We start from the raw sequence: 143,539 nt of genomic DNA on the forward strand, positions 1-143,539 counted from the left end.
GGAGTTAGGGTCTACAGAGTAGTTCTTGGTTGGTTGGGATTTTCACTTCTCCCTTTCTTTGTCAATAATTTCAAGCTGGTAAGTGTGTGTTTTGCTTTTGTATTCACTTGCATGTCGTTTTACATTATTAAACCCTAATTTTGTTCTTTTTGTTTGCATGTGACTCATCTGGTATTGAAAAGTCATTTGGTGTTTTAGGGTTTCAATTTTAATATTTTGTGGTACAAACTTCCTTTGTTTTTTTATGGAAAATAAGTGAATCAGATTTTTTCTATTGGCTTTCATTTGTTCTTTTCTGTGTTGTTTATTGGAGGGTGGGGCTTGGGACACTTTATTTTTTACTGTTAATACTTTAATGTATGGTCCCCCATATCCATGGCTGCATCTATTAGTTTATTGAGGTTGACTGACTTCTTCAATGTGCGGCTGATTCTATTTCAGTCTGCCTTTATCTTCCTATATCTCTGTTGTAAGCACGTGATTTTTGCCCTATATGAGAATCACTCCCCAAAAATTCCAAAAATAAAATAATTTTTTGTTTGTTTGCAATTATTGTGAATTTTGTGTTATTTTTCTTGTATTGTTTGCATTTGTCTGTGCATGTTTATTTGCTAAATTAATAAAAAATACAAAAATATGTTGCATTTGCATTTAGGATTTAAGTTTGCAATTATGAGTAATTAAGTTTGTTTTACACTGACGAGGAGGAGAAAAGAGAGAACAGTCAAAGGTATAAGGTAGCTAGAAAGGAGGCGAAGATGGCAGTGACGGAGGCTAAGACGACAACTTTTGCTCATCTGTATGAGGAACTAAGGAACAAAGGTGGGGAGAAGAAGTTATTCCGACTCGCTAAGGCGAAAGAGAGGACAACTCGGGATCTGGACCAAGTGAGGTGCATAAAAGATGAGGACGGCAAAGTTTTGATGGGAGATGACCAGATTAAGAGGAGGTGACAGACTTACTTTCATAAACTTCTAAGTGAAGAAGGGGATCAGGATATTATACTTGGGGAATTGAGGAATGCCGGCAGTCACCATGAATTAAGTAATTGTAGGGACATTGTGATCGACGAAGTCATGGAGGCAATGCGTAAGATGAGAAGGGGCAGAGCTACCAGGCCAGACGAAATTCCGGTTGAACTGTGGAAGTGTGTGAGTAGAGCAGGCTTGGAATGGCTTACTGCATTGTTTAGTGTTATATTCAAGACTAATAGGATGCCTGAAGAGTGGAGGTGGAGTACAATGGTCCCGTTGTATAAGAACAAAGGTGATGTCCAGAGCTGTAACAACTATAGGGGCATCAAATTACTAAGTCATACCATGAAAGTTTGGGAGAGAGTGGTAGAAATGAGAGTGCGAAGGACGGTGTCTATTTCAGACAACCAGTTCGGGTTCATGCCGGGGCGATCTACCACAGAAGCTATCCACCTTATTAGGAGGATGGTGGAACAGTACAGGGATAGGAAGAAGGATCTCCACATGGTGTTTATTGATCTGGAGAAAGCGTACGATAGGGTTCCTAGGGAGGTCTTATGGAGCTGCTTAGAGGATAAAGGGGTCCCGGTTGACTATATTAGGGTGATTAAAGACATGTATGCTGGAGCTAAGACTCGGGTTAGGACAGTAGGAGGCGACTCTGAACACTTTCCAGTTATTACGGGGTTGCACCAAGGGTCTGCGCTCAGCCCATTCCTATTTGCCCTGGTGATGGATGCACTGACTCATCATATTCAAGGGGAGGTGCCATGGTGCATGCTATTTGCTGATGACATTATTCTAATTGACGAGACACGAGGCGGCGTCAACGAGAGGCTAGAGATTTGGAGACATGCTCTTGAGTCTAAAGGTTTCAAGTTGAGCAGGACGAAGACGGAATACCTCGAGTGCAAATTTGGAGTTGAGCCGACGGAAGCGGGAGTTGAAGTGAGGCTTGACTCTCAAGTCATTCCCAAGAGGGGTAGTTTCAAGTACCTTGGATCGGTTATTCAGGGGATCGGGGAGATTGACGAGGATGTCACACACCGTATAGGGGTGGGGTGGATGAAGTGGAGGTTAGCGTCGGGAGTCTTGTGTGACAAGAAAGTGCCACCGTTACTAAAAGGTAAGTTTTATAGAGCAGTGGTTAGGCCTGCCATGTTATATGGAACTGAATGTTGGCCGGTAAAGAACTCACACATCCAGAAGATGAAAGTAGCAGAGATGAGGATGTTGAGGTGGATGTGCGGGCATACAAGGATGGATAAGATTAGGAATGAAGATATTCGAGAGAAGGTGGGCGTGGCCCCCATGGAGGACAAGATGCGGGAAGTAAGACTCAGATGGTTCGGGCACATTCAGAGGAGGAGCACTGATGCACCGGTGAGGAGGTGTGAGCGACTGGCTGTAGTGGGCACGCGGAGAGGTAGAGGGCGACCTAAGAAGTATTGGGGAGAGGTGATCAGACAGGACATGGCGCGACTTAGGATTACTGAGGACATGGCCCTTGACAGGGAATTATGGAGGTCGAGCATTAAGGTTGTAGGTTAGGGGAAAGTTGTGAATATTTCTACAGCACAATAGAGTGAGACTAGCCAGTTAGGAGTTAGACTAAGAATGTCATTGGTCGTCTATTGATGCAGGGCTTTACCTGCTAGTTTTACTATACCAGCCATCTATTTCGTATTTCGTATTCTGTATTTCATATCTCTTATATTGCTGTTATTTTATTATGCATTTTTATGGTACTAATATATCGGCTCCTGTTGCTTTTTTGAGCCGAGGGTCTCCTGGAAACAGCCTCTCTACCCTTCGGGGTAGGGGTAAGGTCTGCGTACATATTACCCTCCCCAGACCCCACTTGTGGGATTATACTGGGTTGTTGTTGTTGTTGTTGTAAGTTTGTTTTACAAAAATGAAAATTACAAAAATAGGCATCTTTTGCATTTTTAGCCTTTAATGTCCAAATTGTGTGATTGTATTTTAATTGTCATTTTTCATTTTATATGATAATTGTTGCTAGGAATTAATTAGTATTTTTAATAAGTTAATTTAGTTTGTAACTTAATTTAAAAAAATTTAGTTTTAGAAAGTAAAAGAAAAGAAGCAATAAAAGAGGAAGAAAATCGGATTGGGCCACCTTCTAATTTAAATCAACCATGGCCCAAACCAAATAAACTTCTACCGGGTCGACCCGACCCAGTCTGCCCCATAATCCAAATTAATCCCAACCCACCCTATTTTCATTTTTTTCATTTTTCCAACCCTAAAAAGCCCTAAACTGTCCCCCTCCCTCTTCTTCTCTTTCTCCAAACCAAGCTCCCTCCCATGGCTACCCTTTCCCCTTCACGTCCCAACAGCCCTCTCACCCCCATGGCAGCTGCTGCCCAAGCTCCTTCGTCGTCGAGCCCCCCGCCCCCCTCGTCGACCTCCAGCCATGCAACCACCACCAGTTTCGTCCAAACGACCACCTCCCTTCACACAGCCCAGCCTCACCGTCGACCCATCTCCAGCAGCCATTGTTGTTGCTTCATCTTCTCTTCGCCCTCTCCAGTTGCGAAGCTCCATGTCCAGCAGCCACTGCTGCTGCTTCACCTCAACACACACACACACAGCCTCACGTCCAAACAACCATAAAACCGAACGCAGCTACTTCTTCTTCAGCCCATCGCACGAGCAAATAACCAGTTCGCCTCCCGTCTCCATGACAGTTTTGATTTATGTCTCATCATGGAGTTCGTGTGTGCTTTCATTGGTTCGAGCCTGACTAAGAGCTGCCATCCGCTCAAGGGCTCGTTTGGTTTTGTTTGAGTCCATCGTTGTTCGTCGTTCACTGAGGTCCAGTCGAGTTCGTCGTTGATCCGATCCGGTTAGTTGGTTTAAGTTTCAGTTTTGTCCGTATCTTGTTTGATATTTTCGGATTTGAAATCAGTATATGTTTGATTCATTTCTTGATTATTTCTTCAGTTTGTTTTTATTCATTTGTTCTTGTTTAGTTTAATATAAAAGTGTGTTGGTTATAATGTTGTTAGATTTAATTTGAAGTTCAATTGATTTTTTGAGTTTAATGATTTGAATCTATTTGTTTGTTATTGTTGTTGAATCTGAAAGTAGTTTTGTTGTTAAAAGAAAAAATAAAATAAAAATATTGTTCAGTCAAAATAATTCCAGTTGTTTCTTTGTTGTTCATCATTTAGTTTGAATTTGTTGTTTGAATTTGTTTAGGAATTGGTTATAGCTGTTGTATTTTGGTTAGAATTGATTAGGCGAATTGGTTATAGCTGATGGGGTAGAATGGTAAATTGTAGTATTTTTAGGGGTAAAATGGTAATTTCAGTAAGTTCGGAGGGGTATTTTTGGAATTGAAAATTTGAACAATTATTTAATCTGAGTGCTCCGTCCACTAGGCATTAATAATATTACAATAGTACATGGTGATGGACAAGACATAATGGAGTGGGAATAATGCATTTGTTTAATATAGTGGGGGACAAAACATAATGGAGTGAGAATAATGTATTTGTTTAATATAGTGGGGGACAAAACATGTAGGCATGGGGAACAAGGGAATTAAATAAGAAAAACATTAAGTAGTGGGGGCAAGGCATGCAATTATGGGAATATTTCGGGTTAGTGGTTCAAGACAAGAGTCTTGGTTATAAATAGTCATTTTTTACACAGTGTAAAAAAAAGGAGGAGAAAGTTGAGAGAGTTGACTTGAATTTTGAGAAATCAGAATTTGAGAGCAAAAAGAGAAAAACAAGCTGAACTTTTACTTGAATAATTTCAGGCTGCTTTTCCTTGAGTGTTATTCAAAAAATCAGTAAACTAGTGCGTCTTGTATCCGTCTCTCTTCTGCTTTAACTGCGATTGCATTCTGGTATTGTTGGTTTTCAATCTATTACTGGGTTATTCTACTGGTCGTTACTGGTTTTGTTGTTGCTGAACCTGTTGTTGCTGTGTATTTACGCTATTGCTGCTTCTACTGATCTTCCTCTTCTTTTACTTCCAATACCAGGTACATGGCCGTAACCTTATCGATATTGTAAGCTGAAATGTGAAAGCATGAATACATATGAAGAATGGAACTTTGAAGTTTTAATTTAGCTTTTTTATTCCTTTGTCTCTTTTACTGATTGTGTTTAGGTTATCTCATGTATTATTATTCTGTAAATTTCGGTTGCTTTGCATAACTAGGCATCTTGTAGTGATGTATTAAATAATACTCTGTTTTAGTTTGGTTATTAGGTAGTATATGTTTAAGCATGCTCATTACTGTCAAACTGTTTAACAATTGGAGTAAGAGGAAAATAACATAAGTTGGTCTTTAGTGAATCGGCTTGGTAAAACTGGTTAGTTCACTAGCTTGAAGGTTTTAATATTGTCAACAGTAGGTTAATCGTGAACATGTAGCTAAATTTAGTTAAAGCATGAATTTAAATTAATTTCGTGAATTAGGCATTATGGCATGATTTGAGTTCAAACAAGACGAGTTAACGTTTGAATTTAATAAACTTTCGAATATGCATTAGTAATTAAGATTGATTCTAGTTTCAAATAGTCGTAAATAATTAATTCCAACGGTTCAAGTCATCTAACAATGCGAGTTTAATCTAGTTATAGGATAATTAGTTTCTTTTGAACATATTATTTGTCGATTCCGTAGTTTATTTATAATTTCAATTTTAGTAATATTCCTTTCCGTTAACATTTGTCTTAATCTAGCATTTAATATGTTACGCCCCTTTTTTAAGCATGTAACTAATTAGGATTTTTTCTCTTTTATTTTAGAAACGAATTTAATAGAAATGTAGTCACTTTAAGATATCTTTAAAATAAATGAGGCGAGCCTCGCCAAACAAAGACGCACAAACTGCGGGGCCCTCAATAGATGTTAATAATTACTTAGATTTCGGGAGTGGCCATTTAGCGAACTTCACGGCTTTCCCCAAAGATAATAACGCGTTATGATTAAATTACATGCCTAAATTCGGGTGCGCATTTATGTGACCCAAATCCAAATCTCAATAGAGTCGGAACGTATTAACAACCACGGGTGCATTGATTGTGACGTGGTTCGAGATGCATTTTCACAACGTTGCTATAAAAATAAATGATAATAATAAAAGCGGTTTAAACTTAATAAAAGCACATAAGTCACAACATGTATTTAAATCAGATATTTAGCCATTATAACAATTTAAGCGACCGTGCTAGAACCACGGGATTCGGGGGTGCCTAACACCTTCCCTCGGGTCAACAGAATTCCTTACTTAGAATTTCTGGTTCGCAGACTTCATTTGGAAAGTCGAATATTTTCCTCGAATTGGGATTCAAGATAAACCGGTGACTTGGGACACCAAAAGCCAAACCTTTCCCAAGTGGCGACTCTGAATTAAATAAATAATCTCATTTCGAATATTGTCACTTAAATTGGAAAAACTCCCTCACGCATTTATCCTTCGGGGTAGGCGCGCAAAAAGGAGGTGTGACATTTGTACCTTCTATTACTCCATTTTAATCAGCCTTCCATTAGTCTTTGTTTGTTTATGTTGAATGGTTTTAGTGTGCATGTTATAACGTTTCTATATTTTTTACATTATGTGATTTTAGTTTGTCTTAAATAGGTATATTCTTTATTCTGCAGTTTACTAATAGTGGTCCTGCTGGATTTTGGTCTTTCATCACTGTGGAGAGTGGGTCAAGAAACCACTCGTGGCATACTCAAGAAAAATTTTGCACACCAAAAAAGGTTTTGACTCTGACTTGCTTTCCTATAATGATTTAGTGGATGAATATGTTTTTAACCTGGGGTATATAGGAGTACAAAAACTGATAGTTAATGGTCTTTCTAGTACATACTATGAAATAGAAGGTGATTATGGAATTAGAACTTTATTGGACTTCATGAACAACCAGTTTAATGTTATTAGCATATTTGTTGTAGAGGAATGTGAGCCAAGTATTAATTTACCTAATATAATCCATCACAATGAGCATGATGAACCGGATGAACTTGAAGCTGCCACTGATTGTGATGAAAGTGATAATTGTGATGACAATGAATATGTTGTTTCTTCAGATGATGATTCTAATAGACTAGAGAAACATTTTACACAAAAGAAGAGGGACATTAATGATAAATTGACTGGCTATAAAGAGTTGGATAGGTCCATAATATTTAAAGATATTGCTGAAGCTAGGAAAGTGATAAATATGTATGCACTTGCAAATGGTTATGGGTTAGAGCAACTTAAAAGTGACCCAACTAGGCTTAGGTACATTTGTGAAGTTGGCTGCCCTTTTGTATGTCACATATCTAGGAATTCTTCAGGGTGGTGGGGTTGAATTCAGGACCTTAAATTCTGAGTACACTTGTGAACCTACATATGAGAATCATAGAGTTAATGCCAAGACCATTGCTGCATACTTCAAGAGAGGGTTTCAAGATGATCCAAAAATTAAGGTTAGAGAGATGAGGGCAAGCTTGAAGGCTACATATAATGTAAATTTTAGTGAGGCAAAGTGTAAGAGAGAAAGAAATTGATTTTGGAGAGTCTGGAAGGGAGTTTTACTGATGAATATAAAAAGTTGGTGGCATATGTTAATGAATTGAAGTTTAGTAATCTTGGAAGTGATGTGGTAGCTAACTTATCATAGGATGCTCTTGCTCTGAAGGCAAGAGAAGGTTCCGAAGGATGTACATATGTTTTCATGCAATGAAGATGGGGTTTATGAGTGGGGTGAGGCCCTTTATAGGGTTGGATGGAACTTCTTTGAAAGGAAAAGTTAAGGGTCAGCTTTTGGTGGCAGTTGGTCAAGACTCTGCAAATCATTTTTATCCATTAGCTTGGGCTATTGTGGTAAAAGAAACAAAAGTCACATGGAACTAGTTTTTAAGTCATCTAAAAATGTCACTGAACCTTAAGATGGGTGAAGGAATCACTTTTATCTCAGATATGCAAAAGGTATGTACACTTTACTTCATTATTTTATTATTTTACCAATCTGTATATATAGATAATAATTTTTCTTCTTTCTTTTATATGTAAGGGCTGATTGATTCAATCTCAAGAGTTTCTCCTGAGGCATACCATAGATTTTGTATAAGATACATAGAAGCAAACTGGTGCAAGAGATGGGGGTCTGGGGAATACAAGAAATATCTTTGGTGGGCAGCTTAGAGTACCTATGAAGAGGACTTCCAAGATCAAGTAAAAGAGTATGAGTCAAGTGGATCATGATGGTAAAGTTGTTGTTGAAGTTCTGTTAAAGTATCCACCTACCAACTGGAGTAGGACATTCTTTGATACTACCTGCAAGAACCAGTCAGTGGATAATAACCTGACTGAGTCCTTCAATGCATGGATATTGCAAGCCAGACACAAGCCAATTATAAAGATGTTAGAGGAGATCAGAATCAAGGTTATGAATATGTTGACTGATAATGAAGCTGAAGTGATGGGGTGGGGAAGTGAATACAATTCCAAGACTCTAAATTTGTATAACCAATTCATGAGGATTGCATAAAAGTGTCATGTGAATGGCAATGCTGGCCAAGGTTATGAAGTGACAGAAGGTAGTGATAGGCACATTGTCAATCTGGGGTAAAAAATAATGCACTTGCATGATATGGGACCTTTGTGGAATCCCATGTCCTCATGCAATATGTGCCCTACTATAAAAGAAGGTTGACCATTTAAGTGAGATTCACTGGTACCTTTCCAAAGAGGCATGTCTCCAAACTTATTCTCATAAGTTACAACCTGTGAGAAGAGAAAAGTTCTGGAAGATAGAACCCACAAAAAATATAGAACCACCTAAATTTGTAATGCAGGCTGGTAGGCCAAAAGTATAAAGAACAAGAGAGACAAATGAGTCCCTTAATAGGCAAGGGCAATGGTGTCAATCCAGAAAAAGGAGAGTAATGACATGTAATTACTGTGGAGAACCTGGACATAATGCTTGGGGATGTGCCAAGGTAATCTATCTCTTGAACAACAAATGTATGCTTCTATTTTATTCTGTCTTGTTCTAACATATAATATTGTATGCTGATAATAACACTCTAAAGGAAAATAGCCAATGGGTGGCAAAACAAGGGGAAAACAGGAAAAAAAACAAAGAACTTTGGTTGATGAACCTGATGATGAATAACCTATATCCCCAGCTACTGCAGATATCCCAACTGAAGATGACTTCCATTTATCAGCACCCCAACCAAGTCAAAATAGTCAATCCAGCAACTTTGTGTTTATGCCAACCCCTGTAGTTCAAAGGCAGCTTCCAACTAGCAATGAATGTCCAGATTTTGAGATCTCTAGCTTTGAACCTGAGCCTGACATAGTTATAAGACCAAAGAGTATCTCAGAAGCAAGGACAAGACTCCAGTTGTGGTAGCAAAGTGTACCAACTGCAACCAGGCAAATTGGATTTATTGGTGATTCAAGCGGTGCAAGTCAGACATCAAAGCTTACTTTCTCAGCAAAAGGTCTAACATGACTGGGAAATTCTGCCATCACTGGAAATCAGTTGAACAAACAAAGGTTAACCAAGTTGCAATCAAGAAAGAGTAGTGGTAAGGAGCAAAAGTGATGGAATTTGCTTCTAGTGAACTTTTATGTTGTAAATTTTTGGAAGTGTTGTAATTACTTTCATGACAGTAAACTTTATATTATGGTTGTGGTTCTTTAGTTGTAATAGTTGGATGCCATGTTATAACTAGGTGTTTACATATTTTTGGGGTTATAATATGGTATCCAGTTATTTTATTAAACGCACTTTATGAATATTGATAGTTGGTGAATGTTCAGTTAATTCTTGTCCATTTTGTTCCCTTTTCAATTTTTGTTTTCTAGTTATCTAGTTATCTATTTTATGACTAGAATGTAAATTTTTCAGCTTTACACTTGTTGTTGTCTTTTATGTCAAATGAATTGGATTGAAAGCAATTAAATGACTTAGTTATTCAACATGATATTTGGAACAATCAAATATGCATAACATATACTAGTAAGGGAAAGCAACAAATACTACTACACCAACATCATCATTCGCTAAGGGAAAAAACTGACCAAGAAATACTACTACAATATCGTCATCAAATCTGCAGAACATGGCTGGAAAGCAACAAATTCCACTATAGCATCAAATACTACTACAACATGGCTTAATTGACCTAAAAGTCATCTACACATATATAACTCAAAATCAGCAACCTTAATATTCTAAAAAAGTCACTTAATCATCGCGGCGGCAAAAAAACCAAGAAACAGTTCCCAAGAAATCATAAGTAGCATCCTTGTCTTTGCAAGTTATCTTCCAACTTGTTGACTTTATTCACTTCATATTGGTGTATAGCCTTCATGGAAATTACTTCTTCCTTCAATTTGTCCCTTTGCATCTTAATCTCATCCATCGACGATGTTACATCTTTGATACTAGTCCAATCACTTTGCGGGAAGATCTCATCTTCCCATTCCCAAAACCCAGTTTTATTGTCCTAAGACGCCAAAAAATGAATAACCGTCAAGGCGAGCCGGTGAGTATGGTTCTTTAGGTCATTTTTGATGAGCCGGAAAATTTTTAAGCGATCCAGGTCTTGTGCCTGGACCCATGTTGGAGGCCTGGGCTTATATATGAGAATCAGACAGGATTCTAGTTTTATAGCCCTAAAACGCCACTAAATAAGTAACGATCATGGTGAGACGGTGACTATTGTTCCTTAGGTAATTTTTGATGGGCCGATTAATTTTTGGTGATCCGGGTTCAGGCGCATGGGCTTATATTGGAGGCATGGTCTATAGCATACGAAAATCTGGTAATCGAGCAAAATTCTATTTTTATGGCCCAAAAATGCTAAAATACAAGTAATTGTAGTGACGAGGCTTTGACTATTTTCTTTAGGTCATTTTTTATGGGTCAACAAAATTTTAGGTGACGCGGGTCTTGGTGCCCGGGCCTATGAAGGAGGCATGGGCTATAACACACAAAAATCTAGGAATCGGACAAAATTAATATTTTATGGCCCTAAAACACGAAAAATGAGTAACGATCATAGCAAAATGGTGACTATTATTCCTTAGGTCGTTTTTGATGGGCCGTCAGAATTTTAGACGATTTAGGTTCGGTCGCCCGGGTCCATGCAGGAGGCGTGTAGCACACAAAAATCTGAAAATCGGGCAGAATTCTAGTTTTATTGCCCTAAAACACCAAAAAATGAGTAACGATCGTGGCGAGGTGGTGACTATTGTTCCTTGTGTCATTTTTATGGGCCAAAAACATTTAAGGCGATCCCGATCTGAGTCCTAGCGCCCAAACCCGTGTAGGAGGCGTGGCACATGAAAATCTGTGAATCGGGTAGAATTTCAGTTTTATGCCCCTAAAATGTTAAATAATAAATAACATCATGGCGAGGTGGTGGCAATTGTTCCTTTGGTCATTTTTTATGGGCCGACAAAATATTAGGCGATCCGATTTGGTCGCCCAGGCCCATGTAGGAGGCTTGGGCGATAACACATGAAAATCTGATAATCGGGCAAAATTTCAGTTTTATGGCCCTAAAATAAGAGTAATGGTCATGGAGAGGCGGTGACTATTATTCCTTAGGTCATTTTTGATGAGCCGACAAACTTTTAGACAATTCATGTCCGGTCTCCCGGGCCCATGTAGGAGGTCGCCCGGGCCTATGTAAGAGGCGTAGGCTATAACACGCGAAAATCTCGAAATTGAACGGAATTCCAGTTATATGGCTTTAAAGTGCCAAAAAATGAGTAACGGTCATAGAGAGGCAGTAACTATTGTTCCTTAGATCGTTTTTAATGGGCCGACAATATTTTAAGCGATCCGGGTATCGTCCCCCAGGCCCATGCAGGAGGCATAGGCTATAGTATACAAAAATTATAGAATCGTACGGAATTCTAATTTTATGGCCCTAAAAGGTCAAAAACGGGTAACAGTCATGGCGAGGCAGTGACTATTGTTTCTTAGGTCGTTTTTGAGAATTAGCGGAATTACAGTTTTATGGCCCTAAAACGCCGAAAATAAGTAACGATCATCGTGAGGCGGTGACTATTGTTTCGTAGGTTATTTTTGATGGACCGTCAAAATTTTAAGAGATTCGGGCCCGGTCTCCCACGCCCATGCAAGAGGCGTAGGCTACAGCATACGAAAATATAGGCATCAGGCAGAATTTCAGTTTTATGGCACTAAAATAACAAAAATGAGTAACGGTCATGGCGAGGTGGTGATTATTATTTTGTATGTCATTCATGATGGGCCATACAAATGTCAATCGATCCAAGTCCGGTCGCCCAAGCCTATGTAGGAGGCGTGGGCTATAGCACACGAAAATCTAGGAATTGGGCGGATCTCTAGTTTTATGCCCCTAAAAAGTCAAAAATGAGTAACGGTCATGGTAAGGCGGTGACTATTATTTCTTAGGTCATTTTGATAGATCGACAAAATTTAGGCGATCCGTGTCCGTTCACCCGTTCCCATGTACGAGGCGTGGGCTATTACATACGAAAATCTGAGAATTGACCGAAATTTCAATTTTATGACCCTAAAATGCTAAAAAGGAGTAAAGGTCATGGCGATGCTGTAAATATTATTTTGTAGGTTATTTTTGATAGGCCGTCAAAATTTTGAGGGATCCGAGTCCAGTCGAACAGACTCATGCAGGAGGCGAGGGCTATAACATACGAAAATCTAGGAATCGGGTGGAGTTTTAGTTTTACGGCCCTATAATGCTAAAAATGAATAACAGTCATAAAGAGGCGGTGACTATTGTTCTTTACATCATTTTTGATGGGCAAATATATTTTTAGGCGATCTGGGTTCGGTCACTCGGTCCCATGTAGGAGGTGTGGGCTATAACACACGAAAATTTGGGAATCGTGCAAAATTTAATTTTATAGCCCTAAAATGCCAAAAAACGAATAATGGTCATAGCAAGGCGGTGACTATTGTTCTATACGTCATTTTTTATGGGCTGACAAAATTTTAGGCGATCTAGGTCCGTTCGCCCGAGCCCATGCACGAAGCATGGGCTATTGCACCCGAAAATTTGGGAACTAGGTGGAATTTCAATTTTATGGCCCTAAAATGCCAAAAATGAGTAACAGTCATGGCGAGGCGATGACTATTATTCAATAGATCATTTTTATGGGCCTTCAAAATTTTAAGCGAATCTGGTCCTGTCGCGCAGGGCCATGCAAGAGGGGTGGGCTATAGCACACGAAAAAAATGAGTAACAGTCATGGCTAGGCGGTGATTATTATTCTTTAGGTTATTTTTGATGGGCCGGCAAAAATTTAAGTGATTCGGGTCCGGTCACCCGAGGCCATGCAGGAGGCGTGGGTTATAGCACGTGATAATTTGGAAATCGGGCAAAATTCCAGTTTTATGGCCCTAAAATGCCAAAAAAGAGTAACGATCATGGCAAGGTGGTGACTATTGTTCTGTAGGTCATTTTTTATAGGCAGACAAAAATTTAGGCGATCAAGGTTTGTTCGCCCAAGCCCATGCACGAGGCGTGGGCTACTGCACACAATTTTTGGGGAATCGGGCAATATTCTAGTTTTATGGCCCTAAAATATCAAAAAACAAGTAATAGTCATGGAGAGGCGGTGACTATTGTTCTGTAGGTCATTTTCGTGAGCCGTCAAAATTTGAAGTGATTCGGGTTTGGTCGCCCATGCCCATGCATGAGGCGTGGGTTATAGCACATGAAAATTTGGGAATCGAGCAAAATTCCAGTTTTATGGCCCTAAAATGCCAAAAATTGAGTAACCGTAATGGAAAAGCAGTGACTATTGTTTCTTAGGTGGATTTTGATGGGCCGGCAAAATTTTAGGGGATCCGAGTCCGGTTGCTTGGGCCCATGCATGCGACATGTGTTATAGCACATAAAAATCTAGAAATCGAGCTGAATTTTAGTTTGGTAGTCCGAAAATGCCAAAAAGGAGTAATAGAAATGGAGAGCGGTGACTATTGTTCCTTAGGTCATTTTTTATGGGTCGGTAAAATTTTAAGTGATTTAGGTCCGGTCGTTCGGGCCCATGCAGGAGGCATGGGCTATAGCACACGAAAATTTAGGAATCGAACGAAATTTCAGTTTCATGGCCCTAAAATGCCAAAAAAACAAGTAACGCTCATGACAAGGCAGTGGCTATTGTTCCTTAGTCATTATTGATAGGACGGTAAAATTTTAGGCAATCCAGGTCCAGTCTCCCGGGATCATGAAGGAGGCGTGGGCTATAACACACGAAAATTGGGGAATTGGGCGTAATTCCAATTTTATGGTCCTAAAATGCCAAAATATGAGTAACGGTTATGGCGGGGCAGTTACTATTGTTCCTTAGGTCATTTTTTATGGGACGACAAAATTTTAGGCGACCCGGGTCCGTTCGCCTATGTCCATGCACGAGGCGTGGGCTATTACATACGAAAATCTAGGAATTAAGCATCATGGCGATACGATGAATATTGTTTTGTAGGTCATTTTGGATGGCCGTCAAAATTCTAAGCGATCTGAGTCCGGTCAGCCAGGCCCATGCAGGGTGTGTGGGCTATAGCACACGAAATTCTGGGAATCGGGTGGAATTTTAGTATTACGGTCCTATAATGCTAAATTCGAATAACAGTCATAGAGAGGTAGTGACTATTGATCTTTAGATCATTTTTGATGGGCCGACAAAAGTTTAGGCGATTCGGGTCTATTTGTCCATGCCCATGCAGGAGGCGTGTGCTATAGCACATAAAAATTTACAAATCGGGCAGAATTTCAGTTTGATGGCTCTAAAATACCAAAAAATGAGTAATGGTCATGGCAAGGCGGTGATTATTGTTCCTTAGGTCATTTTTGATGGGTCGGTAAAATTTTAGGCAATCCAAGTCCGGTCGCTCGGGCCTATGCAGTAGTCGTGGGCTATAGAACATGAAATCTAGGAATCAGCGAAATTCTAGTTTTATAACCCTAAAATATCAAAAAATGAGTAACGGTCATGGCGATGCGGTTATTATATTGGCCAGTAAACTTTTAGACGGTGACTATTTTTTCTTAGGTCATTTTTGATGAGTCGGTAAACGTTTAGGCGATCCAGGTCCGGTCCCTCGGGTTCATGCAAGAGGCATGGGATATAGCACACGAAATCTAGGAATCAAGCGGAATTCTAGTTTTATGACCCTAAAATACCAAAAAATGAGTAACGGTCATGACGAGGCGGCTATTTTATTGGCCAGTAAAATTTAGGTGGTCCGTGTCCGATTTCTCAGGCCCATGAAGGAAGAGAGGGATATGGCACACAAAAATTATGGAATTGGGCAGAATTCCAACTTTATGGCCCTAAAATGTCAAAATACGAGTAACGGTCATGGCGAAGCGGTGACTATTGTTCATTATGTCATTTTTATGACCCTAAAATGCCAAAAACGAGTAATGATCATCGCGAGGCGGTGACTATTGTTCCTTAGGTCATTTTTTATGGGTCAACAACATTTTAGGCGATTCGTGTGTGGTCGCCTGAGCAATGTAGGAGGCGTGGGCTATAGCACACGAAAATCTAGGAATTTGGAGGAATTTCAATTTTATGGCCGTAAAATTCTAAAAAATGAGTAATGGTCATGGCGGAGCGGTAACTATTGTTCCTTCAATCGTTTTTTATGGATCGGTAAAAGTTTAGGCAATCCGGGTCCGATTGCCCTGGCCCATAAAGGAGGTGTGGGCTATAGCACACGAAAATATGGTAATGGGGCGAAATTCTAGTTTTATGGCCCTAAAATGCCAAAAAATGAGTAACGGTCATGGTGAGGCGGATCTATTGTTCCTTAGGTCATTTTTTATGGGCTGGTAAAATTTTAGAAGATCTAGGTCTGAGCGCCCAGGCCCATGCAGGAGGCGAGGGCTATAACATATGAAAAATTGGGAATCGGACAGAATTATAGTTTTATGATCCTAAAATGCCAAAGTACGAGTAACGGCATGGAGAGGCGGTGAATATTATTCCTAGGACTTTTTGGTTGGGCCAGAAAAATCTTAGGCCTACATAGGTCCAGGCGCCCGAACCTATGTAGGAGGCCTGGCCAAAGCCACACATGAATCTAGTAATCGAGCGAAATTTCAGCTTTATGGCCCTAAAATGCCAAAATACGAGTAACGGTCAAGGCGATGCAGTGACTATTATTCCTTAGGTCATTTTTGATACGCCAGCAAAATTTGAGACGATCCGGGTCCGATCACCCGGTCACATGCACGAGGCGTGGGCTATAACAAAGAAAAATCTAAATATCATGCGGAATTCCAGTTTGATGGCCCTTAAGCGCCAAAGAACGAGCAACGATCATGGCGAGGTGGTAAATATTATTCTTTAGGTCATTTTTGATGGACCGATAAAATTTTAGGCGATCCGGTTCTTGGCTTCCGGGCCCATGCAGGAAGCATGGGCTATAACACACGAATATTTGGGAATTGGATGGAAATCCAGTTTTATGGCCCTAAAATGCCAAAAAATAAGTAACAAGCATGGCGAGGCAGTACTATTGTTCCTTAAGTCATTTTTGATGGGCCAGCAAAATTTTAGGTGATCGGAGTCCGGTCGCGTAGGCCCATACGGAAGGCGTATGTTATAGAACACGAAAATCAAGGAATTAGGCGGAATTCCAGCTTTATGGTCTTAAAACGGCAAAATACGAGTAACGGTCATAGTGAAACGATGACTATTATTACTTAGGTCATTATTTATAACCTAACAAAATTTTAGGTGATCCAGGTCCGGTTGCCCGGACCCATGCATGAGTCGTGGGCCATAGCACACGAAAATTTAGAAATCAGGTGGAATTTCAGTTTTATGGCCCAAAACGTAGAAAATGAGCAACAGTCATGGAGAAGAGGTGACTATTGTTCCTAAGATCATTTTTTATGGTTGGAAAATTTTAAGTGATTCGAGTCCGGTCGCTCGGGCCTATGCAAGTAGTGTGGGCTATAGCACACGAAAATCTGGAATAAGGCGGAATTCCAGTTTTATGACCCTAAAACGTCAAAAACGAGTAAAGGTCTTGGCGAGGCGGTGACTATTGGTCCTTAGGTTGTTTTGGATGGGCCGGAAAAACTTTAGGTGATTTGGGTCCGCACGTCCGAGCCCATGTCAGAGGCATGGGCTATATAGCACACAAAAATCTGGGAGTCGGGTAGAATTCCTGTTTTATGGCCCTAAAATGGCAAAAATGGGTAGCGATCATGGCGAGGCAGTGACTATTGTTTCTTAGATCATTTTTGATGGGCCAACTAAATTTTAAGTGATCCTGGTTGGGGCGTTCAGGCCCATGTAGGAGGAATGGGCTATAGTACACAAAAATCTGGGAATCAGGCGGAATTCCAATTTTATAGCCATAGAACACCAAAAATGAGTAATTGTCATGGCAAGACGGTGACTATTGTTCCTTAGGTCATTTTTGATGTGCCAGCAAAATTTTAGGCGATCCGGGTCTGGTCGCCCGGTCCCATGCAGGAGGCGTGGTCTATAGCACACGAAAATTTGGATATCATGCGGAATTCCAATTTTATGGCCCTAAAACGCCAAAAAATGAGTAACGTTTATGGAGAGGCAGTAACTATTGTTCCTTAGGTCATTCTTGATGGGCCAATAAATATTTAGTCACTTCGGGTCTAGGCTCCCAGGCCCATGCAAGAGGCGTGGGCCATAGCACACGAAAATCAGGGAATCTGACGAAATTCCAGTTTTATGTCCTTAAAATGCCAAACAACAAGTGACGATCATAGAGAGGCGGTGACTATGGTTCCTTAAGTAATTTTTGATGGGCTAGAAAAGTTTTAGGCGTTCCGAGCCTAGTCGCCTAGGCACATAGAAGGCGTGTAGCACCCGAAAATCAAGGAATCAAGCGGAATTCTAGCTTTATAGTCCTAAAACGGCAAAATACGAGTAACGGTCATGGTGAGACGATGAATATTGTTACTTAGGTCATTTTTGATAATTCGGATAAATTTAAGGTGATCCAGGTCCAATTGCCCGGGCTATGCAGGAGGCATGGGCTATAGCACACGAAAATTCTGGGAATCGGGTAGAATTCCAGTTTTATGGCCCAAAACGCAAAAATAAATGAGTAAAACTCATGGCGAGGCAGTGACTATTGTTCCTAAGATCGTTTTTTATGGGCCAACAAAATTTTAAGCAATTCGAGTCTGGTCGCCTGGGCCTATGCAAGTGGCGTGGATTATAGCATACGAAAATCTGAGAATCGGGAGGAATTTCCGATTTTATGACCCTAAAACACCATAAAATGAGTAAAGGTCATGGAGAGACATTGACTATTGTTCCTTAGGTTATTTTGGATGGGCCGACAAAATTTTAGGTGATCCGGATCCGGGCGCCCGGGCCCATGCCAAAGGCATGGACTATGTAGCACACGAAAATCTAGAAGTCGGGCGAAATTCTAATTTTATGGCTATAAAATACCAAAAAACGAATAATTGTCATGGAGAAATGGTGACTATTGTTCCTTAGGTCATATTTGATGGGTCGACAAAATTTTAGGCGATCCGAGTCCTATCGCTCGGGCCAATGCAACAGACGTGGGCTATAGTATACGAAAATCTGGGATCCGGCGGAATTCCAGTTTTATTACCCTAAAACATCAAAAAATGAGTAAAGATTGTGGTGCGGTGGTGACTATTGTTCCTTAGGTTATTTTTGAAGGGCCGGCAAAATTTTAGGTGATTCGGATCCGGGCGCCCACCCAGGCCCATGCCAAAGGCATGGGCTATATAGCACACGAAAATCTAGGAGTCGGGCAGAATTCCGGTTTTATGGCCCTAAAATGCAAAAAACAGGTACGGCCATAGTGAAGCGGTGAATATTGTTCCTTAGATTGTTTTTGATGGGCTAACTAAATTTTAGGTGATCCGAGTCGAGGCGTTTGGGCCCATACAGGAGGCATGGGATATAGGACACGAAAATCTGAGAATCAGGCGGAATTCCAGTTTTATGGCCATAAAACTCCAAAAAAACAAGTAATTGTCGTGACAAGACGATGACTATTATTCGTTAGGTCATTTTTGATGGGTCGGCAAAATTAGAGGCGTGAGCTATAGTACACGAAAATCTGGGAATGCGGCGGGATTCCGGTTTTATGGCCCTAAAACCTCAAAAAATGAGTAATGATCATGGTGAGGCGGTCACTATTATTCCTTAGGTTGTTTCTTATGTGCCGACAAAATTTTAGGCGATCCGTGTCCAGTTGTCCGGGCCCATACAAGAGGCGTGGGCTATAGCACATGTAAATCTAGTAATTGAGCAAAATTCCGATTTTTTGACCCTAAAATGCCAAAAATCGAGTAATGATCATGGAGAGATGGTTACTATTGTTCCTTAGGTCGTTTTTGATGGGTCGGCAAAATTTTAGGCGATCAGGGTCCGGTGGCTCGGGCCCAGGCAGGAGGTGTGGGCTATGCACACGAAAATCTAGGAATTTGGCGGAATTCTAGTTTTATGGCTCTAATACTTTAAACAATGAGTAACGGTCATGGCGAGGAGGTGAATATTGTTCTGTAGGTTGTTTTTGACACGCGAGCAAAAATTTTGGCGATCCTGGTCTGGTCTTTCGGGCCCATGCAAGAGGTGTGGGATATAGCACACGAAAATTTAAAAATTGGGCGAAATTCCAATTTTATGGCCCTAAAACGCGTAATGATCATGACGAGACGGTGGCTATTGTTTCTTAGGTTGTTTTTTATTGGGCGGCAAAATTTTAGGCGATCTGGGTCCGGGCGCCCGGGTCCATGCAAGAGGTCTGGGTTCTAGCACACGAAAATCTGGTAATCAAACGGAATTCTAGTTTTATGACCCTAAGACACCAAAAAACGAGTTATGTTCATGAAGAGGCCGTGACTTTTATTCTTTAGGTTGTATTTGATGGGCCAGCAAAATTTTAGATGATCCCGTTCCGGGCGCCCATGCCCATGTATGAGACGTGGGCTATAATAGTATACGAAAATATGGGAGTCGGGCGAAATTTCAGTTTTATGGTCTTAAAATACCAAAAAACAAGTAACCGGTCGTGGAGAGGCGGTGATTATTGTTACTTAGGTCATTTTTGAAGGGCCGGCAAAATTTTATGCGATCTAGGTCCAGGCGTCCAGGCCCATGCAGGCGTCATTGGCGTTTCAGGGTCATGCAATACAAATTTATGATTATATTCATTTTCCATGTGTATTAGTAATTTTGTAAAAAAAAATTGACACTCTGATTGTCCTTATACATTATAGGTCTAGAGGAAATCCCTATCTTTCTTGATTCCAAAAATAAAAATTAAGGGAAAATAATATTTAAACCAATTTTTAATTAGTGTTTTGATAGTATCCAATCAATTTAAAAACAAAGATGTATTGAACACTAGAAACTCAACATGTATTCTGCGTGGGGGTAGTAGCTTTCAATGGAGTTAGGTTTGAAGATATTTCCTTTCTTGGCAATGATATGACGGAGCTGAATAATCACTATCTGAAATTGGGAATTTTGGTTATTAAATTTTTTCTTATTTGAACTAATTAATAAGTTCTAAAATTGAAGACTTTAAATTCAAATAAAATTTGTCTTACATAAGTTATTTCTTTATTTGAACTATACAACGTAATTATATTTCTTCTCATATTACTTTTGCTAATATTTAAAGTTTTGAAAAATTGCACGATGAGTTTGCTTGACCATTTAACCATGAATTTTATATGCCATATTTAACAAATATTAGTTTGAATTCACTAGCAGCCACGTGTTTGCAGATATTGGAGTTCAAGTTTCCTTATTAAAAATAAAAAGTCAAGTTTGGAGGAAATAATATATTCTCTTTTCTTTGCGTAATGTAGAGCTTTAAATAATTTGAACTTACATATAATTTAGTACAGAAAATCTCCAAAAAGATCTTACATAAGTGCACAAACACACCATGTAAATAAATGAACCATATCGTACAAAGAATAATTAAATTATATTTTTATTTCATAAATATTTTTAAAATATTTGTTAGAATTGTAATTATTATACTATGAACGTTGGTATTATTAAAGTGTCCACAAAATATATGCCTAAGCATATAAATAATATGATATATAGGACCACGATTTTCATAGCAAATTTGTAAATATTGAACTTATGAAAAATGCATATATTTGGACGCAAATTTCATCTAGTTAGTCAATCTATAAATATTTAATTGATTTATGTTATTTTTAGAAAATTGATTCTCATTAATACGGAATACACACGCGATGTGTGTACACTAAAACTTGTTATAATAAAATATTTCTTAGAATTGATATATCTGTCAGTGGATCGTGCATCTCCTGTCTCTTTATATGGGTCCTTTTTTTATAGTAGTTTGTTGATTGATAGTAATACCCATTCGTTCTTAGATCTAATTCGATCAATCATAGAGTTCCCGCGATATTTTCGTATGAAGCTTTGTTATACAATTGAATTAATGGTTAATCAAGCAATCACCGTGATAAAAAATGATTCAATGCACTTTTTCATCAAATAATAGTAAAAATACTTTAAAATTATTGTATCTCCTAAATATTGTGTTTGAAAATTTTCTCCGTGTCACTGACATCGTTCGAGTATTTATGACCATGGAAACCCACATGCGCTTCTTTTTGTGTGTATGCGCATGTGTGTCTTCAAGCTACCGATAAAGGTAGTGAACATATCGAGCCTTACGCTATCACTCTATCATCTTAATACTCGTCCGGCGAAATCATTGTCCTGATATGAGTTGTTGGCCTAAGCCAACAAAAGATACTTTTAATATGATTGATATTATCTGTTTTAGACCGAAGATCGCATGATTTTATCCAGAAAAACTCACACCAATAAATTAAAAATATCGCTACATGACCTTACATGTATTTATCAATGTCACAACAACCGTGGTCAATAATGTCCCCTCTAAATGATTATTCACTACTCACAAGCTAGCTACGTGCATCAATTTTTCTCCATTTATATCTCATGCAAGCTATATTAATTTACACCCAATATTATATCCATTTCACCGAACAGATATATAATACATTTATGTATATCCATCTAACACCATACTGTAATATAATAAATAAATATCTTATCCAATCCAAATTTCAGTAGATTTGATTTTGATAGGATACTCTAAACCAAAAATATCATTTTTTTATTTTTATTTTCTTATAATACATACGTCATCGACGGATACCCCGTTACGATATCGAATTCATATGAGCTCAGTATTTTGGGTGTGAAGCATAATAATAAGTTCAATGCTAAAAACCTTAAACGTTGAACTTATGATAGAGTCTAAATCTTAGATCCGCCTCTGTTTCGGAGGAGCATTTGTTTTAAAAAATACTCTAATTTTTATACAGGCAATCAAGGGAAAAAGATGATTTCTCGAGTTTTATTGGGGTTGGAGGAAAATGCTATACTAGTGTGTGTTTTTAATTATCATGGGAGTTAGATTTAAAAGTAATTAAAACTCAGGTGCCAATAAATATATAGGAATTAAGAAATGTTGCCCTAGACTTGAAATATTTTTATTTGATTCGCTTAATGGTGGTATTTTTCAAAGTTGGATCCAGAATTTAAATTTTATGAGTTTAATCTTTAAGATTTTTAGTATTGAATCCATTGTTGTAAACAAATTTTTATGTATAAATTTATGCTCTGCGCCAAAAATACCAGCTTCAGATGAACCCGATGCAAAAGCACTGCATTCTTAAAGGGTTAAGCCCATAAATTTAAATTCTGGATTTGATGTTGAACAATACCACCATTCAGCGATTCTTAGTATCAGGGGCGGACCTAGCGTATTACCGACGGGTTCAAGTGAATCCATAACTTTTGACGCGGAATAAAAATTTACATGTAAAAATTTATTAAAATTGCAAAAATTATATATATGAAACGCATAACTTTAAAAACATAATGGGTTCAAAACTAAAAACTTTAAAAGTTGAATCTATAGGGTTTAAATCCTGGATCCGTCTCTGCTTAGTATTGAATCCACTGTTGTAATCTTAGTGCAATTTTATGCATATATTTATGTTCCGCACCGAAAATACCAGCTTCAGATGGACCCGATGCGGAAACACTGGATTCGCCCATGATTGTCTTAATGGCTATTTCAACAAGAAATTCAATGTAAAATATGTATATAATTGCTATAAATAGTAGGCATTTGCATGAATTAGAACTCGCAACTTGGACAGAAGCAACAAAACAATATAATGGCTATGAGAAAAACTCTCATTAGCTTCTTCTTCTTTCTTTTTATTAATTTGTTTGCTTTAACGAGCTCTGCTGCAATTCCAGCAAAACGATTTTATGGTCCATTTAATAAAACAGCATTTCCTTCTGACTTTGTTTTTGGTGCTTCATCTGCTGCTTACCAGGTATATATATTAGCTTTAATTCACTCTAGGCACACACATGGAACATGGTCTATATCTAAGTTGCTCGAACTCTTGAAAATGGCCATACGATACGTGCCGGATCCTTCAAAAGTAGTGTATTTTTGGAGTATTCGGTTGCGGCAATAGTTTTGGAGAGTCCGAGCAATATAGGTCTATATATAACACATACTCTCTCTGTCCCAACTTATGTGAATGACTTCTCCGGTCGGGGAACACATTAGATATTTACCTAAACCAATAGGTCCTTGAGCGGATCCCATGTTAGCCCCAAGACGTTCGTCTCTAACTAGAAAATCTAACTAGAAAAGTAAATGCTTGAGCTTGAGTTTCATATATCTTTTAAATATTCAAATTGTTAATTATTGTAACTTATAGTACTCTTTATATAGTTTCTAAATATGTAAATTTTATTTCAAAAAAATTGAAATTTTTATGTCCCAATCCATACTGAAAACTAGTCAGTATCAAACTCCGAAAAGGTTCATATAAATTAAAATGGATGAAGTATTTGCTGCAATTTTAATTAAGTTTTACATAAAAATTTATGTTCAGCACTGAAAGTTACTATATTCAGATGAACCCGATATCACAACCCGGCATCTGCCTCTAGACACACACACAATACCTAAAATGCATGGTCTAAACATAACACATATGACTTTTCAAGAAGTAAAAGATTTGACTTTATTTTTTTGTTTAATGAAATTTCAGATAGAAGGAGAAGCTCTTAAAGGAGGCAGAGGACCAAGTATATGGGATACTTTTACTCGCCAACACCCAGGTCTCCAATCTCCTGCATTAAGATAAATTATTTAAATTAAACGGGGCGATAAAGTCATTTAAAATTTTAATTAAAATGGTAAGGTGAATGGCTATTTAAATTAATACTTCAAAATTAAATCACAAACATATAAACGTCCTGATTCCAAACAAAAAGAAAAACATTGCTCCACATGGGCGTTCAAATCCAAGCTCAAACATAATACGACGGAGAGTTGCGTGGTTGTTTAATATCAATCTCTCAGCCTCAATTTATGTTATGGTGTTTTTCTGGACAAAGAATTTAAGAAATAAAGAAAGACTTTTGAAACTTGTGATCTGAAACAAGTCATAAACGTTTTTGTAATTATAAATCATCTTATTAAAGTTAAAATTTAAAAAAAATAAGTTGTCTTCACTGTTTCGAGGATGGGGAAAAAACTAGTTAGGGCAGCTACATTTTAGAATCCATCAAAAGTTACAGTGGAATGATAAGTATTTCTTTATCCTTAAACAAAGGTTTCAGATTTAAGCTTTGGTTATGCAACCACCTTTGTACTGAGCATTTTAGCGGGCGTATAGATATATGTGAAATTTCAAAAAAAAAAAAAAAAGGTAAAAAAAAAGTCAAGTGAAAATAATATTAAAAAATTAGAGTTGTGTTTGGAAATGAGTACAATTTGGAGCTGTTTTTCAATTTTTGTGAGTGATTTGAAGTGCAAATTTTGAAAAACGACCTTTTGGAGTTTTTCAAATTTCCGAAAAGTTTTTGAAATTCAACTTCAAGTGAAATTTGAATTTTTCATGGCCGAACATTAATTTCGGAAAAAAGTAAAATAAATTCAAAAAAAATTATGGCTAAACGGCCCCTTATCCTCAAAATGAGATTTTCTAGCATGAATTCGAATTAGTTTTTCGAGCTCCAAAATAAATACCGACCACTAAATGAGGGGGGGAAAGCTCCATATTTTAGTATCAGCCATTACTTTATTTAACAAGAAAGTGATTTTCAACGTTTAATTAATGATGATAACTAATGCAAGTAGCTTCATTGATAGAAATATTATAGTTAGTCAATTTTTGACAGGTATTAATTTTGTCTACATTAACTTCCACTTGTCACATTTAATATGGCAGGATACTTTACAATACTATTATCTTTTTTTAAAATATTTTATAATTATTTATGTTTTTTTTTTGTGCAAAATTATTTATGTTGTTTATATTATGATTTATATTATATTTATGTTGTTTTTATGATGAGCAATTTTCTCCCAAAATACAGAAAAGATCTTTGACCGTTCAACTGGAGATGTAGCCGTTGATTTCTATCATCGGTATAAGGTATGAACAACATTTTAGTTTTCCCTTTTTTTTCTTTTCCTTTTTTTACTGTATATATTTTCCTAAATATTGAAATATATTGAGCATTATAATAGGAAGACATTCAATTGCTTAAGGAACTGGGATTTAAAGCTTTCAGGTTATCTATCTCTTGGTCTCGGATTTTACCATGTAAGAAAAAAATACGAGTTTAAATTATATATACTGTCAGTATAAAAAATAATATTTAATGTGCCATCGTGTGGCCTGCTGAAATTTTTTTTATTTTTTATTTTATTTAAGATGGGAAGGTAAGCAAAGGAGTGAATCCAGAAGGCATTAAATTTTACAATAATGTATTCAACGAGCTTATCTCTAATGGTAATTACAGCTATCTCTCATTTTTTTTTCTTCTGATTTATCCATTTTAAATCATTTAATTTAATTTAATTTTGTTTCTAGTTTTAATTTAATTGCTTTTCCTTATAGGTATTACTCCATTTGTGACTCTATTCCATTGGGACACACCACAAGCCCTTGAAGATGAATATGGAGGGTTTATGAGCTCACAAATTGCGTAAGTCACAATGCAAACAAAATTAATTACTAAGATAAAGAAACTGAGTCAGTATTTAAAGTTTATGAGTTCGGAATTCTTGTTTGTTTTTCTAAATTAATAATTTGTACATATTCAATAAATTTTTAAGACAAATACAGGATTCAGACCAAAGCTACTGATTCAGCCGAACCCGTAACTCGTATTCTAGCTTTGCCCATCAATCCCAATTATTAAAAGATTTTCAGCAGAATATACAGAGGCGGAGCTAGAGTTTGACGTTTATTATGGATTCTGAACTTGCTATCAGACTCATAACTCGTTTTAGTTACTGAGTTCGAATTAAATATTTTTACATATTTTATGAATTTTCTACTACAAATACTTGCTACTACTTCTTTCTTTCCATCTTTCCTTGAGCTGAGGGTCTATCGGAAACAGTCTTTCTGCCTTCTCAAGGTAGGGGTAAGTTTCGCGTATATACTACCCTCCCAAACCCCACTTGTGAGATTACTTTGTTGTTACGTTGTTGTTGTTGTTGTTCTACTATAAATAGAGGATCTAAGTGATTACAGTTATTGAATTCATCCGAACCTGTACCTAATACTCTAACTCTACCCCTGAAAATATATCAGAAAGTTAAGTCGAGATATGTACTCATATTATTGGTGCATGAATTCAGGAAAGACTATGGTGATTTTGTGGACATTTGCTTCAAAGAATTTGGGGATAGAGTGAAGTATTGGATCACTTTGAATGAGCCACTCTCTTATAGTATGAATGGATATGCAAAAGGAACCTTTGCACCAGGAAGATGTTCTAATTTTGTAGGGAATTGTACAAAGGGTAACTCAGGAACTGAGCCATATATTGTGGCTCATAACTTGCTTCTTGCCCATGCAACTGGTGTTAAGGTGTACAAAGATAAATATCAGGTTAGTTTTTTTTGATCAATTCTTCTTTTAGTTTGATTTTCACTCGGTGTCTAGAATCAGCCGACTAATTCAGATTCATACCAGAAAATTTCTTTTTGGCCGGATTCATGCCGGGAATAAGTCTCATTTTGGAGGGTAAAGAGCTCTCTATTAAAGGCGACTTCATACCCTAAGATTCTAACTCGAGATCTCTGGTTCAGAAATTACTTTAAAATATTAATATTATTTTCCATACCCAATCTTATATTTTCGTCTTATTTTTTGAAATAATTGCAGAAAATTCAGAAAGGACAGATAGGAGTTACTTTGGTCACTCACTGGTTTGTGCCTAAAACCAACACACCTCAAGGACTCAAGGCTCCAATAAGAGCTCTTGACTTTATGCTTGGGTGGTACGTACATTTTTATTGTGAATCAATTTCTATACACCATATATGTCACGTTTTAAGATAGCGACATATAACTTATGTTGCTCGAATTCTCCGAAAATATTGTCGGGTGCATGTCAGATCCTCCAAAAGTAGTATATTTTTGGAGGATCTGACACGGGCGTGACAGTTTTTTGGAGAGTCCGCGCAACATAGTTACAATAGCATGTAACTGTATTCTAAATTTAGTTTTTTAAATATATTTTAGTGTATTTCTGAATGTAAATACATAGTTTATACTAAAATTATTGAGTTCGACCGAGCTCGTACTAACCGTCTAACTATACCCATAATTTGTAGGTTTTTGGATCCAATAACATATGGTGACTATCCAAGAAGCATGAAAGCTATTGTAGGGCATAGGCTCCCAAAATTCACGCCAGAGCAATCAAAGTTAGTGAAAGGATCAATGGATTTCTTAGGAATAAATTACTATACTACATATTATGCTTCTCCTATGCTTTCCATCAATAGACTTAACCTCAGCTACACCACAGACAATCTTGCTGATCTTTCACGTAAGTCAACACATTCATCTATCATCCTCGCAAGCAAAGGCGGATCAGGATTTGAAATTTATTTGATCTGAATAAAAACTATTGGATTCGTGTGAATATAACCGACTTTATAAATTCACCTTTGCTTGCAAGTTTCCAAAATATTCAAGTTCAGTTTTAATAATTATTTATCTATTTTCTTTCAGCACAAAAGGATGGAAAACCTATTGGCACACCGGTATTTTTTTTTTCTCTCTTTCTTTCCTGGTATTTGAGTATTTCTTTTAAACGGTTAATATGGGCTTGGCTCGGCCCACATTCCTCTTAGGACTTGATTGGGCTGGTCATTTAAGGTCCACCAAAATTGGCGGGCTAGACCATTCTAGTCCATCAAATATCAAAGCCCATACGAGCTGAGTTGGGTTGGCCCGGCCCGACCCATAGTGATAGTTCTAATTTTCTTCTAGAGGTACACAAACTTAACTGACATGCTTTTGTTAATACTTGTAGACTGCTCTGGATTGGCTTTTCATTTATCCAAGAGGAATCTATGGTCTCATGCTTCACATCAAGAATAAATACAACAATCCTCCCATCTACATCACTGAAAATGGTAAAATCTTAAAGATTTTTATTATATATTTACAACCTCAGTTAAAAAAGTTAGGAATCAAAGTTACGATATGAGACATTAAAAACTTTGAAATTAATTAACTTGCAGGAATGGCAGAAGCCAATAATGAAGCATTGTCACTTAAAGAATCTCTTAATGACGATATGAGGATCAAGTATTACGAGGGCCATCTATGGTTTCTATCAAAAGCTATAAAGTAAGTTTTCTTTTTCTCTTCTATATTCTTTTCTTTAGGATTTTTTTTTTAAAAAAAAATTTCGGAATTATAAAAGTTAATCTAATAAGGGGAGCCTTAGAGCAACGGTAAAGTTGTCTCACTGTGACCTATAATTGAAAGAGAACCGTGGAAGCATCCCTAAATACTTGTATTAGGACAGGGTGTTTGCATCATACCCAGTGCGGATTTAGGAGAGCGGGGAAGGGGATTCACCCAAACCCCATTCGCCGGAATATTACATTGTACATATAAGGCAAAATCTAGTTTGTACCTCTATATATTATATTTTGAATCCACTTGACAGAACCCAAAAGCATAGTTCAATGGTCAAGGGGGTTCAAAATATTTGTTAGGTTGCTGGTTCAATTTCCACTAGCCACAATTTCTTTTAATTTTTTAAATTTTTTTCTTTTTTGGAACCTCTTAGCGAAAATCCTGCCTCCGCGCTAATCATACCCCTTGAAATATTGCCCTTTCTCGAACTCTTACGTGAATGCGAAATGCTTAGTGTACTGAGTTGTTCTTATAAAAATTAATCTAAGTAAGTTGTATAATTTACAGGGATGGAGCAAATGTAAAAGGACATTTTGTTTGGTCATTCTTAGATGACTATGAATGGGATGCTGGTTTTACTGTCCGATTTGGCCTCACTTTTGTTGATTACAAAACACTCGAGCGATACCATAAGAAATCTGCTTATTGGTACAAGGACTTTCTCTTATATACCGGCAAATAAATAATCTCACTCTTCTAGTGGCTCGAGCTGATAGCGAGGTCGATTTATTGTTCGAAGTTCAAGAAAAAAGAGAGAAACCACTGTCCAATAATAGTGGTTTTACGAATGTATGATCACCGGTGGTTAATACCTTCTCGAGACTATCGAACTTTTCAAACTTTCAAATCAACCACTTTACTTTGTGAATGTCATTGTACTTCTAGCAGAGTTTATGTTATTGTTGCATTTTCTGTAGGCCGAAAAATAATGTACGTTACTTTTGTGTGTTCAGAAATAAGATTGGAGCTCCTCCCTATTAGTTATACACTTGTTTGCGTATGGAAAAAAGATTGTGTACTCCTTCCTTTTACTCCCTCTGGTCTACTTTAAATGGGTGCACTTGAAATTAACTTTTTTTTCAAAGTTGTCTTTGGAGTAAAGAGCTTAGGAGTATTTGTTATATTTTAAACGAACACAATGATCAATTTCATTATTAATTAATGCTAAAAGATGAATCTCTTAATATGTTTGAAAACAATCAAAAAAAATAAAACAACTAAAGTGGACCGGAGGGAATAATAAACATGTGTTAATGTGTGGTGGATAGTTTAATCGGTAAGTAGTGAAATAAATAATGGGTAAGTGGATGAAAGAAATAAATGCCAGCATATTTGTAATGATTTGTGGAGGTTAAGTCTATGAGAATTTAGCTTACTTAACAAAAATAAAGTATCACTATTTATAATTAATAATTAAGATGTTGACATGTGCTTTATTAGCCAGCATATTTACGACCTTGTGTTATCTAGATTATCACGAATATTTTCGAGAATAAGCTAAAGGAAATTCTCATAGACTTAACCTCCACAAATCATTACAGGATAAATGTGCACTCATAAGGACCGTCCCATTATTAAGAGATCGTGCGACGGATCGTCCCTTCTCCCAAGTCCCTGAATTGGCCCCTTAAGGCCCTTTTGAGGGACTAGATAAGAATTAGAATCAGGCCCCTTCCAAGCCGCTAAACGACCCCTTAAACATTAATATTGAGAAATTAAATATGATATTTAAGTGAAGAAAATAAAATAATAGATCATTATCTATGAAGTCTTGAAGATGAAAATTTGATTCCTCAATTATATTAAGAACAGTGTAATATATTAGAATAGGAAATTATAGAGGCAGCAAATATGTGTATTATTGATATGAAGAATCCAAATTACACTCAATTGTACAGAAGAATGTAATATGGTAGCTAAACTAAGATCTCTAATCAGCTGCTGCGATGGCGATTTACCTGAAATTAGAGAAGGAAGAAGACGAGTGAGGAAGGTAAGGGAGAGAGAGAGAATTGAGAAGTGAGAAGAGAGAATGAGAGAGGTAGTTAGGAATTTACCATAATCATAACTGCCTTTGGGATTCCTTCAACGATTTATTTAATATGTTGAAATCTAATCTCAGCTCTTGGATTGTAACTATGGCTTTAAATCTCGACCGTTCCTTTTATTGAATGCAACGACACTGTTTCTACTAGTAGTCATGTGTAGCTCATGTGACTTACTCCAGTTAACCCTAATATACACGCCTCTTTTCCATTTCTTCTAGATATTTTCACTCTCCTTTCCTAATTCAGTTGCGTTCATGACAAACAGACGATTTTTGGAAATTTTAACAAGAGTAATATATAGAAAGCCAAAAGAATATCATTCCAATGGAGGTATTTCAATGACCAAAAACCCATAATTTTATAGTCATTCTGAATTTTAGTGGTTTATTGGAAATTTATTTCGATTGGATGTTAAATGCTACTAACTTTTTTTTAAAATTTCAAAAGAGAGAAATATTGGGGGGGGGGGGGGGGAATTAGAATCCATACAACTGATAATTGAAAAATAATTACAGTTTCAAAAGTAATCGAATTTTAGCCACTTTTCATATAAAGATAAAATTTGAACAAAAACACTCTTAAAAATCTGAAAATATTTTAGTATAATACGATGTACTTCGAATTTTTTACATATAAGCTTCCAGCATAATATGCTGAAATTTTATAATATGTTGGAGTTCCATCATAATATGCTGGAAGTTTATATGCAGGAGTTCCATAATCTCTAATATTATCTGAAACTTTCCGTGTACTAGAGTTCCAATATAATATGCTAGAAGTTTATACGCAGGAGCTTCATAATCCAACATATTATGCTAGAATTTTTCATGTTTTAGCAAAATAATGACTATTTTTTAATGACTTTGCAAATGCTGGTTATTTTTTTGGCTAGACCGTGCTATTTTTACAAATATAAGAAGGGAAACTTACACAAATGTCTCAAATAGATCTCAACTTACCAACCTCTAGTCATTAATCATAGACTTACCAAAACTTGCCAACAGAAATTGAAAAACCAAATAATAAGGTTCTTTCTCTCAAAGAATCACATGCAAAAATCACCTTCCATATTTTTAAGTGTGATTAGCAACACTAGATACAAGACGGAAAGGAAATTTTATGGATGAGGTAGCAAATAAGGTGATGAAATACAAAAAACATATACAATATTCCAAAAATCTAAACAAAAAAGGAACTTTTTCAATGGGTATAGTTGAAATTCATTGAAGATATATAGATAAGTCAATATACAAAATTTGAGGAAGATTGGAGAATTTTGATACAAAATTTGAGGAAGATTGGAGGTGATTTGGACTGGTTTTGTATCAAAATTCGTAATTAAATCGAGTTCAAAAAAGTCTTTTGCGACATATATCACGCATGTATCTCACACACAAGTATACATGGATATACATGTGATACATAATAGATACAAATATGATACATATGTGATACACAAATGATACACAGTGTGATACACATATCATTTTTTTCATGTTCAATTTTTACCGAATTTTCAATTCAAACCATCTCAAAACTTCACCAAATCAGTTTTGGAGATTCAAGCTCCTTAAGTTGTGCCCAATCTATTCTAATAATACTCACTCAAAATAAAGCAAAAATTTGATATTTTTTTGTTACAAATAGCTAATTGGCTAATATTAATAATATTTTATCAATTGGCCAATTTTTGTAATGAACTACCTATAAATGGACATAACTGGTAATTTCCATATGAGAAAGGTGGCGAGTCTCTAGTTCATTGCATTCTTTGGGCTGATGCGGGTTCGGCTAAATCGGGTCAGCCCATCATTATGCAACGACCCGTTGGGTCACTGTCCACCCAGAGACTGACCGGTGATCACTTTACTTTTTACTCTTTTACAATTTTTCTCTCTCTACCCTCCGTTTCGATTTAATCTCTCTCCTTTCCACCTCCGCTCCAACAACCACCGTCGTCCGCCGGCGTCCTCCGCTGCATCAGAAAATTGACTGAGATCGGCGAACATCTGAGTTTGTAGCTGTATTTGACCTAACAGTAACGGAGCAAGAAGAAAATGAGCACAGTTCCGAAAGAGACAATAGAAGTGATAGCACAAAGTATAGGTGTAAGCAATTTATCACCAGATGTCTTGCCTGCTCTCGCCGCCGATGTCGAATACCGTATTCGAGAGATTATGCAGGTGCTTACCTCAATTTACACACAAACACACAGCGTGTATATAAACACACAAAACACACACTCCTATTGGGAAAAAGCTAAAATTTGGATAATTTGCTCTTCGAAATTACTTCTGGAGCATAAGCATGGTGCAATTTTGACTTTTGAGGTTATCGCACATGTAAAAGTTTCCACACACCCAAGCACACAGTGTGTGTGTATATACACACTATACACACACACTTGGAAAAAGCTAAATTATGGATAGTTAGCTCTTTGAGATCACGTTTGAGGTCACGGAGCATGTAATTTGCATAAAATTTTGTTTGATAATTTAGGAAGCTATTAAATGTATGCGTCATTCGAGGAGAACGACCTTATCGACTGATGATGTGGATGCTGCACTCAGCTTGAGAGGCGTAGAGGTACCTCTTCTGTTCTTATACCAGCCAATTTGTGTATTAATATATATATATATATATATATATATATATATATTAATAGAGGCGTATCTACACTCTAACCTATGGGTTCACGGGAACTCAGTAACTTTGACAAAGACTGTATGTATTAAGAAATCCACTAAGTATCTACAAAAATTTGATTGTGAACGCATAAACATCAAATTTTGGCTCTGTTTAATATATAGGTTATAGCTGATCGATCTAGTCTGACATTGTGGTTTAATTGATTGTTCTTTTATGTATTTGTTGCCTTGAGCAGCCAATATATGGTTTAGCTTCAGGAGACCCGTTAAGGTTTAGAAGAGCGGCTGGACACAAGGATTTGTTCTACATTGAAGAGAAGGATGTAGAATTCAAAGATGTAAAGAACTTTGATACTGGAGGTTTCAGTACCAAACTTAGTTTGTGAATTTATTGAAGTGATGCTCATAGTATAAGTTGATGTGTTTTCTGGTTTAGGTGATCGAAACTCCTTTGCCTAAAGCACCGGTAGACACTGCTGTTGTTGCCCATTGGTTAGCTATAGATGGAGTACAGCCTGCTATTCCTGAAAACCCTCCGCCTGAAGGTCCGGATTTTGTAACAATCTTAGCTGCAGTTAGTTTGTCTGGATGTTTTAACATTTGTTTCACTTTAGTCATATGAAAACAAGTTTGTCATGCGTATTGTTCTTTTCCTACTGATTCTTATGTCTATTCTGCCTCCCGGTTTGAAAGATTTTTCTCTCCCCCGTGACTTCTAAGAAATGAGGTATAAGTACTAGTTAAAATTTGTATCTAATGCTATTTCAATATGCCAGACTAACTTATTAATTTGTCGCAGCCTTTGCTATGCCCTCTGATAATAGAAAGACCGAGTATAAGGAGGATGGAGTTCCTGTTGATATTAAAGTACCTGTTAAGCATGTTCTATCCCGTGAGCTCCAGGTATAACTGTACCAAAATGTTTGTATCCTTTTTGACCATCCAAAAAGATTCAATTCTTATGCCTTGGTGATTTTGTTTGCAGCTCTATTATGACAAAATTACAGAGCTTACTTTGAATAGATCGAATCCTCTTCTCTTTAAAGAAGCTCTAGCAAGCTTAGCAACGGACTCAGGGATTCATCCTTTAGTTCCTTATTTTACATATTTTGTTGCTGATGAGGTAATTGTTAGCCAATTTAAGCCCAGTTCATAACATTAGTGGGTAATGGACAATGATCTAATGATAGTTTGTTACATGTCAGGTTGCTCGGAAATTGAACAATTTTCCTCTCCTTTTCTCTTTGATGCGGCTAGTCTGGAGCCTTCTCCAAAATACACAAATACATATGGAACCATATGTGAGTCTATTGCTGATATCTTGGTTGCCACAACTTACTTGGAAAGCAGGTTTAGGATAATGTTTGAAATTTTGTGTTGATGATTGGACTCGTTAAATTTTAACGTTTATGAAAATGGCTTTAAAATGACAGCAGAAAAGGTAAGTACATGCCCGTTGAGGAAAGAGATAGGGTTTAATTGCACTAATTAATCATTCTAAAAAGAGCGCATTATTATTTCTTTAGTTTGAATAAGCTTTGTTAATTTACTTTGTTCATCAGGGTAGTGTTGTATACATAATGGAAAACTAGGTTGTAGTGTTGTATGCATAATGGAAAACTAGGCTTTGGCCTTAACGATGCAGCTTTGATTCGTTGGGTGTCTAGTTATGTCGTGGTTGATCCGATGATTCTCTTTTGTGTCAAATTTTATTCGTTATTTTTTATTTTGGCGAATTCATCTCCAGCTGCACCAGTTGATGCCTTCTATATTGACATGCCTTGTTGCAAAAAGGTTGGGAAACAGAATTTCTGACAATCATTGGGAACTTAGGGACTTCTCAGCAAAGTTGGTTGCTTTAATATGCAAGAGGTAAGGATCACTAAGTTCTCACATTTAGAAGCTACAGAAAGTATACATCTGCGTCCTTGGCTGTTGCTTCGATGTTGATTCTCCCATTTGACTTTTCAAAATCAAGCTGTTATCTCTAACTGAATTCGCCCATTATGTGTTGGGCTTGGAGTTTGTTTTCCCTTTTACTTTTTGCCGCTCCCATGAGAAGGGAGTTGTTAATGGCTGCTAGTGCATGTATCTGTATAGTTGCTGGCAATTGCAACACTATATTTCTGTTTCGTGCTTTATAGACAGTAGCTAATCTTTCAGTTCCGTGGTATTGGTAGTCTTTCCATATTTATCAACTGGTGCTATATTGTTCACAAGTGAAAGCTGTGCAGACATGGTCATATGTACCACAATCTCCAGCCACGTGTCACCAGGACTTTGCTGCATGCTTTTCTGGATCCAACTAAGGCGCTGCCTCAACATTATGGAGCAATTCAAGGGCTAGCAGCTCTTGGACCTGGTGTGGTATCTCCTTGTTCTCTCTGTACTTTCTTTCCTTCTAAAATTTTGACGTGTAAGCAATTGGTAATATATTCTAATTTTGTAGGTTCGCCTACTTGTGTTGCCAAATCTTGAGGCTTATTTACAATTGCTGGAGCCAGAAATGCAGCTTGAGAAGCAAAAAAATGAAATGAAGAGGCTTGAAGCTTGGCGAGTATATGGAGCCTTGATGGTTAGTTGTCTTGAATGGTTAATGAGTCTTACCTCATTGTTTTTTCCAATTATTTCTATGTGAAAATGAACATAGCTAAATATGTCTTTTCTAACTTTTATTTTTAGATAGTTTGGCATTACTGCAATTAACTCTTCTAATTATGTGCACAGTGTGCTGCTGGTTTATGCATGTATGAGCGCTTCAAGTTGCTTCCTGCATCAGTATCTCCATCTACTCGCACACTCCTGAAGAGTAAATGGAAAGTCTCAACTACATTGTCGAGTATGTTTAGCTCTTTGTTTTACTTATTCCATTAATTCCCAAAGAGGAATCTATAACTACGAATCTATTGACTACAAATTTTAGTTCTTTTGCCTTCTGTCTGTTAAATATGTCCTACCTCTTGGAGTGTCAATATTGAAATAGTTCCAAGATTGATATGATCGGTATGACAGGTTTGTTCAATTATTCTCATTTTCTTTCTGGGTTATAACTGAGCCATCCCCTTGCAGAATAATGTGGATGCTGATCTATTAGGAATTCAAGAATCCGTCGTATATGTTGAAGTAATTAAGACTCCTGAAGTGATTTAACTCGTTATCTCTGAAGTCCCTACGACCTGGCCTGCTAGTTCTGTCTGGTCGGTCATTTGAAATCAAAGTTGGAAATCCTCTTTTGTGGATGTCTTCTTTGTCCAAGTGCTTTAACTTTAATGTCTCCTGCAATGTTTTCTCTCTTCATCTTTGAATATTTATGCACTTCTATCATTGTCTCTTCTTGATTTTGTCTCGGCAAACACTAACCAAAAAAAAAAAAACAATTGTCTAGACAAACGCAAAGCAAGCCTGGATAACATGATGGCGCAGCCTCCACCCAAGAAATTAATGACAGATGGTTCAACAGGTTCAATGACAACAAATTCTTTGCCAGTAAGCACGCAAGGACCAGCTGGTCGATACGCTGCAGCCTTGGGGGTCACGGAAACTGGTCTATCATCAGCACCACAAGGTTTGCACAACGAGAATATGCCGAGAAGCAGCAGCAGAAGGGAGATGACTGGTGTGCAAGGTCAAAGAACGCCGGCTACGCTTGATCAGGCCTGGAAGGAAGATTTGGATGCCGCGCGTTTGTTGCCATCTCTGTTTGAATGTTTTGGTGAAAGGATGTTTCCCTTTACCCCTTCACCGGAGTTGTCTTTCTTTCTCTGATCGATAAGAATGGGAAGGTGGCATGCAAGAGTGAATGCCAACTGCGACTGTTCACTTTTACGGGTAGTACATTTTGCGTTAATGTAATATGTGCCAAATGCGCTTTATTGCTATGAAGTATTTTTTTTGTATAATAGACAGTAGATAAGTGGTCAAATCGCTTATGCCTTGTATATTTCAATTGAGTTCAGCCCACCTCTTTTGCAAAATGTCGCTCCACACTGGTAAAGTTTCATCTTTTGTGTTGGCCGAAGTTACCATTGTTACATTGAAGGGTTGAATATGTCCAATATTACTTGCGATCAGTGACGAAGCTATCCGACAAAGAATGTTCAATATATGTTATTTACCTCTAAACTATAATATTTTAGCTGTATATATAGTGTAATTTTTCGACGAAGAGTGATCAATTGACTAAGGAATATTTATTATCTAGTAATAACAAAAAAATAACCCCTAATGGTTAATAGGTCAAAGCATTAGTTTTTGGTATTCAGATAATTGTGATACCACAAATAAGTGCTTAGTGCAGCTGACTTTCCAGAACCAAGTACACCTTCAATATAAGAAAATAACATAGAGCTACTGTGTTTTGAGATCCGTAAAGTATAACACTGATAAAACACACAAGATTTTTGTATGGTCTGTTTCTCTATTTAAATTGTAACACTGATTTCATTTCCTCTAATCTTTTAGCTGTAAATCTTTTCTTGATTCAATTCTGCCACGACGGGACGAGTATTTCAAAGTCCTCTGAAGCTGTCCAACCTCATGTGAAATGTATTGAAGTCTTGTGATGCCCCAAACTCTGTCCATTTTTTAATTTCCTATAAATCAACATTCCCGCTGAAAGAGATAGCTAGCTTACTATGACACCACTTCACGATTAAAATCGGATTACTTGAGATTAAAAAGCTCTTTAACATCCTGATCTATTATGAGAGCTAAATGCCAAGAATTGTGAAACAATCTCTTTCAGTAATCGGAAATATTCAAATACTTCAAAGCCTTGGCACCTGCACCATAAATAATAAACAGGAGGAGAAAAACGTCACAGGCTCGTGGTCATCACAAATCCAACTTTCATAAACTGAGCAAGGCAACACCAGTTAGAAGAGAGATGGTGAAGTGGAGGAACAAAAGGATATACAACAAAAGTTTCAATCCCCTAGAGAAGATTCAAGGAGCATAGTTGCCTGTGCATTTCTAGCTTATTCTTTATACAAAATAAGCAAAAAGAAGTTTGATAGGATGGAACAAGAAGACACTAGGAAGAGAACCATGACGAACATAAATAGGAAAATCTTCAACACTCCGCAAAGGCATTCTGCTGAAAAATAATTCCAACCAGCCAATGCCTACTCGTTAAGCCACCCTGACGAGTTTTGCTGTGAAAAGGGGTAGTAAGGCCTTGGAGCAAAACCCGATGAGCTACCTGGAAACCCAGGTCGAGCAACTCCACCACCGTAGATGCCACTTCTGCCTTCAGATCCCATGCTATTCATCCTACCAGGATACAAATCATCATGTGGAGCATACTGTGGCATCACAGGAGTATTAATCCTCCCATAGGTTGGTTCAGTTACTGGACTCAACCGCCCATAGGAGGGATAACCAGTGCTGGCACCCGCTGTGTAGTTGCTTCTGGGACTCGAAAACTCATTACCCAGCTGCCCATAAAGGTTACCCTGAGGCCGTACATCTGACTCCCTTGCATATACCCCCCCATTCATGTGACTGGGGTATGGTCTATAACCAGGCATATCTGCACGCTCTCTCTGGTAACCCACAAACCGTTCATCTGAGGCCCTAAACGCATACTCAGGACCAGGACTAGCAGACTGAGAATATTGGTGATTTAAAGTCGAATAAGGCTCCTGCATCGGCAAGCTGTTCCTTCTTGCCATGTCACCATCCGGATGTGCCCCGTGCCCCACATACTCGGGACCAGGACTAGCAGACTGAGGATATTGGTGAGTCAAACTTGAATAAGGCTCCTCCTTTAGCAAGCTGTGCCTTCTTTCCATATCACTGTCCTGATGCACCCCATACCCTGTCTCTTGCTCTGTCTGTAATGCAGAAGCACTCTGGCCAGCAAATCGTTCATAGCGTTCCTTCTCTTCTGCCTTACAAGATGAAACCGCGTGCTGATCAGCTGACTTATGATTGGTCACGCTGGGGGAGGAATGTCTAGACAGAGATCTTTTCCCAATATATATCTCCTCTGTTGATTTTTCTACCAAATCTCGTGGACGTTTCGCTTTGGACTTGTCCTGTCTTGACTTCTCATCCAAATCTTTTTGATATTTGCTTTTATCCTGACTCTCTTTCATCGACTTCTCATCAAATTTGTTCTTGCTTTTATCCTGATTCCCTTTCATCGACTTCTCAACAGATCTGATCTTCGCATGGCCCAGGTTATCACCACCTTCTTTGCCAATGTTATTCTGCGATCTCTCCCTGTATTCTTGGTCCTGATGTAGCTTCTTATCCTCGAAATCAATATCATCACCGATCCTCGTCGACTCAACATCATCACCATGTTCCACTGAACGAGGGACAGGTGTGTGGCAGCAACTTTCTTTTAATTTATCTTGCATCTTGGACGGGTGGCCATACTGTTGGGCAATTGCTTTATGTTCGGCTGTCCAATCAGGGCGACTCCAAAGATAAAGTGGTGGAGCACTCACATTCCAGTCCTCCATTTGTTTGTTATTTGCATCAACAGATCCAGGCAAATAGAATGACTGGAAAAGAATAAGGATGAGCCATCAGACAGTTACTAGTTTATATTCACAATACCAATACATATTCATTCTTAATACCAATCACAAGAACGGTGAGAAACAGTTTACCTTCCCACTAAGCAACACATCATCCTCCCAAATTAGATCATATGGATACCCTTTTTTTACATCTAACCTGGTTCCAATACAAAAAATTAATCAAAATCAGAAAGAGAAAGGCAAGAAAAGAAGTTCACACAAATAACAGAGATGCAAAATACCGTTCTGTCTCTTTTGGTACAATAAGGATAAGAAGCTTGGGCTTAAACCGAAGTGCTTTATCAATAAATTTGTTAGCAAGAGCAGCATTGACCCCAAAAGGAGGGTTCAGCCCCATGATCTACACCAAGGGATAAAAAAAAATGTAAGTCCACACAATATATGGTGAAAACCAATGAATTTTGGTGCCTGGCATACATCTGTGAATGTTGTGTTCTAAAAAGAATTATTTCCTACCAACTTCGATCCTGCTGGCAATTCATCAGGCCCTACTTTCATCCAATCCCTCTTTTCAAAATTAAAATCATTCTGCAGGAAGGACAAAGAACGGCAATAAGTAATGTAATGTTCCAAACAACCAAAGCATATAGACAGTCACTTGTCAAAGTATCAACGTCTATCATCATTTCTTAAAGCATTCTCCTCCATGCTAAAAAGATTCCGACCTACGTGTTTGTATAACTTCCACCAGAAATGTGCACATACTAAACAAGGAAAAAACATTCACCTTTGGCTTGAATAAATCATAATTCTTATATGAGCAATCCTTCCCCATCTCATCCAGCTTATTTTTCATGAGGCAGCTGAAATCATTGGAACCGCAACAGAAATCCACAATCTGCTCAACAAACAACAAAAACTTTAAATCCATTGCCTGCTAAAACAAAGAAGGTTCCCTGAGCTTAGAAGCTTTAGAAATATCATAAATAACATTATCCTGATTCCTGGCAGATATATAAGTCAAATGTAATTAGAGTTCAACGAATCATTTTCCGAAGTATAACAGAGGCAGACACAGATGATTGTGTTTCTAAACAAGTGAGGTTTCTCATGGATGATGGAGAAAAAAAGGTTTCTCATGGATCACATTAAATGCATGAATAAGGGTCTACATAAATCCAATCCAGATTTCACACTATGTTACATGTTATCCAAATTGTGCATGGATGTTGCCATAACTTCTGGATAAAGGAGGAACCACACATAAAATCAAACGACAACAACAACAACATAACCTTACCCCTACCTTGTGTGAGGTGGAGGGGTGGTTTCCAGTAGACCCTTGGCTCAAGAAAAGCATTTTCAAAACAGGTGGAAAATACAAGAGTAAAAAAGAAAAGCTAAGATGAAAATACTAAAGGAAAAAAAATAATTACATTAAGATGGTAATGATACCCAAAGTAGAAGAAACAAAAGTAGAATACAATTGAATAATAAGATAATGATAGAATAATAATAATAACAACAACAATAATGATGATGATTCAGAGAAGAGGGGGTAGATAAAGTGCTCTAAACTAGAATCATATTCTCTCACAAAATAACAGAGAAATCGCTCGATTACCTACTAATCTTCTACCCTAATCCTCGACCTCCATGCTCTCCTATCTAGAGTCATGTTCTCGGTGAGCTGAAGATGTGTCATGTCCTGTCTAATCACATTTCCCCAATTCTTTCTTGGCCTACCTCTACCTCTCCTTAGACTTGTCACTGCCAACCTCTCGCACCTCCTTACTGGGTATCCGTGCTCCTCCTCTTCACATTCTCGAATCATATCAGCCTCGCTTCCTGCATCTTGTCCACTACTTCATTATTAATCTTATCTCTCCTAGTATGCCCGCACATCCATCTAAGCATCATCATTTCCGCTACTTCCACGCCATGCATAAAATCAAACATAATAGCAAAAATTCAATCATGCCATTTCCACCATTACTGAGCAAGCCTAACTCTAGCCATATTATGTTCATGCCAAAATAAAAGATCTCCTCTTGCACACATTCCGAAGTACACTGAGAAGTCCTACTTTCAGTTACATCAAATTTCCCAAACATAATGGTTAACTCGAACTGCACTTTTTGTCACTCAAATAGAAGAATAGGTTCAACAAACTTTTAATCCCCAGGGAGGTCTTTAAATTTGACCGTAATGCATTTAAACACTAAGTTACAAGCAATTGAAAACAAGATTCGCTCTAACTTGATCAAATACATCATGTCAATAGCTTTGCGTTGTATAATCTCCATACTGCCACCATCAATGCCAATATCCATTTCAGATTTTGGGATGACATTGTGTCTTTGCCCCCAAAAATAAAAGGATCCACAGAGACTATTTCACAAGAGCTTCAAGAAGAGTGAATTGAATTAGCCGCGGGTGACTGAACTGCAGGCTATTCCTTACATCTAAGAAAATAGAAGAAAGATATGTAAAAAACAGTTGACTAATTGGTCCATGTACCTCACTTTCCTGTCACTTGCCTATAATATACTTTGGACGAACTTCAAAGGAAATTTTTAACTAATCCACGCTAAAGGCGGGCGAAACCATAAGAAAAGAATGACATAAGCCAATAAAGGGAAACAGGAGCCCCAAACAAGCATCAGAAAGATAATCTTTTTCTCTCTTGTCTTTTGACCCCAGCCAAGTGGGGAAAGCCACTTCACCGCACTAAAAATTGCCCCCAAGAGATCATAATAGTAACACCTATCTAACAGATGAATTGAACGCAGATAATATATTACAGGAACTTGAGACACTTCTAACCATGTGTGATGTCATTCTATACAACAAAAAAAAAACAACTACGCCCTCAATCCCAAACAAGTTGGGGTCGGCTATATGAATCCTCACTTCTTTCTTTAAGCTTAATTCATATCATCATCATTCCAAATAAAATATTCCCCTATAAAAATGTTATTATAGCAGAATACCAATGAATAAAGTTGGAGGATTATAACCAATCTACATGACAGAAAAAAAATAGGATCCATCTGCTCTTTATCTCACAATTTTTTTGTGAGAAATATATATATATAATTGATGTACTCAAGTTGGTAACTAGATTTCCACTCATAAAGCGTAAGGCCAGTACAGACTCCTACCATATCACCTTCTCGAACATACCAATGAAGCATATCGGCAATCTGCACAATAGAAGCATACTATTAGTTGAGCAAAATATGGAATGTACAGACACCGTGCGGATTAGACATGAAATAAGATTCAGTGAAAAATTATCATAGAGCGCGGTCAAGGGAAAATCACTGCTCAAATGATCCAGCCAGAAGGTGCAGAAGTGGTACAAACCTAGAAAGGGTAATTTTTACTTTATCCTCTCCTTTTTTTGCCTTTTTTCTTTGTCAGCTTTTGCGAGAGGTGAGAAGTAGATAACATCCATTATATAATCCATTGCTATTCCAAATAAAATAGACGGAAGACGCATTCAAAAATGGCTGCAAATACCAAAGCAGTGATGACATTCTACGATCTAATGATTAGACATGCAATACAATGCACTAAAAGAATATCATAGATCATGGTCAGAGAGATCACTGCTCAAAATGATCCAACCAGAAAGCTCAAAATGATTCATGCTTTTTCACTATTGGAAGAGGTGGAAAGGATATCAAATTCCTTATATAATCCACAGCTCGTTCACATAAAGTAGAAGGGAAAAAATGATGCCCTAAACTTTGGTTGCATATTCCAGGATGGTGATGACTTAAGCTCCCCCAAAGACAGACAGACAGCACTTGCAATGATTCTTCCAGAGATAAAAGACACACAAATCTGCCGTACCTAGGCATGCGCACTTTCGGTATTCTGAACACTGAGATTGATTGTATCTCAGTCTCCAGCAGCCAACAAGAGATCCTAAAATTTAAAAAGATTTCAAGTGACAAGAACAAGCAGTTCCTCTTTCCACAAAGTAGAAAGATAAAAGTGAGAACACCAATGACTAAGAGGGTGTTTGGCTAAGCTTATAAGCTAGTCAAACTAGCTTATAAGCACTTTTTGGCTTATCTACGTGTTTGGTAAAGTTAAAAGTACTTATAAGCCAAGTGCTTATAAGTCAAAAATAAGTCATAAGCTAGCCACCCCCAGCTTATGAATTTTTAGCTTATAAGCACTTTGAGTTTGACCAAGATTTTTACTATTTTATCCATAAAATATTCCTTTTTAGAATGAAACTCCTACATTGATACTCACTGCCTCAAGTATTCAACCTAAACCCCTCCCCCAACCTCTTCAAGTCTGCAATTCTCATTGACTATTTAAGATAAGCAAATTCTCTATTCCTTTGCATATTTATATCTATGTGATTGTGTATTAATCTTTGAACTGTATTTAATAAATGAGGACATATCAAATTTTTGGTGAATTGCTTTCTAAGTGTTGTGGTGATGAAGACAATGTTTGTTTCTCTTCCAATATTTTGTCCTATTTAGGTTTATTTTTTACTGAGAAACTTTTGTCAATTTATTAATTATTATAACTTATGATTAATATGCTTATCATAAAATAAATTATATTTATCATAAAAATTATCTTATCTAAGCACACAGTTAAAAATAAAATAACAAATAGAATATTTTGTATTTGAATCGATCTGGAATCTAAAATTTTAAAGAAATTATGCCCTTACAAGTGTAAACAGTTCTAAGGTTATTTAAGTCATTTTAACAGAAAAAGAGCTTATCACAATTTTTTTATCAAATGCTGCAGCAACTTATTATCAATTTTAGCACTTGTACCCAAACACTTAACTGCTTATTTATTAAATCAGTTTCAGCACTTAAAAGTGCTTTTCAGCACCTAATGCTTATCAGCTACTTCAAATCATCTAATCCAAACCGGCTCTAATGTTGTATAAGGCAATTTAAAAATCCATGTTTAAACCTTATATATTTAAGAGAAGTAATATACCATCCCCCCCCCCCCCCAAAAAAAAAAAACAGAGCTGAATGAGCAGCAATATCGATATGGTACAAAACTCTCACTGAATAATCATCAACTGATAATGCCCTAACAAGCACGTATGTCAATCAAGTACAATTACTCCAAGGAACAACCACTGCTTCTCTACCTTAAGGTATGAATATTTCAAAACAATAAATAAGAAATCGGAAATGGAGCCACCGAGCAATATTAAATGGAGATAAGCTAGCACATAATCAGATTATTTTAAACTACCTTAACAAGGGAATTAGATGGGGAACAACCCCCCCACCCCCACCCCCACCCCCAAAAAAAAAAAAAATTCAAAAGCCCGTACTTAATCTTCTTTCTGGCTCAATTTCCGATATCACCAGCCGGAGAGGTGAAATCGAACTCACTAGAACAAACAACAAATATATCTTCTGATGACAAAAAAAGCTTTAAGTTCTAGCTCACCTCTCTCAGCTTCTCCACTTTCGTAAAATGGCGACCAAAGGACGTGTAGCGCATTCCGTGTAAAAAGGGAGCAAGATATACTCTCAGCTTGCTCTACAAAAAAAAAGATTTCGGTATTTATGAGAAATTTGGGGAAACAATAAACAAAAAACAAAGGGAAGAAATAGAAAGCAAAGTGAGGTACAGCTTTTAGCAATCACTAAAATCTAGGTCTGCTAAAAATGCAATATAGAACACTTGAACCCACTTGAACAGCTAATATAAAATGCTTAGACCTAGTTATGCAGAATAGATTAATGCTTCAGCACTACAAACCACCAAACAGCCATCTCAATGTGCCAAAAGAAGCAAGCAACTAAATTGATAGACCAGCAACCAAACTTAACATTGAAAATTTTAAATCACTTAAATGGCAAAAGCAAAGAAACCTAAGTCAATCAAACAATCAGTTCAACATAGTTATCTTGAGGTTTATTGATAGTTCAATATGATTCAGTTGTTGACGGTGCTTATTTATCAGTGTTATGAAATTTGTTTTTGAGAAAATATCTCACTGAAATTAGTTCGGGGAGTGATTGGTAAACTAAAGATTTTTTTTATACCCATAGTGTCCGGGCCAGCTTGCCCACACATTGACTAATTCAATGGGGCACATGCCACCTCCCATCTGTACAAGTTAGGTAACTTTATCCACCAAGGTTTGGGCATATGGAAAGAAATCACCTAGAGTTTTTGTCTTCGCTAGGATATGAACCTGAGACCTCGTGGTTCTCAACCCACTTTATTGACCACCAGGCCACACCTTTGGGTGTTCGTAAACTAAAGATAATTATATAAATGACTATCAAATCAATTAAAACTAACAACTTCATAGAAGAAATGATTGGCCATTAGTTTGAGAAGTGATCTTCACATGAAACAACCAGATACCGAATTATATGGATAAGGCAACCAAAAACCAATTACAAACTAATTTAAGCAAAGGTTGATTCGATGCCTGAAACGATCTAAATCATATAAGTAACTAAGCTTTTTTAAAGGACAGAAGGGAAATATCCGTATGTGTTTATATTGATAGTAGAGAAAGATACAAGATCTGTAGTGAGACATATGTGTCCTTTTGATCTCTCTCTCTACCTTCGCCCATTCCCCCACCCGGGGCTAGTGAGCATATCTTTCACTTTTGGACAGTGTTTTTCAGAGCGAAGCGCAAAAAAGCGACAGGGCCTCACTTCGCTTAAAGCATGCGCTTCTTTGAAGTGAAGAGCAATTTTTAAAAACAATAACAACAACAAACCCATTATATTACCACAAGTGGGGTCTGGGTAGAGCATTTTTATAAATAAAAAAAAAAAACTTTGCTCAGATTAGTAAAATAACAATAAAAAAGAACTCAACAAAAACATTATATAAGCATATGTTTGACCTCTTCTAAAAGAGATCCCAACCTGGACTCCTTTTTTTAAGATGGTAACAGTGTATTCATCAGCATTAAGGAAATGTTGGCAACCCTATTTAGAGTTCGAGTAAACAGTCTTGTTCATCTTACAAGAACTACTAATAACTCTTTACAATGATCCTAGAAAATCAAGTAAAGATTCAGCACCCTCTACATAATTTTCTTTGCACCAAGAGTACAAGGACAAAATACAATTTGACTTAATTATATGTACAGGACTGCTGATATCTTCAAAGCACCTTGCCTTTCTCTCTGTCCACAGCTGGGATAGATTTCCACCACTTCTTTTGCCTTACATTACCTTGACTTAATTCTTTATATTTAATTTTTTTATTTTTTAAAAAGAGTCCCAAAGTTCCTTTTTACTACTAAAATCGCTGCTTTTTAAAGAATAACTCGCCTCGCTTCACGCATGACGCGGTCGCTTCATTAAGATCGCCTCGCTTCACACCCTTGAAGCGCCATAGGCTCGCTTCATCCCTTTAAGCGATGAAGCGCTCTGCTTTTTTACAACACTGCTTTTGGAGAATGTGTGCTTGGCTCCACAGGGGGAAGGGGAACCAGGATTCGATAAAGATCAAGGTTTGCAGTTGGACACTGGACCACAGGACCAATCTAGGGGTGTAAGCATATTATTTTTTGAGAACGGTAACATTTTATAAAAGAAAACAGCACAAAGTTTGTGCTGGTAGAAGTGACAAAATACATATCCCAAAAAGAGTAAAGAATCCCCCTACTAATAGAACTTACAAGGATTCTATGATATCAAGTATGGAGTCACTATCATTTACAGGTCATTCTTTACACCAATAAGAAAAAAGTACTAAACAGTTTCATTTTGATTATCTGATATTAGGGGTGTAAGCATATTACTATATGCTACAGCGTTCCAGAAATACGCACCCCTCAAAAATATCACTTTCTTTTTTGTCTGAAGAGGGAAGGGGCATTGTTCATCATATCATATTGATGCTGCTTAAGGTCAAAGACAGCATATATTTAAGTTAGCATGGACAACTAAATGTTCAGACCTCAAGGCAATTAGAATAAGCAAATTAAAAAGAAGAATGACAAGTACCCTCCACTTCATTATCTGATCAAGAAGCCCAGGCTCACAGACAGCTTTTGCATCTTCAATTTTGCCCCCTTCATCCAATATTTGCAAGGCCGCACGAATAGCCTGCAAGACATAAAATAGGTCATTTTTATTGGATGTCGCTCCAGGACATCTGGTAAAATAGGTCATACTAAAGATACTTTCAACAAAAATCAGCATAAAAAATAGTTTCTCAAGTACCTCAATGGAACCCTCCACTTTCCCCAAGGTTATAGATTTGTCAAATTTTGACGAGTATGCATGTGTAGTTGGTGATATTTGCTTCACCAGTTTATCCATAGTTATAGAGGATTTGACGTCTTTCATAATAGACAAAATTCTGAAGGAAATCAGAATAGCATCTTATCAGTCACCGAAAACAGAAAGGAATACATGGATCAGACCTCGAGAAAAGCACAAATACAGCATCCTACCATATGCCAGTAGAATAAAGAAAAAGCAGAACTAAAACAACAAAAAATTATATCATGTTAATTCAGTTCATTCAAGAAACTAGCTTTTTTTGTTATGGGGGTCATTTTTTGGGTTTGGGATTCATTAGCAGCCTACATCTGGAGTAATTTTCAAAACCATTTTAAGATGAAACCACATTTCCACCGTGTCAAAATTTATAGCTATGAGTTAAAACATTCATTCTAAACAAGGAAAAGGAAAAGCTGTTATATCTGTGGAACCTCAAGCGAAAATAGTTATTGACAGAGCTAGAGTGCTTCACCTGCTCTTTGCTATAGCATCTAAAGTCTGTGAACTGCTTGTTTCCTTTTTGTCAGACTTCATGATCTTGGTTTTCCCCTCTTCACTAGACTCAACGGGTTGTGATTCCCTGCTAATGAGTGCATATAACTTTAGACCTAAAGAGGCTTTACCTTCACTATTGACAGTTTTGTTGAGCTTTGCAGATGATGTCTTGTTCAAACTCTTCCTAGTAGCATCAATTACTTTTTGTCTTTTTGAAGAATCCGGTAGAGACAATCTCCTCTCTCTCTTTCTGGAAAAATCATCCTTCACTGCCTTGGACAATTTTTCATCAGTTTTTGGTTTTTTAGCAATCACTCTGCCATTAGTAACTTCTGCAGATTTTCCTTTTAGTTTGTCCAATTCTTCAGATATTTGCTTTCCCCTCCTATGGTCTCCCGGAAATTTGATGTGATTTCTTGAAGGTGTAGCAAGCTCTTCATCAATCTCATGTTTTCTGAAGAATTTGTCAGTTTAAGCCACTTGGAAAAAATTAGAGTAAAGCTCACTTGAAAAATACCAGCTCAGATGAAGTAAACGCAGAAGTGACATGTAAAGAACTCACAAGCAATAAATCAAAATTCGATCTGGTATAAGACCATCCCATGCCCTTGGCATCTCCTCATCCTCGTCCTCGTCATTTTCTTCTTCATCCTTGCTTTTGTCGAAAACAATTTCCCTGGCCATTTACATAAGACTAGTTACACTTGTACACAAAGTACTGTCCAGTGTCCACGAGAATATCAAGGAGCAATAAAGTAAGTACTTAGGCAAGCATTTCCGATGGTATGATGTTGGACACCGTCTACACATGGCAAACTGTAACTCGGTTTTATCTTTATCTTCTCTCTGTTTACAGACGCAGCACTGATGCAGAGGACAAGCGAAAGGTTCACCAGCAGCGATCTTCTTTCTAAGTTCATCAACCTTCAACTGAGCATCAGGATGAAGCAGTCTGGCAACACAATCTGGGTGGTAAAAATGGCCACAAGTTGCATTAACGCAACGGAAGACCTGAAAAACATACCCAAAAGTTTGACTTAACCATATCCATGAAAAAGCTGCAATTTAAAGTACAAACTCGAAAATAACATCAAGAGCACAGATATGCACTACTAATTGTTTTCTTAACGAAATAGAATCATACATGCAATTAAATGCAATAGGCGCTTATGCTAGCCTTTTGTTGCGAAATTTCTTTTCATTTACTGCCACAGGGAGCAGGAGTTAACAATTCCTACCAGAAAGGAAAAATGAGCACCAAGTATGATTAAAGGTGGTATTAGGTAGAAGAAAAAAGAAAATAAAACACTAAAAGAAAAAAAGGAAGAAGCGAAGCTACCGTCAAAAAGGAGGAAGTAGGTAGAATAAGAAGCAGCAGCAGCACCCCAACAAACCAAAACATAAAAGAGTTTGGAGAAAGAGCAGTGTAATAGAGCTGATGAGTGCGCATGAGGAGCAAGAATGAATATAATGAAAGGACTCCAGTTTTACACAGAAAGAAGTAGCTCCAATATTAAGTACCCCTCAGTCCAGCTATCACACACCGGGCTTTTCTGAAGAAAACTTCTGGGACAAAGCAGTTAGTGCATGTATTAAAAGAGTGAGAACAGCCGTACCCATGGAGAATATTTTCAGTGGCATTGCAGGCATATCCAGAAATCAATGGGGACTATAACAGTTGGATTAACCAGTTGTAAGTCTTAATTCAATATACTATACGCTACAATCATGTACTACTATACGCACTATTTTCCTATATTGATTTAACAGTCAACATTCAACAGTAGCAGATGGCTGAACATCTTCAAACAATTGTACTATTCCAGCAGGTCACACAGGTTTGTTCGTACCTCTGCATGAGATGATTGATCAGAAGAACCTAACTCCCCACAAGCATAGCACTGGTGCTGCTGATATTCACAATTTTTACAATAGAAATCTTGATATTTCATTGCCTTGAAGGAGAAAAACTTGTATTAGTAGGAAGCAATATGCTAAGCAGAGATGAAAATTAAGTTCATTAGAAGGAACGAAATTCAGGCAAACTTTGACATACCCTAACTTGAGCCTTGGTAAATCCAAGAGACTCACACTGAGATTGAGCACCATCTTCCACTGTAGCATGAAATGACCTCAAGCACTTTCCATCGCAACTGGTTGAGATCACAAGGGGCATATTATTTGGAGAAACAGAAAAAAGCCACTAGTAATTACGCTTTAAGACGACAATAAGCAATTCAGAACCAAAATTAACCACCTCGGAAAAGAGAGAATTAGGATGTAACTACATACTACTATCAGGTAGATATACACTTTGAAATTACAAAAGTTCTCAGCAGAAGTAGGTGCAAACAAAAATGTCAATTTGATATCACTAAAACAAACTAAGAAAAACTCAACAAAGACCTAGGAGCCAGAACATGTCGTTAACTTCAAACACAGTTGAATGCACTATGTATTCAGTAGGACAATGGACTGCAGAGCTTATCTTTCTGTTCTTTATAGTTATGATAAGCTGACCAAACAACCTGAATCAATGATCTACACCTATGTGCAAATCCATATTGTTGGGAATAAATAAAACATTAACAATGGAACATTGAAAAAAGAAAATCAGATAAGATGAAAACATTTGGCAAACTAAACTTAGTTCAACTAAGCGAGCGCATATTCAAGGAAAAAATACAACATAAGCTGGACATCAGAGTTGTCTTTCTGGTAAGATAAGGACTAAGCACACACCAAAGAAGTTCACCACCATCGTCACATATTGCGCAGAGAGATTCGAAGTGATTGTAATCATCATCTTCTTCTTCTTCTTCATTGTCATCTATGATATCATCGACTATAAACTCGGATATTGACCCAACCTGACAAAATAAACAAAGCACAAGCTCAAAAAGAAAACCAGATGTTCTGTTTCTCCACTCCTGCTTTCCTATCTTAGAAAAGCAAGGGAAAGAATATGTACAACCTCATCAAATAGTTTCTTCTTCTTAGGCTTCTCCTCCAAAAAAGTAAGTAAAACCTGCAGAAAATAAGATCAGTTTCACCCTTTGCTATAAACTATAAAGATGCGAAATACTTGAGAAGAGGAAAGGAAAGAAAAACAGATTCCTGAAGGAAAAAGGAGAAACTCAGGCCAAAAAGGAACAACCTGATCTGGAGTACTTTATTCCATCTCAAGTCAGACATCGGGTAATTCAGTCCACGAAAAAAAATTATGTATATTTATGAGATATACGAGAGGTACTTTTTTGGTTTGCGACTTACCAGCCTTGAACTCTTGACCTAGAGTTCTAGAGAAAACTCCCTCAAACACTATGACAGAGAGAAAGTACTTTCAAGTAAGGATATGCGAATTAAGAAAGTTAAATGGGCCGTCGTCACAAAATATATATATATATATATATATAGACACACTCCACTTCTCCCAATTTATATGACCCTCTCTCCATTTTGAATATCTCAGTGTATGACCATATCTTATTATTCCTATATAAAATTCACATTTTTTTAGAATTCAAGTTCATTAACCTATATGATGTCTTCTCGGTAAACCTAACTATTCAACCATCACTTAATTATTTTCTTTTATTGTCACTTATGTAGTAATAGATATGTTAAATCAACTCCTAAATTCTGAAGCCCGCTCAAACAGGGTCATGTAAAAATGGAATTGAAGGGTTCCGTTTTAGGATACGTGTGAAGTACTATTAAAGCCATATATGAAAATTCACAAACAAATATGCAATGGCCGATGTAAAATACTTTTGACTTGACTCTCGAGCAGTGAGCATGCCATGTTTTTCTTCTTTCATTCTTTTTCTGTTTTACCACCAAGGCAATAGATATCATTATTCAATTGAGTGAACATCTTTTTGGAAATTTCAAGGTTCACTTGTTGACATAAAAGGTTTAAATATATCTTTTAAATTGTGGCGAATTCCAGAGAGACTGATAGCACGTTTTGCCGTGCTTCTAAAATCAACTTTTTTTTTTTTTGATAAGGTAAAGGTTAAAAAACATCAACTTATTTTGAGAAGCGCTTTTCAAATTAATTAGTCAAACACTAATTGCTTTTCAATGAAAGTAATTTTTTGAAAAGCACTTCAACTTATTTTGAGAAGTGTTTTTCAAAAAATCACTTTCATTGAAAAGCAATTTGTGTTTGGCTAATTAATTTGAAAAGCATTTAAGCAGCAATTATATTTGGCAAGCTTTTAAAAAGTGCTTCTAAGTGTATTTTTCTCAAAAGTGCTTTTGGGGAAAAGTAATTTTTTTTCTACTTCTCAAAAATTGTTTCTGCTGCTACTCAAAACGCTTTTTTCATTCTAAAAGCTTGGTCAAACACCTTAACTTTGGGGGGAAAAAAAGAAGCACTTTTAGCCAAAAAGAACGACGTCCAAACAAGCCGTATGACTCTAATTTAACAAAAACTTCTTGTACCTCATCTCTAACATAGAAAGTACTTGAGACCTCCCCTTTAGTTAACAGAGTCCCCCATAAAGAGCTTTCCTTGGCTGATTTCCTTAAATGGCAAATTTTTCTTCGCCTAACAATTCAAAAACTAAATAAACCATTGTTATGTGATATCTTTCAACTACTCCACTTTTCACATTTTAAATACTTCCTTTTCATTTTAAGTAAGGATTCTAAGTACCTCCCAGCAACCTCACCCCACGATTTATTTGAAGCATAGGTAAAGTGGAACATTTAATAGTGATATCAGCCAATAACTTGCTAACTTATATTCAGTTTTTACCCCTAATGCAATGTATCTCCTAGTGTAGGGTGTTTTCCTTAAAAAAGAGGGAAAACTAACAGATAACAAAGGTGAATTTAAAACTATTTGAACTAGAGATCTTTCCAATCAAAGCAAGGAATCATACAAACCTTGGATTGAGCCAATTTTCCATCACGCTTAACAATTTCATTGATAAATTTCATGTGATCCACTAGATCATTCTCCGAAGGCCTGGGCTCATACACACTACAAAAACATGGGTAAGATTCTAGATTCCCCTCGACAAAAAGAAAATATATGCTAATACACTATATATAATATGGGAACCTGAAAACTTTAGATAAGTGATCCCACAAAGCTCTGCCAGAAGATTCTGGATTTTTTTTCAGGAAGTGCAAGGAATGCACAGTGATCAAGATTGACCTAATGGTATCCTGGAAAGCCTTCCTCGGTTTTTCAAGTCTGATCCAACCGTTCTCTTTAGATAAAACTGAAACCGCTGGCTCTATACGTGAAAAATCAAACTTCCATGATGTGACCTGCTTATAAATCTTCTGAAGGCCATTATCCGCAGTCCCACGCAAGAAAACATGTCTTTTTTTCCCATCCAGACTCTCAGTTTCATTCCACTGAAATTTTAGGTCCGCGAATGAAACAGGCTCATCCTTATCATCTACAAATTCATAGTTAGAGACAGTACTCGGGACTGCTTCAACTTCATCATCAGAAGATGCCATACCCACTTTCCCCAAATGCTCTGGAGGAATACCTGACTACCTGCCGATGAAGTTCACCCAGTATACAAAGATTAAAAAGCATGGAGTTAAGATATGGCTTATACTCTTTAACTGGGAAAACATATCCATATAGTAGAAAAGCTTTTTTCAGATGAAAATGAAGCCTTGTTGCTGTGAAAATCTTATGATCGTTAAGCATTGGATAGTTCTAAAATTGGAATTATGCACCACTTCGAAATCCAATATGTTAGTTAAAAGTAGTCAGTGTTAATGAAGGCTGAGTAAGAGTGACAAGCGAGACTCATGAAAGGCTGAGATTTTCTTTCATTTTAAGTGGATGGACGGCTCATCTTTACTCCCAAGCATATAAATGCCACGTGCAAAGAGAGAGATACAGAGTTTTGAACTCAAATTTTCTGGTATTGTTCTCGACCTTCTCTCTCTTCTTTCCCTCTCCAAAATTCCGTTACCAATTCATGTCGATTTCCCTTTCTTCTTCAATTCACATTCTTCTACAATTACATTGTCGAGTACAGGATTCTGATGATACGTCGCCGAAAAATGGTGCTTATTATCAGTTCCAGTGTAATAGAAGCATTTCCATTTAAGTTTCTTATTTAATTTCTAGTTGTAATTGAATGGTTCACTGGTGTGGCAATAAAACTAGCCTGACTCAGCATTAATTGTTTGTGTCAAGTGATAGTTATTGGGGTATAACAATAGGTATCAGAGCATCTTTCTGGTCCTTGTGGGTGAACTATGGCAGAGGGTACTTGATTAAAACTCTTGATAAAAGGATGAGGAGACAAGAAGAATCGTTGGAGGAGACAAATCAAAGGGGGGATGAATTAGCACTTTGTCATAGTACATTGAACGATTCTCAAGCAGGCATTCATGCCCTCTTTGAAGTTTGAGCACATTTCTGATCGACTGGTAGCCTCTGAAAGGGGGCAGAGCAAAGAGAAATTGAAGCTGTTGCACGACCTGGGGTTGGATTGCTACTTGTTCCTGTCAATGATGGATGAATGATCAAATTTAACGGATTGCATTCTCACTTACCCAAATCAGGTTTCCCATCATTTGAGGGTAGTGATCCTATGGTATGGGTGAGAAAGTGTTATACTTTCAGATTATAGGGTACCTAAGGTGCAAAACTTAGAACGAGCTATCCTTTACTTGAATTAGAGGGCTGAATCGTGGTATCAACCTTTTGTTGAATAGAGGTGTGGTAACCTGGGCTGAATTTAGAGATAACACTTGCAGAAGGTTTGTGGAGTCACTAGTGGCAGATGTGGTAAAAGAATTTAACAAAATGGTGCAAACAGGGACAGTTGAAGAATACCTTTTTAATAAGTAAGAACAGTGAATACTTTAAGAAATTCGACGAGCTAAGGGCTCTTGTATTCCCTTAGGCTTAGGGTAGAAGGTTAGTAGGTTGTTGAGCGTGTTTCTTTTCGATACCTTTAGTATTTCGTATTGCTCTTGTATTCCCTTAGGCTTAGTTTTCTTTTAATATATGTTGTTCTGTTCCTTAATCCCATTCTAGTCTCTTTCGCTTTAGTTTATCTAGTATCGTGTTGTTGGAACTGCTTGTTGCTATTGCTTCTTTCCCATATTTTTTTGTGTCGAGGGTCTATCGGAAACGGCCTCTCTTCCTTCACAAAGGTAGGGCTAAGGTTTGCGTACACTCTATCCTCTCCCGACCCTACTTGTTGGATTTTCATTAGATTTTTTGTTGTTTTTGTTGTTGTAGAAGAGCTCAGGGCTCATTTGCTTATCCGGAAGCCAACTATGAATGATGCGTACTTCCTATCTAATTTTGTGGGAGGATTGAAAGAAGAAGTTAAACTATCTGTCACGTCTTCAGGCTTGTGAGTTGTGACCCTGCAACAAGCTATTGAACAAGCTAGGTTGCAAGAGAAGACCATAGAGGCTATGTTAAAGAGGAGCAAGTTGAGGTATATGTCTGATGGTAGCACCAGACTGGAGCGATTGCTAATAAGGGAGTTCAAGCTACTAAAAATGCCACTAATGTGTTCAATGCTAAGAACAACACTACATCACATGGGGGTTTTGCATACCCAAAGGCCCATAGTTTGTGCTACAGATGAGGGGATAGGTACTCCATGGGCCATGAATGCAAGCCTATACAGTTAAACCGTATGTGAAACTGAAAAAAGCTTAGAGGAAAATTCCTTACTTGCAAGGAGGTCTAATTGGTCTGTTGGAGGGCATAAGGTGGAGTACTTCGGGTCACACAGTTACAGCAAAAGGAGTTGCCACCAATCCATCAAGGTACATGCTATGATTGAGTGGCCTAGCCCTAAGAACATAAAAGCATGGAAAAGGAAAATAAAAGCACTGAGGGGATTCTTTGGCCTAGATTGCTGGATATGGGAAGACAAGCAAACCACGAACTAACAGGTTAAGACAAAATGCATTTCGAAAAGATGAAGCTAAAAAAGCTTTTGAAACTCTGAAAGAGGCCATGGTGGCAGCCCCGGTATTGGCTCTTCCTGATTTTAATTAGGAATTTGCCAGTGAGGCAGATGCTTGTTAAGGTGGGATAGGAGCAGTATCCATGCAGAACAACAGGCCAATAACCTTCATAAGCAAGGCACTAGGCTCCCTTGCATTAGGGTAAATCCATCTATGAGGAGGAGTTCCAAGGCATACTACACATAGCGGAAAAATGGAGAGACCTCTGTAGTATAAATACTTTATGATCAAGAGAGATCACTACACCCTTAAGTAGTTACTAGAGCAGAGAGTGACTAAAGCTATTCGAATGGGGTTAACTAAGAAGTTTGGATTTGACAATGAAATTCAATACAAAAAGGGAAGATGAAAATGGGGTAGTTCATGCCCTTTCAAAGAGAGAAACCAGAAGAAGCACTTAATGCCATTACAGCTGCTTTACCTAATTTGACAAAAGAGTTGCAGCAAATTTCTGAAACAAGTGAATAGTGATCAAATTAAGGAGACGATGGCTAAATGAATACTTGATCCAGCAGCTATACCTGTGTTCAAATATTAATCAGGTGTACAAAAGAAGTCAGATCTCATCTATGTGAGAAGCTCAGGCAACTTAAGATGCAGCAGACGGAACAAGGAAGTATTATCGAGTAAATTGGAATGTTGTAACAAGCAGGGAAGACTGGGAGTGAAGGATCTAAGAATCCTTAACAAAACTCTGTTAGGCAAGTGGATATGGAGGTTTAGGATGGAGGAGAATGCACTATGGAAAGGGCAGTAGCAGAGAAGTATGGAACTATGGTAGGAGGGTGGAGGTCAATGAACATCACAGTCCCAATTGGATGCAGCTTATGGAGGAGTATTATGAAGGGATGGTAAGAGTTCAGGCGACATCTTGTCTTCAGGGTTGGGGATGGAAACAGAATCAATTTTTAGAGACACAAGTGGCGTGGAGATAGCGAGCTTAGGAGGCTTTCCCTAATTTATAGAGAGTCTCGTGTCATAAAGAACTCACAGTCCATTAGATTCGCATGCCAGGGAAGTATTTTGGGATTTAAGATTTAGGAGGGACCTATTGGAATTGGGTGAATTTCGCAACCTGATTGAGCTTCTGTATGGGCATACATCACTCACACTTCACATGATGTATGGAAATGGTCAGAGAATCGGGATGGTTTGTTCACAATTAAGTCTTTTCATCAGAGCCTGCTAGAGAGAGAGGAAACTACTTTCTCACACCGCTCTATTTGGGATCCCAGAGCGCCCAAGAAGATGTATTTCTTTGGATCTAACATCCAGGGGAGTGATACTGACAGCCGAGAACCTGAGAAAGAGGAGGATCACTTATGTCAGTTAGTGCTTCATGTGCAAATGTCAGGTGGCTACACAATTGCCATCGGTGATCCATAGTCAGTTTGGAGTGCAATGGGTGATGCCGGGCAAAGTGAAGGAGGTGTTGCATAGTTGGGCATGTAGGAAAGGGAGAAGAAGTCAAAGGGCATGGGATGTTGCTCCACAAACCATAATGTGGGTCATATGTTAAGAGAAATAGGAGGGTATTCGATGGGGTAGACCAGAAATTTGTGAAATTGCAAAGTAGTCTCTTGTTCCTAGTTTCTTTTTGGTGTACCCGTAAGGTCCCTATTTTGTATAGAAAAATAGGCTTCTTTTGTGGAGAACCATATTTTGGTGCAGGTTCTCTACTTTTTGGTATATGTCTTGTATAGAGAGTTTATCCACCATCAATAAAATTATTTACCTTCTAAAAAACATATCCTCGAACAATAACACTCACCAATCGCAATTGTTTTTGAAAAGGAATTCGAGGACATTCAAGACATTCACCAACTGAGGACGTTCAGGGTAACTCCAAAATTTGAAAAGGACTAAAAACTATTTTACCAGCTTGGCATGAAAAAGGATGTGGTGAAACTTGTCAATAACTGTGACACTTGTCAGAGAAGCAAGCCTACGATAAAGTCCCGAGGAAGGTCCTATGGAGATGTTTGGAGGTTAGCGGTGTTTCAGTAGCAGACATTAGGGTGATTAAGGATACGCATGAGAGAGCTATGACCGGGTGAGGACTGCGGGTGGTGACTCGAGCATTTCCTTGTGGAGATTGGGTTACATCAAGGATCGGCTCTTAGCCCGTTTTTGTTTGCCTCGGCATTGGATGTGCTGACGCGACGCATACAAAAGGAGGTGCCATGGTGAATGCTATTTGCAGATGACATAGTACTGAATGATGAGACGTGGGGGGTAACGCAAGGTTGGAGGTTTGGAGACAGACACTGGAGCCTAAAGGTTTCAAGTTGAGCAGGTCGAAAACAAAATACTTGGTGTCACACCTCCTTTTTCTCGAGGGGATAGGGAGTTTTTCCAATTAAAGTGACAATAATCGAAATGGGGATTATTTTATTTAATTCAGAGTCGCCACTTGGGATAATTTATGGTGTCCCAAGTCAACGGTTTATTTTAAATCCCAAATCGAGGAAAGTTGACTCCGTTTTAAGTCTGCGAAACCAGAAAACTGGGTAAGGAATTCTGTTAACCCGGGAGAAGGTGTTAGGCATTCCCGGATTCCGTGATTTTAGCACGGTCGAGGTGTTAGGCATTCCCGGATTCCGTGATTTTAGAACGGTCGCTTTAATCATACCTAGATTAATTAAATTGTTTCATTACGCGTTTTAGAACCTATGTGTGTTTACTCTCTTACCGCTTTTAGTTGCTTGATTATTCGTAATTATGAAATCATCTTCAAACGAGTCACGCGTACGTGTACTCTTTTTTTGTTTGGCGCGTCAAAAATCATGTCACGTGTACACGTACACAATTAATAACACTTTATTATTATTCAGATTGTTTGGCCAAAGTCACGCGAACGTGTATTTCAGTTTTAAGTTTAAAAATTGTAACTATGTCCCGCGAACGTGTACATAATCATCCAAAGCAAGCTTGCATGCTAAAAATAATCCAACGACTCACGCCAATGTTCATATGGGAACGAAAATTGTATCATATCAAAGATGTATTTAAAAAACTTTTCCACGAAGAAACAATTCCGAACATGATGATTAGGAAGAAACAACCAAACAACACAACTAAGAACAAACTCTCAGGAGTCCTACCATGAAGATCATAAACGAGATGCCATGATTTCAACTCAATCTACTACACAACAGCAGATTTGCATCAAGGAATAACAATTTAGCCATACATGTAGATATGGTGATTTCCGACTCCACCATTAACGGATTAACTCCTAAGCCACTTCAACATTTCCAACAGTTTTCACGTCAAAGAAAAACTAGTTTGTTGGTTTTAATCATGAATGATGACATGTTATAAGCAACTAAAAAAAAACTCAGTAGGCATGAGAAAGCGACTAAAATTGCACACAATTGCTAGCTAGACCTTTCCTTTTCACTCGCATGAAACAAAGACTGAGCAGACTTAAACCAACAACAATTTGACTAGCGTACTCAAAGGACTCTATCAGCTCACTTCACGCACAATAGGCATCACTATTTTCAAAAGAAACTCCAATTCTTCCCTCTTAAACCAAATAAAGGCAAATAGGAAAAAAAAAAACAATTTGCTAGAAAAATGCCACGAACACCCATGCTTCAACTTGATGAATTTTAAAGCATTCTAACATATCAATAGTCCAATTTTCATATGATCACCTAATCCATTAAACTTAGTTGACCGTAAATGAGCAAATGCTCAACTTCAAGAAAACGAACAAAACTCCAGGAAATGCAAGCAAAGAATCAGTCACTTGAGCTTAATTATCAAGCACGAGATCAACCAAACACTGATCCTTTAACTTAAATCCGAACAGATCCAAGCGACAATTATTCATCGGAACATTTAAGACCTAGCAGATTAACCACGGCTCTCATCATATTCAGATCAACACTAACACTAACATGAGATAGTAAAAGAGAAAATGGATGAACCTGATATGAAGCTTTTTGTTCTTTAATGTATTCTGTTAAATGGTGCGGCTACAAGCGAATTCAAGAACGAAATTCGAATCAACAACAGAGTAACAGGAACTCAAATAATAATCAAATTTGGACAGAACCACGAACGGCAAGCCTCGGGCAGCGACGACGAACAAAATTTGAATTTCAACTAAATTTCATCTTAAAGTCAAAACTAGAATTGAAAAGTAGAGACAAAAAGATTAAAATATTTTTTTCCCTGATTTTTGGAATACCAAAGAAAACCGAGAAGAGAGCTCTCAAAACCCCAACACTTTCCTATACCAATTTCTATCCAAAATCGTGTGTTTAGGTTGCTGGGTGTTGGAGAGTATGGATAATTTTTGGAGTTGGAGGCGGCAGATTTTAGCTCTTTGAACCTAGGAGTTGTTATTGGAAATTGGGAGGAGTTGAGTCATTTTGGGGGAGGCAACCAATTTCCTTCCCTGTTCGTTCTTCCTTTTCTATGAGTGTGTGTATCCCTTTTTTATTTTTGTTTGTTTTTTGTGTGTGCAGGTGTTTTGGCTGAAGACCTGGAGGTTCATTGGTTTCTGGAAGGGTAGGGGCGGTAGATGTGTAGGTCTAAGGTTTGTGAAATTGGGTTTTTATTTTGGGTGGGGAATTAATGATAGCCCTAGGATTAAATGGGATGAATGGCTAGGATTTAAAGGGGAGATGGGTTATGGGTCTTGAGTTTAGGGTCATCCGAATTTGGGCCTCTTGTGGGCCAAGTCAAGCTCAAAATAATGATCTTATCATATAAAAACAAGACAAAATTAGTCCAAAATTTTTCTTCTTATCCTTTTTTTTGGAAAAATATAATATCAATACTATTTATGTATTTTTTAATTTTATCAAAGGCGGATAAACTAAAAGTAACTAGATAAAATAACAATTAGCTAAATAACAGAAAATATTTTTTGTAACTTTCATTTTTGTGATAAAATAAAGTAAAAGAGTCAAAACTAGTTAAAATAGCGATATTAGACCTAAACTAAATATTTAAACGGTAAAATGTGTAAAATTTTGGGGAGGGTCAAAAATTACATGTTTGCACTTGGAGTGCAAGTTTAGTGATGGGATGCCTGAAGCAGAAGTGGAAGCGAAAATTGATAGACAAGTCATCCCCAAAAGGGATAATTTCAAATATTTTGGGACTGTAATCCAAGGTAACGGAAGATTGACAAAGATGTCACTCATCGAATTGGAGCGGAGTGGATGAAATGGAGGCTCGCTACTAGGCTTCTGTGTGAGAAGAAGCCACCAAGACTTAAGGGCAAGTTCTATAGAGTGGTGGTTAGACCAACTATGCCGTATGGGCAGAGCATTGGCACGTCAAAAAGATGAAGGTAGCTGAAATGAGGATGTTGAGATAGATGTATGGGCATACCAGGAAAGACAGGATTAGGAACGAAATTATTAGGGACAAGGTGGGTGTGGCCTTGATGGAGGACAAACTGCGGGAATCGAGGCTGAGATAGCTCGGGCATGTACAGAGGAGATCCATAGATACCCCAGTCAGGAGGTGTGAGAAGTTTACCATGGTGGGTCTAGGGAAAGGCGAGGTAGGTCAAAGAAGTATTGGGGTGAGGTGATTAGACAATATATGTCATTGCTCCAGCTTACCGAGGACATGACCCTCGATAGGAAATGGTGGAGGTCGAGAATTCGGGTGGAAAGTTGACAGGTAGTAGTTAGTCTCTTAGTCTTATCAGTAGTACCAGTACCATTTTTGCATTTTTCTTATTCCTGGTTCTTTATTATTACATGTTGTGCCATTTGCTCCTATTATATTGTTGCTGCTATTGTTTGTTACTTTATTTTCACTGTTCCTTGAGCAAGGGTTTGTCGGAAACAGCCTTTCTATCATCACAATGTAGGGGTAAGGTATGCTCAAAAAAAAGATTTAAAAGTTAGTTAAACTTAGTTGGTGTTCAGCGTAATAAGCTGAGATACGTGGACAACTAACATCTTTCCTTCATTAAAGTGGATCGCTGACTCGTGTTTATTCCCAAGCCAAGCATACAAATGACACGTGAGAAGAGAATTCAGAGTTTTGAACCCAAGTTTTCTGGTATTGGTCTTGATCTTCTCTCTTTTTTCCGTCTCAAAATTCTGTTACTGATATGTGGATTACCCACCCCACCCCCCACCCCAAAACTCCAATTCACGTTCTTCTTCAATTACATTATCAAACTTCCAAAAATGGATTTCCAATGATAGTTGGCCACAAATGGTGTTTATTATCAGTTGCAGTGTAATAGTTAGAAGCATTTCTATTTAAGCTTATTTGATTTCGAGTTGTAATTGACCAGTGTTTGCTGGATTGGCAATACAATAAGCTTAATTCGCAAGATAATTGTGTGTCATGTATGAATCAATCTTTGGGGCATAACACAATCTGACTTCTAAAACGGATCAAAATAATCTATGGATGCCTCAATGGCAATTAAAACTTTTATTTTCAAGAATCGTGTATTTCTAAAATTGGAGTAACAAATAGAAGTTAATACACACTTAAATAGACATATGATCATGGTTTCAACTCTTTCCCTTCACTTCTGAATAAAGACAAAAATAGGGAAAAGAAATACTCCCTCCGTTCCAATTTATGTGGCACTTTCCCTTTTAGCATGTCCCAAAAAGAATGCCAATTTTTTTATATTTAGAGATAATTTAACTTTAAATTTTTCCTTTTACACTTATGAACTACAATCATACAAATATAGAAAGGTGCCTAGTCTTCCCACAAATTAGACCACAAGTTTCAAAAGTCTTCGTTTCTTTCTCAAAACTCCGTACCTAGTCAAAGGGTGCCACATAAATTGGGACGGGGAGTAATTCATACCACCAAAAAAGTTGTGGAACTACGTGTATCACCCAAACACATTCAATTTCTAATTAGACAGCCAAAGAAGAAACGAGAAAACGAGAAAAACATAAGGCATTCATAAAACGATTCTCGTTCTGAGAATTAAAAACTTAGGGCTGGATATAAATTCGAAGAAACTATAGAGTGTTGCGTATAATTATCGTACCTGTGGAAAGAACGAAAGAGAAGCGAGCGGCGAAGTCGCCGGAGAAGTACGGTGGCGCGCAATGGCGAAACCCTAATTCGAAGTAAAGTTGGCGGTAGAATCTAATCTTTTTTTTTTTTTTTTGGTTTAAGTAGAATCTAATCTTGAGCTCAGAAATAGTTGAAATGCTTGCTGGTTTATAGGTACTGGGAGTCGGCCTTAATACAGTTTTTTTTCCTTTTCCGTAATATAGGAAAATAAAAAAGGGATAGCGGTCAATTAAATTTCATTTCCTTTTTTTTTGGAAGTCGATTAAATTTAAATTCGCACCGAGTACGTGACTTATATGCACAGGTTAATTTATGATCTTTTTATTGACTAAATTTAAATTCACGCTGAATAGGTGGCTTACATGCACAAATTAACCAATTGTAAAATATTTTCACTCAGAATTAAATTAACTTATATTATAATTGAGAGAAAGTGAACTAGCTTCCTTTAATCTCGTCTCCTCTGAGTGAGTAGTTTGTCCTCTTTATTACTTACTTTATTATAATATAAGCGTGTAAATATTATGTCAAATATTAATATAAATATTTATCTTAAAATTGGTATATATAGATATTAGAAGCTGATTGATCCCTCGATCCAAATGGTTGAAATTTGAATCAAGTTAAATGAACATATTTTAAACTTTATTAAGTTAATGGATGTATCATGATCTAATTCGATTATCAACTAAATATTACTTGGGTTTCTTACAATTTTGTTTGGTCACAAGAGCAAACACCAAATCAGAAAAAAAAAAAAAAATCTAATACAGAGAAAGTATGCCAAAATTGTGCCAAAAAAATTATAGTACATAACATACCAAACAAAGAAAATAGAATTCTTGGCATACTTTTTTTTTGTAAATCAATTTGCTGAAGCAATTAGATGGATCAATTTGGATATTGTCCAAGACGATTCATCATTTATTTTGTACAAATTTGGCTAGCTAAAATTCTAAAAAAATTCAAAAGCCACATGACTTAAATCTATCATGAGAAAAAATTTCATTTCCTTTATAACACATTTTCCCATATTATCAACAACAACAACAACAACAAAAAAAAAATCTATTATAGTCCTTTCTGATAAGCTTGACAACAATGAATATTAGATCTATTGTCAAACTTAAATTGCACGCCAAGAATGATGCAAATTTCAATGGACGCAAAAATACACGTGCTAGTCAAAAGCAGTAGGTACCTCGTAAAATTAATTGAGATACGCGGAAACTGACATTATTTTGCCTAGACATCACGATTATTAAAAAATTGAAAAATATCCATCACAAAAGAACAACTATGAACTTAATTTATTTTCTAAGAAACATGCACCATATAGAAACCTCCCTGTTGTACATGCTTGTACAAATTGTCACACAACAAACAATTATAAAGACAAGTTAATAAACATCTCCCCTAAGTTAGCTTTTATAAGGAGAGAAAATCCTCCTAAGTCAAACTTAAAATTTCTTCCCATGCAAATTTACCTTCCCTTTCTCCACTTCATGAAAAAGAGTTGAGAAAACAAGAGCTCCAAATTCCCAACTTAGATTAACTTGTCAAAATAAGTGCACACCTTGAGCATAGAACCTCATGTTAGGTGTTAGAATGTCAAATCGTCAATGAGGGTATCGTCCCTTACTGCGCCTCCATCGAACATTTTTAATACCGTCACTTCCTCAGCAAACGACTAGGCCGGCGGCTTAGCTTCTATCCCGACCCCGAGGACTCATTTCTACGCGCCCCACCAAATATTGGCCTCATGTAAGTGTCATCGAACCTCCTCCAATAGGAATGAATCGTATATACAGGTCTCTCAAACAGCATCGACAAACTATCTTTCGCGCGTAGAAGGTTAGTTGAGGCAGATTCTTCAAATGAAAGTAAAGGGAGCCTATCTTTTGAGATAGTAGGTTCTCTATCTATGCTACTCCTTGTATGGTCATGATGTGGAAGTAGATAGTTAATCAGTGGCTTTGTCAAGAAGCCAAAAACCTGCAATGGAAACAATGAATTCTTTCATATACTAAAAGCTAATAAAGGAAATAATAGATTTCAATCGCCACAAGTACCACGAGAGTGGCAAATTGACGAGTTGGGTCACATTGGACGAGTTAAAACTGTCAAATTAATAAATGGTTCCTAACCCGACCAACCCAAAATTTGCTCTGACGCAATATGAGTTGGCCCAAGATGAGTCAAATAACGGGTCATAACCTAACTCACCCAACATCACCCGACCCCTTTCCTTTTTCATTTTTCTTTTTGGGAAATGAGAAAAACTAATATATATTTCTTAAATGATTAGCTAAAGTACCTCCAAATTTACATATTTCGAGATCTCCCAATTCGATTTTGTATACTTGGGTTTGTGTTGCATTTTGACATGCTTCTACCCAATAGTTCAATGATGGTTTGTGTACTGACCCAAACCCATTTAAGCTTGGACGGATTGGGCGGGATATTGCGAGATGAGTTTGCTTTGCCACCTCTAAGGTCAACCACAAAATTCAAAAAAATAACCGTTCCAATAGATTTTTCCATATCAGAAGTTGATGTTCTTTCTCTTATCCGATTGGCATAAACTTACAAGTGTACTGAAGAGCACAACGATTACTGTAGTGGTAACCATTACGGCATGCACTGGATCAACTGTAACACCAGAATAAGTGAACTGCATCAAAAGTTTATAGGTTCAAAATAAATCAGACATATTCGAAGATACTCGTTCCACTTCATTATCAAAACTAAGACGCGTATGTATGCTAAAGTACCTGCTTGAATGCCAAGGCAATAGAGACAGCGCCTCTCATAAGACCAGCCCACCAAATTACTATCTGATAACAAATAGCACACAACATAAGGGCGTTATCCACAACATGATTATTTCGACAAATAACTAGAATGTGACCTGATGTTTGAACGTTATTGAGGGCGCTCTTGTAGCATTTCGGTTCATGAAATTGGAAAGAGCAGAGAGAGGGAACACAAAAGCAGCACGCCCGACAGCTATCAACATGAGCACGGTGCCATATATTCCCATTGAAGTCCAAACACTGCGGACACGAATAAGTAGTAGTGAAACATTCAGAAACGAACCCAAGTATACTTTAGCATGATTGATGTACCATATATACATACAACTGATACGAAGGAAGACAAAAGGAATGCTAGCCAACGTCTCTGCTCAAGTACCAAGTTGATAATCCACTCACTTTCTAGATACATTTTTATGTCTTTATTGGTTGTCCCAATAAATTGAAGGTAACTAGAAGTTACGCATTAGCGAAATAGCTACTAGATGCAAACATTGTAAACGAGTTGATAAAAAGAGCTTTTCACACTTTCAAAGATGCTGCAACCCAAGTTCAAAGATGAATTGACAACTCCAATACACATGTATATTAGCTGAATGACTTACACATTGAGTGGATATCTCACCTCTGTTTGCTCATTTTCCACTTCTCAATGTCCAGTGCGTCCATCCCCACGTATAAAAATATGAACGTTTCGGCGATGAAAGACATAGCTTCAAATGCATGCCTGGGGTCCAAAGTATCCATCATCTCAGTACATAATCATACTTTTACTTTCACGATAACTCGATACTGTAAAAAATATATATATGACACCTTTTCATGCATACCTCGTAGTGATTCTTGAACTATCAGTCACATTATGCCATGCATAGTGAGACATCAAAATTCCGGAAAAGAAGACGGTCAAAATCCCACTGAGGCTGCAAAGCTTTAAACAACATAATCACTTTGTAACTACTATGAGAAAACTTATAAAATGTGAATTTTGTATGGGAACTGAAAATATGAAAATAAACATGCAAAGGACAGATCAGCGGCTCCTAGAAGTTCTGCTTAGCTCGCAAAGATTGAAAAGATACCATGACTAAGATCATACCTTACTAGCAAACAAGCTTATCGAAATCAATTTATCAGTAGAGTATCTAGATGATCGCAAAAAAAAGGGGGGTTGTGGGGTGGGGTGGGGTGGGGTGGGGTGGGGGGCTGAAAAATGGAGTACAAGAAATTGCTATACCTCAGCCAACATGTAGGACAAATATGCCATCAGAAGCATGAGAGCTATTTCACGAACGGAAGAATGCCTGCAAAGATATAAACAGCTAAGTCCAGATTTTGCATAACCACTAGTGCTCATTTTCATGTAGAATTTATAAGATGACGTAGATTCCAATGTATGCATACCGAAACACCAAACGCAAATTTTACCTCCCAAAGTATAAGCCCTTCAGAATGTACGATGTTAGAAGTCCAGCCTGCAAGAAGAATTGGACATACTCGGTAAGGCTCGTGTTCCAAGGAGCGAGACACATTTTCAGATAAAGAACTATGCATTTGAGTGGATAAACTTACTAAAGGATTCATTACTCAAGAGTAAAAATAACATGTGAAAGACATCAATCATCAACCAAAATAATATAGTATTTGATTTTCATTATCCCCAGAGAAACACAAAAAGTTTGTTAATCTTGAAACTGAGCTCAATCTTATGCGTGATGAAATGGGTATCTTAATAGTGAATTTGTAGTATATTTGCTTAGACGACAATAATTCATCAATTACACCATCCTGTATTTTAAACGCAACGTAAACAGTCTTTTCATTTTTTCCAAGTCTTGCCATGGAAAGGTATGGCTTTCCTCTCATCAATAGACAGAAAGGACAAGAGTATGTTTCGAGTACTAAATCCGTATTCAATAGGCAATAGTTAGTCCCTTTTTCTACCACTTAGTACGGGATTAAAAGAGTTTAAAACTGACAGCAACTCCAAGAGCAGTGCTTGTGGAGAAGAGGTACAGAAAATCTAGAAAGATATGGACAGCCGACCAGCCGTTGAATCTATCAACATCAAGCTTTTGCACTGCATTAAAGAGAACAACTGATGTAGCATCATTTACTACTCCTTCCCCAAAGACAAGGCTGTATAGTAACGGAGTCTCGTCTTGATGAAGAACCTACACATGAATTTTGCAGCAACACAGATATAATTAGCTGACTTCAATGAAACAGGACAAATGGCCTCAAATGCCATTATTACTGACCTGCAACGTACAAACAGTATCCGTCGACGAAAATATTGCTCCAATACCTTTACCATACCAGTTATACATGTTAATATCTCAGTTAAATAGCTGATATCAATAATGAAAAGGAAACGTGGAAATTCAACTAGAAAAAGGACCAAACCAAGGTAGTCGCGAACACTCAATCCGTCGAAATTTAACTTGGGAAACAGCCACCAGCTACCTATACCAATAGAAGATGAAAGTAAATTAAAGAACTAGATAAATGACAAACAAGAAATTGTGATATTATTTTTAGCATCTAAGGGTATAGCCTAGTGGTCAATGAATTGATGGAGAACTATGACGTCTCAGACTCAAATCCCAATGGACAAAAACACAGGAAACAAAAACACTAGATTATTTCTTTCCAGTTGTCTAAGTCTTGGGGGGCAGAATTACCCAGTACCTGTGCTGGTGAGAAGTTACAGGCACCCGGTGGAAGTTGAGGTGTGGACAAGCTCAAAAGCGGAGTCAGAATTTGAATTTTATGGATTCAGAATTCTATTCCGTTTAAGTTATTGGATTATAAATTAATAATTTGTACATTTATAATGGAATTTTTAGAACAACTACAAGGGTTGGACCAAAGCTACTGAGTTCGGCCGAGCTCATATTTCGAGTGCTAGCTCCGCCCCAGGACAGGACAAGCTAGCCCATACACCGCCTTTATAAGAAAAAATTAGATAAATGACAAAATCAGTAGCCTAGGAATGACAGATTACCAGCTGTGATAATACTTGATGATATGAAAACCCCAATGACTCCGAACGACATAATAGTTAAGAAGTTGTGGAAAAACTGCTTCTTCTTCACCTGGAATCTGGATAAGATATGAACAGACAACATATTTTAAAAAGTAAAATGCTTGAGATTTATGGAAATATAATTTAACAAAAGCTTCTTACCCTGCATTAAATATTATTGGTGGAAGTAGATAAATGAAGAACACCTCTTCATTAAATCTAAGTATGTGAGAATTTTTTCCTTTGCTTATGAAAAGTATTATTGTCCCTGATATGCAACCCTATGCACCAGAGGAGAAGATTGTTATATCAAATATAAAATAACTCTGAGATACTACAAAAAGAAGTGTTGCAGTTTTTTACTATGTATGATTCTGTTTGCCTCAAAATTTTCATGCTATTTTTGTTGGCTTAGCTGCTATAAGAGGAGAATGAGTACCACCTCTACTCTACCAAAATGATGTAAATGAACCACCATTTGGTATTGACACCTAGTTGAATATGACTAAGGAGTATTCTCTCCATGCCAATAACACTAGTTCACTAACATTATTGCTAAACTCAAATATTCTTTTTAAAGATGCAAATACCACCGGGTCGAGATGACACATAACCCAACCCGCTAGGCGAACCAACCTAACATAAAATACAACCAAAACTGAAGATCATCAAATAAATAATGAAATAAAAATGCAAAATTTAATGCAAACTGCACAGAACCTCAACTATTCCACGGGCTACATCCTATACTATCTCCCACCAGCAAAGGAATCGCGTAATATTGTCAATCAAAAATTAGGCAAAGGGGAAGAAATCACCTAAGACTCACTCCCATAGTCTCCATGGAGTGCCATTCACTAGAGTATCATTCACTCCATTGAACTGCTAAACTAAACATAGAGTTTAAGAAAGAAAGACAAACTTTTGAAACTTGCTATCTTAAACATGAGTACATGACCATAATATTAAGCGTGTCATTAAAAATGAGAACTTTAAGTTACATTATATCCAAATTTAGAAACTTGTTCGAACTGACTAAAAAGGAAATAGATCACACAAATTGAAACGGAAAGAGTAATGAGGCAGGACAACCCGATGCACAAAACATCGGGCATTCACGTAGCGGCTGGGGAAGGCCGCACCCAAAGGGGTGTGATGTAGATAATTATAAGATGCAGTGGTTGTTTCCACAGCTCGAACTCGTGACTTATAGGTTAGAGATAATTTTACCGTTGCTTGACGGCTCACCTTGAGCCAAAGTTATTTGACTATTCAAATCTTAAATGTGAGATGTTCTCCGTTCAAAGTAAAATTTCAAACTACCACTCGAATATAATCTTAAACTTTGTATCCGAATTTAGAAACTTTTTGGAACTGACTAAAAAAGAAATAGATACATAAATTAGAACAGAAAGGGTAATAGGACGTGACAACCCGCAGATAAAGCATCCCACGTTCACACAGGGTCTGAAAAAGAGTCGCCGCACCAGGAGTGTGATATTCACTCAGGGTCGGAAAAAGAGTCGCACCAGGAGTGTGATGCAGACAACCTACTGTGTTGGTGGTTGATTCCACGGCGTGATTTGTAGGTCACACGAAGATAATTTTACTGTTGCTCCACGACACCACTCCCTTCAGCCAAATTTATTTAACTATTCAAATCTTAAATGTGAGATGTTCTCCGTTCAAAGTACAATTTCAAACTACCACTCGAATATAAATCAAATTAATATCTTAAACACTGTATCCAAATTATATGTCCAATAATATAATATAATATAAAATGAAGGAAGAGGAAGAAGAATGTACAATGATAATGGCGGTGATGGACTCATTAACCCAACGATTTTCTTCAAGTAAATGACCAATCACTAAACATAGGCACAAAATCGCCACAAAAACTGTCATTGGAACAACTTGCTCATGGCTGCTATTCCCAATATCCATCACATAATCAAACAGTGCCATTTTCCCCAACTTTAATTTGGTTTTTCTCTTTCCCTTTAATTACACAATATTATTGCATGTTAAAAGAAGATATATATAATTGCTTCTGCTGCTGAAGAAACTAAAGAGTGAGAACAAATTTGCGGTGCTCACCGGAAAAGTTGACACGTAGCAATAGGACGAAATATCATGCACAACTACACAAGTGTCAAACTTTTATTTTCCTTTGTTGTACTTTTATTAATAATGCAAAAATACAATTTGTTCTTTTCTTCTAAAAATTGTTATTGATAAGCTCCCAAAGGTAAAATTTTATCCGTATTTAGTATTTATACTAAATTATAATTCATAACATAACGCATGTGCTTCAAATATATTAGTATTTTTATATATTTGGTAATTAAAATTTATTTTAATAGAATTTGAATTTATGACGTATGCCTACCACTTAATTTATGTCTTACCAAATCATAACATAACGCATATCCTTCATATATATTAGCACTTTCAATATATTTGGTAACTACATCTTATTTTAATAGAGTCAAACCCTTAGAAATAGTCTGGTTGGAATCGAAATTAATTATTCTGAAATTAGTTATCTTAAAGTTAATTATTTTATATTTTTACGAAGATAAAAAATATTATAATTTCAGTATAATTAATACGAAATTAATTATACCATAATTTTCTCACAACAAAATGTGCGTGGGATAAATTTTTTAAAATTTAGTCCTGAATTAATTATACTTATCCTTAATACCAAACGAGCCTCAGACCGCCTACTTAAACCCTACTCCATTTTCACCCTGGAGCAGCTTCTTCCGTTGCCTTGCGTCACGCGCGCCACCTCTCAACCGCCGCAGCGGCCGCCGCTGCTTGGTCAACTTCCACCATCTCTATCTCCGAAGCAAAATCAAAGCTCACAGCCGAGCACGACCCTGACAAAGCCCTAGAGATTTACTCCCCCGTTTCCGACTGTTACATTTCCCCTTTGCCCTCCCGGCTCCCGTTATGCTCACGAATACACAGTCAAGCGCCTCGCTAAATCCCACCGTTTCTCCGACATTGAAAGTTTCCTCGAATCTCACAAGAATAGCTCACAAATTACTCAAGAGCCTTATCTTTCATCCATAATTCGTTCGTATGGAGTCGCCGGAATGTTCGATCACGCGCTTAATATTTATCATGAGATGGATGATTTAGGAACCCCAGATCAAGATCAGCAATTTCCATCAATGTGCTTTTATCAGCTTGTTTGCAGTCGAAACAGTATGATCGTGTCCCCCAGCTGTTTGATGAAATTCCTGTAAACTATGGATTTTTACCTGATAAAGTCTCATATGGTATATTAATTAGGTCGTATTGTGAAAATGGATCGCCAGAAATGGCACTGGAAAGAGTTAAGGAGATGGAAAAGAAAGACGTTGAGATTATTGCTGTTACTTTCACTACTATATTGCACTCGTTAAAAATATATATTTCAACTCCAGTGTTTTATAAAGCATGAATTAATAATAACAAAACTAGTAAATATATTATTTTTCCTAATACATTATACCAAACGAAGCGTAGTTAGCCTTTTATTAGGATTACAATAATCATATAGGTCAAATAGCCTGTGTGGCTAAGCTTTTCCGAGTTGAAAAACACTTTTTTTCAAAAAGATTGCTTTTTTTTCAAAGTTGAAGCGTTTGGTCAAGCTTTTAAAAGAAAAAAAGTATTTTCGAGGAGAAGCGGAAGCAGTTTTAAAGAAATAGAAAAAAATAGAAGTATTTTTTTGATAATCATTTTTGAGAAAAATACGCTTAGAAACACTTTTTGAAAGCTTGGTCAAATACAAATTTCTACTTAAAAGTGTTTTTCAAATTTATTAGCTAAACACAAACTGTTTTTCGCCAAAAGTACTTTAGAAAAAAACACTTCTAAAAATAAATTAATTTTTCCAGCTTGGCTAAACAAGCTATAAGTGTACTTCTTCCTTATCATGCTAAGGGTTGAGGTAAAGAGTATATTTTTCCTCCATTAAGCAATTATAACTACACATTTTATTTTATCTACGGATGCAATTACTTTTTCTGTTGATACAATATAATCGTATTGAAGTGATAAAGGGCAACCCGGTGTACTAAGTTTTCTCTATGTACGGAGTTTGGGGAAGGGTCGGACCACAAGGATCTATTATACGCAGTCTTACCCTGCATTTCTACAAGAGTATTTAAAAGAAATGATCAAAAATTTAATTTGAGGAGAAAACACCACATTAACGTTTAAATTAATTTTCAAAGGTCGATGAAAAAGAGGCAATCGTTGATAACAAAGGCCATCAACAATCATTTACAACAACAAATTCAATCTAATCATATAGATGAAGTGAAGTGGGTAGTGTGTATGCATACATTACCGCTACCTTGAAAAGGTAGAGAAGCTGTTTTCGGTAAACCTTCAACTCAAGAAAAGAAAGAAAGAAAAACAATAACAATAACAAGATAGTAAAAAAATCAAAGTGAAAGAAACAATATGTACTAATAAAAATCTAAGAATACTAATACAACTAGTAGAGGGGAAAGAGAAATGCTCGACTACCTATTAATTTTTTACTCTAATTCTTGATCTCAACAATCTTTTCTTTTTTCTTTTTATTTTCCTAAATGTTGGAGATTCAGCTATTTGCCAGTGGAAGACTTTATTAATGTTTTCATTCTTTTTTAGTTTCAAACTCTTTATTATTCCGGGAACAAAGTTTATTTCCTTTTTCCTTTTTTTATATTTTTTATTTTTTGGGTATAAGATCTTTTTTCTTCTCAAAATGCTAATGCATAACAGTGGGTCATCCAAAAAAAAAAAAATTCACTTTACAGTAATGTGACTGTAAAGTGACATTACTGGAGAACAGTTCACAAGCAAAGAGCCAATATGACTTTCTCTAGGTGAGAGGGACAGGAGAACAGTTCACAAAATGCATGGTCGTTAAACTCAAAGTGTAAAGTGTAAGTGAAGAAAATAAAAGAGATTGAATTATAGCCTGTTTGGCTAAGTTTTTTTTTGGCCAAAAGTGCTTCTTTTTTTTTGCCAAAAGCATTTTTGACCAAAAATTGAGGTGTTTGGTCAAGCTTTTGGAAGGAAAAAGTGTTTTTGAGGAGAAGCAGAAATAGTTTTGGAGAAGCAGAAAGAAGTAGCTTCTCTCCAAAAGCACTTTTGAAAAAAATACATTTAGAAGCAATTTTTTTAAAGCTCGGTCAAACACTAATTGCTGCTCAAAAGTGCTTTTCAAACTAATTAGTCAAACACAATCTGTTTCTCACCAAAAGTACTTATGAAAAAAACACTTCTCAAAATAAGCTGATTTTTGCAGCTTGGCCAAACGGGCTATATTAGTCTAGTCTATATCCACGGCTGGTGCAACTCTCGTACGGACACCTCACTACTACTTTCATTGAAAAGACACAGTAGGCAGCTCCACTAGCCCCAATTTTAGGTCTAAAAACTCAAACATAGTGAAAATTTTCATCCTTCATCACTCTTCATTATGAAGCTCTACTGATGCAAAGAACAACAAAGTTAGAGATCAATTTGTTGAGAACATGTTCTTCTGCAATAATACAATTATACTTTTTCTACCTCTGGATCAGATATGCATTCTATGATGTTTTTTCTATGTTGATGCACTACTTTTGGTGGATCCTATACGCACCAAACAACATTTGCGAAGCATCAGAGTACCATAGTTTTTTCGTGACAAATTAAAGGGTAGTTCGGTGCACTAAGCTCCCGCTATGCGCGGGGTCCATTAACCCCTAGGCCCTAGCCCCAAATTGAATGACTAATTTCAAAGCATTCCTCAATCTGTATCACCACTGCTTCTTCATATACATGTTGGTACACATACGAAAGGAAGAAACTATTTAAAGAGAATATTCATTGTTCATGTCCACATAACAGCAAACAAGTTACTGTTCTTAAATATTAAATGCCAAAACACCACACATTCTCTAGTAACAATATTAAGAACAAACTTGTGAAGCTCATAAACTTCACCACATCTGCCTGTAAAACAAAACCACCAAAAGAGTAGGAACTTTGTTAGAACATTGGTAAATTGTTCAAGAGCTTGAACCAAATTTTAAGAACTAATACAATGACTGAAACAAAAACAGATAATCCCACCTCAATAACATATTTGTGGTCCTAATTCAACCAAGCAAAAGAGCACATACAGAAAAGCAGAAATGAGATCATGTTTCATGTATTAGACAAGAAATCCAAGAGAGAACGCGCATCAAATTTTGAATAAGACATACAAAATTAAGATCGTAATTCAGGTTAATCTAAAAACATACATATCCTAACCAGATCATATAAATCAGCTCGGTATGACATTCAAGTATTTTATGTGAGCTGATATATAATCAAATTAAGCTTCAGCTCGATAAACAATAAGAGATCCAGGTAGAACAAGCTGACGGAGATGACTTCGTCGTGATGTGGATATACCTTTGTTGACAAAACCAGTGGTCACTCTCTACGTGCCCACATTCACTACATGCCCACATTCAGAGATCGCTCATTAGACTAACAACAAAATAGACGCTTGAGTTATTTGTCTTCTACATCCACCAGTTTGTAGGCTCACTGTAGTACCCTTTCCTTACCTTTAAATCTCATTTTTTCTCTTCAATTCTTTCCTTAATCGATCCAATTCACAATCAAATGGTTCTGAGAGGTAACCAGAACTTCATACGCACAAAATATGTAAATAAATGAATGATTGAATATATACAACGGATGGCTCAAAAAAGGTTTAGGAGAAAGGGAAAATTAAGTGAAGGTTGAGTTCTGTGTATGCAAATTCAAGTAGTATATCATTCTGAAGACTTGACAACTAAAAATGATGGTATGAAAAATATCAACGGCCAGTTTATCTTGTATAAACAATTGAAGAATTATGACAACGGCACCAATAAAATTATCAACGTTCTTACAACTAAAATTCTTCAACCACATATATTGAAATATAACTGCATATGATTTTGTTACACCTTGAAACAACCATTTTTCAGACCGAATATATAGGTACTGGATTTGCATCGAATTTGTGACACTTAAAATAATGGAAATAGCTGAAATGCAGAGCGTAAGAAACAGTATGATCAAGGAGAAAAAAAATATTAAATAAGAAAGCTTACCGTTTGAAGAACTCGGAAGCATATCGAAACCCGTTATAGCTAATAAACCACAATAATACAAGCACCGGTGTATCTAAGATAGATTAAGAAAATCAAAATAGAATAAATCTGATCCGTTAAACACTCAGCAATTCGAGGAATCAAAAGGTGGACAAAATGAATAACAGAAATAGATAGAACAAAAAGGAGAATCAGATCTAAATGGAAAATGCAAGGATACTGAAGAGACAACGTTCCCACCAGTCAAGCATGAACAGACCAAAAGTGACATTGACAGATTCACTTTCCGCTGAACCCAATTCATCTCCTCTCTCAGCTCCGTTTTCTATACAGAGATTCAAACAAAATAATTGATGATTATTGGTTTTATATTTTTTTGGAGTCGGACTCAAGTTCACTGTAACGGTTGAATCTTCCTTCCTCCGCCATTTAAAACGTGTTACGCATCAATTTTTTTATTTTTTTTGGGTTTCCCAAGCCGCATTGGAGCGACTATATATATGGATTCGCGCCGCGTAAGGCCCATTCGGGGGAACCACTCCCTACTCATGGCTCGAACCCGAGATATCTCGTGAAAGATAGAGCACATCCTTTGGTGGCAACGCATATGATGTGGTACATCGTTTCAATTCTCCATTTTATCCTCCCAAAAAAAAGTTTTAAAAAAAAATATTAAACGAAAAGTTTTTTATATGTTTGAACTTAGCACATTCACCCAGTGTTGACGGTCTAAAATGTTTAATAATCATTTGAATGTTATATGGAATTAAAATAAATTAAACTATCTAAAAGATAACTTTTGACTTCATCAAATTAAACTTTATTAATTACTACTATTTTAATATCTTCTTTCATTGTTATATAAAATGAGATAAAAATTAAATGTTTTTGCTACACTCTGAACCTAACGCCTTGTCCAATAATAAGTAAAAAGTGAAAATAGAATGGACTAGCCAGTTTTCTGACTGACAATCGAAAAATAGCTAGCATTTGTAAAATCATTAAAAAATAGCAATACTGAAAGTTCCAGCATAATATGTTGAATTATGGAGTTCATATGTATTGTCACACTTCCTTTTTATGGGGAAAGTAGTTTTTCCAATTAAGTGACATCGAAAAGGGATTATTTATTTATTTAATAGAGTCGCCACTTAGAATAATTATTTACGGCGTCCCAAGTTGCTATTTATTTTAAATCCCAAATCAAGAAAAGTTTGACTCTATCAGTCTGCAAAACACAGAAGACCTAAATAGAGAATTCTGTTAACCCAGGAGAAGGTGTGAGACACTCCCGGATTTCGTGATTTTAGCACGGTCGCTTTACAATTACACGTGGCTTAATTATCTGAATATTACCTGTTTTATACCTATTGAGCACTTTAACTTTGACTGTTTTTAATTATGTAATTAAACTGCTTTTAGTATTTATGGAAGTATTTAAGACAAGTTACGATGTTGTACATTTGTTTTATACACTTCGCAAATTACGTCGCGTGAAACACACCCGCAATTTACGACATGTTCAATTTTATTAAGAAAGAGAAAACTACCATATATAGCCCCTCAAAATTATAATAGCCCATATTTTTTCCAACTTACATGAAATGGCCCTTTGGCCCAAACATATTACATTTAGTAGCCCGAAATATCTATTTGTATATTTTTTGTATAGTGACAGCCTACTTTGTATATTTTTTGAATAGTGACAGTCTATTTTGTATAATGACAGTCTATTTAGTATATAATTTGTATAGTGACAGTCTATTTTGTATATATTTTGTATAATGACAGTCTAGTATATATAAATTGTATAATGGCAGTCTATTTAGTATATTTTGTTTAGTGACAATATATTTTGTATATAAATTGTATAGTGACAGTCTATTTTGTATATTTTATTGTATAGTGACAGTCTATTTTGTATAATAACAGTCTATTTAGTATATATTTTGTATAGTGACAGTCTATTTAGGTATATATTTTGTATAGTGACAGTCTATTTTGTATATATTTTGTCTAGTGACAATCTATTGTATATAAATTATATAGTGGCAATCTATTTAGTATATTTTTATATAGTGACAATCCATTTTGTATATATTTTGTAATAAACATTTTATAGCCCAAAAGTAAAAATACTGTAAAAATCCCCGTTCTTACACGTCAAAATCGACTCCCTATCCTTCAAAGGCTTCTCTACAGCTCTAATCAGCTCAATTGGGTTACGATTTTCCAAAACCCTAACGTCCGTTAAGAAATTCTCATCGTTACCAACACCAGCAGCAGAAATAGAAATAGGAACCGTAGTTTCATTGGACTGAGGGAATTTGAGGAATTCAATGGAGTCGGACGACGCAGTTTTCCCAGTGAGATAATTGAGGAGTGGTTTATGATCAGGGAGAGTGACGGCGGGAATACAAAGGGAGCGTGATTGCTGGATGTAATCGGTGTGTTTGAGGTGGTGATTGGTGATGAAGTTGATTAGGGTTTCAAGAGTGTAGCGATTGGCTTCGCGTGCTTAGAGCAGTAAGCTGGTTTCAATGGTGCAGCGGAAAAAGTAGTCGTTGCCGAAACGGTAATCATCGCCGATGCGCACGATTTTGTGGACCTCGTTTCAGATGGTGTACTCCCGGAGGAGGGCTAGCCACTAGAATTACTTTTGGGCTATAAAATGTATGTTGCAATTTTTGGGCTACCGGGTGATATATGTTTGGGTCGATGGGCTATAAATGAAGATTCATGCTCTGCCTTAGTTACACTTATTACACCAAAAAAGATATTCAAAATTACAATTTTTAATAGCCAACAATGGTGCAAACCCCGTCTCCCTCATCACCATTGTAGACCAGCAAACATCCAGCTAAGAACAAAAATTATTATAATCTAGATCTAGAGTTTATTACATGGAATCCAATTCCCCGTACTAAAATATAGATTCTAACACAAGCACAACCAATACCCCTTTTCCTTCACATGATTCCTCCATCATGCCAATTTCGAACCAACTGTTGACAAAAATTATAAGCTTACATATCCAGTTATCATCACCAAGGAAATGTTTGAATCATCACATACTAAAAACAGGTTTTATCAAACTTATGATTAATGACAGGTTGAATAGCAGATTTTAGACGTATGGGTCACACAGGATCATCATCCTCAACAGATTTTAGAAGCTAGAACAAACAAACAGGTTTAGAGTAAATGATAAAGGAGCATTAAACAAACAATTTCATTTGTCCATTCAAATCTTAAAAAAAAAACTTCAGAGTACAAAACATACCTACAGCTGCGAGATCCAAAGAAATTAGCCAAATAAAAGCTTTGAGAATTCAGTGGTGAAGCTTAATAAAGCAGATCCAGCAAGAGTCGGCAGTGAACATCACTTCTAATTATTCTGGGAATTTAGAGGATCGTTTTGAATTTAGATGCAGGAATGTTGGCCTTTCCTGTTTCTTCCTCCAGACAAAATACTATTGATCTGTTTCCCCATGCATTCCCAGGTAGCTTGCTGCTCTTTCACAACATCACCAAAAAGAACTTCAAGTTTCTTGTCAGGATGCTCTTTGAGCTTCCAATCATTCAGGTCAGGCCTCTCAACAGCTAATGATTTTAATGTTGGTTTTGCAGCTTTAAGGAAATCCAACCTCCTGGCAAAAACTTTCTGCTTAATAATGGTACTCTTGCTAAACTCAAAGAGAATAAAATTCCTTGCTAAAACTTCAAGTCCATCATTCTTTCCATAGATTAATGAACTTTTTGGAACCCATAATCCTTGAACTAATTGTGCGTATCTTTGGAGGACTCTCAAAATTTCATCAACAGGATCATCCAGCGCCAGGTGCTCTAGAGCATCAAAACGATGAATTGGAGGCCCCTGTTACCAAAAGAACCAAGATTTAGAAATACGCTGCCTTTATGAATTATCAGGATCATGAGACCTTGTAAACAAACTTTGTTGCAGGCATAAAAATATATAAGTAGCGCATAATTCAAATAGCGGGTATAAACCTCAAGAAGCCAAGTTCTAATGCGTTCTTCAAGAGGTAATTGAGACAACCTGAAAATCAAACATTTGACAATTCAGAAGTTAGGAGGCATAAAATGACTGGGAAAAATGTTTAATTTAAGATAGTTGAAAAATATGGCATTTCAAGAACAGCTATCTACTAATCAAATGGCTGGGATATTGATAAAAAGAAATAGCAAATTTCTGGCTAGAGAAAGATAATAGTAGAATCACAAATGGAAGCAATTCAAGTCATGAGCTGCATATTTATGTCAAACTACATTGTCAAGCCCCCAACGAGGTGATTAACTTGCAATTTCAACCTCAGGTATTTGCTAAAGAATGGAGTGGCAATACTAGAGAAGACAATAACACCTCACAGCAAAGAAGCTCTATGATCACAAATGCAAATAAAAATTTCGTTGTTGTCCTTAGCAGCACCTCCAAAACCTTTCGATGTCAGAATAATCGATGAGGAGAAGGATCAATTAGAGAGGCTGCAGTACCTTGTTCGAAGGATTTTTAATCTGTCAGTGTCAGTTGGTCTGCTAGGACATACAGCGTTCAGATAATCAACCCTGTGTATCAAATTAACAGAATAGAAAACTGGTATTAGAATAAGAAAGACAGTGGATGAATGTATGCTTTGAGAAAAAATGCTTCTTATTATTTGTCCTGAAGAGAAGCAGTTTCTCAAGCGGGAAAAAATCAACCATATTAGGAGAGACACATACGGGCTCATTGAAAATGGTACTGGAGAGCCTTCCTCCATGGCCATTTCCTGTAGATATCTGGTTGAAATGTCACTCCTAGCTCCATGGTATTTTAGATGAACCCAATGCTAAAACAGCAAATGAAGAAGATACCAATTAACGAAACTGTTTGAAATGATATTTGCGACTGCATGAAAAAAGCTAACTGCCCTTGAACAGATATATAAATAGAAACACTAAAAACGGAAACATCAATCCAAATCATAATAGATGCAAAATCAGCAGCCACTCAAGCTAAAGAACTATTGAGAGTTATTAGCTAAAATCGAAAACCGGAAATTTCGTCAGTACATGGTCACAGGTGTTTATCATACCTCTTCAATATCCTCATCATTCCCAGGTGGTTTGTTCTGCATAAAAGGTACATGTTATAAGAATAAATCGAAGAATGGTAAAGCTTTAAGCAGCATTAAGGGAGGGATAACCCAGTGGCAAAGATCCTCCACCTCCAATAATAAAGTTGGGGTTGACACTCTTGAGTCACCTAGTGAGCAAAATGGAAAAGCAGGTATTGGGCTCCTAGGTAAGGGGTTTGGGTGTGGAGCTCACAATACTAGGAAAAAGATTAGTCTTGAACGTAGCAGAATGGTTAACAAAAGAAGATCAATCTTTAGGCATTGCCTTATCATATTTACCCGAAAATGTGGCAAACCTAGTCCGGAACCAAATAGTCCTCCACATGAAATATCTTAAGTGCTAGCCACTAATTTGTACAATAATATCACATGAAGATTAGTCATAAACAAGGTCCATTCAAATTGATTAGAAGCTGGGCATCAAAGAGCAAATCATGAAATGAACCTGCTTCTTTGATGGACCCGCGGGCTTTTTTTCCTCGACTTCTTATTTAACAACAGTTTTTCCATCACTGCTGGTGGCAATGTTCTTCTTCTTCAACTCACTTTCCTTAAGATGCTGCTGTGATGGTCGAAGCTGTACAACGGCATGAATAGGATGGAGGTGTAACTGCATAACAAACAGGAAGCAAGAGCGTAACTATGGAGAACATTAAAAAGTGTTAAATTTTTTCCTTTCAACACAGAAATGAGCTTCAAATTGCTATCAGCAAACTAAGAAATTTTAGTAGAAGTTTCTCATGCTGACATGTATAAGAAACCGAAGAATATAACTAAAAGGACTTGACAATTTTCTACTACTAAGTAGCAGAGCTTGGGTAAATATGAGAGCCAGAAGCATTACAGCAGTTCCCCACTGCATACATAAGGTAGAGTCAGATTTGACAGTGGATAATTTGCTTCAACTTGAAGCTGACACAGAATTAACTTGATTAAACTTGAAGCTGAAAGAGTAACATTGTTATTGTCCAAATTAGTTTTTGAAAAAGAAAAGGGCAAAAGCTGGAGATGTATAAGCACATACACAACCTGCGGAAAACTAATTTTCCGTCAATACAACAACAACAACAATATACCCAGTATTATCCACACCTTGGGGTCTGGGGAGGGTAGTGTGTACGCAGACCTTACCCCTACCTTGTGAGGATAGAGAGGTTGTTTCCAATAGACCCTCGGCTCAGGATACAACAACAACCTAATAAAATCCCACAAGTGGGGTATGGGGAGGGTAGTGTGTACGCAGACCTTACCCCTACCCCAAGGAAGAATTTTCTGTCAATCAGAACTCTAAAAAACTAGAAGTTGGAGATGCACATCAACAGCAAATGGTTTACCTTATCACCAATGCGGACCCCAACAGCATATCCAGAGGTGCAAGTTGATAATGGTATCCATGATGTGGAAAGAGTCTGAAAAATGAGAAACAATCAGATTATTGGTAAAACGATTAAAACTGTAATTCCTACCAAGGGAACAAATATCAAGTGCAGAGTTTCCAGAATCTAAATGTCAACCTCCTTATCCTACACCTAACAGCAGGGATACAACCATAAAGCTGGAAGATATATAATACATGTCCATGAATAGCAAGGAGTATGTCCAAAACAAATGGTATTATAAACAGAATATAAGGTGGAGCAATGGATAGACACATAAAAAGGAAGATCAGATATTAGTGTAAACCGAGCAGTTTCGTCAACATGAAAAGCAAAAAATATATAGAGACCAATATTGAAGGTTAATAGATGCAACAACAGCAACAACATACCCTTTATAATCCCACAAGTAGGGTCTGGGGAAGGTAGTGTGTATGAAGACTTTACCCCCACCTTGAGAAGGTAGAAAGGTTATTTTCGATAGGCGCTCGGCTCAAGGTTAACAGATGTATGGAAGCAAATAACGCAGGAAATTAGCTCAAAGATTTACTCTTTTAAGTTAGAGGATAAATCGAACGAACCTTCTTTTCCATCTTTACTGCATGAACAGAGTCTCGGTCAAAAATTTTAGAATCAAAATCTATTGCCAAATCAACCTCCATTTGTGCAATTGAAGGTCTCAATCTCACCTATAAATATATAAAATCTGCGTCAGATGTCCAAGCTGATCATTTAAAACCGAGTCCGGAACCGACATATTGTCTTTTTGGACTCAAAACACTTTTTTAAGTGTAAAAAAAATTACCAAAATATATAAAACGCGGTATTACTTTAACGACCGTTTGGGACGTTACGGTAAAACGCGGTTTAATACTGCGTTTTATATAAAACGCGGTTTAAAACCACGTTTTCTACGCTTTTCGTAAAAACCTACTACTATAGTAAGTACCCCACTCTGACACACTTGCCTCCCCGCCATATCCCAAATCCCCATAATCCTCTTCATCTTATTTGAAACAATAATTTCTACTAACAAAAAGACAAACTAATTCTTAACATTGTTTGGATATATTCTTTTACGTGTGCAGAAAAATAAATTAGGAATTGTTGCACTGAAGATTTTAAGTATTATTTTTAATGGACGTACAAGTATATTAATAGGAATATACCAGATATGTTGTTATTCTGGTTATTAATAGACGAACAAGTATATTGCTATAAGAATAAGATGAATTAAGAATTTAAATTTGAAGGATTTAGACTTTAAATTATAGGATCCACTACACTTTTAAAATTATAGATTCAAAATTTAATATTTTTCCAGTTATATAAGAAATGGTAAATTCTAAACCATTACTTATAGCCCGTTTGGTCAAGCTTAAAAATCAGCTTATTTTGAGAAGTGTTTTTCTCAAAAGTACTTTTGGTGATAAGCAGTTTGTGTTTGGCTAATTAGTTTGAAAAGCACTTCTGAGCAGCAATTAGTGTTAGGCCAAGCTTTAAAAAACTGCTTCTAAGTGTATTTTTCTCAAAAGTTCTTCTCAAAAAAGTACTTTTGGAGAGAAGCTATTTTTTTCTGCTTCTCCAAAACTGCTTCTGCTTCTCATCAAAAACACTTTTTTTCCTTCCAAAAGCTTGGCCAAACACCTCAATTTTTGGCCAAAAGTGATTTTGGCCAAAAAAAGCACTTTTTGCCAACAAGAAGCTTGGCCAAACAGGCTATTAATAATATAATATACGCTACACTTGTCGATGTCAAAGAAAAGGACAAATGAAAGGGAGAGGGACATGTTCATATACTCTTATTGCGGTGGACGTTTAACACAACTTTGGGTTAGTTTAAGAACAATTTATCCTTTTTTTAAGAAATCAAAGAGAGTATTTTTTATTTTGAAAACCAAAGAAAACATAAATGAAGACATTAGTTCTGACATGAAATTAAAAATTTGAGGTTATTACCCTACTATTTTGAGATTATTAAACTTTATTTCACATTAATGACTAACAAAAATATGAACTAACAAAGATTAATTTGTTTTGTTTTTCACTCTTGGAATAATATACTAAAAGCTTTGTCACTTCATGAAAGTAGTACTTAACAAACGAAACTACAAAAAAGTTAGGGAAACAAATATAACATTGATGAGACCGAAACCTAAATAATGTGTGTTTGGACTCAAAACACACAAATAAGTGTATTAAAAAAAAGACATTTCTATATATAGCGTGCAACAACAACACGCTATATATTAACGGTAATGCCTGCCGTTAAGTATAGCGTGTTGTTGTTACACGCTATTTGTATAGCGCACAAACAGAAAACGATATCCTCTGATTTTGGCCCCACCAATAAGTGAACTGACAATCACAATTATTTCAATGTATAGCGTGTGTTTAGAAAACGCTATATATCCAAAATTTTCTACCTCCCGGACTAGCCATTTCCTATATAAAGTGGTCAGAGTATTTGGAAAAACCGTTCACATACAATTCTAATTCTCTTCAATATTTTCTTATTGTTAAACTCTGAAGCATTTTTTTCGCAATGTCTGAAGAGCGTATAATAAGAGTTTCATTATATTGGTTGGGGGGGGGGGGGGGTGAGGTTGTGGCTGGAGAATAACTCTATGAGGTATAGTTTGTCTCCACAGGGTCATGCTAAATTACCACTTACACTAGAGTACGATAAATTGATATCGTTGTTATGCAAAAAAATGGGAAAGAGGAAACGTTCATTGATACTTAAAGTAACTGGAAGATATCCGTATTACGTCACTCCGCAAGGGGCTGCTTTTTACTCGGAGTTAAACATCTACGATGATGAAACTTTGAGGGATTTTCTGAGGACTCCGGATGAATACCGGGAATATCTTGTAATAAATATGTTGGATATGTACGTCAAGGTCGAAGATGTTCCAAACAATGGGTGGCCGGACATGTTTCGGATAACCCCCAGTCATCGGCTGGCTATTCTGGAGGAGTTTTTGCCGGACATATTCCTGATGAAAGAGTTTTCCTTGATTTAAACTTATCCCCGCCTGCTTTACATAATTCACAAGACGAGTGGTAAGCTTCAATTTTCCTTTGTGGTACGATGTACAATTTTGTTGTATTCAATTTGTATTAACGCTCATATATTTAACAGGGGGTACGGGCCGGATATGAGTTTTATAAATAATGAACCCGAGCATAGTTTTGGTGTGTTGGATCAAAGTGGTCCATCCGAGAGCTATCACCTACATGAAAATGCCTATCATGGAATTTCATCACATTACGACTTGTAAGTGAAGTGATACGGCTATATGAAAAGTATTTTGTAAATTTAGCATCTTATTAATTTGTTGATTGTGCAGTGAAAACGAGCAAGTTGAAGCAAATGTACTCACTCAATTGCCCGAAGGCGACGTATTAAATCGGGATCTGGCAGATGCACAGAGTGAGGAAGAGAACAGTGATTACGATAACAATGTTGATGAATCTGGAGACGATACACCCTTTCATCGTGAGGATGGTGACGAGGAGGATGAGAAGGAAGAACCTGATTTGACGAGAGAGTATGCTCCACCCCCCGACGAAGAGTGCATGAGTCACAAGTGTCGTTTCATTCAAGGGAGGTTCCTTACCTTGATAACTTGCCAAACATGCTGGATGTGGAAGCTCTAACAAGGGATTTTGATGAAATTCGGACAACAATGTGGGATGAGTCTAGACCAACAGTGCTGGCAAAGGGCATGTTTTTTCCTGATAAAGCGCGCCTAAGCAGGGCTTGTAAAATGCACAACGTAAAAGAGTGTCGTGAGATGACGGTATGGGAGTCAAGTCCGGTCGAATACAAGGTTGTTTGTCGCAGGTGGTTTTGGCTGTCATTGGATGTTGCGTGCGATGAAGAAGAAGACAGGTCTGTGGAAAGTGGGTAAATACATTCCCACCCGCACATGCGAAATGGACACATTCAACGGGAATCATTTCAACTTGGATATTGATTTGATTTCTCTTGTTCTTATTCCACACATCGAAGCAACCATAAGGTATAAAATCAAAGAGTGCATTACAGCAGTCCACCAGGAACATGGTCATACAATTACTAAAAGAAAGGCATATCTCGGGCGGAAAAGAGCGTTTGAAATAGTCTATGGTAACTGGGATAAGTCATTTGCAGATCTCCCTAGGTACAGTTTAACCCCGGGACGGTTGTTGAATGGAAGCTTGAGCGTATTCCAGGTAAACCAGAATATATGTTCAATTACGTTTTCTGGGCGTTTAAACCAGCAGTTGATGGTTTTTCGCATTGTCGGCCCTTAATATCCATAGATGGCACTCATGTCTATGGAAAGTACGATATCAAATTGTTGATAGCCGTGGCAATAGATGCTAATGAACAGATATTTCCTCTAGCTTTTGCTATTTGTGCTAATGGAAGCTAAGAGACATGGACGCTGTTTTTGAACCACTTGAAAGAGCACGTTGTGAAACAGCGTTCCGGTATTTGTCTAATATCCGATCGGCACGGTGGTATCTTAAGTTCTGTGGAGAACTTGCCTGCATGGCAAGAACCTTATGCCTATCATCGTTACAGTGTTAGGCACTTTAAAGCTAATTTTCAAAAGACATATCCCAACAAGGATCTCCATGATTTGATGTGGATGGCAGCAACAGACCACCAACAGCATAAATTCCGGATGCACATGGAATATATCAGGCAAGAAGACGAGGCAATCTATCGTTGGTTAATGCGACGTGACCCTAAAAAGTGGACGTTGCATGCGGATGGTGGCAGACGATGGGGAACTCTGACTACAAATGTGTTAGAGTCTTTCAACGAGTTATTGAAGTCTGCAAGAGGATTGCGTGTCACAGCCATGGTGCGGTTGTCGTTCAAGCAGATGGCGGAGAGGTTTGTTGAAAGGTCTACAGCTGCAACATCATTGATGGAAAAGGGTGTTAAATTTATGCTAGTGCCTATGAAAAGATTTGAGAAATATAGACGGCGAGCGCACTGGCATTCATTTTTGCAGTATGATAACGAAAGAAATGTTTTTGAAGTTCGCACCGCTATCCATCAAAATTGAGGTAATAATGTATATACTGTAAATGAATCTAGAAGGTTATGCTCTTGTGGAAAATGGTCCATCTACCACATGCCTTACTCACATGCCATCAAGTGCTTTCAACAAGTTGGTTTGGGTGTAACCAACTATGTTGATCAACAATATAGTGTTGCGAAGTACCTAAACACATATAGTTGGCAGTTGCAGCCAGTAGGTGCTGAGCATTATTGGCCGCCTGAACAATTTAAAATGGTGTGTAACAAGTCCTATTTGCGTCGAATACAGGTGAAGAAGAGAATGGGTATACGGAACCAAATGGATGTTGGTGAAACCGTGTATGCGCGCAGATGTGGTATATGCTCGCAAACAGGACACGAAAATGTCCTTTGGGTGGCAACAGTAATCAAGCTCGGGGTGGGTGTTCTTCTAGTGTACCTAACTATCCATGAGTTGATGTTGTAATAATTAATTGTTATGCCTATGTTGCAAGATTTATGAAATAAAATTATGATTTGTATTTTTCCATTTTACCTATTTAAATAATAATTTAAAATTGTCTTGTCAACATCATGACATAAAGTTGACAAGACATAAAGTGGTCTGAAATAAAGTTGACGAGACATAAAGTTGTCTAAAATAAAGTTGACAAGACATAAAGTTGTCTTGTCAATATCATGATATTTAACACGCAAAATATAGCGCTATTACATAGTACGTTATGTATTTAGCGCGGTATTACATAGTACGTTATGTATTTAGCGCGGTTGCACACTACGTTATGTGTGTGTTGTCTCGCCTATAAATAGCGGGCTCATTGTAGTTATTTTGTGTGCTCAAAATTTACTAAAAACAAAAACTTCATTAAAAGTAAGGTTTTTTTACTAAAAGCAAATATTTCCCAAATGGCTCAACCTCTTCGTCCACCAAAGTGCAATTGTGGAAAAGCATGCTTGATGCAAAACTGTTGGGACGGTGGTGAGGTTGGACGCCGCTACTGGCACTGTATGAATCAGTTTTACAAGGTCCCCGGCGAACCTATTTGTGATTTTGAGGAATGGGTTGATGAACCATGTTATCAGGATTGTTACAGAGAACAACTGCAGTTTCTTCATAATATGTGTTTAAGACAACGGGAAGTATAAAAAGAAAGCGATAGAATTATTGCAGACTTGAGGGCGAAACTGAAGGAGGTGGGAGAAGAAAAATGGAAAACACAATGGAATTGTGATGCACAAAAGGAGCGTAAAGAAAGATATAAACGGGAACTTGCGGAGGTGAAGGCGAAACTAAAAGAGGTAGAAGAAGAAAAAGAACAACTGGAAGAACGATTTAAGTGGTTGGAGCGGAGAATAAATGGCAATCAGGGCTAAACATTGGCATGTATGTGTTTAGTGTAATTTTCATATTTCATGTATTTTTATTATGTTGGCCTGCTATGTTTGTGTTTGTGCTAATATTTGTGCTATGTGTTTAGTAATGAACTTTTCTTTCCGTAATTGTAATGGAATTTTACTTCTTTACGACTTGTGTTTTTATTGCAGTACGAAACTAGCTACTTAAAGGAGAAATCAAAAAGTAATTCGCATATTATATAAAAGTTGTTTTAAATGTACATATAATGCCAAATAAAAATGAATAAAATTAGTGCGTCCCCCATCCAGTGTGCCTCAACGCAGCCGCTGGCCTGAGACGCATCGCATCCCGCCTGGGGACGCTATCAGGATCGTCATCATCAAATCACCCCTTATAGCCGGATGTGCCGCTGCATGATCATCAGTGGTGCTGACAGGATCAGTAGAAGAGGTCGTCAGTCCTATTTAAATAGACACGTTATTTAGGTTCCATTTAAATAGACTAAATGGACTCAAAACACACAAATAAGTGTATTAAAAAAAACGACATTTCTATATATAGCGTGCAACAACAACACGCTATATATTAACGGTAACGTCTGCCGTTAAGTATAGCGTGTTGTTGTTACACGCTATATGTGTCAGACGATTTGACTTCTCATATAGCGTGTTCAAATTAAACGTTATATATAGCGTTTTCAAATCATACGCTATATATAGCGTTTAATTTGAACTCGTCTTCTTCCTCAACAGAACCCTCCCCCTTTTTTTTACAAACCCTCCCTGCTCCTTCTGGTCCCCCCACCCCCAACTACTCGACAATCTAAAAAAAAATTGTGGGTCACTCCCGTCACACAAAAGGTCGGGAACGTAGGTCCTCCATCGTAGTAGAGCATTCTGGACTCGTGGTTTATCTCCTTCGTCTTCAAATTTTCACGCAATACACACACAACATCGAGGCATTTCGATTTATTTTATGTCCAAACTTGTATAATAATGTATATCACTGCCTATGAATGTGTTTCCATGTCCTTTTGTGTTGTATTTGCAAAACTAGTATGTTATATTTATCCGGACTTAGATATTAGTGTAAAATTTAGATTTAATTTTTTATGTTAATATAAGTATTTAGATATTAGTATTTCTATGTCATTATGTGTTTTTTATTTGCGAAACTAGTATTGTTGTAGCTATTTTTTTTAATGTTATGTGATTAAAATATATATGTTGTTTATATTTAGTTTATTTATTAGTGTAGTAAAATGTAGAAACTTTTAGCGTAGTAAACTGTATAGTATTTTAGCGTAGAATCCTTGTAGTTTAAGTAATTTTAGAATGGTAGATGAAAATATATACTTTGTACAAATTTAGAATTTAAATTATAAAACAAACACACACAAAATAATCGAAAAATTAAATTTGACATACATAAATATTCACGATAGTTTGGTGCTACTGGGCCTTAAATATCGAGCCTGGAACCCAATTGTTACATATACTTTGTACAATTAAATCTCTAAAAAAATTTAGAATTTAAATTATAAAATAAACACACACAAAATTATTAAAAAATTGAAATTGACACACATAAACATTCATGAAAATTTGGTGCTACTGGGCCTAAAATATCGAACCTAGACCCAAATTGTTACATATACTTTGTACAATTTAATAATTAGTGCTTCAGGGCGATCATAGGTCCGCCCATATATGGGATGGAGAGTTACTTTCCCAGACTCTCCGCGCTAGGAGAGTGGACGACCTGTGGGATTTTCTTCATAACAGAGTTCTCCACGAGCGTGTAGTCCATCGCCTCCAGGCCACGGGATTCTATAGGATTATAGAGATCGGCCGGATACAGGTTGACTGGGCGTTGATCACGGCGTTGATTGAGCGGTGCCAACCGGAGACGCATACTTTTCATTTGCCCATTGGCGAGGCTACCGTCACGCTACAGGACGTTGAGGTTTTATATGGCTTGCCCGCTGATGGCATGGCCGTTTCACTGCCTATTGCTATGAGATATATGTCGTGTGATCATTATTTGGACATGCTGCATCAGCTCACTGGTTTCAGGCCTCAGGACGAGGCTGCATCGTCTGGTGCTAGTCGGTTGGCTTTGACCCCTATTAGACAGCACCTGGAGCTACTCCGCCCCGATATCACTGACGATACAGAGGAGGAGCATATCACCCATTATACGAGGTTGTTGTTGCTTCTTCTATTTGGAGGGGTCTTGTCCCTAATACTTCGGGAAACCTCGTCAGCCTTAGATTTTTGCATCATCTTCAGTTGTTGGATGAGTTACCCTATTACAGCTGGGGTGTTGCTGTTCTCGGCTACATGTATAGGCAGATGTGTCGGGCGAGCATGGCCACTCAGAGAGATGTTTGTGGTTTTATGTCGCTTCTACAAGTGACAACATATTCCAATAAAGTGTTCATCATTTCCAACTCAACCTAGTTAGACTTTATCTTAACCATTATGTCAACTTTGTATGTTAGGTTTGGGCCTGGGAGCGGTTCTTGCAGTTTCAGTCACCGCGACCACAATTACCTCCTACTGTAGCACCTTCGTTTCTCCCTCTAGCCAGGAGGTGGGTTCTCCGCCGTAGACTATTACGAGAGTATGATGCTCATCATAATCTCCCCTTCTGCAGGGATGTGTTGGATCTGCTAGAGGGCGCACAGGTAAATATGTACCTAAACTTACTTTGTGTGGATTAACTTAGTGTTGCGCATACTCACGTTTCATGTTCTTATTTGATAGTTCATCTGGACGCCATACAGCGAGGATTTGATAGCTTCCCTGCCACCTTATTGCTCGGCTGGTCGACATATTTCGAGCACTTCTGCCCCACTCATATGCCTTGATATTAGGGAGCATCATGCCTCGGAGCGGGTACTTCGGCAGTTTGGCCGCCCACAGTATATACCGAGGGGGCCTATATGGGAGCCTACGCATTATCAGAGGGATGATCGTAGCCGAGCGGACGACGCATTTATGGCGTGGTTAGCCGGGCAGATCCAGAGTTGGGACCATCGAGAGGAGATGATTCTGTCCCCACATACTTGGGACCAGGAGGTGGATATTCAGAGGTATATGTCCTGGTACCGGCACGTCACCCGACTTTTTATCAGGAACCCTATTCATCAGGCTGACGGTCGGTACGTTCCATACGCCGAGCGACACGAGGCCCTGGTATGTTTTCTATTATTATTCATCATATAACAGTATTTTAGTGCAATATACGTAGTTTATATTTTATAAGTTGTGCAGGCTATTGGACTACACACAGTCTACCAGATGGGACTGCAGATGCAGGATTATATCGGAGATCCTGCGGATGCCTTGCAGGATTATAGCCGTCGATTTGTAGAGTTGGCTGCCCGGACACTGCAGCGAGCCCGGGAGGATCAACGTTTGGCTCAAATGCCTAATTATGTGAAGCCAGATCAGTACGAACGAGGTCCTGGTGTGGCACGAGGTGGTGGTGCCCGACGAGGCGGGGGTGCCGGACGACGTGGTGGTGGGCGGAGAGGAGGTGGTCCCCAGCAAGGGGGAGTTGAGGCCCCTGCTGATTATGTTCCTGCCGATATGCCGAGTGGCCTTGGGACGGATCTCACTCTAGGGACTTCGCATGTGACCCCGTCAGGTCAATTATTGATCACGGGCACGCAGCTTTCTGGAGTGGATTAGGATACATACTTTCCAGGCCCGTCTACCATTGCTGAGGACCACCGACCCGAGATTTAAGTGGTGGACGCCGGCTGAGTTATGGTTCATCATCACGTTCGCAGGTATGGTTTTCATAGCGTATTGAATTATAATTTGTCTTTTTTTTCATAACTTTGTTAATTTCCTTTTTAAGGCTGAACGCGATGTTGACATGATTGCCACTGATGATTACATTCAGGAGCCCGAGGAAATAGTGGTACGACAATTCAAATTGCTCTGACGAATTATATACTTTGCTATTCTGAGCTTTTGACTCTTATGTAGCACAAATACTAGCATAAACACAAACATAGCAGGCCAACATAATAAAAATACATGAAATATGAAAATTACACTAAACACATACATGCCAATGTTTAGCCTTGGTTGCCAATTATTCTCCGTTCCAACCACTTAAATCGTTCTTCCAGTTGTTCTTTTTCGCCTTCACCTCTGCAAGTTCTCGTTTATATTTTTCTTTACGCTCCTTTTGTGTATCACAATTCCATTGTGTTTTCCATTTTTCTTCTCCCACCTCCTTCAGTTTTGCCCTCAAGTCTGCAATAATTCTATCGCTTTCTTTTTGTACTTCTCGTTGTCTTAAACACATATTATGAAGAAACTGCAGTTGTTCTCTGTAACAATCCCGATAACATGGTTCATCAACCCATTCCTCAAAATCACAAATAGGTTCGTCGGGACCTTGTAAAACTGATTCATACAGAGCCAGTAGCGGCGTCCAACCTCACCACCGTCCCAACAGTTTTGCATCAACCATGCTTTTCCACAATTGCACTTTGGTAGACGAAGAGGTTGAGCCATTTGGGAAATATTTGCTTTTAGTAAAAAAAAAACTTACTTTTAATGAAGTTTTTGCTTTTAGTAAATTTTGAGCACACAAAATAACTACAATGAGCCCGTTATTTATAGGCGAGACAACACACACATAACGTAGTGTTCAACCGCGCTAAATACATAACGTACTATGTAATAGCGCTATATTTTGCGTGTTAAATATCATGATATTGACAAGACAACTTTATGTCTTGTCAACTTTATGTCTCGTCAACTTTATTTCAGACAACTTTATGTCTTGTCAACTTTATGTCATGATGTTGACAAGACAATTTTAAATTATTATTTAAATAAGTAAAATGGAAAAATACAAATCATAATTTTATTTCATAAATCTTGCAACATAGGCATAACAATTAATTATTACAACATCAACTCATGGATAGTTAGGTACACTAGAAGAACACCCACCCCGAGCGTGATTATTGTTGCCACCCAAAGGACATTTTCTACGGTCGTGTCCTGTTTGCGACCATATACCACATCTGCGCGCATACACGGTTTCACTAACATCCATTTGGTTCCGTATACGCGTTATCTTCTTCACCTGTATTCGACGCAAATAGGACTTGTTACACACATATTTTAAATGGTTCAGGCGGCCAATAATGCTCAGCACCCACTGGCTGCAACTGCCCACTATATGTGTTTAGGTACTTCGCAATACTATATTGTTGATCAACATAGTTGGTTACACCCAAACCAACTTGTTGAAAGCACTTGATGGCATGTGAGCAAGGCATGTGGTAGATAGACCATTTTCCACAAGAGCATAACCTTCTAGATTCATTTACAGTATGTACATTATTACCTCGATTTTGATGAATAGCGGTGCAAACTTCAAAAACATTTCTTTCGTTATCATACTGCAAAAATGAATGCCAATGCGCTCGCCGTCTATATTTCTCAAATCTTTTCATAGGCACTGGCATAAATTCAACACCCTTTTCCATCAATGATATTGCATCTGCAGACCTTTCAACAAACCTCTCCGCCATCTGCTTGAACGACAATCGCACCATGGTTGTGACAGGCAATCCTCTTGCAGACTTCAATAACTCGTTGAAAGACTCTAACACATTTGTAGTCAGAGTTCCCCATCGTCTGCAACCATCCGCATGCAACGTCCACTTTTCAGGGTCATGTCGCATTAACCAACGATAGGCTGCCCCGTCTTCTTGCCTGATATATTCCAAGTGCATCCGGAATTTATGCTGTTGGTGGTCTGTTGCTGCCATCCACATCAAATCATGGAGATCCTTGTTGGTATATGCCTTCTAAAAATTAACTTTAAAGTGCCTAACACAGTAACGATGATAGGCATAAAGTTCTTGCCATGTAGGCAAGTTCTCCACAGAACTTAAGATACCACCGTGCCGATCGGATATTAGACAAACACCGGAACGTTGTTTCACAACATGCTCTTTCAAGTGGTTCAAAAACAGCGTCCACGTCTCTTGGCTTTCATTGGCACAAATAGCAAAAGCTAGAGGAAATATCTGTCCATTAGCATCTACTGTCACGGCTATCAACAGTTTGATATCGTACTTTCCATAGACATGAGTGTCGTCTATGGATATTAAGGGCCGACAATGCGAAAAACCATCAACTGCTGGTTTAAACGCCCAGAAAATGTAATTGAACATATATTCTGGTTTACCTGGAATACGCTCAAGCTTCCATTCAACAACCGTCCCGGGGTTAAACTGTACCTAGGGAGATCTGCAAATGACTTATCCCAGTTACCATAGACTATTTCAAACGCTCTTTTCCGCCCGAGATATGCCTTTCTTTTAGTAATTGTATGACCATGTTCCTGGTGGACTGCTGTAATGCACTCTTTGATTTTATACCTTATGGTTGCTTCGATGTGTGGAATAAGAACAAGAAAAATCAAATCAATATCCAAGTTGAAATGATTCCCGTTGAATGTGTCCATTTCGCATGTGCGGGTGGGAATGTATTTACCCACTTTCCACAGGCCTGTCTTCTTCTTCATCGCACGCAACATCCAATGACATAGCCAAAACCACCTGCGACAAACAACCTTGTATACAACCGGACTTGACTCCCATACCGTCATCTCACGACACTCTTTTACGTTGTGCATTTTACAAGCCCTGCTTAGGCGCGCTTTATCAGGAAAAAGCATGCCCTTTGCCAGCACCGTTGGTCTAGACTCATCTCACATTGCTGTCCGAATTTCATCAAAATCCCTTGTTAGAGCTTCCACATCCGGCATGTTTGGCAAGTTATCAAGGTAAGGAACCTCCCTTGAATGAAAGGGCACTTGGGACTCATGCACTCTTCGTCTGGGGGGTGAAGCATACTCTCTCGTCAAATCAGGTCCTTCCTTCTCATCCTCCTCGTCACCATCCTCACGATGAAAGGGTGTATCGTCTCCAAATTCATCAGCATTGTTGTCGTAATCACTGTTCTCTTCCTCACTCTGTGCATTTGCCAGATCCCGATTTAATACGTCGTCTTCGGGCAATTGAGTGAGTACATTTGCTTCAACTTGCTCGTTTTCACTGCACAATCAACAAATTAATAAGATGCTAAATTTACAAAATACTTTTCATATAGCCGTATCACTTCAATGTGATAAAATTCCATGATGGACATTTTCATGTAGGTGATAGCTCCCGGATGGATCACTTTGATCCAACACACCAAAACTATGCCCGGGTTCATTATTTATAAAACTCATATCCGGCTTGTACCCCCTGTTAAATATATGAGCGTTAATACAAATTGAATACAACAAAATTGTACATCGTACCACAAAGGAAAATTGAAGCTTACCACTCGTCTTGTGAATTATGTAAAGCAGGCAGGGATAAGTTTAAATCAAGGAAAACTCTTTCATCAGGAATATGTCCGGCAAAAACTCCTCCGGAATAGCCAGCCGATGACTGGGGGTTATCCGGAATATGTCCGGCCACCTCATTGTTTGGAACATCTTCGACCTTGACGTACATATCCAACATATTTATTACAAGATATTCCCGGTATTCATCCGGAGTCCTCAGAAAATCCCTCAAAGTTTCATCATCGTAGATGTTTAACTCCGAGTAAAAAGCAGCCCTTGCGGAGTGACGGAATACGGATATCTTCCAGTTACTTTAAGTATCATTGAACGTTTCCTCTTTCCCATTTTTTTGCATAACAACGATATCAATTTATCGTACTCTAGTGTAAGTGGTAATTTAGCATGACCCGGTGGAGATAAACAATACCTCACAGAGTTATTCTCCGTCACAACCTCACCCCCCTAATATAATGAAACTCTTATTCTACGCTCTTCAGACATTGCGAAAAAAATGCTTCAGAGTTTAACAACAAGAAAATATTGAAGAGAATTAGAATTGTATGTGAACGATTTTTCCAAATACTCTGACCACTTTATATAGGAAATGGCTAGTCCAGGAGGTAGAAAATTTTGGATATATAGCGTTTTCTAAACACACGATATACATTGAAATAATTGTGATTGTTAGTTCACTTATTGGTGGGGCCAAAATCAGAGGATATCGTTTTCTGTTTGTGCGTTATACATATAGCGTGTAACAACAACACGCTATACTTAACAGCAGACGTTACCGTTAATATATAGCGTGTTGTTGTTGCACGCTATATATAGAAATGTCATTTTTTTAATACACTTATTTGTGTGTTTTGAGTCCAAACACACATTATTTAGGTTCCGGTCTCGGGTACTTACTATAGTACTAGTAGGTTTTTGCAAAAAATGTAGAAAACGCGGTATTTTTGTAACTTTTTTTTTTAAACTTAAAAAAGTGTTTTGAGTCCAAAAAAACAATATTTCGGTTCTGAATGATTGATACTACTGATTTATTTTGCATAAGAAACACCAAAAGCAATTTTTGTGACTCACCTCTTGACTATCATTCCTCCAATTCATAGGGACGCCATACGGGCCTCAACGGATATTGGAACACATATAGCTGACGAAAAAAGAGAAATTAATACTTAGCAAATAGAATATTTTCCAAATTCAACAAATAAACCAGCTAATTAAATAACAAATAAATATACCTGAGAGTTAGGATCAGAGGAAGGGGTAAAAAACACATCAATTTCATGAACAACTTCATCTTCAACTCTATCAGTATCCATGGCGACTTGTTCTTCTTCTGCCACGTCGTCTCCCGTAGTATTTTCATACAATGGAACGTCATCTTTACCCATTGCTGCTCCATTTTCGTCTGGATGATCTTTTACTGAGGGTTTTGACACTAATTCTTCCTTTTTAGTCGGAATAGGAGGATCAGAAGATGATAACGGTGTCTCAGGTTGGGGTTTGGTTACTGGTTGGGGTTGGGGCTTCAGTTTAGAGCTTTTGGGAGCAAAACGTGATGGCCTAGTCGGAGCTTTACTTGCGCCGTCGAAATCCAAGTCCTTCTCCGCCATGTTCTCCGCCGGAAGAGTGAACTTCAACGCAAGTACGGGAAGGGTTTAGGGTTTATTTAATTGGAGCTGACTAATTTGTAAATTAAATTTGGAATGTCAAATATTTATTTTATGGATTTATATTATATATTTTTACATTATCAAACTACTTAAACAATAACTACCTGTAACATTTATAAATCGATGAATTTGTTAAATTAAAATATGAGGCACAGAGCATATTATAACCGGTTAAGAATAACATATATTGATGGTATAAAAGTTCTTACAATTATTGATAAATTAGTGGATTAGTAAAATAAAATATAAGGCAAATTACGTAGTTGACTTATGAACATACACTACTAATGTAAAAGTTCTTACAACCATTAGTGTATATATCGGTTAATTATTTTTTAATATATTTATTTATTGTAATACTAATATAAGGTATCTGAATTTATTATAGAATTATTGCCTTGTATTCTTGAGGAGGGGATCAGGCCTTCGGTAATTTTTTTATAAATATAATAATTGTCTTCACGAATATATTAATTCATTCGGGTTACATCTTTATATATTGTTACTAGTATTAGTACCTTCGCGGATGCGCGGACACTAATCATGTCAAATATTTAAGTTATTTGGATTGTATGTAAATAATCTTAAAATTTACACTGTCTCGGTAAATATAGATAATCATTGGATATTAACTATATGAAAAAAAATTAACTATTTCTTCTATTTTTCTTTTTTGATACCATTCTTGTCGGTGTCATTGGATCATAAAAATAGTCAGGAAGCAAAATAATAACTCATATTTATGGCAAAACAATCAAATGTTGAGACAATGAATGACTCTTTGGATAAGACTTAACTCTTTTACTACTACTTGAACTCTTATTTGGTATGTTGATATCTCTTAAAAAATATTTCTTTCTTAAAATTTCAGTTTCTAAAATATTATTTTTCAATAATAATTATTTTTATAATAATGTAATTGAAAATATTATTCTTAATCCAGAATTCATTTTAGTTGGCTATCTAAAAATATAAAAAATTCTTTAGCTAGTGAATTTTTTTACTCCATTTTGATATTTGACACTAATATGTTAAATATCTGAGTTATTTGAATTATATGTAAATAACCTTAACATTTAAACCTTCTAAATAATTATAGATAATCGTCAGATATTAATTAAGAAACACTACATGAAAAAAGACTAACATTTTCTCAATTCTCATACTGATAATTTTATTTTTGTACTATTCGCATAGGTGTCGTTGGAACCTAAAAATAACCACAAAGTGAAATAATAACTCATATTTATGGCAAAGCACAAAGGTTGACACGATATAAACGATCCTTTGATTACGATGTGACTCTTATACTACGACTTGAACTCTTATTTGGTATGATTTTATCTTTCAAGAAGTATTTCTATTTGAAATTTCAATTTCTAAAACTTTATATATATTATATAATAATGATTATCTTTATAATTATGCAAGTGAAGATATTATCCTTACTTTAAAATTCACTTTAATCGGCTATTTAAAAATTTAAATGATTCTTTGGCCGGATTTATTTCAGTATGGCTCCACTTTAAGTTTATCAATATCTCTAGCCCCAAAATTTGGATTTTTAATACCCTATATATACAAAAGTTTTGTTCTTTGAATCATTAAATGTTAAATTAGTTGATTATTATTATAAAACATTGCATATATTGTCTTAAAATTGTCAAATAGTTTATTTTTCGACACCATATTTGGCTTAACCTCAATGCAAACTACTCAAATTACATCCCAATTCAAATTTGAATATCATATCAGTTTATTAGTAATAATAATTTTTTTAAAACGACACATAATGTAAATTAAAAAAAATATTCGAAGATATCCTTATCTTATAATCTATGTATTTGAGTCGAAAAAAAAATAATTTAAAATCGAAGAGATTAACTTTCAATTTTTTTATACTCAACAAAGATGAAACATAAGAAGAAATTTGTTGTCCTCTTTTATTTCTCGTTTTTAGATATTTCTAACCTTTTTCAATATTTATTTTCTTTTATCTTATTTTTTTTATGTCATTACTTCTTTTGTTACAAAAAATTAATTTATTTCACTATAAAAAGGATGAGTTTTAATAAAAATTATCTACATATGAACTTTAATTATATTTTTAGTCTTTGGTTGAAATTATTTCATATTTTTTCTTTTGGCTTTATCTAATCAGCCTAAATAGGTGCTCAACCGACCACTTAAATTAAAAAATCGAATGATGTGTAATTTATATATAATCCATATATACTATGTATATAATCGTGTGTTATCGGTATATCATCTATTTATATTAGCTATAAAACGTAAACAATAAATATGGCCGAATATTATGTAAATATTCCATAAGATTTCGATATTTTTGAGTTTATCCATTACATAACTTCTATTATAATAATTTTAAAACTCTCTACTAATGTTCAAAAATATCTTATCTTTTTATTATCTTTGAATTAAAAAAAGTAAAGAGTTTTTTCGAAATAATTTATTTACATTTAAAAAAAATATTTCATGTCATACTAATTTTTTCTTTATATATACTCTTTATTACACTTAAAAGTCGCTATAGAAACTATCAATTAGAAACTAATTTATCTTTTGTTGAGTTTGAAAAAAAAAACCTTTCACATAATCTAATGATTCAAAACTAATATTCTTCAACGAAAAAATATTATACCCTTGCAATATTGGCTTGACTACAGCTAAGTGAAGGGGTTTCAGCTTATACCCTTCAATTTCTTGAATGTGCTAAATTGAAATTAATGATAGCAATTGTATAGCCAAAGTTTTGTTATTTGTTTGATGTCCATTTATGCAAATTGATCTTCAAACAAATATTCTTCAAGAAGAAAAAAGAAACAACTTTTTTTTAATATTGACTGATTTTGTGATGTTTCTTTCTCCAGCATGTATGTTTACTTTATTATATATGTAAGTAAACTTTTATTTGGTTTTTGTAAACTCTTTTTTATTATTTAGATAAGCATAGACGTGTACCATACATATTACATTTATTTTAAAAGAATTTCATTTTATTCAAATCTAGCTACAGTGTTTCAAAGAACTATACTTATAGGATTTTAAATATGAAAGAGTTTTATAGTTATATGGAGTAGTTTTTTTTTGTTAGAGGCGAAGTAGTATTTAAATAATTATAAAAAAGTTCCTAACATGATTGCATATGATCATTAACCGAATTAAGTATGATAACATGATAAAAAAGATAAATTTTATTTTTAATTTAAATTCGAATTTTAGAACTTTATCTATATTTGTATTTAACTAAAATAGTCAAATATAGAATAAAGTTACCATATACTATTGACATTTATTAGCTTGCCACTTGGCTTAATGATAAGTTAGGATTTTAACATGTTTTATGCCCCTACTTGCCTATGCTTTGATCATATATTGTTACAAAATAGTCCTAAAAGGTTCACAAGTTGTGCATGATTGCAGGTTTGATCGACAACGTGACGAAATGTCAAAGATCGACTCAAAGGAGTGAAACATGCTCAAGTATCAAAGACCAAGAAATTTAAGAAAAAAAGGCCTAGTGCGGACCGCGCAAAGTGGAATGCGGTCGCCCTAGGTAGTTCAGAGAGTTGGTGAATCAGGCTAGAAGAAACGCGACCGCGGTACACGTCTCGCGGTCTGCGGTGAATGCTCTGCGGCCGCACTACTCTTTTGTGCGGTCCGCGGTCATGAGATTCAGAGAGATGAAAGTCTGCAAAGCTAGTGCCATGCGGTCCGCGGTCGTGATTGCTCGGACAGCGCCAGCTCCCTCCGTGGTCGTGGTCCATTCTACGCGGTCCGCGGAGTCCAAGTTCAGAGAAGTAGAAGTGAGCCCAGTGCGGCCCCGGTCCATTTAATGCGGCCCGCACTGACCCCACAGGGGTATTTTTGTCCAGTTTTTCCAGCCTAGTATAAATAGAACATTTCACCGTTTTTTAGGGAGGAGAGAGATCAGACAAGGGATGCGCTCGTGAGAACGAATTTTGTAGCCATTTTTGGCACTTTTGCTTTATATTTACAATAGATTCTTGTATTTTAATTTTAGCAATTAATTAATATGCTTAGTTCTTCATCTATTTCTACATTTTATTCTTCAAGCATGAGTAACTAAACCCATTAGCTAGGGTTGTGGCTCAACCCTAGTGTGGGTAATTAATGGGTGTTGCCATCTAATGTTAGATTGACTATGGGTGTTTGCTATTTGGGTTGATTTTATGTTTTAATCTAGAATTGGTGGTTGCAAACACTGATTCAAACTTTGTGGGTTTAATTCTTCTTGAGAAAGAGAGTCTATGACCCCAAAATTGACACAACAAGGAATTGGGATGGACTCATGAGAAATGATAGTTCCAATTAACGGGTTAAACCTCAAGAGAGTAATTACCCTACTTGAACCCTAGTTGTTTGGTCTAATTTGCCTACCCATTTGGTCTCGAGAGAGTCAATTGGGCAAAGTCACTTTCTCTACCGAGAGGTATGAGAGTGGGTAAAATTGTGCAACGGTTATAGCATAAGCACCAATTATGTCAATCGAACCTTAGTAACATCTACCCGTCAATTAGCCACCTAGATAATGTCATGACCCTAGTGCCCTTCTTCCTATTAGAGACAAGTTAGCAATATTCTCGTAGCATAATTTAGTGTTAATTAATAGTTTTATAAAAATAGTTACAATTCAAAAACCCAAAAATATTTGAAGTGACATTAGGAGTACAAACACATCTCTATGCTAGACGGACAATCCAACTCCACTACTAGCTCCCTGAGAAAATCGATCCCGACCCTCATATCGGGTAAAAGCTATTGCGACACGCTCTTCCTACCTTAGTGTAGCATCGAGTTGGAAGCGATCACTTTTTGGCGCCGTTGCCGGGGAGTTTACGGTGTTGACTATCTGTTTAGTTAGTTTTGTGTTTTGCTTCTCTTTCCTTCTTGTTTACTAATTCTGTTTGTGTCGATCAATCAGGTACAAATAACTCTTAAAGCAAATGACCCTCTCGGCAATGTGATAGCGGGGGAGGAGGTAGAGGATCTAGAACAAGATGAGGTCTTACCTCAAGTTCCATGGAGGGGCCGAAATGCCAATATAAATGCAAATGAGAACAACAATATTCCAGACCCTCCTCCGCAACCGCCGAGAGTAGCTCACAGAGTTTTACCAAATCAAGGATACGCCAGTGCTATTGTGCCTCCTCGAATCCGGGCGGGGAACTTTCAAATCACAAATGTTATGTTGACCTTGCTCGAGCAAAGAGGGTATTTCACGGGCGCCTCCGATCAAAATGCCTACAAGCACTTGAAGGGGTTCGTGGATACATGCTGGGGTAGCAAGCAGACAAACGTGTCCGAGGATGCGTTAAGATTGAGGCTTTTCCCGTTCTCTCTTCGGGGTAAAGCATTGGATTGGTTAGAAAAGCTCCCCAATCATTCTATTACAACACGTGATGAATTGGCAGACAAATTTATTGCCAAGTTCTTTTCTCCAAGTCATATGGCGGCTCTTCGAGATGAAACTCTAGCCTTCAAGAAAAAGCCAACGGAACCTTTGCATGAGATATGGGAAAGATATAGAACAATGGTGAAAGAGTGCCCTAATAACGACATGACCAAGGCTATGATTCAACAAACCTTTTATCGGGGCATCAACACCACAAATCAATGCATTGTGAACCAATTGGCTGGAGGGAACTTTATGAAAATTTCTTACCAAGAGGCATGTGATGTATTTGATGAAATGGACGACACCTCTTCGGCATGGCAAAGCCAAGCAAATATGCCCCAAGGTGACCCTACGGTCATCCATTTGCACAAGGAATTGCACGATCATGGCCAAGCTATTGCCGAGCTTACAACAACTATGAATCAATTGGCAAAGGCGCAATTGCAATAAGTCCAAAACCCGCACCAAGTCAATGCAATGGAAAGTGTTTCTATGTTGAAAAGGAGGCAAAAAGGGCAACATCCTCAAGGTAATTGTGAACAATATAACAACAACAATGCTGGTGGTGGTTATTCAAATGAGTGTTATGATGACCAAAGCGAAGAGGTCCAATATGTCACTAACTACCAAGGGAATAGAGGAAACTCTTCGAATCAACAATGGCATCCTCAAGGAAATTGGGGCAATCAACAACAAGGCGGAGGTAATTGGAATAACAACAATCAACAACAAGGTGGTGGCAATTGGAATAATAACAACCAAAACAACAATTGAGGTAATCAAAGCAACCAAGGGAATTGGAATGGTAATAATAATAATTGGGGCAACAACAACAATCAAGGAGGGTGGAACAATAGCGGGAACCAAGGCAACCGGGGGCAAGGCTTTCTAAGGCCCCCCATGTACCAACAACCGAACAATCCACCCCCTTTCCTTCTCAAGGTCTGAGTTCTTCCGGGAGTGATATAGGGAGAACTGAAAGCATGTTCGAGCAAATGATGAAAAAGAACCAAGATTCTGATGCCCAATTAGCTTCTCATAATACATCTATCCGGAACTTGGAGCTGCAATTAGGCTAAATCTCTCAAGCGTTGAATACTCGTCCCAAGGGTGCGCTACCGAGTGATACGGTAGTGAATCCGAAGGGTTGGAATAATAATAATCATGTGATGGCAGTTACAACAAGAAGTGGGAGAGGCGGTGATGTAAATGCCTCAAAGCAAAAGCAAATTATGGAAGAAGATGTTGAATTGCGGGATGATGATGTACCTTTGATTGTTGATGATGTGGTTAATCAAAATATGAACAATGATGTGCGGATTGATATTGATGATGAAGCTGAGGTAGAGACTCAAGATGCCGTGAACCCGTCTAGGGAACACGTGATTGACATGCCCGAGCCAGTTGTACAAAAGGCCAAGGCACCTTTGCCTAGGCCACCTCCACCTTATCCTCAACGTTAGCAAAGCAAAAGAGTGACAATCAATTTAAAAAGTTCATTGACATGATGAAGAGCCTCACAATCAATGTGCCTTTGGTGGAGGCGCTTGAGCAAATGCCGGGGTACGCTAAGTTCATGAAAGATTTGGTAACAAAGAAGAGGTCGATGGAGTGTGAAACAATTAAAATGACTCATCAAGTGAGTGTCATAGTGCATTCAATGGCACCCAAGCTTGAGGACCCCAGAGCTTTTACTATCCCTTGTACTGTCGGAAGTGCGGATTTTGCCAAGGCCCTTTGTGACTTGTGGGTGTAAGCACGTGATTTTTGCCCAATATGAGAATTACTCCCAAAAATTCAAAAATAAAATAATTTTCCTTGGTGTGCAATTTTGTGATATTTTGTGATATTTTGAATAATTATTTGTATTTGTCTGTGCATGTTTATTTGCTAAATTAATAAAAAATACAAAAATATGTCGCATTTTGTATGTAGGATTTAATTCTATAATTTGTTAGTAATTAAGTTTGTTTACAAAAAAATAAAAATTTACAAAAATAGGCATCGTTTGCATTTTTAGCATTTAATGTCCAAATATACAATTTTATGCTTAATTATTACTTAATTGTGCGTTAATTGTTATTGGAAGTTAATTTGCGCTTTTATAACTTAATTTAGTTCTTAATAATAATTTAAGTATTTTTATAATTTAGTTTTAGAGAAATAAAAAGAAGAAAAGAGAGCGAAAATATAAAGAAAGTCGGAATTGGGCCTCTTCTTCGATTTCAAGCCACAGGCCCAAAAAATGGCCCAATCTTCCCAAACGACCCAGTCCATTTCAAACCGGGTCAACCCGGTCCATAACCCAACACCCCCTATCTTGCATTTCAAAAAAAAAAACAAAGCAAAACAAAACAAAAAAAAGAAAAGGAAGAAAACCCTAAAAAATCCCTCTCTCTCATCCGCTCCCCCCCCCCTTTCTCTTTCTCTCTTTTCTTCTTCTTCTTCAAGCATCCAAACACCCCATCCATGGCTGCCCTTCCCCCACCTCTTCTCCTTCACATACACACACACAACCACGGCAACACAACACACACACACCCGCCGCCCGTGTTTCTTCTTCTTCTTCAAGATCGCGAGTGTTTCTTCTTCTTCAAGTTCACGTTGATCGTTGCTTCTTCTTCTTCCTCACTTCATGATGCTGCGTGACTGCTTCGTCCAGCATCTACTGCTGCTCACGTTTTGCATTGCTGCTGCCCCGTCCGGCATCGCTTTCACGGTTGTCTGCTACCTCTCCTTCAAGCTCTTCGTTTGTCCGTTCGTGATCGTCTTCGGCGTCAAATGATTTTGGTGCGATATTTGTTTCCGGGCAGATTTGTTTCCGTTCAAGTTCGTCATTGTTTCGATCCGGTTAGTGGGTTTTTGAGTTTCATTTTTTGCCCGTAATTTGTTTGATATTTTTCGGATCCAAAATCGATAAATGATTCAATTCTTGTTTTGTTTGTTCATCATTGAAATAATTTTTTTTAGTTTGTTTATATGTTTGGTTGGTTTAATTTTCAGATTCAAATGAAAATTTAATTAATTGATTTTCAGTTTATTTCATGTTAATTTAATTTTTGCAAAAAAAGGAATTGTTAGTTTAGGTTTAATATTGTTAGATTTAGTTTAAATCGCTTGAATCCGTTGTTTGTTTAATATAGATTTCATTCATGATCATGTATCTTTGTTATATTTTTTTGTTGGATTTAATTAAGAAAGATTAATTGATTATTTGAAGATTAGTGATTTGAATATGTTTATTTGTTTTGTTTAAGTTCAATTCGAAATTTGAATAAAGTTTGTTATTGTGGTTGAATCTTTTCATTCATGTTCATACTTTGTTTGATTGATCTTGAATCCGAAATTTGTATAGTTTGATTTTCTTATTTCTTGTTTATTCATTTGTGATTATTTCTTGAATTGGTCTCATAATCTTGTTTAAAGTTTAATATAAGAATTGTTTGTTGTAATGTTGTTAGAGTTGATGTTAAGTTCAATATTATTGAATTTAAGAATCTAAATATACTTGTTTGATTGTTGTTGTTGTTTAAATCCGAAAAATAGGTTTGTTGTTGCTAAAAATATTGTTCAATCAAATTTTAGTTGTTCTTGGTTGTTCAATTTGTGTTCATGAGATTTGTTGTTGAAATGTTGTTAAAATCATGTTCATGTGATATTGTTGTTATGATGTTCATCCGTGTTCATATTGTTGTTTGAACATTGTTAGAAATTGATCATATTGTCTATATTTTGGTTAAGTTTGATTAATTGATGTGTTATAGCTGATGGGTAGTTTGGTAAATTTGTAATACGTTCAGGGGTAGTTTGGTAATTTCAGTAAGGTCGGAAGGGGTAGTTTAGGAATTGTACATTTTGAAATTGTTTATTTGAAGCATGGGGGACAAAATGAAATGGGGTGGGTTGTGATATGATTATTTAATATAAAGGGGGGACAAGATTTAAATTAAAGGGGAATCTTGCATTATTTTAAATAAAGCATGGGGGACAAAATATAATGGGGTGGTGTGATATGTTTATTTAATGTAATGGGGATGAGTGGAAAGATAATGGGTTGGGTAGAGAAAAAGTATTAGGTTTATGGGATGGGTTATATATGTGAAGTCTTGAAATCAAAAAAAGAATAGAAATACAGAGAGATAGAAAAAAAATACACAGATACGAGAGAGAGAAACAAATCTGAAAATAAGAGAGAGAAAAGGGCTGAACATTTAAGAGATAGAAAATTCCGAAAAATATTTAAGATTTCAAAATAAATAAAAAAAACTAAAAAAAAAATATTCTGCTTTCTTTTGTTGTTTGAAATCAGAATTAATTGTTGTTTCATCAAAGCTGGAAGATTTTGTTTTTTTTGGATTACTACTCCACTGGTTTGTTACTGTTGCTGGGCTATTGTTGCTGTGTTGTACTGATTTTACTGCTGCTGCTGATTCTCATATTCATTTTCTTTTGCTTCCAATATCAGGTACACAACTGAAAAGCTGGTTATTGTAATCCGAAATATGAAGCATGAATACATATGAAGAATGAAAATTTGAAGTTTTAATTTCGTTTTTTTTTCTTTGTTTCTTTTGTTGATTGTATTTAAGCTATTTCATGAATTACTAAATAATAGCTGGAATAAGAAAATAATATCATAAGTTAGTCTGTAATAAATCAGTTCGGCAAAACAGGTTAATTCACTAGCTATGAAGGCTTCAAGATTGTAGGTTGATCATGAACAAGTAGCTAAATTTAGTTAAAACATGAATTTAAATTAAACATCGTAAATTAGGCATTAAGGCATGACTTGAGCTTAAGCAAGATTAGAAGAACGTTTAAGTCTAATAAACTTTCTAATAAGCTTTAGTAATTATGGTTAAATCTAGTTTCAAATGATTGTGAATAATTAATCTCAATAATATTTTTTTAAAAAAATAATAACAATGCTGAGTTTTAATCTAGCTATATTTGTTTATTTTGAATATTAGTTGTTGAATTTTTATTTTATTTAAAATTTCGAAATTAACAGTAAAATTCCTTCTTTTTTTTATCAATATTTGTATTAACCAAGCAATTAGCATGTCATGTTTTCTTAAAATTATAAAAGCTAGTAATTAATTAGGATTTTTCTTTCTTTATTTTAGAGACTAATTTTTATAGAAAAAATGTAGTCGCTTTAAGATTTGTCCATTTAAAATAAATGAGATGAGCCTCGCTTAATGAAATGTATAGATTTCGGGGCCCTCAATAAATGTACAGTTAATTGCTTAGAATTAGGGAGGAGCCGTTTTAGCAAATTTCACGGCCCTACCCAAAATAATGACACGCTAGTCGCTCTAGGCGCGTATTTAATAATGTTATTTCCTTAAATACGGGTGTGCATTTATGTAACCCAAATCTAAATCTCAACGGAGTCGAAATGTGTCGATAACCACGGGTGCAATTGATTGCGACGTGATTTGAAATACGTTTTCACAATGTTGCAATTTTTCGTAAAATAATAACAATAAATAAAAAGAATAATAAAAGCGGCTAAGGGATAAAATTTGCACATAAGTTTATAATACGTATTATATTAGATAATCAAGCCGAATATAACAGTTAAGCGACCGTGCTAGAACCACGGAACTCGGGAATGCCTAACACCTTCTCCCGGGTTAACAGAATTCCTTATCCGGATTTCTGGTGCGCAGACTGTAATACAGAGTCATTCTTTTCCTCGATTCGGGATTAAAATAGGTGACTTGGGACACCCTAAATCTCCCAAGTGGCGACTCTGAAATAAAGAAATAAATCCCGTTTCGACTGTCCTTTAATTGGAAAAAACTCCTGTACCCTCGCGGGTGCGGAATAAGGAGGTGCGACAGCTCTGGCGACTCTGCTGGGGACATGACCCAGAACCACTAGTTCAGGGTTCAAGAATTCGAGCTTAGAATAATTGTTATATTTGGCTTTATTATCTGATATATATTGCATGTTCTGACATAACATACTAAATGTTGTCTTTTACCGCTTTGATATTATCTGAACTGTATATAAACTGTGCCGAAACCCTTCTCTTCTTACCTCCGGGGAGAAGCTCGCTGGTCGAGGCTCCCTATTCTGTTAGTGTCAATACCTGAAATAAGAAAGAGGACGGATAAGTTACGAAGCCGGATGGCCTTTTGGTTCCCGGTAAGTTGCCCCCTCCTCGACTCGAGTTGTCCGCTCGGGTACACAGTCTAGAACATATACCCAGGTTATAAACCTAGTATAACGAAACCTCATGCCGGATCCCTAGTAGGAACAATTATTTGCATCACGTTACATTTGACTTAGGGGACTCAACACAGGAGTTGGGTCCGTCTAGGACTAGCAACCTGAAATGAAAAGACCATTCTGATGCATCCTACTTGCTCTGTACATATATTTGTTTCGAACTTGCATGTTGACCGGTTTCTGAATCTCGAGAATGTTGGAAAATTGAAAGAAAAAAAAAGAGGGAAAAAGAATATATCAGTTAGGGAGTTAATTGATTATTTTAAAAAAAAATCAATGACCAATTACTGGCGAAACTCTGCCGAAATTTTGAAGAAAAAAAAGAGGAAAATATTTTATTTTGTTTTACTAAAAAATATAGAAAAAAAGAGTCTTTTATTATTATTTTTTTTCCGGAAAAATAGATTGTTTTATTGTTTGTTGAAAATGAAAAAAAAATCGTTATTTTGTCTTTTTCAAAAATAGAAAAAGAAAATAGATTGTCTTGCCAGGAAAGAAATAAAAATGAAAAAGAGTCATGTTTTAAAATAGTTCGGTTAATTTGCCCGAACTACGCGGGTTTGATTCTCACCGGATGTGAGATACGTAGGCAATCTCTATAGGATTCGACCGTAATTTTTTATTTTTTTTAAAAAAAGAAGAAGAATATATATTTGTCAGAGCAAAAATAAGTTGGGATGATGCAGGAGGTCAGAGCAAAAGCATGTTAGAAATGATTAAATGCCTAGGAGCATTGCATCCCCCTAACGTGCAATTACAATATCTGTTAAGACTCTAACACTGACAAGTTTGTTGTTTTTCCAATATCAGTTAGTTGTTAGAGCGTACTGGCACCGTACCATTATCAAACAAGATCAAAAGGTCCTATACCAGAAAGCATGACTGGGTCAGACAACAGCGTTGAGTCAGAAAAAACGGCCAATCAGATGCTGAAGGAAGCCCTGGAGAAAATGGAAAAAATGAGGCTAGAAATGAATGAAATGCAGATAGCCTTAGCTAGAGCCCAGAAGGGGCAAGAACTACCCGTTACTCCTACCCTCCAACCAGTACACACGCCGGAATACCCCTCTCCCGGTCCTTCAACAAGTTTCCCAAGCCATCACTATTATCAGGGAAGAGAGGCTTATGATTCCCAAGCTCCACCTCCCACTCAAAACCCTCCTCCACCAAATGTTCCCGTCTTTGTGGCACCTCCCCCAGCTCCACTACATAGATCATCCAGTGAGCCGCTATTCCAAGCTCACGACACCCAATATTACCCTCCCGAACCCACTTTCAAAGCGCCTGAGCCATATACCTCCTCTCCCCATTTTGAAATCCCGGGAGAAGTTGAGAAACCGGTTAAGAATGCAGAACAAGAGGAGGTGATTCGTAAAGTCAAAAGCCTGGAGCAATCCTTCAGGAACATGCATGGTTTAGGAAACCAAGTTAGTGTCGCATACAAAGATTTGTGCCCTTTTCCTGATGTACAGTTGCCTGCGGGGTTTAAAATGCCGAAGTTTGACTTATATGAGGGGCACGGTGACCCAGTAGCCCATCTGCGTGGTTTTTGTAGCAAAATGAGAGGGGCTGGGGGAAAAGATGAGTTGTTGATAGCATATTTCGGGCAAAGCCTGAGCGGGTCAGCGCTAGAATGGTACACGAGGCAAGACCCCGGCCGATGGTATACATGGGATGATTTGGCCCAGGCATTCATCGGCCATTTTCAATATAACCTCGAAATAGTCCCTGATCGTCTGTCATTGTTGAAACTAGAAAAGAAGCCTGGGGAAAGTTTTAGAGAGTTTGGTTTCCGCTGGAGGGAACAAGCTGCAAGGGTTGATCCTCCCATGCGGGAAAGTGAGATGGTAGATTACTTCTTGCAAACATTGGAACCTACCTATTTTGGTCATCTAGTGACATCTGTCGGGAAGTCGTTTAATGAAGTGGTAAAGATGGGAGCCATGATTGAAGAAGGATTGAAATCTAACAAGATCTTGAGCTACTCGGCTTTGAAAGCAACCACCCAGGCCATCCAAAGCGGTACTGGTGGTGTGCTGGGAAAGAAGAAGAAAGAAGAAGTTGCTGCAGTTGAAGCTAATGTTTGGTCCAGGCACAATAACCGTCCACTCTACTACAACCAACCCAGACCCCATCACCCAAACTATCAATATACCTCATATGGTCCACCGCAACACTATTATCCACCACCAGAACCACAATTTTCTATTCACCACGCCCAGACCTACACTCAACCCCCAGTGCACTCGCAATGGCGTACACCAAGTCCCCAAAATACACAGCCACACCCACAAAACACCTATCCACCTCCCAGGGCTAACAGACCAGGAACCAGCTTCCGCCCAAACCAAGCTTTTAGAAATGAGAAGGCCCCAAACAAAAAAACATTTACCCCGCTGGGAGAATCTTACACTTCTCTTTTCCACAGATTGAAACAGTTGGGGATGTTGACCCCAGTTGAATCCAAAGCACCAAATCCTCTTCCCAGAAACCTGGACCACTCTGTTAGCTGCGAGTATTGCTCAGGGATGCCGGGGCACGATACTGAAAAATGTTGGAAGTTGAAAAACGCAATCCAAGAGCTCATTGATAATCGTCGTATTGAGGTACAGGCTCCAGAGGCCCCGAACATCAATCAAAATCCGTTACCAGCGCATTATGAGGCCAACATGATCGAACTGATACATAAGGGGGCAGAGCCTAAGAAACCTTCGCAGGTGGTTATGGTGATTCGTTCTACGGAAACCAAAGAAAAGACAGTGAGTGCAAGGCCAGTGGTTCAGTTAAAAGCAGTAGAAGACAAGCCAGTGCTAGTAATGGGAAAGGGACCGTTTGTGGCCGAGAAAAAGCAGGAGCCAGTCAAGATAGTGGTACCAAGGTCAGTATCCACGCCTGTGGTGGTCGTGAAGGGAGTCTATATAGAGCCGGTTGTCATAAAACCGGTAGTCCAGTTACCCATGGTTGATAGCAAAGCCGTACCCTGGAAATATGACAAAGTAGTGGTGACATACAAAGGAAAGGAAATTGAGGAAGAAAGTTGTGAAGCACAGGGACTGACCCGGTCAGGACGTTGTTTCGCCCCTGAAGAGTTGAGAAAAGCTAAGGGCGCAAAAGACAATCCAGTGCCAGTTAAAAAAGCTGTAACGGAAGAGGAAGCAGAAGAGTTTCTGAAAAAGATGAAAGGACAAGATTATTCCATTGTTGATCAACTGAGAAAAACACCGGCCCAAATCTCGTTGTTGTCATTATTAATTCACTCTGATGAGCATTGCCGAGCTTTAATGAAGATATTGAATGAGGCTCATGTGCCTGACAAAATCTCAGTAAACCATTTAGAGACAATTGCCAACAAGATCTTTGAAGTGAACAGGATAGCATTTTCTGATGATGAATTGCCTATGGAAGGCACAGAACACAACAAGGCTCTCTATTTGACGGTCAAATGTGAAGGTTCAATGGTTACTCGGGCACTAATCGATAACGGGTCGAGCGCTAATATTTGCACGTTATCCACATTGAACAAGTTAAAGATTGATGAGGATAGAATCCGCAAAAATAGCATTTGTGTTCGAGGGTTCGATGGAGGGGGAACAAACACAGTAGGGGATATTGTACTCGAATTGACTATTGGCCCAGTCGAGTTCACGATGGAATTTCAGGTGTTGGATGCTGCAGTATCCTATAATCTTTTGTTGGGTCGACCGTGGATTCATGCGGCAAAAGCCGTGCCCTCCACACTGCACCAAATGATCAAATTCGAGTGGGACAGACAAGAAATTGTGTTACATGGGGAAGATCCCACATGCGCCGTGAATGATGCCATTGTACCCTTTATAGAGACCGAAGATGATAAGGGGCCATGGGTGTATCAGATCCTCGACACGGTTCCGGTGAGCAGGTTGCCTGAGGGTAAAAGTATGCCATGTCCCAGGGTGTCAGCTACTACCGTCATGGTAGTATCAGAAATGTTGAATAACGGGTTCGTGCCCGGGAAGGGTTTGGGGGTTGAACTGCAGGGCATTACTCAACCTGTGTCTTTGCCCAAAAATCTGGACACCTTCGGGTTAGGGTTCAAACCAACAGCGGCAGATGTCAGAAAGGCCCGTAAATTGAAGAAGAAAGCTTGGGTGCTCCCTAAACCAATTCCTCGATTGTCCAGGTCCTTCGTCAGGCCGAATATCAAGAAACAGTCATTGGCAAAGATATCGGGTTCGTTAGTTGAGGCGGATGGGAATTTGGATAAGGTGTTTGAGAAAGTATTTGCTGAAGTAAACATGGTTGAGGCCGGGGAAGGGTCAAGCAGAGCAGACATACAGTACATCGGACCACGTGCTAACATCAGCAATTGGGAAGCTACTCCTCTTCCAGTTCGGAGGGAGTCGTGGTAGTGGGTTTTGTTTTCCTTTTTGTCACCTGGATTATTCCAGGGTTTGTAATCCAGTTGTTATGTTCCGTCCGTTTGGATGAGTTAAAACCTTGTTGTCTTTACGTTTAATGAAATGCAATTTTCTTCGTCCCTAATTCTCTTTCCATTTTCTTTTCTTTTCTTTGTACAGTTCTTTTTATGCTGATATCAATGACATGACATGCATGAGGAATCTTCGGCCCAGTTTTAAAAGCCAATCTAGTTCAGAAGTAATAATACAAGAGATCGAGTGTGATGATGGGATGGATTGTAATAATGATGAAGCTTATGAGGAAATTAGTAAAGAATTAAGTCACTTTGAAGAAAAACCCAAACCTAACCTAAATGACACAGAAGCAGTTAATCTAGGGGACCAAGACAATGTACGGGAAACTAAAATAAGTGTTCATTTGGAGCCACAACTCAAGGAGGAGATAATTAAAGTATTGCATGAGTACAAAGACGTTTTTGCATGGTCATATGATGATATGCCGGGTCTAAGCACCGATTTGGTGGTTCATAAATTGCCCACTGATCCAGCACTCCTCCCTGTCAAGCAGAAGTTGAGAAAGTTCAAAACAGACATAAGTGTGAAGATCAAAGAAGAGATCTCCAAGCAGTTTGAGGCAAGGGTCATTCAGGTTACACGGTACCCCACTTGGTTAGCCAATGTCGTGCCTGTGCCAAAGAAAGATGGCAAGACCAGGGTGTGCGTCGATTATCGAGACCTTAACAAAGCAAGCCCAAAAGATAATTTCCCACTGCCCAACATCCATATACTGATCGACAATTGTGCCAAACATGATATTGGCTCTTTTGTGGATTGTTATGCGGGTTATCATCAGATTCTAATGGATAAGGAAGATGCAGAAAAGACGGCATTCATCACGCCGTGGGGAACGTATTGTTATCGGGTCATGCCGTTTGGTTTGAAAAATGCTGGGGCAACTTATATGAGGGCCATGACAACTATCTTCCATGATATGATACATAAAGAAATTGAGGTATACGTGGATGATGTGATCGTTAAGTCTAGACAGCAATCTGACCATGTCAGAGATTTGAGAAAATTCTTTCAAAGGCTTCTCAGGTACAATCTTAAGCTCAATCCTGCGAAATGTGCTTTCGGGGTGCCATCTGGGAAGTTGTTGGGATTCATAGTTAGCCGGAGAGGTATTGAATTAGACCCGTCAAAGATCAAAGCTATTCAGGAATTGCCACCTCCAAGAAACAAAACCGAGGTGATGAGTTTGTTGGGAAGACTGAACTATATCAGCAGGTTCATTGCTCAGCTCACGGCAACATGTGAACCAATTTTCAAATTGTTAAAGAAAGATGCCGCGGTCAAATGGACTGATGAATGCTAGGAGGCTTTTGATAAGATAAAGGGGTATTTGTCAAACCCACCTGTGTTGGTCCCACCAAAACCAGAGAGGCCTTTGATTCTGTATCTGACAGTCATGGACAGTTCATTTGGCTGTGTACTGGGGCAACATGATGTTACGGGCAGAAAGGAGCAGGCTATCTACTATCTCAGTAAGAAGTTCACATCTTACGAGGTCAAGTATACTCATCTGGAAAGGACATGTTGTGCCCTAACTTGGGTGGCACAGAAATTGAAACATTACTTGTCATCTTACACCACTTACCTTATATCTCGCTTGGACCCGTTGAAGTATATTTTCCAGAAACCCATGCCCACAGGAAGGCTTGCAAAGTGGCAGATCTTACTTACAGAGTTCGACATTGTCTATGTGACACGGACTGCCATGAAAGCACAGGCATTAGCCGATCACTTGGCTGAGAACCCCGTTGATGAAGATTATGAGCCTTTGAAAACTTATTTCCCTGATGAAGAGATAATGCACATTGAAGAATTAGAACAAGCTGAGAAGTCGGGATGGAAACTTTTCTTTGATGGGGCTGCAAATATGAAGGGTGTGGGAATAGGAGCAGTACTTATTTCGGAAACAGGTCAGCATTACCCCGTTACAGCTCGGCTTCGTTTCTACTGTACAAACAACATGGCAGAATATGAGGCGTGTATATTGGGATTGAGATTAGGCTGTGGATATGGGTGTACGGGAAGTCTTGGTCATGGGTGACTCGGACTTACTGGTACACCAGATTCAAGGGGAATGGGAAACACGGGACTTGAAGCTTATACCGTATCGACAATGTCTGCATGAGCTTTGCCAGCGTTTTCAGGCCATAGAATTCAGACACATTCCAAGGATTCATAATGAGGTTGCTGACGCTTTGGCTACTTTGGCGTCAATGTTGCACCATCCAGATAAGGCCTATGTTGATCCATTGCAGATTCAAGTCCGTGATCAGCATGCTTACTGCAATGTGATAGAAGAGGAAATCGATGGAGAGCCATGGTTCCATGATATCAAAGAGTACATCAAAGCGGGAGTGTATCCAACGCAGGCCACCGGTGATCAGAAAAGAACAATTCGACGGTTGGCAAGTGGGTTTTTCCTTAGTGGAGGAGTACTGTACAAAAGAACGCCAGAGCTCGGTTTGTTGAGATGTATAGATGCACGGCAGGCCACAACTATCATGACTGAGGTGCATTCCGGAGTTTGCGGACCGCATATGAGTGGGTATGTTCTAGCAAAGAAGATTCTCCGAGCAGGTTATTATTGGCTCACGATGGAGCGAGATTGTATCAGTTTTGTGCGTAAGTGTCATCAATGCCAAATACATGGAGATTTGATTCATGCTCCACCATCAGAATTACATGCGATGTCTGCGCCATGGCCTTTTGTCGCATGGGGCATGGATGTTATTGGGCCAATTGATCCAGCAGCATCAAATGGGCACAGATTTATCTTGGTAGCTATAGATTATTTTACCAAATGGGTGGAAGCGAAGACATTCAAGTCTGTGACCAAGAAGGCTGTAGTTGACTTCGTGCATGCAAATATCATATGTCGGTTTGGGATCCCAAAGGTAATCATCACAGATAATGGGGCTAATCTTAATAGTCATTTGATGAAGGAGACATGTGAGCAGTTTAAGATTGCTCACAGGCACTCTACTCCGTACCGTCCCAAGGCAAATGGTGCGGTTGAAGCGGCCAATAAGAACATAAAGAAAATACTCCGGAAGATGGTTGAAGGATCTAGACAATGGCACGAGAAATTGCCTTTTGCATTGTTAGGATATCGCACCACCATGCGTACCTCGGTAGGGGCGACTCCTTACTCATTGGTATATGGTACCGAGGCAGTAATACCCGCAGAAGTGGAAATCCCATCTCTGCGAATCATTGCAGAGGCTGAGATCGATGATGATGAATGGGTGAAAAGCCGTCTTGAGCAGTTGAGTTTGATCGATGAGAAAAGATTGGCATCAGTGTGTCATGGCCAACTGTACCAACGAAGAATGGCAAGAGCATACAACAAAAAGGTACGTCCAAGGAAATTTGAAGTCGGGCAATTAGTACTGAGGCGGATCTTGCCTCATTGGGCTGAGGCAAAAGGAAAATTTGCCCCAAACTGGCAGGGACCATTTGTGGTAACCAGAGTGTTGTCTAATGGAGCATTGTATTTGACAGATGTGGAAGGAAAATGTGTAGAAATGACCATCAATTCCGATGCGGTCAAGAGATATTATGTATGATTTCTTTATGTTCTGAATGTATCTGTTCATATTTGGCATATCTTAAAGATTGAAATGATGAAGGCATTTTATTCTGCTATCCAAACACTCATATCCCTTGTTATCCCCTTCGAGCCTTACTTATTTTTCATACACCTCTTTCAGAATCAACAGCATTATTAGAGAACACAAGTGCCGAACAAAAAAAAAAAAAAAAAAAAAAAAAAAAAAGAAAGAAAAGTGAAGAAAAAAAAGGAAAGAAGAGAAACATAACAACGTAGTCTCGCCAAGTGAACTACGTTTGACTTGATCCCGAAAGGGTATGTAGGCAGCCTTACTCCAAGGTTCAGTCATACCAAATAGAAATCCAAAAATCCCCAAGCAAGAAACTGGGGCAGAAGTGGTGATTGTTATGAAAGTTGGATTCCGAAAGTTGTAATTTGAACCCATTGGAATTGTTTTGAGCCTTTTATACCTTTCTTTCTAAATCAATCCAAAAGCCTACATTACGGACCGAAGAAAGACCTTATGATCAGTTTTGAGAAATGCCAAGATGAACAGGTAGGAATAACCCACGACAGGGGCAACACTCTGGTTCGAGCAAGAAGAACAAAAATAAATGAGAGAGTCTTATGGGTGAAAACCCTCACGGGCACCGTAAGGCGACGGGAGCTGAGAGAAAAATAAATGAGAGAGTCTTGTTGGTGAAAACCTTTACGGGCACCTCAAGGCGAAGGTGAGATAAGAAATGGAAAACTGAGAAAGGTATGTTGATAGAAACCGTTTCGCGGTACCGCAGGGAAACAAGGTTAAGGTCTAGATAAATCAAACAAGTGATGGAAGTTCTGGGCAATGAGGTACGGCAATTGAGAGTTGTTTGTTTGGACAGATTGGGCTGATTAATCCAAAATGCATGTCTTGACCATTGGTACTAGTTGTCTCGTTCAGATAAGTTTCTTTTCTTTCTCTTTTCAAACAGTCATCTGGTTTTGGATTCTTCTTATCCTTAACTCAAAAATCATTTCATTTTTCTTTTGAGGGTTTTTATCTAGCTGAGATGTTTCAGTGCCAGTTTTGTTCGATGCAAGCAGAAAGGACTTCAAAGTTCACTACCAGCTTCTAGAATTGTAAAGCACAACGTGGTCAGAGCATGTCAAAAACAACTTAATGTCAAGTGGAATACAGGGAATTAACGGAAGTTTCATCGGTGAAATGATTGGGAAATGTCGTGGGAAAGGCGAAAGCTCAAATAAAAGGTCAGAAAAGTGAAATAACAGCAGGGGTGTAAAGCATTTAGGTCGCCAGAGGTTGGGAAATTTAAAAGTTGGTCAGAAAGTCAAGCGGTTCAGGGTCAGTGCGTGGAAATTAGTCAACACAAAGCAAGGCAGTGGAAGGATTTTTCAGCAAGAATGCCATCAACTAACCACTGTTTTAAACTGACGAAATTTTCTTTGATTAAGCAGGGGGAGAAAAATTAGTTGTTGAAGAGGAATTCTCCAGGAGGGAAAAACAAGCACTAATTAGGATAAATGCAAGTTGTCAGGAGTCCGCCTGGAGAACAGAGACGTATTTTTCAAGTTTGACGTCAGGAGTCCGCCTGGAGAACAGAGACGTATTTTTCAAGTTTGACGTCAGGAGTCCGCCTGGAGAACAGAGACGTATTTTTCAAGTTTGACGTCAGGAGTCCGCCTGAAGAACGGAGACATACAGTTTAAATTTTAAAAGTCAGGAGTCCGCCTGGAGAATAGAGACATTCATTTCAAATTTAGCAATCAGGAGTCCGCCTGGAGAACAGAGACGTACTTTTCAAGTTTGACGTCAGGAGTCCGCCTGAAGAACGGAGACATACAGCTTAAATTTTAAAAGTCAGGAGTCCGCCTGGAGAACAGAGACATACTTTTCAAGTTTGATGTAAGGAGTCCGCCTGAAGAACAGAGACACATAGTTTAAATTTTAAAAGTCAGAAGTCTGCCTGGAGAATAGAGATATTACATTTCAGGAGTTGAAGTTGGGAGCCCGCCCATAGAACAGAGGCATACATTTCAGTCTTTTCATTTCAAGCATTGAAGTTGGGAGCCCGCCCAGATAACAGAGGCATATATTTCAGTCTTTACATTCCAAGCGTTGAAGTTGGGAGCCCGCCCAGATAGCAGAGGCATACATTCAGTCTTTTTATTTCAAGTGTTGAAGTTGGGAGCCCGCCCATAGAACAGAGGAATACATTTCAGTCTTTATATTTCAAGCGTTGAAGTTGGGAGCCCACCCATAGAACAGAGGCATACATTTCAGTCTTTTCATTTCAAGCATTGAAGTTGGGAGCCCGCCCAGATAACAGAGGCATATATTTCAGTCTTTACATTCCAAGCGTTGAAGTTGGGAGCCCGCCCAGATAGCAGAGGCATACATTCAGTCTTTTTATTTCAAGTGTTGAAGTTGGGAGCCCGCCCATAGAACAGAGGAATACATTTCAGTCTTTATATTTCAAGCGTTGAAGTTGGGAGCCCACCCAGATAACAGAGGCATACATTTCAGTCTTTTCATTTCAAGTGTTGAAGTTGGGAGCCCGCCCATATAACAGAGGAACACATTCAGCATTAATTTTCAAGTATTAAAGTTGGGAGCCCGCCCATCGAACAGAGGCATACATTTCAAGATCAAGTCACAGGACAATAAAACAGAGGGTTACAACAGGAATCCCCAGCAGAAAACAATAAAAATCCCCAGCATCAGGAAGCAGAAGGTTGCAATAAGAGGTCCCAGCAAAAACTCAAGTGCATGTGTCGAAAGGAAGAAAAGCATCGGAAGAAAAGCACCGGAAAAAATGCAAGCAGACAAGAAAGCAAGGCAACAAGAAAAATTGCAGTATAGCCTAGCTTCTTGTTTTCTTTTAAGCAAGGTGTAACAAGGAGATCGGTAAGCAGTAGTAATAGCATGCAACAACAGTAACAATGCAGTCCCACGGTAGTCCCAGCTACCAAAAACTTCCCGAACTACATTGACCTGATTCCTGTTTAGCCCAGGATATGTAGGAAACCTTTGAAGCAAAGGTTCGGTCAAATCTTTTTCAAAAATGCTTCACACGGAGTACTCGGATGGGCAAAAATCGCTCGCTTTATCTTTGCACGAAAACCCTACGTGTCTTCGGGCAAAGAGGGGCAGCTGTAAGCACGTGATTTTTGCCCAATATGAGAATTACTCCCAAAAATTCAAAAATAAAATAATTTTCCTTGGTGTGCAATTTTGTGATATTTTGTGATATTTTGAATAATTATTTGTATTTGTCTGTGCATGTTTATTTGCTAAATTAATAAAAAATACAAAAATATGTCGCATTTTGTATGTAGGATTTAATTCTATAATTTGTTAGTAATTAAGTTTGTTTACAAAAAAATAAAAATTTACAAAAATAGGCATCGTTTGCATTTTTAGCATTTAATGTCCAAATATACAATTTTATGCTTAATTATTACTTAATTGTGCGTTAATTGTTATTGGAAGTTAATTTGCGCTTTTATAACTTAATTTAGTTCTTAATAATAATTTAAGTATTTTTATAATTTAGTTTTAGAGAAATAAAAAGAAGAAAAGAGAGCGAAAATATAAAGAAAGTCGGAATTGGGCCTCTTCTTCGATTTCAAGCCACAGGCCCAAAAAATGGCCCAATCTTCCCAAACGACCCAGTCCATTTCAAACCGGGTCAACCCGGTCCATAACCCAACACCCCCTATCTTGCATTTCAAAAAAAAAACAAAGCAAAACAAAACAAAACAAAAAAAAGAAAAGGAAGAAAACCCTAAAAAATCCCTCTCTCTCATCCGCCCCCCCTTTTCTCTTTCTCTATTTTCTTCTTCTCCTTCAAGCATCCAAACACCCCATCCATGGCTGCCCTTCCCCCACCTCTTCTCCTTCACATACACACACACAACCACGACAACACAACACACACACACCCGCCGCCCGTGTTTCTTCTTCTTCTTCAAGATCGCGAGTGTTTCTTCTTCTTCAAGTTCACGTTGATCGTTGCTTCTTCTTCTTCCTCACTTCATGATGCTGCGTGACTGCTTCGTCCAGCATCTACTGCTGCTCACGTTTTGCATTGCTGCTGCCCCGTCCGGCATCGCTTTCACGGTTGTCTGCTACCTCTCCTTCAAGCTCTTCGTTTGTCCGTTCGTGATCGTCTTCGGCGTCAAATGATTTTGGTGCGATATTTGTTTCCGGGCAGATTTGTTTCCGTTCAAGTTCGTCATTGTTTCGATCCGGTTAGTGGGTTTTTGAGTTTCATTTTTTGCCCGTAATTTGTTTGATATTTTTCGGATCCAAAATCGATAAATGATTCAATTCTTGTTTTGTTTGTTCATCATTGAAATAATTTTTTTTTAGTTTGTTTATATGTTTGGTTGGTTTAATTTTCAGATTCAAATGAAAATTTAATTAATTGATTTTCAGTTTATTTCATGTTAATTTAATTTTTGCAAAAAAAGGAATTGTTAGTTTAGGTTTAATATTGTTAGATTTAGTTTAAATCGCTTGAATCCGTTGTTTGTTTAATATAGATTTCATTCATGATCATGTATCTTTGTTATATTTTTTTGTTGGATTTAATTAAGAAAGATTAATTGATTATTTGAAGATTAGTGATTTGAATATGTTTATTTGTTTTGTTTAAGTTCAATTCGAAATTTGAATAAAGTTTGTTATTGTGGTTGAATCTTTTCATTCATGTTCATACTTTGTTTGATTGATCTTGAATCCGAAATTTGTATAGTTTGATTTTCTTATTTCTTGTTTATCATTTGTGATTATTTCTTGAATTGGTCTCATAATCTTGTTTAAAGTTTAATATAAGAATTGTTTGTTGTAATGTTGTTAGAGTTGATGTTAAGTTCAATATTATTGAATTTAAGAATCTAAATATACTTGTTTGATTGTTGTTGTTGTTTAAATCCGAAAAATAGGTTTGTTGTTGCTAAAAATATTGTTCAATCAAATTTTAGTTGTTCTTGGTTGTTCAATTTGTGTTCATGAGATTTGTTGTTGAAATGTTGTTAAAATCATGTTCATGTGATATTGTTGTTATGATGTTCATCCGTGTTCATATTGTTGTTTGAACATTGTTAGAAATTGATCATATTGTCTATATTTTGGTTAAGTTTGATTAATTGATGTGTTATAGCTGATGGGTAGTTTGGTAAATTTGTAATACGTTCAGGGGTAGTTTGGTAATTTCAGTAAGGTCGGAAGGGGTAGTTTAGGAATTGTACATTTTGTAATTGTTTATTTGAAGCATGAGGGACAAAATGAAATGGGGTGGATTGTGATATGATTATTTAATATAAAGGGGGGACAAGATTTAATTTAAAGGGGAATCTTGCATTATTTTAAATGAAGCATGGGGGACAAAATGAAATGGGGTGGTGTGATATGTTTATTTAATGTAATGGGAATGAGTGGGAAGATAATGGGTTGGGTAGAGAAAAAGTATTGATTTTAATTAATTGAAAGGTTTATGGGACGGGTTATATATGTGAAGTCTTGAAATAAAAAAAAAGAATATACAAAGAGAGATAGAAAAAAAAATACACAAATACGAGAGAGAGAAACAAATCTGAAAATAAGAGAGAGAAAAGGGCTGAACATTTAAGAGATAGAAAATTCCGAAAAATATTTAAGATTTCAAAATAAAAAAAACTAAAAAAAATATTCTGCTTTCTTTTGTTGTTTGAAATCAGAATTAATTGTTGTTTCATCAAAGCTGGAAGATTTTGTTTTTTTTGGATTACTACTCCACTGGTTTGTTACTGTTGCTGGGCTATTGTTGCTGTGTTGTACTGATTTTACTGCTGCTGCTGATTCTCATATTCATTTTCTTTTGCTTCCAATATCAGGTACACAACTGAAAAGCTGGTTATTGTAATCCGAAATATGAAGCATGAATACATATGAAGAATGAAAATTTGAAGTTTTAATTTCGTTTTTTTTCTTTGTTTCTTTTGTTGATTGTATTTAAGCTATTTCATGAATTACTAAATAATAGCTGGAATAAGAAAATAATATCATAAGTTAGTCTGTAATAAATCAGTTCGGCAAAACAGGTTAATTCACTAGCTATGAAGGCTTCAAGATTGTAGGTTGATCATGAACAAGTAGCTAAATTTAGTTAAAACATGAATTTAAATTAAACATCGTAAATTAGGCATTAAGGCATGACTTGAGCTTAAGCAAGATTAGAAGAACGTTTAAGTCTAATAAACTTTCTAATAAGCTTTAGTAATTATGGTTAAATCTAGTTTCAAATGATTGTGAATAATTAATCTCAATAATATTTTTAAAAAAATAATAATAACAATGCTGAGTTTTAATCTAGCTATATTTGTTTATTTTGAATATTAGTTGTTGAATTTTTATTTTATTTAAAATTTCGAAATTAACAGTAAAATTCCTTCTTTTTTTTATCAATATTTGTATTAACCAAGCAATTAGCATGTCATGTTTTCTTAAAATTATAAAAGCTAGTAATTAATTAGGATTTTTCTTTCTTTATTTTAGAGACTAATTTTTATAGAAAAAATGTAGTCGCTTTAAGATTTGTCCATTTAAAATAAATGAGATGAGCCTCGCTTAATGAAATGTATAGATTTCGGGGCCCTCAATAAATGTACAGTTAATTGCTTAGAATTAGGGAGGAGCCGTTTTAGCAAATTTCACGGCCCTACCCAAAATAATGACACGCTAGTCGCTCTAGGCGCGTATTTAATAATGTTATTTCCTTAAATACGGGTGTGCATTTATGTAACCCAAATCTAAATCTCAACGGAGTCGAAATGTGTCGATAACCACGGGTGCAATTGATTGCGACGTGATTTGAAATACGTTTTCACAATGTTGCAATTTTTCGTAAAATAATAACAATAAATAAAAAGAATAATAAAAGCGGCTAAGGGATAAAATTTGCACATAAGTTTATAATACGTATTATATTAGATAATCAAGCCGAATATAACAGTTAAGCGACCGTGCTAGAACCACGGAACTCGGGAATGCCTAACACCTTCTCCCGGGTTAACAGAATTCCTTATCCGGATTTCTGGTGCGCAGACTGTAATACAGAGTCATTCTTTTCCTCGATTCGGGATTAAAATAGGTGACTTGGGACACCCTAAATCTCCCAAGTGGCGACTCTGAAATAAAGAAATAAATCCCGTTTCGACTGTCCTTTAATTGGAAAAAACCCTTGTACCCTCGCGGGTGCGGAATAAGGAGGTGCGACAGTGGGCTAGCATAAATTTGATGCTGTACTCGGTCTTCAAGACTTTGGGAATTGGAACACCTTGACCCACCTCAATGAGACTTCAAATGGCGGATCGATCGATGAAGCGACCTTTGGGCACAATCGATGATGTACTTGTCCGGGTGGATAATTTTATACTGCCGGCCGACTTGATCATATTGGATTGTGAGGTGGACTTTGAAGTGCCGATTATTCTTGGTAGGCCTTTCCTAGCTACGGGGAAGGCATTGGTTGATGTTGAAGCTGGTGAGTTGACTTTCCGAGTGGGGAATGAGAAGGTGGTATTCCATGTTTGCAAATCAATGAGACAACCCAATAGCACGGAGGTGTGTTCATTTGTGGACATAGTCACAACTGTGATAGTGGATAACACAAGTTCCATGATCCATGTTGAAGATCCCCTTAAGGCTGTGCTTCTTAATGTAGATGTCAATGATGATGCTAGTAGAGTGGAATATGTGAATGCATTGCATGGTATGGGTTCATATTCATATGAGCCTAGGAGGCTATCGTTGGATCTTGAAAACCGCAAAACTCCACCAACAAAGTCATCAATTGAGGAGCCACCGGTGTTGGAGTTGAAGCCACTTCCTCGGCCATGAATGAGGCTCAAAGAAACTATACAGTCACCGAGAAAGAATTGTTGGCTATTATGTTTGCTATGGAAAAGTTTCGACCTTACCTTATGGGGGCCAAAGTTATAGTGCGCACCGATCACGCTGCCCTTAGGTATTTGATGACCAAGAAGGACTCCAAGGCAAGATTGATGAGATGGGTGCTACTTCTTCAAGAGTTTGATCTAGAAATTGTTGACTGGAAGGGTAGTTAGAATCAAGTGGCGGATCACTTGTCCCGTTTGGAAGAGGAGGGGAGGCCTTGTGATGGCCTTGAGATCAATGATTCATTTCCCGATAAACAACTCCTTGCGGTGTCAATGAAGGATATGCCATGGTTTGCCGATGTCGCCAATTACCTTATGACCGGAATAATCCCGTGTGAGCTCTCTTCTAACCAGATGAAGAAGCTCAAGCGGGATAGTTTGGATTTCTATTGGGAAGAGCCATACTTGTTCAAGATTTGCATGGATGGTGTGATTCGTAGATGTGTCCCGGAGAAAGAACAATTGAGTATCCTAGAGGCTTGCCATTCTTCACCCTATGGTGGCCATCATGGCGGGGCGAGAACGGCTTCTAAAGTGCTTAGTTGCGGATATTATTGGCCCACCTTGTTCAAAGATGCGAGCGATTTGGTGAAGAGATGTGATGAGTGCTAAAGAGCCGACGAAATTTCTAAAAGGGATGATATGCCCCTCAATACAATTCTCGAAGTGGATATTTTTGATGTTTGGGGCATCGATTTCATGGGTCCTTTTGTGAGCTCTTGTGGGAACACTTACATTCTCGTGGCGGTGGAATATGTCTCAAAATGGGTTGAATCCGTGGCTTTTCCCAACAATGAATCCCGGAGTGTTGTGGCATTTTTGAAAAATAGTATCTTCACAAGGTTTGACACTCCTCGTGCTATCATTAGTGATGGGGGTCTCATTTTTGCAACAAGGCTTTCGACACATTGCTTTCTAAGTACGGTGTCAATCATTAGGTCTCGACCCCCTATCATTCTCAAGCTAGTGGCCAAGTGGAAGTCTCCAACAGAGAAATTAAGAGTATCTTGTCTAAAACTGTCAATGCTAATAGGACCGATTGGTCGAAAAAGTTAAATGACGCTCTTTGGGCTTATCGGATGGCTTACAAAACTTCGATTGGTATGTCACCGTATCGGTTGGTGTTTGGGAAAGCTTGTCATCTTCCGGTGAAATTAGAGCACAAGGCCATGTGGGCTTTGAGGAAGTTGAACTTAGAATGGGATGTTGCGGCAAATCTGCGGGTTGAACAACTTAATGAGCTTGATGAGTTTAGATTCCATGCCTACTCCAGCTCGTCCTTGTACAAGGACAAAATGAAGTACCTTCACGACTAATATGCTCAGGGAAAGGAGTTCAAGGTTGGAGATATGGTTCTCTTGTTCAATTCCCGGTTACGTCTGTTTCCGGGTAAGCTCAAGTCAAAGTGGAGTGGGCCGTTTGAAGTTGTGTTCGTGACCCCATTTGGTGCTCTTGATCTAAGGAACAAGAATGGTGAAGTATTCAGAGTCAATAGACATCGGGTCAAGTATTATCTTGGGAAATTTGATGATAGCCACGTGGTGGCACATCTCCATCTAAAGTGATGTGCTGGTAACATGCGTTGTGCCACGACGTTAAATCAGGCGCGCTTGGGAGGCAACCCATGTATTTTTTCCTTTTTGTTGTTTTCTATGTTTTCTTGGTAGTGTAGGTTTGATTTTTGAGCTAACTAATTGTGAGATGTTGCAGGGATTGAGTTGATGCAGTGCAAAATAGTTTGAAAAAAAGAGTTGAACAGTCTCTGAAGATTGCCAGTGCGACCGCAGTTGGTTTTGCGCGGTCCGCACTGGTGATGGTCAAAAGTGGTGCTCTCTGAAGTTTGCCACCGCGGCCGCATTCCATTTAGTGCGATCTGCGGTGGACCTCCGCGGCCGCGGTCTATTTCTCGTGGTCCGCGGAGGTTGCCTACTCAAGATTCATTTGAACAAACCCAGCGTGGTCCGCGGTCGGTTTTGTGCGGCCGCACTGGTAGGTAAGGCTGGGTCCCATGATTTTTCTATAAATAGATCCCACATGTTACTATTTACCCTTTTCAAATTTTTTACACTCAAGGACATAATAGTATTGTTCATAACCTCTTATGACCGTGATTCTTTCTTGAGATTAACTAATTACATTTCATCTTCTCATCTGGTAATGTTTTACTCAGTCCTTGTGCATTCACTTGATTAATTTTGTTTTATTTTTTAGCTCATAACTTCTTTTTCTTCTCGTTAGTTTCGTTTTCTTATTTAGTTGTTAGCTTAGGGTAGTTTTAAAATCAGAGTTTGTGTGCTGGATATGCATAATGGTTGGGCAAATGAGTAGGGACAAAGTAGGTGAACAAATTTGAACAATTGTGCAAAAACGTGAAACCCTAACTTAGTACCTATGCAAAATACTCTCTGTGGCCTGCGGTCGCCTTTGTGCGGCCCGCGTGCCCTGATGCGGTCCGCATTACCATTTTGCGTGGACCGCGATGCCCAATTGATTGAAATTGAACCTATGCCCAGCGCGGCCGCATTGCACTTTATGCAGTCCACACGGGCCCACCGCAGTGCTACTTTGGTCGAGCCGCGGTGGTTGGATTCAAAGAGGTGGTGTTACAGTCCTTACCTCAGTGCGGACCGCGGTCGCTTTTATGCGGTCCGCGGTGCCCCAATGCGGTCGCACTACTTTTTGTGCGGGCCGCGGTGGGGAGAATAAGAGAGATGTTATCCAGGGCCTTATCCCAATGTGGATCGCGGTCGCCTTTGCGCGGTCCGCGGTGCCTACAGTGCGGCCGCACTCCTGTATATGCGGGCCGCGGTGCCATGTTCTGCAACTGTTTCTGCAACATTTAATATGTTGTCTGCAATTCAATTTCAAGACTTGTTTCACTGCCTATGCCGATACTAACCATGTTAGATGTGTATGCTTGCAGATAATGGTCAAATAACGAGGTAAAGGTGCCAAACAACCCGACCGAGGTAATTCCTCCCGGAGAGGGAAGCAACGGATGGTAAAACTCACTCCCCAGGCTAGACAAAACATAAAAGACATGAGGAAAGCAATCAAAGCGGCTGATAGAGCCCTTGACACCTCGGGGAGTGAGTACGAGCCCTCCCGGGAGATCTATTCATATTCAGTCCCTCTATACATCCCATATTCGGAGAATGCCATACATAGAGACACTCCCCCATCTTCCCCCGATGCTCGAGCCTCAATCAACATTTCTTCTGCGTCATCTGAGGGCTCAGCAGCAGGTAGTAGGGATGAATACTCTACCTCTCCCATAGCATCAATATTTGGAGAGGGTGCTAGAGGTGGTGAGGGAGATGGGGAGTTACCGGGGGGTGGTGTACCGCAGGTTTGGGGTGTTGACCGGACTAGGAATCCCGTTGTTTGGGAGGATAGATTCGTCAGCCAGGTGACATTCCACAAGTTTAAGGAATGGTGGTCGTCACGAAAATTGATTCTTGAAAGGAGCTTCATTGACAAAGATCTCTTACCCCTACACCCCAATATACATAGACAGTTTCAGGCTCGAGTGGGTTGGGAGTTCTTTAAAGATAATTGTGTGAAGGCAAATGAGCATATGGTCAAGGAGTTCTATAGCAATGTGGCTCACATTTTGAAGGGCACTAAGGTGACCAAAGTGAGAAACAAAAATGTGGTATTTACCGGAAAGGCAATAAATAAATACCTAGGGTTCAAAGATGAAGATGAGTCCCTTTACAATAAAAAATTGGCAATGGGTGAGTAGGTTCGTCCGTGGTTAGCTTCATACCTGGCAATCCCGGGTACGATTCCAGAGTGGTTACAAGCAGGGACCAAAATAATTCGGAGAACCTTTAACTTTGAGGCTAGAGGGTGGTTGACTTTTGTGTGCAGTCGACTCGACCCCACTACCCATGATCAGACTATTCCACTCGCCCGGGCTGTTCTTATTGCTTTTATTATGGCGGGATATCCTATCAACATGGGCAATGTGATGTCTCACGTCATTTCTGCAGTGAGGGTTGAGCATTACCGGAGCTACCCTTTTCCCAGCACCCTCACTATGTATTTTCGGGACCTGGAGGTGGAGAAAAGACCTTTTGACGTCAAGGTCAAACCTGTGGCTCCGTTTTCATGGTACAGTTTGAAGGGGTCAGACAACCCCAAGGACAAAAATTACAAGTCACTTGCTTCTGCCCCAACCGGTCAGTCTGAAGAGCCGGTTGCGGTAGGGCCCTCCACTGAGTCTACTTCCACAGTTGCTGACATGCCTCCCGGACCTTCCACTACTGTTGGTCCCTCTACTTTAGTTGGCCCGGGGATTCCATCTTCCCGGGCCCATCCTATCACCGCCCACCAGCTGAGCCAGACACTTCATAGCTTGAACAACTGGATGGAGACTGCTTCATCCAAGTTGTCCACCTTGACTTCTACCGTTGCGGCTTAGTCGGCACCACAACCAGTGCAGGTGCCCCAGTCTATCGAGGATTCACTTAAGGAGATTCTTGCCAACTAGCAAAAGATCCTCGATTCTCAGGTTGCATTGGTTAAGGCGGTGGATTCACATGGCAAGGCCCTGAAGGAGCTTGCCAGGGAGCATAAGAAGCTGCGCAAAACACAGGTTTCCAAGGAGTCAGTGAAGCCGCTAAGGGAGGATGTTGACAAACTGAAGGCAGACCAGCTGCCTTTAGACTTGCTATTCGAGGATCCAACACCAGCAGCAACACCAGTAGCAGAGCCACAACAGGAGCAGACATAGCAGCTTCCAAAGAAGAAGAGGAAGCTCCCTAGTGCAGATGAGGCGTTCATCCAGTTGGCGGACCCACCGAAGGCTTCCTCTAGTCAGCCATAGGATATTCCTGATATTCAGCCCGTAGAGGTCCAGGTCCCAGTCCCAGCAGCTGAGCAGCAGGAGATCGGGAACCAGTCTGAGGTTCCCGTACATACAGAGGACCCGGGGACCACTCATGTTCTCATGCATACAGATAAGGCTTAGGGAGCTCTTATATCCTTTCATCTTGATTTTTTGATGCTTATTTGTTTAGTTGGCATTGGGGACAATGCCAACTTTTATTTGTGGGGGTGCACCCTACTTTTTTTTATCCGGATGATTGTATATATTAGTTGACTTAGTTTATGTTTCTGTTGATTTTTTTATTTGGTCTGTATATAACTTTACATTTAGTCACTTTTATCGCACTTTTTATCTTCTTTTTGGTCTGTATATAAAATTACATTTTTGTATATATATTCATCCCCCGTTGTATATTCTAATCCACTATTGTAAATATTCATTCTATTTTCTATTTTCTATTTTCGTACAAAGTTTTCATTTTTAGCTTAGTAGATAGGCTCGCAGCCTTTTTGTTTCGGTTTTGGTGCTTTCAATAAGACCTTGATTTTCTTAATGTCACGGTTCTTTCCAAGGGTGGAGTATTGTGCGAACCGGGTGGCTCTTCCTGATGATGGATGGCGTGAGAACCTTCTTAAGGTTTTGAGTCTGTTTTTAATTTTTCTTTTGTTTTTAGTAGTTTATAGTTAAATGTATCTCAAGCAAAGCTTCACTTGGGCCTAACACATTTGCCTTTGATCCCATGGTCAAAGACAAGTGGTAGTGTTTAGGACGGTGAAAGTAGTGACCTTAAGACTCTTGTTTTGAACAAACAAACATCATGTGGTCTTTCGGGACTATTGTGTGCTCAATCGTGTCTAAGGTTGTTGTGGGCCCCCGACTCTATGTCTTTAGCAATCCTTGAGTGTGTGTAGTGAGAAATCGAATTGTGAGTCCAAATCCCGAGCCAATGGTCTAGAACTTTCCCTGAATGTTTGTGGAGGCAAAATTTTGAGTGAAATTCGACTTGAGAAGTGATTATAAGCTCTCCTTGATCCAAACAATAGTCGAACAATTCCATAGCCTACCAATGATATAATCCCTAGCTAACCCTTTTGAGCCTTAAACCTTTTTTTCTTTTAAGAACAAATACTACAAGCCTATGCCCGTTCTAAATTATACTCTCTCTTGGCACCCAAATCGCCCCTTAAGTAATGGCGAAAGTCTAAGTTTGGGAGGGAGAGACAAGAAAGGAAACAAAGTGATAAAAGGTACAAAAGCAAAAGGAAAGGAAGGCGATGAAAAAGAAAGAAAAGGAAAAGACAAAAAGAAAGTCCAATGTGCAAAGAATAAAACGGTATTCAAGAAAAACAAAAATGAAAAAGGTGTGGAAAAAGTAGAAAAAGAAGAAATGCTTTGAATTTCATAAGAAAGAGTGACAATGTGTCTCTCTAACCCCTTGAAAAGAAGTGAAATACTCAAAGAGTCAAAGAGAATTATGCCAGAATGAATCAAAAGAAGTGCTTAAGGGAAGATGAAACCCATATAGACTAACAACTTTTCCTACCCTGAGCCAAAAGCCTTCACATTAACTCCACGAAAGCCCTATATGGTCTTGAGTTGGATGACGCTCGCATTAGTGGATACTTACATGAGGGTCAAGCATATGGTACTTAGAGCCGGACTTATGACCTTTCCTTGAGAGAGATGAGTGAATCCCCATTAACCTTGGTTTACGTGCTTATACTCTAAAAATGTAAGCTTTGCTTAGGGAGAGTTGAGGATGTGTGAGTTTGGGTTCCACAACGACCAAAGTAATTGAGAGAGTTCTTTGATGTAATGAGTCAATTCTTGATGCTCTTGTGTCACACTTGATCCATAGTTTTTCAAAGTTCAAATTTTGTTAATGATCCATTCGTATTGAGGGCAATTGTTAGTCTCAATTGATGCATGTTGAGGTTACTTTAAGACAACTAGAATTACTTGGATTTTCCCTTAAGGGGTGAGTCTTATTTTGTTTTCTTGAGGACAAGCAAAGGTTTAAGTTTGGGGGAGTTGATAAGTTAGGATTTTAACATATTTTATGCCCATACTTGCCTATGCTTTGATCATATATTGTTACAAAATAGTCCTAAAAGGCTCACAAGTTGTGCTTGATTGCAGGTTTGATCGACAACGTGACGAAATATCAAAGATCGGCTCAAAAAAGGAGTGAAACCTGCTCAAGTATCAAAGACCAAGAAATTTAAGAAAAGAAGGCCTAGTGTGGACCGCACAAAGTGGAATACGGCCGCACTAGGTGATTCAGAGAGTCGGTGAATCAAGCTAGAAGAAGCGCGGCCGCGATACACGTCTCGCGGTCCGCGGTGAATGCTCTGCGGCCGCGCTACTCTTTTGTACGGTTCGCGGTCATGAGATCCAGAGAGATGAAAGTCTGCAAAGCCAGTGCCATGCGGTCCGCGGTCGTGATTATGCGGTTCGCAGAGTCCAAGTTCAGAGAAGCAGAAGTGAGCCCAGTGCGGCCACGGTCCATTTAATGCGGCCCGCACTGACCCTACAGGGTTATTTTTGTCCAGTTTTTCCAGCCTAGTATAAATAGAACATTTCACCATTTTTTAGGGAAGAGAGAGATCAGACAAGGGTTGCGCTCGTGAGAACGAATTTTGTAGCCATTTTTGGCACTTTTGCTTTATATTTACAATAGATTCTTATATTTTAATTTTAGCAATTAATTAATATGCTTAGTTCTTCATCTATTTCTGTATTTTATTCTTCAAGCATGAGTAGTTAAACCCATTAGCTAGGGTTGTGGCTCAACCCTAGTGTGGGTAATTGATGGGTGTTGCCATCTAATGTTAGATTGACTATGGGTGTTTGCTATTTGGGTTGATTTTAAGTTTTAATCTAGAATTGGTGGTTGTAAACACTGATTCAAGCTTTGTAGGTTTAACTCTTCTTGAGAAAGAGAGTCTATGACCCCAAAATTGACCCAACAAGGAATTGGGATGGACTCATGAGAAATGATAGTTCCAATTAACGGGTTAAACCTCGAGAGAGTAATTACCCTACTTGAACCCTAGTTGCTTGGTCTAATTTGTCTACCCATTTGGTCTCGAGAGAGTCAATTAGGCAAAGTCACTTTCTCTACCGAGAGGTGTGAGAGTGGGTAAAATTGTGCAACGGTTATAGCATAAGCCCCAATTATGTCAATCGAACCTTAGTAACATCTACCCGTCAATTAGCCACCTAGGTAGTGTCACGACCCTAGTGCCCTTCTTCCCATTAGATACAACTTAGCAATATTCTCGTAGCATAATAGTTTTATAAAAATAGTTATAATTTGAAAACTCAAAAATGTTTGAAGTGACATTAGGAGTACAAACACATCCCTAGGCTAGACGGACAATCCAACTCCACTACTAGTTCCCTGAGGAAATCGATCCCGACCCTCATATCGGGTAAAAGCTATTGACCCGCTCTTCCTACCTTAGTGTAGCATCGAGTTGACAATGATCACTTAACCATAATGTCAATCATATATGGTAACTTTCTTGCTTTAATATAATACTAGTATTAGTACACGCGCGATGCGCGGACACAAATATCAAATTATAATTTGAGTTATTAACATTACCTTAAAATTTAAAACTTCTAGATAACATGTTTCTTTTTATTTATATTTTTATTTTATATCTGTAACAATCCAACTCCTTGATTTAGTACTTGTATTTTATTTTGGGGTCAGTATTAAATAATACTAAACATATCACATTTGTGATATGTCTTGTTTGAGCATATTATTTAACAAAATTCTTACTACCACTTTATGTTTCACAGCAAATTCGAATAAGTCTTATCCTTACACATTTTCACCCAAAACAACTCTTTCTTTAATCTTTGCTTCTAGTTATTGTATTATTTATTACTTAATAATGTTATATTCATGTAATCTTTTATTAGCTTATCAATTGACTTGATATCTTGCTTATTGCCCTTTTGATAAACATATATAAATATAAAAAAATTTATTCCTAAAAGCTAATTTATTTTTGTACTTTTATCCTCATAATATAAAATATTTTTAAATTTTTGATTATTGCTATTAAGTTACCTAATATGTAGTATTTTTTTTCTTATGTGGCTTTCATTAACATGCCTCTTTATTTATATCACAATCTATTTATATCCTTTAATATTATTATATAAATTGATGTATGATTTTTAATATTGAAAAAAATATTTATTTTATTTAAAATTAATACTCAAAATTATTAAATAGTTTAAATTCATTAATAATATTTTTAAGCATTATATATTTACTTTATTTTTTTAAACTAATTCTTAGTATAAGTAATCTCACATTATCTCTAATTTATTAATATTTTGATATTTTTTAATTTTTTTAATCTATTAAACTTCAGTTATGTGGCCTTGTCCATATCATGACCTTTTTTATCATACTTAAAAATACTTTTTATATCAAATTTAAATAAGTTTTATCTTTTTTGTTTTTTATGATAGAAATTTTAATTTTTTCTCTGTTTGTTTCTTATTTTGCTATTGTATATTCAATACTTAATATTATTAACGTTGTCATGTGCTTTTTATTAGTTTACTTGAATTTAATATCCACTTTTATCACATTCATTTTTGTTACGACCCAAAATCCACCAAGGGTCGTGATGGCGCCGTACACTACTGTCGAGCAAGCCAACCAAATTACTTGATTAAGTTGTCATTTTAACAATTTTTGAAAACTAAGATTTTTCCTTCAATGTTACTAGTAAAAGGCAATCTTTACAATGTAAATAAAAGAATACTTGGAAGTAAATATAAGATACCCAATAATTATCCCAGAACCCGGTGTCACAAGTGCATGAGCATCTACTAAGAAGGAAATAAAATACAACAACCGTCCGGAATACAATATTGGACAGGAAATAAAAACATATAACTGAAAGAGACTCTGCTGGCTGCGGGTCGCCTCGAAAAGTGCAGCTCACCTAAGTCTCTGTATCAACCATGCTGCTACGCCCAGTAGGGCCACTAGAGATACATATGCATGTGCAACAAAAATGCACAGAAGTGTAGTATGAGTACGAAAACAACGTGTACTCAATGAGTATCCCGTCTAATCTCGAAGAAGTAGAGACGAGAGGTCAACTTCGACACTTACTAATGGTGCAATAATGTTATATCGATAATATAGTAAATCTGGGATTTTTATAAACATTATTATAATTCAATGGAATGAAGCAAGTAAGCAATTCTTTCTTTTATAGAAAATTTCCAATTTTCTCTTCATCATTGAAACATAATTTCATAAGCCGGGGAGAAGGCAACAACGACTTCAATGAGTTTCAAGGCAAGCAATACAAGCATGCGCAAATCATGCTGAAGTCGTACGGATCGATCCAACAATATTTAAACTGTGCACTGCCGAGGGTCAAACGGCGCGAACCATAGATGCATCTATTTAATCTGTCGAGACGTTCGGACCGCTCCAAAAATAAACACATACAGACTGACAACCAAGAAGTCCACACGGAGAAATTTTCCAAACAAAGCCAATCCTCTTTTAACCATTTAAGAAAAATGAAGTTAATCAGTTTAGAAATTCATTTACTAATTCAATGTGATTTAAGCAATTCAAGTTGTCAATAAGTTCACAAATAATCCAAGTATAACATGCTCTTGGGTCCTAAACTACCCGGACAATAGCATAATAGTAGCTACGCACGGACTCTCGTCACCTCGTGCGTACGTAGCCCCCACAAATAGGAGCACATAACCAATTAACTCACCTATGGGGACAATTCCCTCTTATAAGGTTAGAAAGGAGACTCACCTCGCTCCGAAGATCCATAACCGACATTTCACGCTCTTCCGAAGACTCAAATTGATTCACAACGCTCCATTAATATACGCTCAATTAATCATTACAATCCAATTTATAACAATTCTTAACCCCGATCGAAAAGTTGACAAAATTGTCCTCGGGCCCACGTGCCCGGATTCCGAAAATTTTCGAAGATTAAGCTTACCCATAATTCCACGAAATCAAATATATAATTTACTCTCAACTCCATACCCAAAATCGTGGTCAAATTCCAAGAATATAAATTTCTAGGTCTTTCTACCAAAACCCGAAATTTCTACCAATTTACATACTAAAATTCATACATAATCGATGTATTTAACTCAAGATAGGTGGGGTTAGTTTACCTTATTATTGAGGAAGAAATTCCCCTCTTGAAGCTCTCCAAAATCGCCCCAACAAGAGTAAAAATGGAGGAAAATAGCCAAAACCCCCGATTTTAAAGACACTCACTACCTCAGCAGTTTTCGCACCTGTGGTCTCCTGACTGCTTCTTAAAAGGAGGTAGGTTGAGCAACGAAAAAATCGTAAAAATAGCACAGGCTAGTCAGTTTTCGGACTGGTCATTCAAAAATAGTCAGCGTTTACAAAGTCATTGAAAAATAGCCACTATTTTACCGCAACACGGAAAGTTCCAGCATAATATACTTGAGGTCGGTGCACATGTGTATGACCTTCCAGCATATTATGCTACTGGAGATTGGAGCACCTGTGTATGGACTTCCAGCATATTATGCTGGACCGATATATTATACTGGAACTTCAATATATTATACTGGAGTATACTGGAACTCTAATATATTATATTGGAAATCTAGTATATTATGCTGGAGTATTTTTCGGATTTTGAACAATATTTTCGTTCAGATTTATCTTTACATGAAAAGTGGTTATATTTTGATTACTTTTGAAATTGTGGTTATTTTTGAATGACCACTCGTAAATCTAGCTATTTTTTAACTTCTCCCCAAAAAAATCCCGTACTTACTTAATAGTAACTTAAAACTTGTTGGCAGTGGCTGCTGCGCCTCCTTAGTCCCTCTTTACTTTAGTATTAAATTATAAATAACTTACTCCCTCTGTTACAATTTATGTGAACACATTTGACTGGACACAGAGTTTAAGAAAAGAGAGAATACTTTTGATTTTGTGGTGTAAAATGAGACACAAAGCTTCGGCCAGTAAAATGAGGGAGTAAATATTACCCAAAACTTCGGTTTTTCGGTTAACCGAAATATTAGAACCGTTAACCACACCAAATATCGAAATTTAAAAATATATAAATCGCACACCGACCGAATAACCGATTAAACCGACACCGAAAATCGAAATTTACGATTCGACCAGTTTTTTCGATTCTGACTATATTATGCACACCCACTTTAACACATTGCTTGGATGATTAGGCGACTTTACACTTGATAAATCTAAGTGCTTGTTTCTAGACCCAACTCTTAATTATGTAGGTCTCAATTAGGGGTGAGTGTTCGGGCAGTACGAATTGGATATGAAAATTTTGGTTTCAATTTTCAATTTTTGGATTGAACAAATGACAATCCTAATCCAATCCAACTAAGCTTGTATTGGATCGGATTTTTTAAGTTCGATTTTGGATTAATCGGTTTGGATTTTTCGGTTTTAACCTTAAAAGTTGAGATATTTCTTCTTTTTACAAAATTGAATATCCAAATGAAGTACTCATGTTAAATTACCTGAAAAGTTTCTCATTCTCACTGTAATCATCCTAATAAAGTATTCAAGTAATAAAAGTACTATCAAGAAAATGCAATAGACATTACTATGACCGATAAGAAGTAACAATAGTAAAATTATATCCAAATAGAAAGGATTATGATAGTATCTTAGTAATTAATATTGAATATATGAGATAATATCTAATGGATAGGGTATTGCACTTATTACTATTGGCATATAGATAATAAACTAAATATAAGTGTAAAAATTCGGACTTTCAGATATCCAAAAATCTTAAGTACCAAATCCAATATCCAATCCGAAATCCAAAAATTTTTAAAATTAAATCTAAAACCCAAACCAAAAATTCAAAAAATTCGAATTTCGGTTTGGATTTCAGGTTTGCCCAAACTATACCCACCCCTAGTTTCAATCATTAAATGCATTTGTTTTTTTCCTTTTTACAACTACTTTAGTGAATCTAAAAAGACAACCCGATGCACTAAGTTCCCGCTATGCACAGAATCCGGCCGAACTACAAGGGTCTATTATATGCAATCTTACCTCGCATTTCTGCAAGAGACTATTTCCATGGCTTGAACTCATGACCTCCTGGTCACATGACAATAACTTTACCAATTAAGCCGAAGCTCCCTTTCAACTACTTAACGAGTGTGAATAGATATAAATGATTGAGATAATTTACGGGTCTACATTTTCTCAATTGGTGGTGTTATACATGTTCCAGTGCATCATCAGTACTTCAACAATTCAAGCTCCATAGCATTTTGAATTACCAAACGTCATAAATGCTTGTGTGCTGAGGGGACTTTGCGCAACTTACGAAGACAATGTGAAACACTAATATTTGAAGGTTTTCTGTCAGCAAGCAAACCATAGTATATAAAATTTCAAACAATGTAAAACCTGAAAGCTGAATGATGAGACTACCTTAATGACATCTTCTTTAGAAGAAAACAGTAGGATGAATCTGTCCTCAAAATTATCACATTCCAAAAGGATGGGCTGATCTAACTCTAGCAGCTAAAGAGGTTTCTTAATACCCATTCTGTAAATAGTAAATAACACAGAGGCAATATGATTCGACGCTTTGGATGATATAACAGAAATCAGCTATAACTCTTAAGCAGCGCCACTTGCACCCTTCCCTTTCTTTTTCTGAAGTTTCTTCATGTAGAACTCCAGTTCCTTACCCTCCAAGATGTAACTGTCAAAGTTAAATGAGAAATGTGAGAGAATGACAAATAGTTAAATACAGATCAAACAGGAAAAGAACATTCATTCACATCATATTCTGAATCAAGTTTAGCCATATAAAAAGCGACAAAGATGCAGCTTTCACTCTCATAACCAAAGAAAACTAAAGCAAAAACTAGAACTCCAATTCAAAGAGTTTGAACTGCCACGAGTTTTCATAGTTAACAAAAAAAGTCAACAAATTCCAGAGAATTTAGAAACAATCTTGGACTGCTATGTCATTTAAATGTGAACAATCAAATAGAAACTTTTGTCAAAAAAATGTGCTTGTAACATTGAGTAAAAAATGTTTTTAGCAGTTTGGTAAAGTGAAATGAAGAGATTATGGGGTTGAGCCATACAGTTTTCAACAAAAGATCAAAGCTAATAGAGAAGACAACTCATACCCATCGGCACGGCCACATTGGCCAGGTCGTGACGAGATTGCAGCCAATAGACGGCCACTAGCAAATTGCTCTTCAACATGTGGGTCAATCTTACGATCTTGTTGACGCTTTTGCAGCTTTCTCTGGACATGGTTACTTTTCTTTTCCTCTGCAGCAGGAGCAGTCTCAGCCTCCTGTGAACCAATGAATAAAAACCATCATATAATGCACTAGTTGAGAGCAATTTTCTGGTGGCAACCAAATTAGTAGAACAACTAAACACATACTAGGACAAAATCCACCAGAAAAGACATTTGGAAAATACAACCCTTTCCTATTGATGAAGGGAAAAAATATACACAATTATAAGGAATCTTATAATCAAGAAAATACAATCTTTTCTTCACAAAAGAGGAGGAAGAAGTTTAAGGAATTTTCTTTAAGACCTTAATACAAACAATTATCTGTTTCCATGCATCAGAGCCACCACATACAGCAGTTAAAAGATAACAGAGGCTCAAGCAGAACATCTTACAATTAAGTGTTCAATATTGCACTTCAAGTTAATATATAGCACCATAAAATTGATTATCATATCAACCAAAGTGGAGCACCATGAATAAAGGAGACCACGTAAGACGAGGAAAGCATTCATGCAAATACCTCTCCTTCCTTCTTGGCAGCACTCTTCTTCTTGCGACCAATATCAACTCCATAGTGCTGGAGATACCACTGCTTAAATGGAGCTGCATCAACTTGAACAATTGCACTCTTCACTAGAGTTTGTGTCCTAACCAGCTCATTGTTTGAGGCATTGTACACCACATCCAATAAACGAGTCTTCCTAGTAACAGCCTCACTGCCCCAAGAGAAGTTTCCAGTGTCCAACCTCAAAGCACGCCACTTCACATTGCCTCCTCGGACCCTTATCCTCCTAACAGTCTTAGCATTAGTCACCAGCTTTGTATTTGCAGGCTGTCTTCCAAGCTCATACCTTCACAGAGACATACAATCAAAGTCAATCTCATAACATGACCAATAAACACTCAACTAAAATCATATCTATGGACAGCCCAATATTACAAAAATTCACCTCACAGAATAATTTAAAGAAGAGTTTGAGAAGATCTAGCCAAAAGAGAGACTCTAGGAGACTAACTCATTGCAATTATGCAACAAAAGCCACCAATCACTAGACTCTAAGGGGTCGTTTGGTTCAGAGGAGGGATATACATTGTAATCCCGGGATTACAATCCTATATGGAATAGCTAATACAAAAAATTTGGCATAAATTTATCTATTAGTTAATACCCACAACCAAATATCGGATAAATATAATCTCCAATTTTATACTGGGATTTATCCCGGTAATTAAACAACCACTAAGGAATCTACATATCTTCCTTCATAAAAGGCCCAGCTTCACATCTGCACCCCACCCCCAAAATTCAACACAGCCAAAACCTCAGACTAAATAGAGTCAGCTACATGTATTACCAATATCCATTCCATCAACATTTGTCTTATAAGCCAAATGGCAATTCTTTAAAACTAGAGGTTCTCAAGAAAGAGGAAAAAAAAAACTATCCAGCAAAATCCACTGCATTTCTAGCTTTGTATAACTTCATTAGCGTAAATCCATATAATAGATGCAAGTAACATTGTTGTCAAAAAAACAGAAGAACCAGCTTCAGAGCCCCAAACCCCACTCCCCTTATCTCTCTCTCTATCTATTAATCAACGAACTCTACCTCAATGTCAAACTAAAGAAGTCCGTTATATGAATCATCTATATCCATTCCATCAAGGAATCAACATATATGTTACAGGGCAAATTAGCAATTCTTTAGAACTAGAGGCGCTCAAGAAAGAGAAAAAACACTTCTAGTGAAAGCCATGGGTCTTTTAGTGTTTCTTAACTGCATTTGCCTATAATAATCAAGAACGATACATAGAGATTTCAAGGTGGAACAAAAACCTTATTTACAAGCCAGGACATAAGTAGTAGGACATTCAATAAAACAACTACACTCACTCACAAATTAATTTTGGTCGACTATATGAATCATCATCTAGCATCCATTTCCAATATAGTCAGGTCCAAAATCATAGATCATCCAATAAATTAACTACACTCAATCCCAAATTAGTCTTGGTCAACTATACGAATCTTATCTACCCATACCACTATATTCAGGTCAAAATAGTTGGATATCCAATAAATCAACATTACTCATACCGAGTAAGTTTTACCAGATAACAGCTACCTCCCACCAACACGGGTACTGGGTAACTCTATTCCACTATATTCAGGTCAAAATAGTTGGATATTCAATAAATCAACATTACTCATACCGAGTAAGTTTTACCATATACCAGCTACCTCCCACCAACACAGGCACGGGGTAACTCTACCGACCAAAGCCTAGACAGATAGGAAGAAATACCTATTTAGTAGACCATGTCAATCCTTTGTATCCATTCCATTCTATTCTAGGTCCAAAATAGTGTGACACTTAATAAATCAATTATGCACAGTCCAAATTTAGTTCTTATCGACTATGTGAATCCTCTATATCCATTCAGGTCCAAACTAGTGAACATATTGAGATAAAAAAGTAATTTAACTTACTTTCTCTTCTTCCTCCACGCCTTCTTCTTGCCTCCAGTGGCACGTCTCTTGTGCATCGAATCCCGAGAGATACCTATCACATACCATAAGCACATTCATTACTCTTATTAAGCTTATTTTCACAATTTCATTAGACCAGGATACAAACATACGAGATTAAGGACGATAATATGAAAGCTGAGAAGTTTAATAATTTCGTTACCCATTGTTGCCGGCGACGAAGGATCCTAGGGTTCCGACGGTTATGCTCTAATACGGAGGGCTCAGCAAAAAAGAGATCGGCTGGCCTTTTAAACCACTTTTAAACCCTAGCTGTGATAAAATACCAGTTTTGTCCTCCCTTTACGTATTAGTCCTTGTTTTTGGGCGTCTAACTCAATCCGGTCCCCCATATTTTATTTGTTCCAATTTGGTAAAAATTGCACGGACGCCATATTTGGTCGCCCCCATTTAACTTATATTCATTTTTTT

At 37.6% G+C, this 143,539-nt stretch overlaps 9 protein-coding genes and 1 long non-coding RNA gene across 15 annotated transcripts; 4 read left to right on the plus strand and 6 right to left on the minus strand.

Moving 5' to 3' along the window:
* Nucleotides 1–23,226: 23,226 nt before the first annotated feature.
* LOC104218490 (vicianin hydrolase-like) lies at nt 23,227–29,822 on the plus strand. Its single transcript, XM_009768986.2, has 13 exons — nt 23,227–23,412; nt 24,145–24,214; nt 25,478–25,536; nt 25,632–25,707; nt 25,819–25,896; nt 26,005–26,092; nt 26,754–27,006; nt 27,283–27,398; nt 27,735–27,952; nt 28,138–28,169; nt 28,442–28,544; nt 28,653–28,761; nt 29,344–29,822. The coding sequence occupies exons 1-13, from the start codon at nt 23,248–23,250 to the stop codon at nt 29,516–29,518; spliced, it is 1,542 nt and encodes a 513-aa protein (XP_009767288.1). The 5' UTR covers nt 23,227–23,247; the 3' UTR covers nt 29,519–29,822.
* A 2,917-nt stretch (nt 29,823–32,739) lies between these two features.
* On the plus strand, nt 32,740–37,506 carry LOC104218489 (transcription initiation factor TFIID subunit 6-like). The gene is made up of 12 exons (XM_009768985.2): nt 32,740–33,067; nt 33,384–33,470; nt 33,769–33,870; nt 33,969–34,077; nt 34,332–34,435; nt 34,518–34,655; nt 34,738–34,833; nt 35,280–35,404; nt 35,767–35,899; nt 35,982–36,107; nt 36,260–36,371; nt 36,918–37,506. Exons 1-12 carry the CDS (start codon nt 32,942–32,944, stop codon nt 37,295–37,297), a joined length of 1,638 nt encoding a protein of 545 aa, XP_009767287.1. The 5' UTR covers nt 32,740–32,941; the 3' UTR covers nt 37,298–37,506.
* Nucleotides 37,507–38,362: 856 nt separating this feature from the next.
* On the minus strand, nt 38,363–63,931 carry LOC104224336 (protein ENHANCED DOWNY MILDEW 2). The gene is made up of 19 exons (XM_070155627.1): nt 63,781–63,931; nt 53,869–54,318; nt 53,691–53,787; nt 51,769–51,822; nt 51,537–51,664; nt 50,851–50,947; nt 50,645–50,749; nt 49,558–49,805; nt 49,357–49,470; nt 48,772–49,248; nt 48,237–48,375; nt 48,018–48,119; nt 45,481–45,573; nt 43,188–43,229; nt 40,811–40,921; nt 40,540–40,611; nt 40,305–40,423; nt 40,153–40,219; nt 38,363–40,044 (listed from the first exon to the last, which is right to left on the minus strand). The coding sequence occupies exons 2-19, from the start codon at nt 54,276–54,278 to the stop codon at nt 38,656–38,658; spliced, it is 3,864 nt and encodes a 1,287-aa protein (XP_070011728.1). The 5' UTR covers nt 54,279–54,318; nt 63,781–63,931; the 3' UTR covers nt 38,363–38,655.
* Nucleotides 63,932–65,092: 1,161 nt separating this feature from the next.
* LOC104224337 (sodium/hydrogen exchanger 4) lies at nt 65,093–73,071 on the minus strand. Its single transcript, XM_009775958.2, has 14 exons — nt 71,463–73,071; nt 69,816–69,934; nt 69,633–69,730; nt 69,032–69,091; nt 68,887–68,933; nt 68,605–68,799; nt 68,054–68,100; nt 67,863–67,929; nt 67,456–67,556; nt 67,251–67,352; nt 66,721–66,865; nt 66,584–66,646; nt 66,400–66,483; nt 65,093–65,804 (listed from the first exon to the last, which is right to left on the minus strand). The coding sequence occupies exons 1-14, from the start codon at nt 71,619–71,621 to the stop codon at nt 65,520–65,522; spliced, it is 1,572 nt and encodes a 523-aa protein (XP_009774260.1). The 5' UTR covers nt 71,622–73,071; the 3' UTR covers nt 65,093–65,519.
* Nucleotides 73,072–75,427: 2,356 nt separating this feature from the next.
* LOC138875476 (uncharacterized) lies at nt 75,428–77,358 on the minus strand. Its single transcript, XR_011401671.1, has 3 exons — nt 77,007–77,358; nt 76,787–76,859; nt 75,428–75,647 (listed from the first exon to the last, which is right to left on the minus strand). It is a non-coding gene; the product is annotated as an uncharacterized lncRNA (long non-coding RNA).
* A 2,342-nt stretch (nt 77,359–79,700) lies between these two features.
* LOC104214571 (uncharacterized) lies at nt 79,701–98,556 on the minus strand. 4 transcript variants are annotated; one of them, XR_011401439.1, is made up of 11 exons: nt 98,332–98,556; nt 98,171–98,240; nt 83,882–83,989; nt 83,259–83,333; nt 82,370–82,534; nt 81,883–81,918; nt 81,530–81,636; nt 81,302–81,373; nt 80,798–80,846; nt 80,070–80,663; nt 79,701–79,791 (listed from the first exon to the last, which is right to left on the minus strand). XR_011401439.1 is itself a non-coding variant. In XM_070152919.1 (10 exons), exons 7-10 carry the CDS (start codon nt 81,571–81,573, stop codon nt 80,211–80,213), a joined length of 618 nt encoding a protein of 205 aa, XP_070009020.1. In that variant the 5' UTR covers nt 81,574–81,636; nt 81,883–81,918; nt 82,370–82,534; nt 83,259–83,333; nt 83,882–83,989; nt 98,171–98,240; nt 98,332–98,556; the 3' UTR covers nt 79,995–80,210. The 4 variants fall into 4 exon arrangements, 1 of the variants encoding a protein (XP_070009020.1); XR_011401440.1 differs by lacking the exon at nt 83,882–83,989; XM_070152919.1 differs by lacking the exon at nt 79,701–79,791 and having other exon boundaries at nt 79,995–80,663.
* LOC138874470 (uncharacterized) lies at nt 86,170–90,249 on the plus strand. The gene is made up of 3 exons (XM_070152923.1): nt 86,170–86,366; nt 86,446–86,580; nt 86,654–90,249. Exons 2-3 carry the CDS (start codon nt 86,462–86,464, stop codon nt 86,961–86,963), a joined length of 429 nt encoding a protein of 142 aa, XP_070009024.1. The 5' UTR covers nt 86,170–86,366; nt 86,446–86,461; the 3' UTR covers nt 86,964–90,249.
* On the plus strand, nt 91,094–102,329 carry LOC104228507 (uncharacterized). Of its 3 annotated transcripts, none has more exons than XM_070152921.1 (5): nt 91,094–92,390; nt 92,470–92,901; nt 92,980–93,500; nt 93,572–93,634; nt 102,211–102,329. In XM_070152921.1, exons 2-3 carry the CDS (start codon nt 92,704–92,706, stop codon nt 93,397–93,399), a joined length of 618 nt encoding a protein of 205 aa, XP_070009022.1. In that variant the 5' UTR covers nt 91,094–92,390; nt 92,470–92,703; the 3' UTR covers nt 93,400–93,500; nt 93,572–93,634; nt 102,211–102,329. The 3 variants fall into 3 exon arrangements, with proteins under 3 accessions (XP_070009022.1, XP_070009021.1, XP_070009023.1); XM_070152920.1 differs by lacking the exon at nt 102,211–102,329 and adding an exon at nt 98,550–98,643; XM_070152922.1 differs by lacking the exons at nt 93,572–93,634; nt 102,211–102,329 and adding an exon at nt 98,550–98,667.
* LOC138874646 (uncharacterized) lies at nt 95,550–96,211 on the minus strand. Its single transcript, XM_070153419.1, has 2 exons — nt 96,019–96,211; nt 95,550–95,884 (listed from the first exon to the last, which is right to left on the minus strand). The coding sequence occupies exons 1-2, from the start codon at nt 96,209–96,211 to the stop codon at nt 95,550–95,552; spliced, it is 528 nt and encodes a 175-aa protein (XP_070009520.1).
* A 37,338-nt stretch (nt 102,330–139,667) lies between the features above and the next one.
* LOC104217334 (small ribosomal subunit protein eS8-like) lies at nt 139,668–143,387 on the minus strand. The gene is made up of 5 exons (XM_009767552.2): nt 143,271–143,387; nt 143,069–143,141; nt 141,099–141,429; nt 140,457–140,629; nt 139,668–140,020 (listed from the first exon to the last, which is right to left on the minus strand). The coding sequence occupies exons 1-5, from the start codon at nt 143,272–143,274 to the stop codon at nt 139,936–139,938; spliced, it is 666 nt and encodes a 221-aa protein (XP_009765854.1). The 5' UTR covers nt 143,275–143,387; the 3' UTR covers nt 139,668–139,935.
* Nucleotides 143,388–143,539: the final 152 nt, after the last annotated feature.

The sequence above is a fragment of the Nicotiana sylvestris genome, chromosome 8 (assembly GCF_000393655.2).
Source record: "Nicotiana sylvestris chromosome 8, ASM39365v2, whole genome shotgun sequence".
Lineage (NCBI taxonomy): Eukaryota > Viridiplantae > Streptophyta > Magnoliopsida > Solanales > Solanaceae > Nicotiana > Nicotiana sylvestris.

Bases quoted from the DNA above. Each gene is read 5' to 3' on its own strand.
- LOC104218490 (XM_009768986.2), top strand. From the start codon at position 23,248: ATGGCTATGAGAAAAACTCTCATTAGCTTCTTCTTCTTTCTTTTTATT. The intron at 25,897-26,004 runs GTAATTACAGCT...TTTTCCTTATAG, and splicing joins CAACGAGCTTATCTCTAATG to GTATTACTCCATTTGTGACT. The intron at 27,399-27,734 runs GTACGTACATTT...CATAATTTGTAG, and splicing joins CTTGACTTTATGCTTGGGTG to GTTTTTGGATCCAATAACAT.
- LOC104218489 (XM_009768985.2), top strand. From the start codon at position 32,942: ATGAGCACAGTTCCGAAAGAGACAATAGAAGTGATAGCACAAAGTATA. The intron at 33,471-33,768 runs GTACCTCTTCTG...TGCCTTGAGCAG, and splicing joins TCAGCTTGAGAGGCGTAGAG to CCAATATATGGTTTAGCTTC. The intron at 34,656-34,737 runs GTAATTGTTAGC...GTTACATGTCAG, and splicing joins CATATTTTGTTGCTGATGAG to GTTGCTCGGAAATTGAACAA.
- LOC104224336 (XM_070155627.1), bottom strand. From the start codon at position 54,278: ATGGCATCTTCTGATGATGAAGTTGAAGCAGTCCCGAGTACTGTCTCT. The intron at 50,750-50,850 runs GTATGTCAAAGT...TTCTCCTTCAAG, and splicing joins TTACCAAGGCTCAAGTTAGG to GCAATGAAATATCAAGATTT. The intron at 49,471-49,557 runs GTACTTACTTTA...GTAAATGGCCAG, and splicing joins CATCGGAAATGCTTGCCTAA to GGAAATTGTTTTCGACAAAA.
- LOC104224337 (XM_009775958.2), bottom strand. From the start codon at position 71,621: ATGGCACTGTTTGATTATGTGATGGATATTGGGAATAGCAGCCATGAG. The intron at 68,934-69,031 runs GTTTGGTCCTTT...GGTATGGTAAAG, and splicing joins GAGTGTTCGCGACTACCTTG to GTATTGGAGCAATATTTTCG. The intron at 65,805-66,399 runs GTAAGTTTATGC...TTTCCATTGCAG, and splicing joins TTGTGCTCTTCAGTACACTT to GTTTTTGGCTTCTTGACAAA.
- LOC104214571 (XM_070152919.1), bottom strand. From the start codon at position 81,573: ATGGCCATGGAGGAAGGCTCTCCAGTACCATTTTCAATGAGCCC. The intron at 81,374-81,529 runs GTATGTGTCTCT...TTTGATACACAG, and splicing joins GTACCATTTTCAATGAGCCC to GGTTGATTATCTGAACGCTG. The intron at 80,847-81,301 runs GTACTGCAGCCT...TTTGATTTTCAG, and splicing joins TTAAAAATCCTTCGAACAAG to GTTGTCTCAATTACCTCTTG.
- LOC138874470 (XM_070152923.1), top strand. From the start codon at position 86,462: ATGAGTTTTATAAATAATGAACCCGAGCATAGTTTTGGTGTGTTGGAT. The intron at 86,581-86,653 runs GTAAGTGAAGTG...TTGATTGTGCAG, and splicing joins ATTTCATCACATTACGACTT to TGAAAACGAGCAAGTTGAAG.
- LOC104228507 (XM_070152921.1), top strand. From the start codon at position 92,704: ATGGCGTGGTTAGCCGGGCAGATCCAGAGTTGGGACCATCGAGAGGAG. The intron at 92,902-92,979 runs GTATGTTTTCTA...TAAGTTGTGCAG, and splicing joins CCGAGCGACACGAGGCCCTG to GCTATTGGACTACACACAGT.
- LOC138874646 (XM_070153419.1), bottom strand. From the start codon at position 96,211: ATGGACACATTCAACGGGAATCATTTCAACTTGGATATTGATTTGATT. The intron at 95,885-96,018 runs GTAACTGGGATA...CGTTTAAACCAG, and splicing joins AGCGTTTGAAATAGTCTATG to CAGTTGATGGTTTTTCGCAT.
- LOC104217334 (XM_009767552.2), bottom strand. The intron at 140,630-141,098 runs GTATTTGCATGA...ATTGGTTCACAG, and splicing joins CTGCCAAGAAGGAAGGAGAG to GAGGCTGAGACTGCTCCTGC. The intron at 140,021-140,456 runs GTATGAGTTGTC...TAACTTTGACAG, and splicing joins CAATGTGGCCGTGCCGATGG to TTACATCTTGGAGGGTAAGG.